Source organism: Maylandia zebra, linkage group LG3 (assembly GCF_041146795.1).
Source record: "Maylandia zebra isolate NMK-2024a linkage group LG3, Mzebra_GT3a, whole genome shotgun sequence".
Taxonomy (NCBI): domain Eukaryota; kingdom Metazoa; phylum Chordata; class Actinopteri; order Cichliformes; family Cichlidae; genus Maylandia; species Maylandia zebra.
In genome coordinates, this window is record NC_135169.1 from 30,841,983 (window position 1) to 30,982,280 (window position 140,298).

General features: G+C 40.5%; 5 protein-coding genes and 3 long non-coding RNA genes across 8 annotated transcripts; all 8 read right to left on the bottom strand.

Annotated features, from left to right (window-relative positions):
• Positions 1 to 8,182: 8,182 nt before the first annotated feature.
• LOC143416721 (uncharacterized) lies at positions 8,183 to 12,095 on the bottom strand. Its single transcript, XM_076882205.1, has 7 exons — positions 12,017 to 12,095; positions 11,364 to 11,615; positions 9,611 to 9,727; positions 9,500 to 9,515; positions 9,329 to 9,420; positions 9,153 to 9,203; positions 8,183 to 8,692 (listed from the first exon to the last, which is right to left on the bottom strand). The coding sequence occupies exons 1-7, from the start codon at positions 12,093 to 12,095 to the stop codon at positions 8,565 to 8,567; spliced, it is 735 nt and encodes a 244-aa protein (XP_076738320.1). The 3' UTR covers positions 8,183 to 8,564.
• Positions 12,096 to 18,845: 6,750 nt separating this feature from the next.
• On the bottom strand, positions 18,846 to 33,751 carry LOC112431343 (uncharacterized). The gene is made up of 9 exons (XM_076881694.1): positions 33,637 to 33,751; positions 30,591 to 30,653; positions 30,435 to 30,494; positions 25,253 to 25,312; positions 23,473 to 23,535; positions 22,779 to 22,844; positions 22,379 to 22,441; positions 22,066 to 22,131; positions 18,846 to 21,960 (listed from the first exon to the last, which is right to left on the bottom strand). Exons 1-8 carry the CDS (start codon positions 33,713 to 33,715, stop codon positions 22,079 to 22,081), a joined length of 507 nt encoding a protein of 168 aa, XP_076737809.1. The 5' UTR covers positions 33,716 to 33,751; the 3' UTR covers positions 18,846 to 21,960; positions 22,066 to 22,078.
• Positions 33,752 to 33,867: 116 nt separating this feature from the next.
• Positions 33,868 to 35,975, bottom strand: LOC143416722 (low affinity immunoglobulin gamma Fc region receptor II-like). The gene is made up of 4 exons (XM_076882206.1): positions 35,698 to 35,975; positions 35,196 to 35,495; positions 34,423 to 34,683; positions 33,868 to 34,169 (listed from the first exon to the last, which is right to left on the bottom strand). The coding sequence occupies exons 1-4, from the start codon at positions 35,843 to 35,845 to the stop codon at positions 33,868 to 33,870; spliced, it is 1,011 nt and encodes a 336-aa protein (XP_076738321.1). The 5' UTR covers positions 35,846 to 35,975.
• Positions 35,976 to 36,035: 60 nt separating this feature from the next.
• On the bottom strand, positions 36,036 to 40,475 carry LOC143416723 (high affinity immunoglobulin gamma Fc receptor I). The gene is made up of 4 exons (XM_076882207.1): positions 40,457 to 40,475; positions 39,686 to 39,952; positions 36,836 to 37,102; positions 36,036 to 36,352 (listed from the first exon to the last, which is right to left on the bottom strand). The coding sequence occupies exons 1-4, from the start codon at positions 40,473 to 40,475 to the stop codon at positions 36,036 to 36,038; spliced, it is 870 nt and encodes a 289-aa protein (XP_076738322.1).
• A 1,957-nt stretch (positions 40,476 to 42,432) lies between these two features.
• LOC143417065 (uncharacterized) lies at positions 42,433 to 46,150 on the bottom strand. Its single transcript, XR_013097277.1, has 3 exons — positions 45,919 to 46,150; positions 42,867 to 43,124; positions 42,433 to 42,649 (listed from the first exon to the last, which is right to left on the bottom strand). It is a non-coding gene; the product is annotated as an uncharacterized LOC143417065 (long non-coding RNA).
• Positions 46,151 to 55,693: 9,543 nt separating this feature from the next.
• Positions 55,694 to 57,724, bottom strand: LOC143417066 (uncharacterized). The gene is made up of 4 exons (XR_013097278.1): positions 56,887 to 57,724; positions 56,495 to 56,557; positions 56,218 to 56,280; positions 55,694 to 56,106 (listed from the first exon to the last, which is right to left on the bottom strand). It is a non-coding gene; the product is annotated as an uncharacterized LOC143417066 (long non-coding RNA).
• A 5,398-nt stretch (positions 57,725 to 63,122) lies between these two features.
• Positions 63,123 to 64,127, bottom strand: LOC143416469 (uncharacterized). Its single transcript, XR_013096838.1, has 3 exons — positions 63,898 to 64,127; positions 63,405 to 63,653; positions 63,123 to 63,238 (listed from the first exon to the last, which is right to left on the bottom strand). It is a non-coding gene; the product is annotated as an uncharacterized LOC143416469 (long non-coding RNA).
• Positions 64,128 to 102,405: 38,278 nt separating this feature from the next.
• LOC143416724 (low affinity immunoglobulin gamma Fc region receptor II-like) lies at positions 102,406 to 118,482 on the bottom strand. The gene is made up of 6 exons (XM_076882208.1): positions 118,479 to 118,482; positions 117,534 to 117,608; positions 103,673 to 103,972; positions 103,231 to 103,486; positions 102,724 to 102,965; positions 102,406 to 102,581 (listed from the first exon to the last, which is right to left on the bottom strand). Exons 1-6 carry the CDS (start codon positions 118,480 to 118,482, stop codon positions 102,406 to 102,408), a joined length of 1,053 nt encoding a protein of 350 aa, XP_076738323.1.
• Between the last annotated feature and the right edge of the window lie 21,816 nt (positions 118,483 to 140,298).

Here is a 140,298-nt window from a genome sequence, read left to right on the forward strand (position 1 = left end):
CCTGTCTATTGTAAGCATAAACATTTGTTTCTTGTGTTGTTATATTTCTCTATTTTTGTGTTGCCAGCTGACATATTTCTTGTCTGACCTGACACTTTGTTTCCCTAACACTGATAGATTAGTCTGAAGTTTTCTCTCTCTGTTTCAGAGCTGGATTGACCTCATATTTACATTGTCCTTGGGTTCATTTCATGAGTATGGCGTATTATTGATATACCACCTGATTTGCTGTTAGTTGTTCACAAAATGCTTCTTCTTTTTTCCATCTTTCTGAAATGTGTCAATCAAATATTTCAGTTATTTGGAATAACAATAACAATAGCACATTTGCTAGACTGAGTTTCTACTTTGGAGCCTGTATTTTCAGAGAAATATGCAAATATGTATGCTTATATTGTGTTTCACTGTGAGCTCAGGTATTATCATGCAGTACTATAGTGAGCAAAGCTCCCTTAACCTCAGCATAGATCTGTAAATCTTATCATGTTGTGGTTGAGTTCCTGTTTTAAATTTGTTTGTCACCCCAATCGCAGGAAATAACAATTTGTGTGGTTGAACTGAAACAGCAGACTTTCATATTTCACAAACTAAAGGCAACATTTAAATTCATTCAATTTCTAATTTCTAGTTTAACTTATTGGCATTAAGACATAAAATCTAAAGACAACCTGAAAATGACATGAAAAAAGTCCAAAAAACGTTACAATTGGCAGATGTTTACACACTTTTATATACATTAGCATGACTGTGATGGTAATTTTGTCCTTTTAATGGTTTATGTGAACTGTTCTTATTCCAGGGTGAAATTGTACAGCATATATCTTTCATGACTAAAAAACAGGAACTTGGTGCACATGTATGACTTCTTGATTAGAGACAATCCAAGATTCAGATATTTGCATCACAATGGTAAACATGGCTCTGTCCCAGCTTTGTGAGAAATTCGAAACAGGTCAATATTTTTTTTCTTAAAAATGGTACATTTAAGATGCTTTCTACATTTTATTTTGAACATATGGATTTATGAGATTTGCAAATTACAGCATTATGTTTGTTTTTGTTTTTTTTTTCATTTCTATTTTAAACAGTGTGCTGACATTTTAAGAACTGTGTTTGTATTTTGAAGCTAAGAGTTGTACACTAACAGGAATGTGACACAACATGAATGTGAAAGCAGTTTTATGTTTACATAAAAGCAGTTCAATCAATCATCAATATTGTGAAAATAATTTTGACCATAATCATGCAACCCTAATAAATGAGAAGACAATTCATATAACATGTTTTTAATAAAACTACTTGCATGCGGGAATGGTTGGTTAGAGTTTCATGTGTACAGCAGTTGAGCTCTCTCTGATAACAGTTATCACTCTGAAGCAAGTTATCTGATTTTTTTTGCCTAGTGAAGAGATGGTACAGATAAGCTTGTAGGTATGTGGTAACTTACAGTTATACCACACAAAAATATTAGCACATTAGTTTATTTGGGTGATACTGAGTGTAATTCTCACCATCTTATCATGGTTTCAAAACTTGTGAATCTGAAAGGACAATAATGTACAACAAGGGTCTATTTTCATGTTCATAAATTATTCAGCAATACTTCTTGTTTTGATTTCATTAGTTCAGTTAATAATTTTTTAATAATAATGTAAACAATGAGAACAAAGCATAAAGAAATATTTTTTTTTTTACTATTGCTAGAATACTATACCTATACCTTTATTTTTTTTAAAATAAAACAAATCATGATTGAGTTTAGATATTAGTTTCGATTGAATTATTTATGTTATTTACAGTTTTATTTCCTAATCACACTACTCAATCTCTTTTTTGGGACCTTTGTCCAAACTCAAATAAAAAACTAGTCTTTGTGGTTTCAGAGCTGCAGCATCATTGTCCTGTTTAAAAGTAGTTTAAAAGTAGAGACATTTCATGTCAGCCAGGCTCAGTTTACATTTCACAGTCAGTTGTTTTTGTCCTTTTTAAATATAAATTCAGAAAAATCATTAATATTATTCAAGTACAGGCAAATCATATACAAATGTGCACAAAAAGCAAAGTCAAATTTCCACTCTGCTCTTGGCTTGCGTTCCTTGTTAACTCTCTGCTGTGTGCTGATAACATAAAGCATGACATCTGCTGAACGGAAGACTTTTGACTTGAACCACAAGCTGCATTTCCTCTTTCCTTGGTGGCCCGCCCAGAAATCTTTCAGTAGATAAAAACAAGCCTGTGACAAAAAAACAAAACAAAACAAAACAAAACACGTAAGTTCTACATGTAAGTCTTAAAAGCTACTCGGGCCAATATAGAATTTTTTTTATTCCTTCTTGAAATTTATCAGATTTTTTTTTGTTTGAAAAATGTTTTCAAAGTCTTACATCTGTCAGAAATTGTACAACATTCTCAATTTTCAAAGAAGTTTATTCAAAGACATCAACATATGTCAAAAACAATCTGCTGGGCTTCATTCAAGAGCTTTAAAGTTACCAAATCTTCTACTGAGGTTTTTGTTGAGTGTGCGAGTTGATATCAACAGCAAATTTCTCCATCATTCAAAATATGACCTCACATTTTAAAAACCCTGATTTTGTTCCAGATTTGTCTTTAACTCTTTCAAGTTTGAATCATGAAATTAATTGCCACAAAATTATTTTTTATTTTAAATGGAACATTTATTGAACCTTCTGATATATTTTTTTTAAAACTTAAACATTAATTTGTATTTAAGTTTTATTTTATTTATTTTTATTTTATTTTAACATTTTTTGCAATTTATTGCTTAAAAGAGCATTACGACATTTATTGTGTTTACTGTTTACTGGATTTACATCTTGATTAGTTGGTGAAAGGATAACAAATAAGAATAAAAATTAGAATTATAATCATCATTATCTGGTGGCTGATCATGAAGGAGAGAGGAGTAAATCTGAGAGTGGCTTTGGATCTCTCTTTTGTGTATAGCCGAGCTTTGATTAATGTGCAGAGACTGAGTGAGACCAAAACATGAAGGAAATACTGTCGGTTTAATAAAGAACATGTAAAGTGAGGTTTAATGTTCAAAAGGAGGGATGAGTGCTGCTGTACCAATGTGCTAAATAATGGATCAGTAAAGATAAAAAGGTTAATTTTATTCCATTGTTTTGTGCTCTGTTTATTAAACATGTTATGAAACAAGATCAAGTCTCATCCTCTCACTCTGTGTATCAACACAGCAGGAGAAAAAGAGTAAATAATACAATTCTCCAAACAACTGATAGAAACTGCTTTCAGTTTGAAGCACAGTGCTGATCAGGCAGGCCACAAAGCTAACCTCAGGCTTTGTGTTGCGGATCTCGATGTCATCCTGCACCTGCAGATGGCGGACCTGAAACTCTCCTGCTGTACATATCCGAACGTGAAATTTTATGTGCTGTTTAACCTTGTTTGGCCTGCCAGCACCTATTTGTATCTTTACGCTAATTTTGTCTCAGATTATGTCATAGTGTTTGTCGCTGCTGTCTGTTGTGTTGCTGCTGCAGGTTTCCCATGAATGCATGTCGTTTTGTGTTGTCAAAACAGCAACACACTACTGAATGTCAATAGCTTGAGAGTGTCTAATCTAGGGCCTCCATCCTCAAATCAATTTATTTTGTATGCAGTTATTAAAATGCTGCCTTTAGACTGTGTAATTAAATATATCTGATCAGAAGATATAGCCATACAGCCAAAACATAGCCGGTTACATGCAGACTTAGAGGATGAACTGTACTGTGCAAGCCTTTACAGTATATTTATCCACATACTATTGAATCCACAGCACACATGACAAGCACAGTGGTTTTAAGAACACTGGACATAATCTGAAAATAGTTACAGAAGCATAATAGGATATGGTGTTTGCGGTGTACAGCTGAGTGTAGCTTGTAGCTGCTGACTTAAGTTTAAAAGGAAGGAAGCCCAGAAAGGGTGTAGTAAAAAAGAAGACAAACTGAAGAAGAGCTTCAGTTATGAACCACACTGCCTCCTACTAACCATTCTTTGCATTACACCAGTGACAAAAAAAATCTCCATATTGCCTGTATGTATGTGTTCAGCCCCCTCTCAACAAAAATTGTTGTGCAAAAGCTTGTCTATACACTTAGATTCAATCATGAGCCCTCAGTTTCTCACAGACATTGAAAATATGTTTTACCTCCTCTAATACACTCGCCTTCATTTTATACTCGTGGCCACCTTTTAATGTCACAGATGGGTCGATACTTTCTCTTGATGAATCAAACTGCAGTGAAGAGGTACAAACAAACTCCGTACAGTGATGTTGGTGCTCACACAGTCCAATCATAACCATTCTGTAAGGATTCAGTGATACTCTGTCAAAATAATACTTCACTTAATAGACTTATCACATGGCAACATGCCATGATGCAAATAATACATTCTGAAGTCAAAGTCTTTATCACTTACCATCAGAGGTGTGGGAAATATTTAACACCCAGCCAAGTAGATGAATTTATTATTCCTTAATCCACGCATCCATCCAGCCTCTTCCACTTATCCAGGGCTGGGTTGCAGGTGCAACAGCACAAGCAAGGATGCAAAGACCTTCCTCTCACTATCTTACAATGCTGTGATTGCAGCCATTCTCCGACTCTCGGTGAATGGTACTGATAGCCATTGATCAATGGTCTTTGATCAGTGATAATTGATCAATGGTCATGTCAATTTGCATATTAACGATCAAGGAACTGACCTTATAGCCCATTGTTCATTCAGTGGGCTGGTTTCAGGCATTCTGCACATGTACTGTTTATAATGTTAGGGAAACCTGGTGTCAGCTGAGACTGAAGACGCCACTTGGATGAATGACCAATGACCAAATGTTTCTCCCACTGAAAACATTAGATCCAGATGAAAATAACATTCCTCTCCCCTGGCTACCACCTCGAGCTTAGACAAGACTGCTAACATTTTTTGATATATTCTTTATAGATTTTAAATCTATCTTAGAAACTACAAAAAACATATACATATATATATATATATATATATATATACCAGCTTTTTCTAAATTCCTTGGTTAAAATCTTGGTGTCACCTTTTACTACTGTTGCAGTAATGGGATAATATTCGAATGAAAGCAAAGCAATAAATCAGATACTGCTTCATTGTATAAAACACTTTAAGAGTGAACTGGACCAAAGCTGGCCTATAAGTGGCCAGCAGAGGGAGTGTCTGCTTCCCCTATAATCAGAGGAAGCCCAGACAGCAGGACATTGACTTTCTATCTGTTTTCACACTGTGTCATGCATACTTAAATGTGCCAGTGAGAATTATTACTATTATTTCAATATAGGCAGATCATATGAGCATTTGTCAAACACAAACAGAACAAAGTCAAAGTCTTCTCACTGTACTCTTGTCATCATTCCTTGTTAACTCTCTTCTGTGAGCTGATAACAGAAAACAAGACATCTGCTACACAGAAGACTTCAGGCTGAAACCACAGGCTGCATTTCCTCTTTACTAGGTGGCCCAAACAGACATCGTGAGGCCTTACAGTGATAAAAATAAGCCCGTGGGAGAATAGTCAGTAACCACCAACAGTATTTTACACACATGTAGGCTGCTTAAAAGAACAAATACTTAATTCTGTAATGCCATCATTGCAGTTTGATGTTGTGTTATTCTTGCTTAAAGTTGCTTCATGGTGAAAATTTATCACTGTATTTCTTTGCAGATTTGAATAGAATATAATTTTCAAGAATGTTTTACATCTATCAACAATGCAATATAGGTCCCTCTACCATCTGGCAAATTTTCCTTTTCACTCTTGCTGCAATCCTAGCCTAGCTTCAACAACTCTTTTCCATTTCTTTATGGTGGCTCATCAACCGTATCTTTGTGGAGGTATCAGAACTATGCACATCACCCTTTTCTTCTCCATTCTTCATACATCCCCTCACTCTCTAAGATTGTCTAAACTATCATTTTCCCCGATTTGGTCGATCTAAATTCTTTATTAATATGGGTCAAATGTGACCTGGAACAACCTCAATATATCTAAATTTTAACAGGTCAAAAATCGGTCAAATTTGAACTTAACAATATGTTAAAAGCTACAAAGCACAGAGAGTTTATGTTAAAAAAAAACAAACAAAAAAAAACAACACACACATATGATCTTACTCTTACTTAATTTAAAAAGCTCTCTAAACTGTACATTTTTTCTTCTTTTGCTTTGTACTGATGTCAGCTCATGCAGCAATTTACTTGATATGGTTATGGTCATCAAATAGCCATCTGTGTGCCCAACCCCCTCACAGTGTGTGGGTGTGGGTGATGCGTCGTTCACTTTGTGGTGGTTTTTTAAGGTTTGCTGTGACACTAAACACAGGAAATGACCCTTTAGATGGTTGATCTTAAGCAAAGCAAAACCCTTTAAATGAAAAAATAAACTCTAAAAACATGTGTTTATTTATTTATTTATTTTCACCAGTAACTCTAAGTGAGCTCAGTTTGACAAGAGGATTTTGCACAGACATGAGATTCGAGTTGTGCCTGTGCCTCCTCCCCCCTGCAATAACAGACCAGCAGATGTCTGTGCCTGGAGATTAGAATTTTGTTGCATATAATTAACATAAAAGTAAATAATAATATATATATATATATATATATATATATATATATATATATATATATATATATATATATATACACATATAAACATACATATATTTTGTATTGTATGTTTCGGAGTTAAAGCTCCTGTTGCTCCTATTGCTGCTGAGACTACTTTCGACTTTATATTCCACATCTACTCCAGTTGCTCCTTCATGCCCGGGTATTTCTCTGTTTTCTCGTGCTCCTTCTTCCTACTGTTGCTGTCTGCTGGGTAGCCACATCTACCACAACTGCAGTCTACTGTTCCTTGTCTACCACCACAAAACTCCCCCATAAAGTGCACTGATGATTCAGTTCACTTATTAGCCTATTAGCTGTGACAAATAACAAACACACACTCATATAATATCAAATTAATTGCATGTTTACTCCTACAGAACTGTTCATATTTGGTCATTATCCATGAATATGTGACTAGCACTGTAAAAGAGGTTGTAGGATATAATATAATATAATATAATATAATATAATATAATATAATATAATATAATATAATATAATATAATCTTAGTCTATCATGATAAATAAATGAAGTCTCTGCACATTGCTTTCCCCCCCAATACCTACAGGAAACACAAGCAGTATATTGCTGCTTACAATAAGTTTTGAAAGGTTCTATCACATATTAAATTCAGTTTACAAGGTCTGGTGTCTACTGGTGTTTTTTCATCTTAACAAAAAAAATAAAATCTAGTATAGCCTGAAAAAAAATTAGCTGAGCTGTCAAGAACATGTCAAAACAAAATGCAACTAATGTCTCAATTATACAGTCTCTCTCTGTGACGGTACACCTTCACTTTATTTCCATGGCTTCAGATCACACCAAAAGTGTTACTGGGAAACTTTTTTTCGCACTAAATTCTATTAAACATTTGAATGCATGACCTCTGCCCCTTTTACCTGCTCTGTGCATCTTGACAAAGCTTGAGAGAAGAAGAGAAATGAGAGACTAAGATGCATCTGATGTATTTCAATAGTTCCCTAAAACAGTGGTCCTCAACCCCCGGGCCTCGGACCGGTACCGGTCTGTGAGTCGTTTGGTACCGGGCCTTGAGAGTTGAGGCTCAGGTGTGAAATGTATAGTTTTCAGTGTTTTTATCATTAACTCGGCTTCCCTGGGTCTTTTCCCATGTTGTAGTTGTGTGTCTTATTTTGAAAGAAATGTTTACGTGTTACCATAGTGACCAGAGAGCCTTAAGGGGCAGAGAGAAGGATGTTACTCTAAATGTAGTTGGCACATTTCAGGAGGATGCTGCTGATAAAGTTACACAATTACACAGTGAATTCATGTTTATTATTATATTTACAAAATGCCACAGTTTTTGTCTTGGTCGTATCATTTTATTTTGTTGTATTTATCGGCGACACCTTAATTGCAGGTCCGTGAAAATATTGTCTGACATTGCCCTAAAACCATTGTTGACCAATCAGAAGCTTGAAAGGAGATCATGTCTTATGGAAATCTGAAACACACTTATGTACATATAACCTGGTTTCTTTGTTAGATTTATTAAAGTAACCAGTAAGTAACAAGTAATCAAAGAAGTAAAACAGACCATCAGATAAAGGCAAAAAGGAAACCTTGTGCTACTCAAAGTGATCTGATGTGAAATCAGCATCATACTTAAAATTTACAGCATCTAATGAAGTAAACATCACAACACACATTTCTATACATGCATATATATATGTTCTCACCCTATTTAATATACAAACTACATTCAACAAAAATAAAAATAATATGGACTAATACAAAGGTAGACTCTATTAGTTCAATAAGAAGTATAACTTGGAGGAATTGAACATAATTTATTAAGATTGAGAAATGAATTAATGCCTTTGGCAATTCAACTTCAATGACCCATCATGGCAGAACAGAATCCAAACAGTGATAGGACTTAGGAGAGTTTCCCCTGGAGTCTAAACTCTGGTGGTGGTGAAGATGAAGACTGAGGCTTGGATGGAGCTCTGACTGAGGTGTTAGTGAGGTGGAGATTGGGAGGATGTGGGTGACGCGAATGAAAGTCTGCAAGGGAGAACGATATAAGAGCACTGACATCCAAAGCATGCACACATATTTTACTTATCATCAGTTCCTATTTCAATTTCAGAATAAAGGCTTCGTCAGATTTAGGACACATGTATCCAAAGCTCTGTAGCTTTAACAGTAAAACGATATCTTTTTCTCTAAGTATCATTTTATAGCATCATTGACTGGGATTCACATTATTGTGGTCAAAGCTCTCTGTAGTGTCACATTTCCATATAAAGGTGATGGTATTAGTACATGTACTAACCCATACACTCTGTTTCCTCTGACACTGCTGATGAAAAGTAAAAAAAATAAAAATAAAATAATTATATATTTTATTTTATGTACTTACTTCTCTTATCAAGAATAATAGTAGATGCTACATTAATGTATTCATGTGCTGGTCTCTCTACACCGTTAACCTCTAAGAAGTCTATTAAAGTTTATACTGTACCACTTCGAGTGATTCCAGAGTTTCTGATCGATTCATAGACAGAAAGATCACCTACAGAAGAGTAAAATACAAGAAATAAAGTAAAATTAGTTTTCTTTTGTTTGTTTTTGTATGTCTGTATCTTTAGTGCTAAATGACTTTTAATAGTTACAAAAGTTATCATTTTTAGCGCTGACCGTGGAGAAGAGAGGAGTAAATCTGAGTGTCACTTTGGTTAGGAGTTTGGGGTGCAGCAGAGGATTGATTGATGTTTGGAGACTGCATGAACCTAAAACATGTCGTGTAAATGTAAAACTCATGTGTAACATTGTCATGCTTAAAAAGAACAGAAACAGTACTGTACAAACCTGTTTCTACAGCGATCTGTCAAAAAAGGGAAAGAAATATATACTTTAATCCCTTTAAAGCACCAGAATGTATAAACCCTTCAGTCTAATATAAATATGTGGTAGTCTCACCTCTTATCCTTGTGTGGCAGCATATACAGCACAACAACACGGGAACAGTGAGTAAACTTCCAAAAACAAGTCCAATGATGAAAGGCACAAGAAACGAGTGGCTTTCACATCTGAAACCTTAAATTATAAAATATAAAACAACATAAACGATGGAATAACATTTTGGATGTAGAGAGCACAAACTCTGAGTGGTCAGTGACAGAAAAGCATAGATTACAGCTAAAGTCAGACTAAAATGAAGAAGTCAAACTACATGTATCTTTTAAAGACAAGAAATGTGATAAATACTACTGAGTAAGAGTAAGTTGGTAAATTAAAGAAATATGAACATAAATCCAAGCAGGATGTCCTTAAAACTCCCTGAAAAGTCTTCAGTTAATCCAAATTGCTGCAGCAAGAGCAGCAATCTAGGGACTAGATTACTGACAGGGACTAGAAAGAGAGAACATATTTCTCCTATATTATTGGCTTCCCTTCATTGGCGTCCTGTTAAATTCTGAATTGAATTCAAAATCTTGCTCCTCACATACAAGGTCTTAAATAATCAGGCCCCATCTTATCTTAAGGACCTTATAGTACCATATCATTCCATTAGAGCGGATCGCCCCATGCGTGGGGCTGGATGGCGCTAACGCGTCAACGAGATAACTGCGCTAACACGTTGATGCCGTGCACCCCCACGCAGGGGGCTAGATGCTAGATGTTTCTTACTGTTAAAAAGGAGTTTTTCCTTCTCACATTTGCTGAAGCACTTGCTCATAAAGGGTCATATGATTATTGGGTTTTCCTCTGTTTTCTTTGTATTATTGTATCGTCTTTACCTTACAATATGAAGCACCTTGTGGCAACTGTTGTTGTGATTTGATGCTGTATAAATAAAACTGAATTTTAATTTTTACAATTTTTTTGAAAATATATAAAATGATTTATTAAATTAGGAATTTATATTAGATGCCTGAGTTAGCTTTTGTTGCTTGATATTTTTCATGGCTGGGCAAAAATTTTCACAAGCAGGAAGTTGAGGAAATGCAGTAGCATGCAAGGACCTGGAGCCACACATATGGAAAATGCTGCAGAGACAGCCATCATTGGCTTTGAGGTATGAACCCCGAGTTGGTTAATGTGTTTCACCACACCAGACGGTCATAGCATGGTTTTGTGTGCGTACACCATGCCAAAATAAATAAATAAATAAAAGTTGTGAGATGCCAAATTGACTCCAAACCCACAGGTAGCAGGACCTGGCTATCGTTGGTGTGTTAAAATGTTGAGCGATAGTAATTGATAAATAAAGAAGAATCAGCCCCTTCATCAGCAGTATGAGCTGCTGGCATCTAAATATTGTTTTGTTAACAGATTACTTTTATTTATTACTTATTTCTTTTGTTGGTAGTACCTATATTCATCTTTTGAGAGCGATAAACAGAAAAGTTGTATCTGGTGTTCTATTGCTGTCAGGATTTTGCTGTAAATCGAAACAAAAGTAATTCAGATCTATTGTACAACAAAATATAACAGATTCTCATTTTGGCTCCCCAGGTTTTGAGAATTTTAGCAGTTTCACAATCAATTTTATATATATATATATATATATATATATATATATCCCTTCTTTTGACCAAGTAGTTTAAGACATGGGACAAAAATAATGAATAATGAATGAATCAATAGCAAAGAAAATTGTGTCAGCTGTTAATTTGATGTTAATTATGGATTTCATTTGTTTTATATCTGAACAAAATACAACACTTACCATTTGTCTCAATTGTGACTGAAACACTGTCCTCTGTGAAGAAAACTGGGTCTCCTCTTCCTCCTCTGCAGTAATAGATGCCTCCTTCTGCGACACTGAAAGTGTGGGATGATGTTCCGTTTGTTATTCTCTGGGCTGCAGAAGACTCTGAGGTACGTCTGAACCAGTAATATCTCCATCTTGCAGAGTCGTTCACAGAGCAGTTCAGGGTCACGCTGCCCCCCAGTGAGGCCTGAGGTTTTTCAGTTTGTGCTGGTCAGTTTGGAAAACACAAGTAAAGCATTAAGGTAGAAAAAATATGGTTACTTTATTACATCTTAATAGAAAAGAATGCCAATATTGTTAATTATTATACATGTAATCCATAACATGGACATAAGATAGAAAACCTATCAAAATGTTTAAAGTGATAACATGTACAATTTAAATAAAAATATTTGCTAATTACTTATCCTTATCAAGGTCATAGGCGGGCTGAATTTCTATCCGAGTTACCACAAGGCAAGATGCAAGGTACACCATGGAGATGTCGCCAGGCTGATGCCCTGGAGACAGACCTGGGGAGGGTGCACAAGTTGAGCACCTACTTGCTGGGCCTTAGCACATGGGGCCCAGCTGGGCGCAGCCCAAAAAAAGGACATGGGACCACCCGCCTGTAGACCTGCCATCCACAGGAGGCAGGCAAAAGGGCGACTGCAGTGTGTGCTTGGTGGCAGTCAATGGCATAACCATGGCAGACAGATCCCTGGCAAACCGATGGTTTGTTCTCTGCACCTTCAGGTTGGGGATAGGGTCCTGACTGTGATCTGCAGTTATGCACTGAACAACAGTACCTGCCCTTGTTGAAATCCATGGGTGGCTTGCTTAAGAGTGCTCCACCTGGGGACTCTGTCGTCTACTGGGAGACTTCAACACTCATGTGGGAAACTACACTGAGACCTGGAGGGGTTTGATTGGGAACAATGGCCTGCCTGACCTGAACCTGAGTGGTGTACTGTTACTTACTTTGACAGCATTCTGAGGGAGACTGCGGACATTAAGTCTGAATGGACCATTTTAAGCACCTCCATTGCTGAGGCTGCTGCACTGAGCTCCGGCTGCAAGGTGGTTGGTGCCTGTAGTGGTGGTAACCCCCGAAACAACTGGTGGGCACCAGAGGTGAAGCGAGCCATCAGGCAGAGGAAGGAGTCATGTTGGGCTGTTCAGCTGAGTTTAAAGTGGCAGAAATAAGAATCAGCACCTCCAAGTCTGAGGCCTGAGGTCCTCAGCTGGAAAAGGGTGGCATGCCCACTCCAGGTCAGGGATAAGTTGCTGCCCCAAGTAGAGGAGATTAAGTATCTTGGGGTCTATTTCACGGGTGAGGAGAGGAGGAGGTTTGGAGATCTGCAGTTATTGGTTTCCTTTTATGCACTCCACCTTAGCACTTTGTGACTTTGTGTCATGGTATCTGGTCAGGTGTCCCAGTATTCTGAGTTTTAAATGTATTCCTTCCTCAGGATTCCTCCCTCGAACATACCCTGACCATTATTCTCATCACAGCCATCTGTTATGTGTTTTTTAACTTTTTGAGTTTACTATTAGCCATTTATCATCACCTTATCTTTATCAAAAATAAAACATATACTGATAGATTATGCTATTTCAAACATATGAGTGTACTGGTTTGGAAACAACTAGCTAGTTAATAAACAAACTGGAAGACTGAACAACAAGATAGAATCAAAATATAATGGAAATACATTCAATTGGCTTTGAAAGTATTAAAGTATAGAATGACAGACAAACAGCACAGATCACAAATACAATGAGTCACTGTGCCTTGTCAGAAATACTGTAACAGTTAAACTCACAGGTTTCCTCCACAATGAATTCACTGCTGTCCTCTGTGTAGTAAACTGGATCTCCTCTCCCTCCTCTGCAGTGGTAGAGACCTCCTTGTGAGACACTAATAACACTGTTTGCTTCATTTCCTCTCATGAGCTGAGCTGTAGAAGAGACTGAATCACGTCTGAACCAGTCAAACTTCCAGCCAGCAGAGCCCTCCACAGAGCAGCTCAGTGTCACACTGCCCCCTGCTGGTAGGATTGAACTGTGTGCTGTCAGTGTGGCTCTGGGTTTATTTGCTGTTTAAGATACAGAAAGAGAAAAAACAGTAGATTGATGTCAATTTTCTTTAACAAGAATTTTGTTATGAAAACAATCACACTTCATACATTCAGTCAGTCATTTAAATTGTAGTGAGCTCCTACGTTAAGAAGTGGCTCGGACTTCCCAAATGCCTCATCAGCTTTGGACTCTATAGCGACAGGATACTGTCATTGCCTATCCCTGGCCTGGTAGAGGAGTTTAAATGTGCCAAAGTGAGGCTTGAGATGTCACTCACAGAGAGGCACTGCTCCCACCCTAACAAGTGGGAGAGTGTCAAAAAGAGGAGACTCTTCTGGGGAGTTTCATCATCCGAGCGACATACGATGTGCTACCTTCCCCAATAAATCTGCAGCTGTGGTTTGGAAAGGACCCATCCGGCCCCTTTGTACAATCCCAGCCACACTCAAGCACATCTTGGTTGGTTGTAGGACTAGCCTTACTCAGGGCAGATACACATGGAGACACAACCAGGTCCTCAGTTGTTTAGCCGAGAAAGTTGAGTATAAAAGAAAATCCATCAAAGCTCAACCTTTCACAAACCAAGAGGAGCGTCAGTTTTCATCAGCATTTATCCGGGAGGGAGACAAGCTGAAGCCAAGCCCCTCAACCCCAGACCTGGGCCCACTGAAGGTTGCCAGGGATTGGCAGATGCACGTGGACTTGGATCAGAGGCTAATTTTTCCCACCGAGATCGTAACAACTACTCGTCCTTTGGTCTAACTCCCCAAAAATGGTACCATGGGAGGAAGCAATTGAGGAAGCTTTTGAGCTTAAGAAGCTCAAAGTACAGAGGCTGGAAGATCAAGGTGTGCCCAGTGGAAGTGGGGTGCAGGGGCTTTGTTGCCAGTACAACAGCAAAACTGCTTAGAGAGATTGGGATCAAAGGACAGGTGCAACGGCAGGCTAAACGGCCGGGTAAAAGACTGAAAGTGAGTGCCGCTTCTCATAACAGCCATTCCTCAAGATTTTCTCCATTTAAAGCAATGCATTATCTGGGACTGTAACATCTAGTCCTTTTACTGAACCTGATTTTTCAAACTGTTTTTGGAGTTTATTATATATATTACATCTCACCACTTTATAGGGTCATGTATCTTTGCAAAGTAAAAAATGACCTGTGCTCATATAAAAAAAAAATCAGATTAAGCACATGATAGACACATGGAATCATTATAAAGCTGTTTTTTTTGTTTTTTGTTTTTTTAGTGCTGTTGTTAAGAATACTTTTTTCTGGAAAGTCATAATTTTGGAAAGTGGGGTGGGGTGAAAGTCATTAGGTCCCTTTACCATCACCGTCACCACCACTGCCTCAGACTCGGTATTCAGACTCGGTGCAATCTAAACATCCCCTCAGTATTTTAGCTACGTGACGTAGAGGCACACATAGACTGACTAAAATTATCAAAAGATTTTACTGATTTCTTACCACTGTACATTCCCTTTTGAGAAATAATATTAGGTCTCCCTTTCCTGTCTTTCACATGTGTACATTAAATCTATTTTTTATGTATGCTAGACAGTTCAACTCACACAAGACAATCAGTGTGAAGGGGTCACTCCATTTTGCTAAGAGATAGTCACTGCTACCCCGACATTTGTAGTCTCCACTGTGGGACACTGATAATCTGCTGATCCTGTATTCACTGGATGTTTCAAGGATGTTTGGGTTTGGCGATTTCCATTCATATGTCATCTCCTTGTCTTCCCCTCCTTGGATCTCACATTGAAGGATGATTGTCTCACCAATGAACATCTGAGGCCAACGGTGTTGCAACTTTACAACATACAGGACTGTTCCCAAAAAACAAACACAATGTGAAGAAAAACACAAATATAAAAAGAGAAAAGAAATTAATAGGTAAAAGGTTTATGAAGTGTTACTTTGATGTCAGTGATTAATATTTGTTATTTCAAAATGTAACACTCACCCCGTTTCTTAATTTTAACTGGAACGCTGTCCTCTGTGGAGAAAACTGGATCTCCTCTACCTCCTCTGCAGTAATAGATGCCTCCTTCTGAAATACTGATCGTGTGCTCTGATGTTCCAGCTCCTATTTTCTGAGCCACAGAAAACTCCGAATCACGTCTGAACCAGTCAAACTTCCAGCCAGCAGAGCCCTCCACAGAGCAGCTCAGTGTCACGCTGCCCCCTGCTGGTATGACTCCCTCATGTGCTGTTATTAAGGCCCGAGGTTTACTGGCTGTTTAAAGTAAAATATAAAACAAGTAAAACACAAAGATATGACTTGCAATACATTTGTTATAGAAATTTTTAAAAAATCATTATCTGGTTTGTTAGCTATTATGGACTGAAGCTATTAAGTTTTCCTTAATAACTTATTAAGGCAGTAGAGTTTTATGTGATATCAGTCAGCCATATAGGTAATTTGTGCTGGGAGCATCTGCCAGAGTCCCCAGTTATTCATTGTTTTTTTATTTATGCAGGTAAAAGCAACATTGAGATTAGAGATTCCTTTTTTCAAGAGAGACCTGAATGTCACAAATCTCCCTGGTATGGATATCCTATCTATTCTCAATATGTCCTGGGATTGCTCTGGGGCTACCTTCGGTAGGACATGCCTGGAACACCTCACTGAGGAGGCTCCCAGGACATCTGAACCACCTTGTGGTTAATGCCAGTGTGATTGAGGATTTCTTTAAAGTATTACTTCTATATCCAACTGTATCCTGAACTAAGGTTGCCATATTTCCATGGTTGCACTGCTTTGCTTCCTGAGTCACAAGGTCGTTTGCCAGGATCACTTTTAAGTCAACCAAAGGTTTTGTGACATGGAACCAAACTTCTACCACACCTGAGTTTGTAATTAAGCGATTGCCAGAGTTGCACTCCCCTTCATTTATTGGAACCTGTCAGGTACAGGCTAACCAAGCACAATAGGACTGCTATTATTTTCACATACAAGAGTCTGGTTCTGGAATTACTGCAACAACAGGCAACAACCATCTTGTTTTCCCCAGCTCTATATATCCACTCCAGCAATGGAGGTGCAGAATAACAGCTAAATCCTTCTGTGCATTTTAAGGATCTTTTCCACCTCTTCATACCTTTCTTCACTTCCTCCACCTGTCCTCGTCTCTCATTTTTGATTTTCTTTGTTATGCAGATGATACACAGTCCTACCTCTCCCTAAAACCAGGCGTTGATAGCACATTGCAGAAAGTTTCAGATTGTCTTAGTGACATAAATTGCTGGATGTCTTTGAACTTTCTCAAACTAAACCATGACAAAAGTGACATTACAATTTTTGGCCAACAAGACTCTGTTAGTCTCACAAGAAATGACTTGGGCCCACGATCAGCTAATCTACATCCCCATGTTAAAAATATTGAGGATTCTACCCTCAAGCTGTACAAACAAATAAATTGAGTTGTTGTTGGCAGTTTCTTCCAGCTCAGGAGCATTTCTATCCTCAAAACTATCTTGTCATCTAAAGATCTGGAAACCGTTATCCATTATTATTATTATTATTATTATTATTATTATGCCTTCATTTCATCATATCTTGATTTCTGTAACTCTCTCTATTTACGCGTCTGTCAATGAAGCCTGTCCCACCTGCAACTTGTTTAAAATACAGCCGCAAGGCTCCTGACGGATGCGAGAAAGAGAGACAGTATTACGCCGATACTCACATCTTTACATTGGCTGCCAGTTAAATACCAAATTGATTTCAAGGTTTTATTATTTGTTTTTAAAGCCCTCCATGGCTTGGCTCCAGCTTACATTTCAGATCTCCTTAGCCTGTACCTACCCACTCGAACTATGCATTCCTCCAGTCAGATGTTTTTACTGGTTCTACGCACCCAGATAAAATCCAGAGGTGACAGGGCTTCCTCCATCGCTGCTCCGAGACTCTGGAACAGTCTTCCTCTTTTATAAAATTGTCTTCCTCTTTGGAAATCTTCAAATCAAATTTGAAGACCTATCTATTTTCAAAGACTTTCGGATCTGATGCCGCTTTTGTTACATTTTAGCTATTCTGGTGTTTTATCTCATTGGATCATTTATACACGTGTATATGTATACATGTATTTATGTCCACGTGCGTACTCGTGTGTGTGTGTGCATATATGCATGCATACGTATGTGCATATGTACTGGTACATATATACTTGTATAAACAAATGTATATAAGAGTCTGCTTGGGTGTGTGTATATATTTGGATGTTTTGTGATGTTTTTAACTCATTTATGTTAATTATTTCTTTTATTTGATTACATCATCCCTGTTCAGCACTTTGGCCGATACTTGATGTCTTTTAAATGTGCTATACAAATAAAGCTGACTTGACTTGACTTTCCTATACTTCATGATTCCACTGCTAAGTCTCCTTGTCCTTTTTCTTCTGTCAAGAGAATACATCGAATATGTTCCTCATGGTTTCCCTCACCTCTACAATTGTACTTTCCCAGCCGTCTGGTAATTCTTGCCTACCACCCAGATCTATCTCAACTCCTCCCTGTGCAGCATTCTTCCTCCTTCAACTTTCACCATTTAATTCTTCCCTTTGCCTTCAGTCGCTTCCTCTTCTTCTTGATTTAAAAAAAGTCTCGATTCTTCTTCTTAATATTCAAAGTACTTTACATGTGCAGTATCTCATTATTAGGACATTTGGCAAATTCAAGAGATTAATTTCATTCAAGAGGTAATGGCAATAAATACGAAAATAAATAAATAAAGACTGAATTACATTTGAGGAAAACAAGAAAGAAAGAAAAAATCTCACCTGTAGCATTTCCATAGAAGACCGTACTGAGCACTGAAATGAAGATTGAAACCTGATCAGATTTTGTTAAACCTGTTTTTGATGAAGTTAAGGAATCACTCAATATAATTATATTGAAATAAACTTTAAATGTGCTACATTCAAGACAAATTGTATTGTCTGGAAATTTACTGTAATTCTCATAATTCAGTTCAGTTCAGTTTTATTTATTTAGCTTCAAATTACAACAACAGCCACATCGAGGCACTTTACATTGTAAGATAAAGACCCTACAATAATACAGAAACATGTTCAATAATTTGTGATACTCATAAGACACAGTTATTAATGTACTCACATAATAAATCAAGCATGCAGAACAAAGAGTGCCTCATTGTCACACCCAACCCTGCTGCAGTGCTAAAGTCAACGTGTTCTAACGGTGAAGCTGTTTCCTTGTAAAGTGTCTTTGTGCTTCCTTCCCCTTTATAATGAGCTCATAGAACTATAAACAGCTACACAAACCACAGCAGCACCGTTCCACTGCTGACATTTGTTGTCCACATCAGCTTGCTTCTTGTGCCAAGAAAGGTCAAAACAGTCACATTATGTTCTGCATTTATTTATGTAATTATCATTTACAGTGATCATAGCACTACTTTCTGGTTGCAGTGGTTCCCATCATTGGTAATTCACTATGAAATACATGCATCATCTAAACTACTACGTGGACTAGTGTGATTACATTTGTTTCCTCGTTACAATATTAAACATCAGTAAACAATGAGGAAAAATTGCCATTTGTTTGACTGACAAACGCACTCTTTGCAGCTTCTCTACACATCTACACACACACACACATGCACACACATGCACACACACACACACGCACACACACAAAGATATGTGTCATGGCCATAGTCACTCCAGTTCTCTCAAATTTTTCATAGCCTTGCATTAACACTATGGGTAGCGCAGTGCAAAAGGAGCACCATTAAATTCCCACTGTGCTCTTCTTGACTAGATTCCTTTTTTGATCGTCTGCTTAAAAATTTGGTGAACATAAAAGCAGCTCTAAGCTACAGACTGCATTTCCTTTTCTCTAGATGACGTAATTCATCAGGTCACTTTCAGTACATAAAAATAAGTATAGCAGAATGGACAGAAACTACATATGCACATATGCAAAGCTGACACAAAAAGAAAGTAGTACAATTTACTGTACTGATTATGTTACTTTTATTAAAAAGAATACAGCATTTATCATCTGCAAAGTCTTGAACTCTACAGGTGAAGTTGTTGTTGCTGACATGATCACAGTGTATAGGGATACAGTGCTCCCATCAAAAGTCAGAGAGTGCAACACTGTCAAAACAGTAACATCCAATCAATTGTTTAACCTCTTATCTAATTCAAAGTGACACAGGGACAAAAAGTGGTGTACATCTTGGAAAGGTCGCCACATTATCAGAGGGTCAACATAGAGAGAGAGAATCAGCCATTCTCAAGCACATCTTTGGTCTGTCAGAGGAAGTCAGAGTAAAGTTTATTCTGGCTTACTCTGTGGGAAACTCCACAGAGAAATATATGAGCAGGCTGTGGTTAGTACTGCGAGCCAAGTGTGCTAATCATAGATAGACATTTAATTTTAAATATAAAAAAAATGTGATCCCACACATAATTCTCTATCATCTTGATGAAGATGTTGGAAGGGACTGGGACCAGAACAATGAACCTTAGGTGCCTTGGTTGGAGGTCAACTGTAGCAGCGCAGGAACACAGAGGCCCTCTGAACTCGGTGGCGAAAAATCCATGGCGTCTGGTCCTGGTTGCTCAGGGCCCATGGGCTCTGATTCTGTTTGTATGGGATGACTGGTGACTAGAGCAGCACTGAAGGCTTCAGAGATGACTCGGGAACCTGGAGCTGCTCAGGAGGCTTTGGTAGCCTGGGTTTCTAAAGCTTGAGCTGCACAGGGCTCACAGATTAGCAATTATCCTGGGCAACATAGGTGGGAGCTTCTACCTGGAAGAGGGAGCTCGAGGAGTTAAGGTTGCAGATGCCTCAGACTAACTAGGTGCAGAACCACCAATGAACTGCTTGGTATCATCAAGCCAGAAGAGCTGGCCAACATTGAGTCAGGAATTTCCAGAAAAATGGGCAAAGGTGAGCTCCCCAGACATGCTGCAGGTCTTGGGCTGGTAACTACTACTTCACCATCAAGAGCTTCTTCATCGTGCGAGATGCAAGTACTGGCAGAAAAGAAGAAATGGTGAGCATGGAGGATGAAGAGTGAGGGGCTGGTGAAAGGCTAAGCCTAAGCAGAGGAGAAGTGGTGGACCAGGACATCTTTCTACATTGGTGCTGCAGTGGTGGAGAGAAGCTCTGTCAATGTGTCAAATCTTTTCGTCCATTTGCTTCACCAAGGACAGATCACACAAAGACCCCTTTAACAGCTCATTTGGAAGTACAGAGATATGCTGGTCATTTGATGTAGGGCAGCCTACGTGGATATGTAAATGATATGTCAATTACAGATAGGGTTGCCAACTTTTAAATATCAAATAAGGGACACCGTGGCGTGCCAGAAGCACAGTGCACAACAAGCTGGGCATAGTGTAAAAATGCACTGTGTGTGACATTGCGGGTAACCATCAATTTTCATGATATTTGGTAGAATAAGGGACAAACCAATTTTGCTCATTATATGGGATGTGCCAGCTGAAATGGGACAGTTGGCAACACTAATTACAGAATACCCATATGAGGTCCTATACAGGCCCAGACTGAGTGTCATGTTGTGCTGTTTTTCTGTTCCTGTCCCTGAATCCTGGTTTGTCCCTCCTGGGGACAACTCTGTTTCTGCCTTTCTGCTCCCAGCAATTCTCCGGACTCCAAAAAGAACACAGATTGGACATTTCAGTTTCTCACTCTTCCACTTCTTCAGCCGGTGAGTCACAGACAGTTGTTCTGTGTCTATGCTCTCTGTCTACCAGCTGTCAGAGCTAAAATATATTTTCCATAAGCTTGCACACATTCTGCTTAGATTGTTCTTTGTCATTTTAGTTCTGTAGTCAAAGAGATGAAGATAAGGTCTTTCATGACTCTGTGAAAAGTCCCGGGCAGATATTATTTTTGGGCCTTGCCACCACACTGAACTGGAGCAAACACAGCATCTCACATTCTGTATGTTTATATGTATGTATCTCTCTCTCTCAGACACACACACACACACACAACCAGAGACACACATATTATAATATGAACGCATATTTTCATGGAGAAAAAGCAAATTATTCCATAATTGACATCAACAGGTTCATTAGTATTTTGCACAAATACAGTCAGATATATATCATATTATATCAGTCTTCTTTTAATAATGTAGAAGATTATTGCATACAAAAGTATACCGTGTTTATTGCCCAAACATTAATAAACTATATGTAACACTGAAAAAGCTGACTGTAAGTCATGCTGTTATTATCACTGAGTGAATAGAGAGAGCATGAAACTAAACAGAAGCACACCAGTTTGTACTTTTTTGTGCTAAAATACAGTAATATGTCTACAGTTATTAATACAGATATTGTATTTCATAATGATGATGACCTATAACTCTTATACTTATTGGGTGTGTATGACACTTGGGTAGCAGAGGAGCAACAGTGGCTTCATAAAAAGCTTCATTTTGGGGTTGCTGTTACAGCTCTCCTCACTGATCTGTAAAGCAAAAAAGACAACAAGATTTCCAATTTGAAACAATAATATGAGCTAAAGAACAAGAATAAATCATCACATCATACTCCATCATGTCAGCATAAATACCTAGAGTGCTCCCTCATTTGACTTCAGAGTAAATTGCTTCATCAGCTGACACAAGACTTGATTTTCCTGTAATGGAGAGAAGTTTACTTAAAAGACTTGTGTAGTCTCATAACAACAACAACAACAACAAAAACAACAATAATTTTCTTAAACCACAGGTTAATAAAGTTTTCTTTATCACTGTTTTTATTAGTGATATAAACAAAAATGCACACACACACAAACAAACAGATTTACATTTTTAAATGTAATCATAAATCATTATAATAAATTATCCATGTCATCACTGTAAATGATTGCAGGCTTTACTCACCCTTGTTTGTCTTAGTATTTCCTTTATCCCAGCGGTTGACCTGAGCATACATTGGACTGTCCTCTAAGAGAGATATGAGATCTCAGCATACATTTGTGCAACACAAATATCACATACAGCTGATGGATCAACGGAAAAAGGTGGATGGAGGTAAACTATAAGAAATTTACAACGGTCTGAAGATAATCTCACAAGTGAAGAAAGAAAGTGCAAGTAGCTTGGACACAGCGGTACCTAAATATTACACATTTATTACATATATCTTTGCAAAAATGTGCAAAATCTTAACTTTAAAGCTCAAATACTAAAGATGACATATCTAACTTTTGCCTTCAAAGTTTTATGCAAAAAATGTTAAGTGAGGATATAGTTAGATTTAATAATTATATTTTCATATTACCTAGAGCTCTTTCTAATTTGACTTGGGAGTAAACTGCTTCATTGTTTGATTCAGGACTTGATTTTCCTGTAAGTAGAAAGACAATTATTTAAACTTTTTCATATTCTCATAATTAAAATCAATAACTGTTTTTTATATCATAATTGTCCAAAAATTAGAAAATAAAACAGCACAAAAAAATAAATAAATAGAAAAAAACAAACAAAAAAAAAACATGGGCTTTTTTTGCTGCATGGAAGAGAAATCAAATCAAAGTTTTATATAGACGCCTTGAAATATAAAATAAATTAATAATTAAAAAAAATTTAAAAAATGATTAGTCATTAGATATGAATGCACCTGATTTTACTTGTGCTGAAACAGAGAATGGAATTGATTCTTCGTCTTCTTCTTATTATTACTATTACTACTAATAAAAGTGCTTCCTAAAGTGATTATTTATGCACTGCTACTGCTACACTGCTACAACAGTAATCTATAAGATATATTTTATACTTAAAAAAATATCAATGTACTTGTACTTAGACGAACAATTCATATAAAAAAGATTATATCAATTAAAAAAGATAAAAAAGAAGCTTTTATTAAATTATGTAAACTGTGAATAGAAATTGTAACATAAGAAGATTTACATCTTTAAGATAAGAAACAGACTGAACAATACTGAGTGGAGATGATGGCAGACTTTGCTCACCTTTATTTTTCTTGGCTTTTTGTTTTTTGTGGTGGTTGATCTCAGCATACATCAGACTGTCCTCTAAAAGAGAAGTGATATTTATTCAGCAGAAATGTGATATGTAGCTATTCACTGAAGGGACAAGAGGTTGACTGAAACTGAAATGAAAATCAACTGTTGTCTTTATGTATGCTTAGCTGTCTTAGACAAAAGACATACAATGTGTTTTATATTTAAAGATATAGATAAGTTCTGGGTATGGTTGTAACATGGGGAGAGTTGTAACGCCACTAATCTCATCCTATCTATCTCAGGGATGAGATAGGAGTCATATGATGATTTCAGTTTTTACCCACTTCCATCCCTGATTTCACATGGTGCTTGTCAGGGTTGCAAGTGTATGCAGATTTTATTGAGAACAAACTGGTTGTGACATACAAAAGTTTTTTTGTTTTGTTTTTTGTAGCAAATTTGACCCATGCACAGCTACCAGTCTCCTTTTCTGGCCCTGGCAGCTACTGTAAAAATAGTGGATACATGATTATGATGATAGGACCATAGCTAGACTGGCCATCGGGCATACCGGGCATTTGCCCGGCGGGCCGATGGTCATTTTTCGTCTTTATGGGTTTTTTGTTGTTGTTTTTTTTTTTGTAATGGTATAATCAGATGCTGGCAGATGTGTAAAAATAAGTCAGTTGTTTGGTGGTGGCTATGGCGGAGCTTCCACAGAGGCCAGCAGGTGGATGAGGGAAATGGGAGGCAGGAGGAGGAGAGACCGGAGGCGGCCACCGGTCCCAGTGTCAGGTGAACTGAACTTCAGGTAAGAAGTTATCACCTGCAGTCTATCTGGGTCAGATGTAAACCAAGTTCAGGTGTAGTTTATTTTCATTATGCTTACTTTTTACAGTCAGTTACAATAACTCGTACTGTGTACTAGCTAGCATGACGGAGTTTCGTCCCGTATTCAGAGAAAATATTACGCGTTTTGTATTGAGCTGAAAAGGAAGCGATTTGTTCCATACCTTAGCTGAAATTAAAAAGACACAAAGCTGGAGTTATTATGTGTCTTTGCTGTGCAGTTGCCTCTTCTTCTCTCATGCTCAGACCACACTCCACCACACAGACTTGCATTGTACTAACTTTACTAAGTGTCCGTTGTATTATGAAAGTTTGCTCTACTAAACTAATGTACACAGCCGCACATGCCAGGGTGTGTTTGAGATATGGTCAGTCACAGAGAAATAGAGACAAAAACTGTTCTTTTATTCCAATACATCACTTTTTTGAAGCACATTCTCTGGTGTCGACTGACACTTCTCCCCAGCATGTGTTACAACCCACCCTGATTGTGGAGTAGGTGATAACAAAGGAACACCATGTATTTAACATTAACACACAAGGTCTGTGGTATTCTTGCAGGGCTTTGAATGGTTGACATTTATAGGGAAAAAATGGGTAATTTGTGTAAAGGTTTGTGACCTCTAGCACAAAAATTAATTGTGTTATGGGTGCTGGAGCAAAATGTGTTACAACCATACCTGGTCTCCCCTAAAACACGCAAACTAACAAAACAAAACAAAAAAACCCCAAAAAATATGGGGGAATATCTCTAAGAAACAGCTGGAAACCATTTCTAAAATCATACTTTAGATGCAATAAAAATAACATACTTTAAACAAAGTAGACTTCTTGTTTTTTGGATATGAATTTCCACATGTGCGCAAGATTCAACGCTAGTGATCAGTACTACTATACGCAATGACCGGATCACTGGATGAGACTGTTGTGACCTTACCTGCAGCTCCCATCTTTACATCAGAGTAAATGGCACTCTCCTCCGCTCTACGAAGCCTCCCTGTCACGATAATGAAATCCACAAAGGAAAGAAAAAAAAAATTATATATATATATGTATGTATATATATATATACATACATATATACATACTAGGGGTGCAACGATACTCGTATCGATATTGAACCGTTCGATACAGTGCTTGCAGTTCGGTACGCATATGTATCGAACAATACAAATTTTTTTATTTATTTTATCAACTTTCCTTCTAACGATCCTGTCTGTGTTGAGCACTCAGTGGATCTGCGCTCGACAGTGCAGCCTAGGCGGAGTAGTCGAACGCAGATTCACTGAGCGCAGGGCAAGCTAGCCAGACAAGTTAAGCTCTCGTTGCAACATGGCAAATTGAACCTCCCCCACCCTCATTCAGATGTGGCGTTTGGAACTATTTTGGTCTTCATGTGACGTATGACCCTGAAGGTAAGCACGTCATGGACTAAAGTAAAACAGTATGTTGGATGTGCCACGCAAAGCTCAATTACATTGGTGGGAACTAGTGTGTTAGCGCAGTTAGCTCGTTAACGTGTTGGCCGTCCAGCCCCAGGCAAAAGAGAAGTGGAAGCAGACAAAAACAAAAAGCAGGCATGCTACAAACTTTACCCGAGTCATTTAGACAGCCGTTAGCACATGATTCTCCTTATGGGGACCTAATATGTTGAATATAGCCCAGAAGAAGCGTATAGTATAGTTTTTATTTTGGAAAGAGCCATTTCTCTGTAATAAACTCTCTTTTCCAAAGATGAGTGATTCCTCAATCAGATACAGGGCTCGCAAAATCGCTAGCCCCGGGACGTCGGGCTAGCGATTTTGCGGGCTATCATAGGAAGGAAAAATATATGTCAATGCTTTTGCATTCTTTTGGAAATGTAGCTGGGTAATTATGTCATTGGCATCGGTGAGCCACTGTCAATATGTGACATATTGAAATCGCGTTTGAATTTGCGCTTGTTTTTTGCTTTCACTTTGCAAACTGTGTATAGAGAGCGACAGCACTGATTGGTGAGTGATGATAATTTGTGCACCAATTCCTCTGACATCGTCTTATCAATCGTTAGCTTACTATGCAAACATGACAAGTGAAATCTCCCGCAGCAAGCTTAAACATTTGAGAGGTTGATCACACAGAGAATCGCTCAGCGTTATGTGAGTGCGTGTGTAAAAGCAGCAGGATATATATTTTAGTTCTGCTGAGCCAAATAAGACAGGTCAGGGTGAAGAAGTGACCACAAAACGGAAAAGTTTTGACAAATCAGACTATAAGGCAAAAAGAAAGTGCAGCTTTATGGTTTCATGGACAAAATAATTTCTGTGGCTGCGATATGACGAGCTAAATAACCAGGGGTGCACATAAGTGGTCCACAGGTGCGCATTCGCTGTCAAAATAAAAAACGCGCACAAGATAAGAAGTTAATATTATATAATTATACAATATTATACTTTAATGTATAATATTGTAAAGGAAACAAAGCAGGAAACAAAACATCAATCAAAAAATTGCTCTCTTTTTTATTCGGGCTACTTAAATTTATTTTGGGCTACCAAAAACTGAAGAGTCCCTGCCCGAAGGGGTACCAGGGATTTTGAAATTTTGCGAGCCCTGAGATATATATATATATTTTTTTATTACTTTTTTGTTTCAGCAACATAAAATTTAAAAACTGTACTTTTTAGTTAAAATATATATTTATAATTTTAATAAATGACAAATTAAAAAGGCATGAACATTTTTTTTGTATCGAAAAGATATCAAACCGTGACACCAAAGTATCGAACCGAACCGTGAATTTTGTGTATCGTTGCACCCCTAATACATACATATATACATATATATATACACATATATACGTACACACACACATATATATATACACACACACACACACACACACATATATATATACAGGGAGTGCAGAATTATTAGGCAAGTTGTATTTTTGAGGAATAATTTTATTATTGAACAACAACCATGTTCTCAATGAACCCAAAAAACTCATTAATATCAAAGCTGAATGTTTTTGGAAGTAGTTTTAGTTTGTTTTTAGTTTTAGCTATTTTAGGGGGATATCTGTGTGTGCAGGTGACTATTACTGTGCATAATTATTAGGCAACTTAACAAAAAACAAATATATACCCATTTCAATTATTTATTTTTACCAGTGAAACCAATATAACATCTCCACATTCACAAATATACATTTCTGACATTCAAAAACAAAACAAAAACAAATCAGCGACCAATATAGCCACCTTTCTTTGCAAGGACACTCAAAAGCCTGCCATCCATGGACTCTGTCAGTGTTTTGATCTGTTCACCATCAACATTGCGTGCAGCAGCAACCACAGCCTCCCAGACACTGTTCAGAGAGGTGTACTGTTTTCCCTCCTTGTAAATCTCACATTTGATGATGGACCACAGGTTCTCAATGGGGTCCAGATAAGGTGAACAAGGTGGCCATGTCATTAGTTTTTCTTCTTTTATACCTTTTCTTGCCAGCCACGCTGTGGAGTACTTGGACGCGTGTGATGGAGCATTGTCCTGCATGAAAATCATGTTTTTCTTGAAGGATGCAGACTTCTTCCTGTACCACTGCTTGAAGAAGGTGTCTTCCAGAAACTGGCAGTAGGACTGGGAGTTGAGCTTGACTCCATCCTCAACCCGAAAAGGCCCCACAAGCTCATCTTTGATGATACCAGCCCAAACCAGTACTCCACCTCCACCTTGCTGGCGTCTGAGTCGGACTGGAGCTCTCTGCCCTTTACCAATCCAGCCACGGGCCCATCCATCTGGCCCATCAAGACTCACTCTCATTTCATCAGTCCATAAAACCTTAGAAAAATCAGTCTTGAGATATTTCTTGGCCCAGTCTTGACGTTTCAGCTTGTGTGTCTTGTTCAGTGGTGGTCGTCTTTCAGCCTTTCTTACCTTGGCCATGTCTCTGAGTATTGCACATCTTGTGCTTTTGGGCACTCCAGTGATGTTGCAGCTCTGAAATATGGCCAAACTGGTGGCAAGTGGCATCTTGGCAGCTGCACGCTTGACTTTTCTCAGTTCATGGGCAGTTATTTTGCGACTTGGTTTTTCCACACGCTTCTTGCGACCCTGTTGATTATTTTGAATGAAACGCTTGATTGTTCGATGATCACGCTTCAGAAGCTTTGCAATTTTGAGACTGCTGCATCCCTCTGCAAGATATCTCACTATTTTTGACTTTTCTGAGCCTGTCAAGTCCTTCTTTTGACCCATTTTGCCAAAGGAAAGGACGTTGCCTAATAATTATGCACACCTGATATAGGGTGTTGATGTCATTAGACCACACCCCTTCTCATTACAGAGATGCACATCACCTAATATGCTTAATTGGTAGTAGGCTTTCGAGCCTATACAGCTTGGAGTAAGACAACATGCATGAAGAGGATGATGTGGACAAAATACTCATTTGCCTAATAATTATGCACCCCCTGTATATATATATATATATATATATATATATATATATATATATATATACAGGGTGGGCCATTTATATGGATACACCGTAATAAAACGGGAATGGTTGGTGATATTAAAGTCCTTTTTGTGGCACATTAGTATATGTGAGGGGGCAAGATGGGTGGTGACCATGGTGGCCATTTAGAAGTCGGCCATCTTGGATGCAACTTTTGTTTTTTCAATAGGAAGAGGGCCATGTGACACATAAAACTTATTGGTAATGTCACAAGAAAAACAATGGTGTGCGTGGTTTCAACGTAACTTTATTCTTTCATGAGTTATTTACAAGTTTCTCTTTGTTCACAGCCATTGACATGTCGAGGAGGTTAACACGTGAGGAGCGGATCGAAATTGTGTTGATATCTGGTGAACGCAGTAACCGGGTCATTGCAGCAGATTTCAATGCAACACCCTACGAGACCACCCATCTTCCATGCTACAGTTAGCAAACTGCTTGCTCAGTTTTGTGAAACTGGTTCAGCGTTGGATTTGCCAAAATGTGGACGCAAGAAAACTGTCACTAATGAAGAAACATCAGTGGCTGTCCTAGCTTCACTCAGCAAGAGCCCACAGCGTAGCACTCGCCGCATGTCACTGGAGAGTGGCATTAGTCGAACATCCCTTCGGCGGATATTAGCTACTCACAAATGGCACCCTTACAAACTCCAGCTACCCTCAGTTCACGCAGAAGATTTTGTTCAGTGATGAGGCAAACTTTTATGTGAATGGTGAAGTTAACAAACAAAACCACCGCTATTGGTCTGACACTAACCCAGATTGGATGGATCCCTCCAAGACTGTTGGAACAACAAAAGTGATGGTCTGGTGTGGTATATGGGGTACAACGATAGTGGGTCCATTCTTCATCAAGGGAAACCTCAAGGCCACTGGATATTTGAAATTGCTACATGATGATGTGTGTCCCTCTTTATGCACTGAAGCTGGCACGTTCCCTGAGTTTTTCCAGCAAGATCGTGCACCACCAAATTATGGGTGCCAGGTCCGAGCATTCCTATTTGAACAGTTTCCTGGAAAGTGGATTGGTCGTCGTGGGCCAGTTGAATGGACCCCAAGGTCTCCCGATCTGACCCCCTTAGACTTTTATCTTTGGGGTCATCTGAAGGCAATTGTCTATGGTGTGAAGATACGAGATGTGCAGCACCTGAAACTACGGATACTGGATGCCTGTGCTGGCATTTCTCCTGCGGTGTTGCTATTAGTGTGTGAAGAGTGGGAGAAGAGGGTTGCATTGACAATCCAACACAATGGGCAGCACATTGAACACATTTTAAAAGTGGTCAGAAACTTGTAAATAACTCATGACAGAATAAAGTTACGTTGAAACCACGCACACCATTGTTTTTCTTGTGATATTACCAATAAGTCTGATGTGTCACATGGCCCTCTTCCTATTGAAAAAACAAAAGTTGTATACAAGATGGCCAACTTCTAAATGGCCACCATGGTCACCACCCATCTTGAGGAGTTTGCCCCCTCGCATATACTAATGTGCTACAAACAGGACTTTAATATCACCAACCATTCCCATTTTATTACGGTGTATCCATATAAATGGCCCACCCTGTATATACACATTCAAGTACAAACACTGAATGAGACTGTTGTGACTGTACCTGCAGCTCCTGTCTTCACATTAGCATAAACAGCACTCTGCTCTGGTTTTTGATGCTTCCCTGTTAAGATGATCGAATCCACAAAAGAAAAATAATTAATACGTTTTTAAACATTTCAAAAACATTTTTTCTACATTCTATGTTTTGTGTACTCACACTTATTTCCAAAGTTTTCCAGTTCAATATTAGAGTAAATGACATCTCGGGGTTTATCTGCACCTAAAATGTTCATATTTTTGTTACACAATTGTAAACCAATGACAGCGTACCAGTTACCTTAAATTCTTTTATTGCATGTAGTCTGTTGGTTATTTAGATGTTTGTCCAACTGAATTTTGATAAATGTTCTTCAAAAAACTGCTGAGGACAAACTGAACCTACGTCATGTAAAGGTTAATGGAGATCGGGAAAGACCAGATGTGGGGAAGACAAGTGTCCTAGGGTCAGCTGTGGGGACAGTAGGGAGACCTCCACCCGTTGCTCCACCACCACAAGATGTTCCATGATTAATGGAGCAAAACATCAATGAAGGGTGGCTCCCAGCTGATGACCCTTCAGCTACCATGATGTAACCGTTGGAGGTGCAACAGGTAACAATGTGTAGCAGGTAACTGCCTGTGCTTCCTTCAAGGTCCCTGAATGGTTGACCCGGGTTTTGATGTTTTGCTTTCTCTGGTTTTCTAGTTTTTGATAATTCTTAGTTTCATAGTTCTGTATTTTGTATTGTTGACATTCTCGTTTTCTCGTATGATGTTATGTTTACATTACAGTTATCTGTCTATTTGGTTAATGAGAGGTTGTTTATCCCCTTGTGTTCTCACTCTGTTCTTTCTCTCTGGTCTCCATGTTTTGTCTACTGTCTGCATCAAGCTCGTGTGTCTTAGTCCAGGTCTCAGTGTCAGTCATTTCCTGTTTTATTTTGGTCTCTGTTCTCGTCTGTATCTTGGGTCTAGTTTTACATCCTCCATAGTCATTCTGTTAACCTCTTTTCCATTAGTAACTACTCAGGTCAGGTCACCATGGTTTTCAGGGTTTTCCATCAGGTCATAGGTCCTGTTTAGAGATGGACCGATCCGATATTACGTATCGGTATCGGTCCGATACTGACCTAAATTACTGGATCGGATATCGGAGAAAAATAAAAAATGTAATCCGATCCATTAAATATCACGAAAGCACCTCGCAAAACTTGCAACACGCCGTAACTCACCTCAGAACGTTAGCACGTCGGAGCAGTATGCGTCACGTGATAGAGCGGCTGTGGCATGCGGGACCTGTCGGTGGTCTGGATAGCATTTGGAGCTTCGCTAGCAACCCGGCATTTCATCTCCGACAAAGTTATCCCCAAGAGAAGTAAAGCAAGTGTGTAAGTCCATCTCTGAATGTTTGTAAAGCATTCCTGCGTTAAGCTTAACAAGTGACTGCCTCTTCTTGCTGCTACTTCAATCATGAAACTGCTTAATGATCAGCTGATCGGCTTTTCTGTCGCGAGTCCGTCTCTCTTGTTTGCTTTTGGCCCACTTTGCACCAGAAAGAGGAAACCAGCGGCTGAACAACAGCAGCACGTTTAAGCTTGATAAGCTGTTGTTAGAATTTATTTAATATTACTTTCTACACCAGGATCTTTTTCTACGTAGCTGACGCTGGTAACTGTGCAGGGGCGGATCTAGCAAAGTTTAGCCAGGGGGGCCGATAGGGCATTAACAGGGAAAAGGGGGCACAAAGACATACTTTTCTTTCTTATTCTCATTTAAAATGTCTAGCTTTTAATAAATAATTATCTGACACCCAAAGTTTTAATTTGATGTAAAAGGAATAGAAGTCAATTACTGTATATAGTGACTATTAAGTCTAATATATATACCCTAGTAAGCTATAGTACTTTTTCCTTTGGGACGGTACTATCTGTGCAGTCTGCAATTTTGTTGAAGAAAGATGTTGAATCTATTTAATATTTCTTGAAAAATAATTGATTTCTGTGCATTTTTTTTCACACTGCATCAAATTAAGGTTGATTACGTCGATTAAGCATCATGAGGTGGAGCGTGAGGGGTGGTTCCCTATTTTTTATTTATTTATTTTTGTTGTTGCTGGGAGTTGGAACCCTATTAGTTAGGTTGCTTAATATTTACGCTAAGTACTCTTTAAAATACCAGAATAGGGAGGATGGTGTAGGTTTAAGTTTATTAGATTGATCAGTATTGCTGAACTATGAAATATTTTTTTTTGCATACAGGTATAACAGAATAGCTTTAGTGTAGTTGTTGTTTTAAACTTGAATATGAACTTATACAAAATGCAGCAAGATATTTAAAAAAACAGTTTTGTTGATTAAAAAACACTATATCGGATTCATATCGGTATCGGCAGATATCCAAATTTATGATATCGGTATCGGTATCGGACATAAAAAAGTGGTATCGTGCCATCTCTATTCCTGTTACCAGGTACTTTTTCAGTATTTACTCAGCCGGAGTTCCAGGCGACCCGAGGCGATCCCAAAATATGACGTCATCAGCCTGCATCCCACTGATTGGCTGGTCAGTGGCATCACTTGATGACTTATGAGAGTATTTCGTTGATGAAAATAAAAAGAGCCATTTTTGAAACCCAACAATGAGGAAAACAGCTGCAAAAGCAACATCATGGTCCCAGAGTGTGACGAAAATTCGCAGACTGAGCAGCAGGTTTATCATCGCCTCAACGTCCACCTTCATTGTAGTGTGTGTGACGCATCCTAATTACGTCATAGGATGCTCAGCCACGTTGCTATTAGGACGACCACACACATTAGGTGGTACTTGATTGTAATAGAAAACCAATCAATACGATTTGAATAGTTGTGAGTTGATCCGAGTAGGTACTAATGGAAAAGGGGCATTAGTTATCACTGTGTTCCCACCTGTTTCCCATCATCTCATTATCCTGTGTTTTATAGACTGCCTCAATCTTCCTTTACTGTCACATCCTTCATCATAGTTTGTTTTAATAAGATTTGTAGAAATTTGGTTTCTTAGTTTTTGTTTTTGTTTTATTTGGATAACTTTCTAAGTTCTGTGATAAAGTTGTGTTTTAGTTTAGTAACTGTGACAAATACTCAATGCAATGTCAATACTACTACTACTAATACTATGACTATGACTACTACTACTACTAATAATAATAATAATTATAATAATAAAAACAGAAAAGAGGCTCTTACACTTGGACTGTCTGCAGCGATACAACAAGAGCAGGAGAATAATAATGAGAGAGACTCCACAAACCAGTCCAACAATCATCCACACAGGAGATGAAGAGCTGTCAGCTCCTGACACAGTCACGTAACAAAAAACAGAAATTAATTAATAAATTATAATCTTATGAATAAATACATTTATAAAATAGAGCCAAGTGACTTTAAGAATTAAATCAGACAATCTAATGTTCCTTCTCAGTCACTAAACTCATTTACAAAAACGTATAAATTGTTTTGATCCTGCTCACCTTTAACTGACATCCAGCTCTGTGCTGACTCTCTTCCTGAGTACTGACACTTGTAGAAACCTTCATCAGACTTTGACACTGCAGAGATCTTCAGCTCCCCTCGGGGATCATTTTGAATAAGTTTGTCATTGTGATAGAAAAACACATTGGAAAGTATTTTATGTGTTCTCAAACTGCAGCTCAGACTAACAGAAGCTCCCTCAGTCACAGGATGAACAGGACTCACCAGGATAGGACCATCACCATCATCTGTGACACAATCACACACAATTGTTTCAGTCACATCAGCTGGTGCACACTTTTAGAAAAAGCTGACAAACAATAATAAAAACAGATTGTACAAATGTTTTTCATCATGAAGATCTGATCTTGTGTATTTAAAAACTGCTGTATGTGTTTTATTTTTCCACATGAAATGACTTCACATACAGCAAAGGTGGGACAAAAGTTCATGTCACGTCTAAATCATTAACAACCAAGAAGTAAATGTATAATAACATACTCTGTACAGTGATGTTGACTGCACTGCTGAACTCTCCTGATCCAGACTCACACCAGTACACTGCAGTATCTGACTTTGTTGTGTTGATGTTACATGTGGATCCAGTCATTCTCCTACAGTCAGAGTACAGTCGGCCGTCCTCAGAGAACTTCCTCACTCTCCACTCAGTGAAGTTTCCCTCACAGGTCAGTGAGACAGAGTCAGAGGTGAAGTGTTGCACTCTGTCAGGACTCACTGTGAGAGACGCTGCTGAATGAACATCTGGAAACAACATGCAGTGAAGAGACAAAGCTCACAGATGTTACAATTTTTTTTTTTTTTTTTTTTTTAATGGCAACGATTACCTATCTCCTTATCTGTCAGGGTTTTCCTCATATTTGTCAGAGCCGTTAACTAGTTAGCATTCTCTCTTTATCTTTTTTTTTTTAAATTTCGTATTTTTGGCTGTTTTATCTATACATGCACTTTTATCTAAGTGAAAATAATTACAATTAATAAACACAAAGCTTCTTACTTTTTTTGATAGTGACAGTGTAGAGAGACAGGAAAGCAGGGAGAGTGAAAGGGGAAGACAAACAGCAAAGGGACACAGGTCGGACTGCTGCCTAGCCATACGGCATATAGGGTCACCTACTTATTTCACTGAGCTAAACATTAAACAAGTTTTAAATAAAGACTTTAATCACAATCAGAAATGAAAAGATTCAATTCTCCTTTGGGTGACCTTTGGAGGTAAACAACAGCTGCACTGGTTATAAGAGAATCAAACTGACCTGCAGACCAGACAAACTTTGGTTGACTGTGATCAGTGTGATACTCTGGGTCTCCTCTTCCAGCTCTGCACACATATCCTGCTGTGTGTGTCTGTCCATGAATGATGTAGGAGTCCTGTGCAATCCCACTGCCATCAGGTAGCAGCTCATAACTGGAGGATTTCTCTGATAGATCAGGAACAGCTTTATACCAGTAGAAGCTCCATCCTGCAGACGGATGTTCAACCTCACAGTTCAGAGTTACTGAGGCTCCAGGACTCAGCCATGATGGAGACACAGTGAGGACAGGACGGGGTTCATCTGTTCAACAAAGATTTTCTCTCAATCTTTCGTCTCTTAACTCTGAATTCAATGTCACTAAAATGTTGACTCACAAATATTTATGATGAACTTTAAGAGTGAGACTATCTAAACATGTCAAATATCTCAACATGTACTAATAAAAACACATTTTTACAAACTGTTTCTATTTCCAGGTTAAATGAACTATGTCTCTACTTACTGTCAGAAACTGTCAGTGTGACTGAATCACTCCACTCTGTTGTTTCATGCTGTGAACTTTTCATTCTGCCCTTACAGCGATAGTTTCCACTGTTGGATGATGAAGCAGATCTAATCCTGTATTCATTTTGATTTGGAGCTTTTATCATGCTGTTTGTTTCCCACTCATAATCCCACTCAGTGTCTCCTCCATGGATCTCACATCTGACAGTGATCGTCTCTCCTCTGTATATCTCAGACCAGTTTGGATACAGAGTCACAACAGGCCTGATTGGGACTGTATTCAGGAAATGAACAAATGAATGACAAAAGGGGTCAATTTCCATCAGATACTTTTCATCAGGTAGTGATTTGGGGTTCATTAACTTTGAACTGACCAGTTTTCCCAATCCTGACTGACTGGCTGTCCTCTGTGTAGTAAACTGGGTTTCCTCTTCCTCCTCTGCACCTGTAGAGTCCTTCCTGTGAGACACTGATTTGTCCATTTGAGTGGAAAACTGCATCTTGTGTGGTCAGGGCTTCAGAGGATTTCTCATCTCTGTACCAGTAGTATTTCCATCCAGATGATGATGATGGGCTCACAGAGCAGGTCAGGGTCACACTGCCCCCTACTGGAACAGCTGTGTTATCAGCTCTCAGTTTGGCCTTTGGTTTATCTGCAGTTCAGTTTAGAAAAAGAACAAAAGTCAATGACTGAATCAAACCAGTTGAAATAACTTGGTGGAAATATGGAAATAATAAATATCACATAACTTTAATGGTGAAGCTGCAACAAACTGTACAACTATCACACAAACACAACACTAATCTTTCATATTTAATTTGCTGCATTTCTAAGTTAAAAACACACATGAGGAACAATCAGTGGATTTAATGTTTCTTAGTGGATGTGGTGGAGCAGCTGAGACAGATCCAGCATTTGTTCTGCATTTCATCTTTCATGTATTAGAGCTGCACAGCAGAGAAGTTACTCTCATATGTTTTGTTCTCTTCACTGTGAATAAAAAGCTGCTGTTCAGGTTTTTGTTGTTGGAATAAAAACTAAACATTTTACTGACCAACATGAAAGACAGTTATAAAGCTGTAAGAAAGAAGAAGTGCTTTTTCCTTATTTAGATACTCTGGATGAAAGATCTTACATGATACAGTCAGTGTGATGATATCACTCCACTCTGTGAAGAAATAGTCCCTTCTGCCCCGGCAGCTGTATCCTCCACTGTCAGACTCAGTAGCTCTGATGATTCTGTATTCATTGGATGTTTCAGGTATGTTTGACTGGCCTCGTCTCCATTCATACGTCCACTGAGCTCCTTCACCTCCCTGAATCTCACATCTGACAGTGACTGTCTCACCGCTGTATATCTGAGTCCAGGATGGCTGCAGGGTCACAGTGGGCTTACTGGGAACTGTTCACAGACAAATATCCAGTTAGACACAAATAGAAACATGAAGATAAAAAAATAAGACGCAATAAATTCTTCTATTTGTCAGGAGGTGTCTCTCATCTCAGGTTTAATTAACTCACAGTTGAATGAAATTGTTAGCACAGGACACAAAATGACATCTCTCAGTTTGGCAGAAATAAAATTATTAATCTCACGAGTTTCTGTAACTGTGACGTCACTGCTGTCCTCTGTGTAGTAAACTGGATCTCCTCTCCCTCCTCTGCAGTGGTACAGACCTCCTTGTGAGACACTAATAACTCTGTTTGCTTCATTTCCTCTCATGAGCTGAGCTTTAAAAGAGACTGAATCACGTCTGAACCAGTCAAACTTCCAGCCAGCAGAGCCCTCCACAGAGCAGCTCAGTGTCACACTGCCCCCTGCTGGTATGACTGAACTGTGTGCTGTCAGTGTGGCTCTGGGTTTACTTGCTGTTGAAGATACAGGAAAACATACATCATGTTATCATTTAGTTCAGGGAAAATAACAATAACAAAATTAATTAATTAATAAGAAAATAAATATTCAAACTTCAAATACCAGTTCAGTTTTGAATGAACACCAAAGAGTAGTAGACAGATGTAAACATGAAAACATGAAATGTCAGCATGAATCATGGTCCAACTCACATGAAACTGTCAGTCTGAAGGCATCACACCATCCTGTTAAGAGATAGTCACTGCTACCCCAACATCTGTAGTATCCACTGTGGGACACTGAAACTCTGCTGATCCTGTATTCACTGGATGTTGGAGGGCTGTTTGTGTTGGGTGCTGTCCATTCATATTTCCACACCTTTCCTTCACCTCCCTGAATCTCACATCTGAGAGTGATTGTCTCACCAGTGAATATCTGAGACCAGCTGTGCTGCAGTTTCACAGCAGCCAAAACTGTTCAACAAACAAATAAACGAACACAAATATTTAAAATATAAAATCAAGATGGAATAATATGTATATATAAAATTGACAGTTATCAAGTATTACTTTCAATTATTTGTGCCTCACCTTGTTTCTGAATTGTAACTGCAGCACTGTCCTCTGTGGAGAAAACTGGATCTCCTCTCCCTCCTCTGCAGTAATAGATGCCTCCTTCTGAAATACTGATCGTGTGCTCTGATGTTCCAGCTCCTATTTTCTGAGCTCCAGAAAACTGTGAAACACGTCTGAACCAGTCAAACTTCCAGCCAGCAGAGCCCTCCACAGAGCAGCTCAGTGTCACACTGCCCCCTGCTGGTATGACTGAACTTTGTGCTGTCAGTGTGGCTCTGGGTTTACTTGCTGTTGAAGTTACAGGGAAAAGTTCATCAGATTGTTTCACGAATGACTTTGACTCAACATGTACTAATAAAAACACATTTTTACAAACTGTTTCTATTTCCAGGTTAAATGAACTATGTCTCTACTTACTGTCAGAAACTGTCAGTGTGACTGAATCACTCCACTCTGTTGTTTCATGCTGTGAACTTTTCATTCTGCCCTTACAGCGATAGTTTCCACTGTTGGATGATGAAGCAGATCTAATCCTGTATTCATTTTGATTTGGAGCTTTTATCCTGCTGTTTGTTTCCCACTCATAATCCCACTCAGTGTCTCCTCCATGGATCTCACATCTGACAGTGATCATCTCTCCTCTGTATATCTCAGACCAGTTTGGATACAGAGTCACGACAGGCCTGATTGGGACTGTATTCAGGAAATGAACAAGTGAATGACAAAAGGGGTCAATTTCCATCAGATACTTTTCATCAGGTAGTGATTTGGGGTTCATTAACTTTGAACTCACCAATTTTGTCAATCCTGACTGACTGGCTGTCCTCTGTGTAGTAAACTGGATCTCCTCTTCCTCCTCTGCACCTGTAGAGTCCTTCCTGTGAGACACTGATTTGTCCATTTGAGTGGAAAACTGCATCTTGTGTGGTCAGGGCTTCAGAGGATTTCTCATCTCTGTACCAGTAGTATTTCCATCCAGATGATGATGATGGGTTCACAGAGCAGGTCAGGGTCACACTGCCCCCTACTGGAACAGCTGTGTTATCAGCTCTCAGTTTGGCCTTTGGTTTATCTGCAGTTCAGTTTAGAAAAAGAACAAAAGTCAATGACTGAATCAAACCAGTTTAAATAACTTGGTGGAAATATGGAAATAATAAATATCACATAACTTTAATGGTGAAGCTGAAACAAACTGTACAACTATCACACAAACACAACACTAATCTTTCATATTTAATTTGCTGCATTTCTAAGTTAAAAACACACATGAGGAACAATCAGTGGATTTAATGTTTCTTAGTGGATGTGGTGGAGCAGCTGAGACAGATTCAGCATTTGTTCTGCATTTCATATTTCATGTATTAGAGCTGCACAGCAGAGAAGTTACTCTCATATGTTTTGTTCTCTTCACTGTGAATAAAAAGCTGCTGTTCAGGTTTTTGTTGTTGGAATAAAAACTAAACATTTTACTGACCAACATGAAAGACAGTTATAAAGCTGTAAGAAAGAAGAAGTGCTTTTTCCTTATTTAGATACTCTGGATGAAAGATCTTACATGATACAGTCAGTGTGATGATATCACTCCACTCTGAGAAGAAATAGTCCCTTCTGCCCCGGCAGCTGTATCCTCCACTGTCAGACTCAGTAGCTCTGATGATTCTGTATTCATTGGATGTTGGAGGTGTGTTTAACTTGGCTGCTCTCCATTCATACGTCCACTGAGCTCCTTCACCTCCCTGAATCTCACATCTGACAGTGACTGTCTCACCGCTGTATATCTGAGTCCAGGATGGCTGCAGGGTCACAGTGGGCTTACTGGGAACTGTTCACAGAAAAATATCCAGTTAGACACAAATAGAAACATGAAGTCATTTTGAAGCCTGATTTTCTTTTTGCTGTTGTTCAGAGGAGAAAGATTTACTGCATCCTGGTGACACTTTGACTGTAAATGAAGCTGGATTTAAAAGTCAGTGTTTACATTTATTTACCGTGTGGTACACGTGTGTGGTGGCCCACTGGTGTATCTGACTCACACAGCCTGTTCTCCACACACTCCACATTTATAAAGTGATCTACAAATCCTAACATTACAGCTAACAGCTGCATTTTCCCTTTGAAGAACCACTTACAGCTACAGAGACAGGGAGTGAAGGTGGACAGTATATCCTTGTTTTTATGGCAACAAATTTACCTTGAAAGTGGTACAACTGTGTATAATATGATTCACAAGCAGAAAGTAAGATTTACAGATGTGTGCAGTGATTTGTGTGCAACTTTTCAGGTCTCCAGTTCACACAAACTATTGTACAAATGTGTCGACACAAACCTGAGTAACTGCTGATCATTGAGGCACAAATTTTAACGTCTGGATTGTTTTTCAGATTTCTTTCTTTAAAATTCATCGTCCATAATTCAGGATGATAATAAATATACTTAATACAATACAAGATGTCTTAATAAGAAGAAGAGCTTTTTTACCTTTTAAGAACTTTTTAACAAAAACTTTAAAGAGGAGAAAAACAGCACAGGCCTGTGCAGGCCTACTTTAAATAAAGCATCATTCTGCAGGTCAGTTTGAGTTCAGAATAAGTAAATAAAATGTAGCTGTGGTCCAATAATTGTAAAATAAGAAGAATAATCATGAAAACTATTTGTATATAATTATGTCTTCAGTCCATTTCAATGAGCGATCATCTTCTGTTGTTTTCATGCAGCCACGGGCAGCCCTGAGTATAAAATACATCAGCTCAGGGTCGAAAACATAAAGATATTTATTGCACAATAACAGCATATCTGGTGATAATACACAGCTCACAACACCTTAAATACATGTGGACGAATCACCTGACACGCACAGATCACGTCTCGTGCCCACGTGGGGTTTTGAGTCTAATTTAACTGCCAGCTTCACACAGATCCACAAATGTGAGCTGCTTTCAAGTCACAAATCATTGCTTGTTGATCATATCGTGTGTGTTTGTAACACTTTCAACACAAATTTGTCTCCTTATGGAAAGCAGACTTTGTCATGTTGACATGAGTGTCAGAACGGCAGGTTTATCTCCAGATCCACGGCTCTGACCCACGGAGACCTCTGGCTGATACTCAGTGTTCTGAGTTTGCCTCGTAGCTGCTAACTAGCTTTCTGCTCTGGGTCAACTTATGGCAAAGTGCAGAGATGGAGAGAGGCGTGGGAAGGTTACAGCAGCACACTTTCTTCCTCTGGAGGCGGTGAACACAGTGAACAGCTGGATAATAACATGTGGCTCACAGCTGGGCCTGTCAGACTCTCTCTGGCTGCAGTAGCTGCTGCTATAAACACACTTTTCTTTTTCTCACTCTGTAAACTTCCTCCTGCAGATGTTGGGGATGTTGTGTGGGACTTTTATTTTTCATTTTTTCACCCAAAGCTTGCGGGAGCCACAGCTGAGGGGCGGAAGAGCCGCGGGTTACCGACCCTGATCTGACCTGATGTTAGCTGAGCTGTTGATGACCTCGGATGACAAGATGTTCAGGATTAACCTTTATTTTTGTTTGTTTGTTTGTTTGTTTTTATGGCTCTATGGCTTAATACACAGTCTTTCATGTCCACTTAAAGTCAGTTTAGGATAAAGAAGCATTTAAAGAGAGAGGCCAAAAATATTTAATAAAATACAATTTAAAGACTAACAGCAGCTAATGAGCTATAAATATGCAGGTTTTTCTAGTTTTTTTGGAGTTGATACCACAATGTTTATTTCTACATTTGTATGAAACACATGAGAAACTTAATAGAAAGTTTAAAACTCACAAGTCTCCACAACTGTGACGTCACTGCTGTCCTCTGTGTAGTAAACTGGATCTCCTCTCCCTCCTCTGCAGTGGTACAGACCTCCTTGTGAGACACTAATAACTCTGTTTGCTTCATTTCCTCTCATGAGCTGAGCTTTAGAAGAGACTGAATCACGTCTGAACCAGTCAAACTTCCAGCCAGCAGAGCCCTCCACAGAGCAGCTCAGTGTCACACTGCCCCCTGCTGGTATGACTGAACTTTGTGCTGTCAGTGTGGCTCTGGGTTTACTTGCTGTTGAAGAAACAGGAAAACATACATATTATCATTTACTTCGGGGAAAATAACAATAACAAAATGAATTAATTAATAAGAAAATAAATATTCAAACTTCAAATACCAGTTCAGTTTCGAATGAACATCAATGAGTAGTAGACAGATGTAAACATGAAAACATTAAATGTCAGCATGAATCATGGTCCAACTCACATGAAACTGTCAGTCTGAATGCATCACTCCATCCTGTGAAGAGATAGTCACTGCTACCCCGACATCTGTAGTCTCCACTGTGGGACACTGAAACTCTGCTGATCCTGTATTCACTGGATGTTGGAGGGCTGTTTGTGTTGGGTGCTGTCCATTCATATTTCCACACCTTTCCTTCACCTCCCTGAATCTCACATCTGAGAGTGATTGTCTCACCAGTGAATATCTGAGACCAGCTGTGCTGCAGTTTCACAGCAGCCAAGACTGTTCAACAAATATTGTTAAAAAAAAGAAACAACAACAACAAAACAGGGAACAAAAAAAAAAGATAATGCAAAAAGTTGTTTCCAGTAGCAGGTTTTATCATAATTATGTGAATAAATGCTGATTTGTCTTTAAAAATGCCTCAAATACAACAACAAAAACAATAATAATAATAACAGAAAAAATGTTTTAGTTCAAGTGAATTGTTTAAACTCACCAGTTTTCTGAACTGTGACTGAGTCACTTTCTGTAATGATGATAATTTTCCCTTCAGCCCTGCAGGTGTACGTGCCTCCTTCAGACACTGAGATCGTTCTGCCTGATTCATCAGTTATTATGGACTTTTCTTCAGATGACGTTTGTCTGAACCACTCATATTTTAAGTCAGCAGAGTCCTTCACATCACAGGTCAGTGTCACACTGCCCCCTGCTGGTAGAGTTGTACTGTCTGCTGTTAGTGTGGCCTTGTCATGTACTGTAAGTCGGACATACGACAAACCAAGAAAATTAACGTCAATGCATGTTTGATGAGAATGAAGAAAAAAGTGGAAATTTCTTTAATGGCTTTTTCAGCCATATATTTTTCCAACCAACATTCATCAGTCCAGTAAGTAACAATAGGCGATAAATACACACAGGTGACTTTTTGATGGGCTGAGCAATTAATCATGCATGGACTGATTTGTGCATTTAGAACACAGAAGAAGCCTAAACATGGAGGAACTACAGGGAGTGCAGAATTATTAGGCAAATGAGTATTTTGTCCACATCATCCTCTTCATGCGTGTTGTCTTACTCCAAGCTGTATAGGCTCGAAAGCCTACTACCAATTAAGCATATTAGGTGATGTGCATCTCTGTAATGAGAAGGGGTGTGGTCTAATGACATCAACACCCTATATCAGGTGTGCATAATTATTAGGCAACGTCCTTTCCTTTGGCAAAATGGGTCAAAAGAAGGACTTGACAGGCTCAGAAAAGTTAAAAATAGTGAGATATCTTGCAGAGGGATGCAGCAGTCTCAAAATTGCAAAGCTTCTGAAGCGTGATCATCGAACAATCAAGCGTTTCATTCAAAATAGTCAACAGGGTCGCAAGAAGCGTGTGGAAAAACCAAGGCGCAAAATAACTGCCCATGAACTGAGAAAAGTCAAGCGTGCAGCTGCCAAGATGCCACTTGCCACCAGTTTGGCCATATTTCAGAGCTGCAACAACACTGGAGTGCCCAAAAGCACAAGGTGTGCAATACTCAGAGACATGGCCAAGGTAAGAAAGGCTGAAAGACGACCACCACTGAACAAGACACACAAGCTGAAACGTCAAGACTGGGCCAAGAAACATCTCAAGACTGGTTTTTCTAAGGTTTTATGGACTGATGAAATGAGAGTGAGTCTTGATGGGCCAGATGGATGGGCCCGTGGCTGGATTGGTAAAGGGCAGAGAGCTCCAGTCCGACTCAGACGCCAGCAAGGTGGAGGTGGAGTACTGGTTTGGGCTGGTATCATCAAAGATGAGCTTGTGGGGCCTTTTCGGGTTGAGGATGGAGTCAAGCTCAACTCCCAGTCCTACTGCCAGTTCCTGGAAGACACCTTCTTCAAGCAGTGGTACAGGAAGAAGTCTGCATCCTTCAAGAAAAACATGATTTTCATGCGGGACAATGCTCCATCACACGCGTCCAAGTACTCCACAGCGTGGCTGGCAAGAAAGGGTATAAAAGAAGAAAAACTAATGACATGGCCACCTTGTTCACCTGATCTGAACCCCATTGAGAACCTGTGGTCCATCATCAAATGTGAGATTTACAAGGAGGGAAAACAGTACACCTCTCTGAACAGTGTCTGGGAGGCTGTGGTTGCTGCTGCACGCAATGTTGATGGTGAACAGATCAAAACACTGACAGAATCCATGGATGGCAGGCTTTTGAGTGTCCTTGCAGAGAAAGGTGGCTATATTGGTCGCTGATTTGTTTTTGTTTTGTTTTTGAATGTCAGAAATGTATATTTGTGAATGTGGAGATGTTATATTGGTTTCACTGGTAAAAATAAATAATTGAAATGGGTATATATTTGTTTTTTGTTAAGTTGCCTAATAATTATGCACAGTAATAGTCACCTGCACACACAGATATCCCCCTAAAATAGCTAAAACTAAAAACAAACTAAAAACTACTTCCAAAAACATTCAGCTTTGATATTAATGAGTTTTTTGGGTTCATTGAGAACATGGTTGTTGTTCAATAATAAAATTATTCCTCAAAAAAACAACTTGCCTAATAATTCTGCACTCCCTGTAGTTGCCAAAAAAATACAAAGTGGCTGCTGCATTTGGGCACACTGACGAGAGTGCATTTGCTTGCAGCTGGAAGAAGATGCTGTTAAAACAGCCCTGTTATTTTTTTCTCCTGTTGACTGCTTCTCTTAGCTTTAACCAACATTATTAGCAAACTTACTCATGGGCAGATAAATAAATCGCTCTTGTAAAAACGACCAGTGTCAGCCTCAGCCTGTCGTCGATGGTCGATAAATACTCGCCCAACCTTAGTTTACATGAATGATCTTTTTTATTGCGTGCTCATTTATCTGCCGTTTCATAACAACTCTGTTAAACTCTCAAAATACAAAGTCTCAGTGTTGTAAAATATGTCAACAAATGTATTTTCCAACAGTCAAAACCAAACTGAAAAACAAAACAATTTCTTTCATAAAAATATGAACCTGAATGATCTTTTTTCTTTGCTCCACCTGCTCACTGTGAAATGTGGTTTGATAGCTTTAATAAAACAAAGGGTAAAGGGTCTTGCAACTTTCAGGTTACTGATTTTACAAAGATTTTAATAAACAACAACAAACAATTGGCCAAAAACACCAAATATAAAATAGTAAGCTGCCTGGAAACAGCTGGATCATTGTTAGAGGTTTTAGAGGGTTTTAACTGTTGGTGGGAAGATAATTGTTTCCTGATGTCCTGTTTAAACAGACGTATAAATGAAAACAGGAAACTTCAGTTTGAATTGTAGATAAACTCACATGGGCTGCAGTTTCACAGCAGCCAAGACTGTTCAACAAATATTGTTAAAAAAAAGAAACAACAACAACAAAACAGGGAACAAAAAAAAAGATAATGCAAAAAGTTGTTTCCAGTAGCAGGTTTTATCATAATTATGTGAATAAATGCTGATTTGTCTTTAAAAATGCCTCAAATACAACAACAAAAACAATAATAATAATAACAGAAAAAATGTTTTAGTTCAAGTGAAATGTTTAAACTCACCAGTTTTCTGAACTGTGACTGAGTCACTTTCTGTAATGATGATAATTTTCCCTTCAGCCCAGCAGGTGTACGTGCCTCCTTCAGACACAGAGATCGTTCTGCCCGATTCACCAGTTATTATGGACTTTTCTTCAGATGACGTTTGTCTGAACCACTCATATTTTAAGTCAGCAGAGTCCTTCACATCACAGGTCAGTGTCACACTGCCCCCTGCTGGTATGGTTGTGCTGTCTGCTGTTAGTGTGGCCTTGCCATGTACTGTAAGTTAGAAATAAAAAAAATAAAAAAAAATCCCCCCAAAACAAGAGAACTATTGTCACTGCAGGTTTAGTGAGAATTTTAAAAAGGCCATTATGTTTTACTAGATTTGTAGTTCTGCATCTGTTCATCACCACAGTAAATCAAATAATTAATGTGACTGAAGTGCAGACTTTAAGCTTTTACTTAATGAGTTTTACAAAAAATAAACAAATCATGAATTGTTTTAGAATAACAGCCATTTCTAACCACAGTTAGTTCAGTGGGAGCAGAACTAAACTCAAAACAGCTTTACTGATGAAACTTCACATGAAAACCGAAAACCTGGAGAGGGCTGAGTGCAAAAAACTCGGATACTAACCAAGAAATACAGAAAAAACAGGGAAAATAACTATGAGACAAATCACGACAAAGGCTGAAGTACACACATGTAGAGTAGTGGCAAATTTCTCTACCAAGCTTTGAAAACATAATTTTTCCACTTCTTAATGTGAGATGTTCAGATTTATTTCTGACTCGTACATACAAACAAACAATGTCACGGTCAAAAAACGATTTGCTGCTTCAGTGCACATTTCCATTGCCGTCCTGGCTCATTCTAACCTGCTACCACACATGTGATCTAATGTTTTCTTACCCAACACATTAAACTAAACTAAACAAATATTTCTCTTTAGATTGGCTCTAACATGTAGTAATCAGGGAACTAAATCGGGGAGACAAGACAGAGGGAAGAAACACCCGAAAACAAGACACGGGACAAGGGACTGTCAAAATAAAACAGGAAGCATAAACACTGAAACAGAGACTAAGACACAATCTTGACCCAGACAAAAGGTAAAAAAACAGGAAGACAAGTCTGACTAAGCACAGGAGATCTAAGAGAAACACAGACTAGACTCAGGGAACACAGCAGGATGGGAAACAAGCTTGAAGAATAACTGAAAAGATAACTATACACACAGAATATGAATGAAAACATAATCTAAGAAAAAGTTTAATATTAGAAAAACTAAAAACTGAAAAACCACAACAAACCAAGTGAAACAGAGAATATCAAACAGATGCTGAGAGTCCAAAACTGAAATGCTTGGTCCAAAATCCAGGATCATGACAGATACAGATCGATACTGTTCAGATTTTATAAACAGGAAGAAAAGAAAAAAAAAATCTTACCTTCAGCATTTCCATAGAAGAGTGTGCTGAGCCCTAAAATCAAGATTGAAACATCATCCAACTCTTTGAAAAATGTGCATTTTCAGTTGATGTTCATCCTCAAATCAGTTTCTGAGTTCATAAACTATAAACTTTAAATGTAAAACAGCAGTGTATCCCACACAATGTTAAAATGAGCCAAGTCAGCACCAATCACATTCTTAGACAAACCTTTTCACCTCCTCGTGATATTTAAATAGTTTCTTTAATCAGTAACATGCAAACAGAGAAAGTCAGTGATGTACTTACAGAATAACTCCAGCACGCAGAGCAAAGAGCGCCTCATCCTCACATCCAGCTCTGCTGCTTTAACTGTTTTACTTTGTACTAAAAATTAAGCAGAAGAAAGATATGTTGTTATTTATATAGATACGAGTGTAACTTCTTCTTCTGACTCTTTCTGCTTGCTTCCTTTTCACACTGAGCTCAAACAGCAGTTGTAGCTTCGACTGCAGCAGTTCCTGTATATTCAGAACAGATCAGCTTGCTTCTTGTGTGGTTCCATTTTTGTTTTCTATTCAAACCTGTTCTGTTACTAAACCCAAAGTTGTTCTGACTTGAAGGAACTGAACCTCAACCCTTCTGATTATAAGAAGATTCTAGCTGCTCTGCCTCCTCAGCTACAGCCATCCTAATGGCTCCAGCACTGTTACATTAATTAAAGTTTATTTATTTTTAAAGTTGATGTTTAACTTTGGTTCTAAGTCCTGTAGCAGCAGTAACTTGAGTGAATGATGCATACTGAGCAATTATACAAAGCACAGCAACAAGCATGCATTGCTTTATTGTGTTAAACAGTTTTATTTGACTGAACTTCCTCTTCCCCGTTTACACATAAAGAGGTGTAATAGCTGCCACATACTCACTAGAGCAGTGAGCAGACAGTAAATTCACTTTGACCATGTCCACACTAGCCTGGATAAATTTGAAAACGGTGTTTTCGTCTGAAAACGCTCCACGTCCACACTATTGTTTTCATGCGTTTTCACTGAGTTGTTCATCTATATTGAAACGGCCAAAAACACTTACGTTCCAGTACTGCGCATGCGTGAAAAGCAAGAAATTTCTGTCTCCCACTTATTTACTTTCCAGCTCTTTGAAACGTCGCGGCAAACTGAGGCCCAGCACAGAGGAAAAGCACAGAGTTTTTTAAATGGACTAACAATGAGGTGGAGTTGTTGCTGCGAGTAACACAAAAGTACAAAGTTGCAAGAGCGAGTGAGAATTAAAGAATTTGAACAAAAGCTATCACACTGCGACGCAAAAACGACTTTTTTAAATGTATCCTCTTTGGAGAGCGTTTTCAAAAAGCTCAGCTGTCCTTGACTGAAAACGCCGTCAAGGATTCTCTCCTGGATGGGGATGGAACACAAAAACAACTTTTTCTCTCACTTTTGGCCTTCCGTCCACACTGAGACGGCCTTTTCGGTCACGGAAAATTGAAAACGCTCTCTAAAGTGGATCAATTTGAAAAACGCCGTTTTCGCGGCACAGTGTGGTCGGCGTAAACTGAGACTTTTTAAAACGATGACGCGTTTTAGTCATGTGATGCAGTCATGTGACCAATTAAACTAAGCAAGCGGAGGGCATTTTGTTTGCTCTCAGTTTTGACAGCCCTATTAAAGATTAATATCTGTTTGTACATGCTCCAGATAGCTTTTCTTCAAATTCTTTAATTCTCACTTGCTTTTGCAATTTTGTACTTTTGTGTTATTTGCAGCAACAACTCCACCTCATTGTTAGTCCATTTTGACGCGACCTTTCAAAGAGCCGGAAAGTAAATAAATAGCAGACAGAAATAACAACAGGTCGAAGTGTAGACATAGCCTCTGATACCAAAAGTAGTCACTTGTCTGCTTTTACACACATATAAACATGAGTGATATCCCATTCTTAAACCATAGGGTTTAATATGATGTCGGCCTCAGATCGTCGTCTGCACTTCAAGGTCAGATGAACGATGCCAATGAGGATGCCAATCTTCACATTTTGGACAGACAAGACAGATCGTTTGAAACAGGACATCTATGTCACCGTGAACGACCATCTTTGAACAGAGAGGATGGCTTATGACACCAACCATCTGCCACCTACAATCTAGTTTTGAGATCCCTTCCCATATGCCCAGGCACATCTTGCATTAGGTGACGATAGCTCACATGAAATTGTGAGGCAAGGTCACAACAATTTTATGGTTTACCCAAAACCTCTGGCGATAGTGATCCACGCCTTTTTTCATACCTTGAGTCACATGATTAATAGTGGGCCAACAGCCCTGTTAAGCAACGACCTGCATTAGGGTGTAAATACCCGGGACTCCACCATTTGGTTTTAGAATTTAAGAAGCTGGAACAGCTGAATTCAGTGATCTGGATGTGAGTGAATACTTTTGGCCATATATAACATCACACTGTGAAACTTAAAAAAAATAATCTGAATGCACATCTTGTACAAACTAAAATATACTTGGTAACTAAATACATGTGTCCATCCATTCGCTTCCACTTATCCTTTTCGGGGTCGCTGGGGGTGCTGGAGCCTATCCCAGGTGGGGAACACCCTGAACAGGTCACCAGTCTGTTGCAGGGGTAACACACAGGGACAGACAACCAGTCGCACATTCACAATCTAAATGGGCAATTTAGATTTTTCAATCAACCACAGAACGCATGTCTTTAGACTGTGGGAGGGAGCCGGAGAACCTGGGGAGAGCCCACGCAAACATGGGGAAAACATGCAAACTCCACACAGAAAGACCCCGGCCTGATGGTGGAATTGAAGTCAGGATCTTCTTACTGTGAGGCAACAGTGCTAACCACCGTGCTGCCATATGCCCACATATATGACATACATAGACATACATAACATATTACATATTTAGCAAGATGCTTTTAACATAACTGAGAGAGGAAAGAGGAAGTGGATAATCAATAAAAATTCATTCCTACAAGAGATGACAACCAGCAAAGACAAAAAACTGAGTTTTTAAAACTTTGCATCTTGCTCTCTCTGCTGCCAGCTGTCAGAGATAAAACATGTTTTCTGGAAGGCAACACACATATTTAGCTTAAATTGTTCTTCCTCATTTTAATTCTGCAGCAGAAGAAAAAGATAGTTAAGTCATCATTGTGTTACTGAAGCGAGCTCGGCAGCTCAGTGCTGACTCACAGTGACAGATATAACACCTCTGTGAAAGCCAGCAGGCAAACATTATTTTACCATCACATTGTATCGAAACAAACAGAGAATCTCTCTCAGCTCTGCCACACATGCTTCACACCACTGATGCTGACAAACATGTTATTTTCATACATGTTTTACAAATAAACTACTGTATTCTGAGTTACCACCTTGTCGGCTCCAGTAATTCCCAAAGTGTGGGCCAGGGCCCCTCGTGGGCCATGAAGGTAACACAGGTGGGCTGAAATTCAGTTTGAAAATACAAGTATCACAAGTTTGGTGAAACAGAGCTGATTCCACTTTGAAATATTGTGCTTCTAGGACCAGAAGAGAAAACAGAATGAAACAGGAAAGTTTTATCATCTAAAGCTTAAAATGAGACAAACTTCACACTGGTCCAGCCTTCTAAAGTTCAGTCAGAGCAAATATTCATGAAACATTTTTTTAATGAACTTCATGATGACAGAACCCAACCAAGGCCAGGAACCACATAAGTACCAATGGGTACTGATCAGTGGCAGAGTTCCCAAAAGGATGTCAACAGGTGGAACTCACAGAGCAGCAGATGATTGAATCTCTGCAGTCTCTGCCATCAGCACAGGTGGAACAGGAAAGGTTTTTTTTTTACACATTTCCTGTTTCAAAAAACCATCACTATTTCCACACTGTGGAAATGGGCACATGGACAGCAGAACTGTCATGGTCCCTGTGCCTCACCAGCTGATACGTATTAGGCAACATGTGTTTTTGTTGTTTTGGTCTTTCTCTCGCTCTCTCTCTCCTACCAGAGGGGGTGCACATTACAGGCTCCCGCCCTTGGTCCACGCACCTGCCATTTCCACACCTGCTGCCTATCTTCGTAATCCCGAGTCCTACTTAAATAGGCAGCACTGTGCTACTCGTCGCTGGATCGTTGAGCTATCAGCGTCAGTTGCTCAGTAGGCTGAAAATCTGAATCAGTGAGTTGTTTCTGTCAGTTCATCTCTTACTGAAGATTTTTTGTGCAGCTCTTTCCCGGACCTCTCCCTTCCCTGGTCTGAGCCTGAGTCCGTTAACTAATCGTGACAACAACGTTTAAATCCCTGGAATACGAGACAGCTTTTTAGTCTGGTTGACACATGTGACGTGTTGTAATGTTACCAGATACATCTTTCTTCAGTCAAGGCCAGAGGAAATAGTTCTGAATATAACTGTAAGCCTTATGAACACCCAAATGCTCTGATTGTGGGATGTCTTCAAAACTTTGTGATGAAATCTACTTGGCACAACCACGGTAAGCTGTATCAGAAAGAAAATAAAGCAAAACAAAAATAAATAAATAAATATTGTTTTTTTTAAGTACTTAGATGAGGAAGCCAGTTTTTTGTTGCTAGTTCACTGTGAGAAATGTCTAGAAGCAAGTCAGGTGTAGATACAGCCCTATTCTCTGGTCCACCTCACTCGACTTGAGCTTTAAGTGCCTCCCTTGTGTAATGACACATGGTGGGTTGACTTCAAGAATACATGAAGCTGATGCATCATTACCCCAGAGCTAAACAGGTAACAGCTGACAGCAAAAATCAGCACCAGACCAGTTTTTGCTTTTTGCCACATGTCCATAATGTGAGAATCATCTCACCTTCTGCATCAGCTGAACCTGTGTGATGTTTTGTTATTAGACTAATGTGCTAATCACAGTTTGACCATAATGAACACCAACGTTGAACCTCAGGAGCGCATGTCACCAGGACACCCTAGATCGAAGGATGATCACTTTTGTAATCATATAATCAGATCTGCAGCCCCATGTTCTGGACTCTCAGATGAAGCAAGAAGCTGAGATGATCGCCACCTGGTTGTCAGTTGGATCAGGATTCTGAAGGAGGCTGGGGATCTGACTGCATCGTGTTCTTCTTCTCTATTACTGAGGCAGCTGCACAGAGCTGCTGCTGCAAGGTTGTTGGTGCCTGTCGTGGTGGTATTCCAGATGGTAGACTTGAGAGGTAAAGACAGCCATCAAGTTGAAGACGTCAAACTCTCAGGCTTTATTAGCTTGTGGCACCTTGGAGGAGGCTAACAGGTACAGGCAGGCCAAGCATACTGCAACCCTGGCTGCAGCTGAAACTAAAACTCAGTTGTGGTAGGAGAGTAAAAAGTTTATAGTACACCTGGAGCACTGTTGATGTCAACCAAGGATATTGTAAGCAGTAGAAGGAATACTTCAAAGATCTGATTGAAAAGCCTTCCATAGAGGATTCAGAGTCTGGGGATGAGTGGGCTCCATTAATAGGAGTGATGGTGGTGATGTAGTGAACTTATTAACAGTTATTAACATTCACAGGGTAGACGTGATACTTTGAGATGAACCTAAAAATACCAAAAACCTGGAGCAAAAGTTTTGAAACGCCTGTTTTGTGGTGACAGTTGAAGGCAGCTGTATGAAGGCAGTGTGAGAAATTTATTTTCATGGTTTCACAGCACGTCATTTTTTCCCTTTAGTTTAGTATGTGTCATCACTGCAGTGACACCATTTTTAATCTGCTGTCACACACTGTCATCCATACTTAAATGTACCAGAGAAAATTATTACTGTTATTCGGGTACAGGGAGCAAATATAAACATGTGTCATGCACACAGAGAACAAAGTGAAATTCCCACTGTGACCTTTGTGTGAATTCCCTGTTAATTCTCTGCTATGAGCTGATAACATAAAACAGCATATCTGTAACACAGAAGACTTCAGGCTGAAACCACAGGCTGCATTTCCTCTTTTCTAGGTGGTCACAAACCACGAGGCCTTTCAGTGGATAAAAAAAAGCCTCTGAGAGGATAGAAAGTAACCACCAACAGTCATTTACACACATGTAGGTGTAAAAAGAGATACAGAAGACTAGAGCAGCTTAAAGGGGTGGCAGTAAAGGCATACAGAGCAGTAGTTAATAAAATTCTATTTATTTACAGTTAATTCCTGTATTTTAAAGCCAACTAAAAGATGAACTCTTCCTAAATAAAACAATAAAAACAAGCCATGCAATGAAAAATAAAATCACACAGAGCAAACTAGCAATGAAAGAGAATACTATGCATGAAGTGACAACAGCCGTAAAATAAATCAGAATAATATGGTAAAGATATACTCTGTCGTCTATCAGTTGTATATCACCTGTTACTGGGTCTGGCTCCTCCTCCAGGTCTGACACTGGTTCCAAAGAAACAGCTCCACGGCCTCCTGCCGCGACTTCCTTTATGTCCTCTTTGCTCTAAGTTTAAGTTTACCTCATTGCGTTCAGAGGATGAGGTTAGGAAGTAACAAAACTACTTTTCAAAATAAAAGCATACAAACAAAATACATATGTTGCAAAAGTGTACTAACTAACACAGAGTGTGATACTAAAATCATTTCCACCAAGTGACAAAAGCACTGAAGGCTGCTCAGAAGAAATAATTCATCCTCTTTCACTTTTAAGGCTCATCACACTTTGTTTTTTATAGACACAGAAAACTGTGTGTATTGTATTTATTTATTGCAACATGACATGGCAAATAATAGACTCTGAAGTCAAAGTCTTCAACTTTTATCTTCTAATATTTAACATCCAGCCAAGCCGATGAAGTCATAATAAAATGACTCCCTCTGTTGGCAACCAACTCCAAACACAACCCAGTGATTATATTTTGTACTAAAGTACTACACAAAACGTCCTTAAACGATGACTTAATGTATTTTTGATAATGAATACTTGCAATAAATAACTTAAAATATTGTAGTAACACATCAGGTAGCAAACAAACTGAACACAGAAGCACTAAATGAGCAAATCACAAATCAACAATCAGGAAAACAGCTGCTTATGAAATTCCCACGGTGCTCTTTGAATTCCTTGTTTCCTCTGCTGTGTGAAGTTTGCTGAAAACATCAAATCTGCTGAACAGAAGATTTGTGGCTCAACCCACAGGCACAGCCAGAAATCATGAGATGTTTCAGTTTCCTCTGATAAAAAGACAAACAGCAGAATAAACAGTTTGTTACACACGTGTAAGGACGACAGACCGCTCAGAAGAACAAAGAGGTTGTTCTCTATCGTCATGTTTCCAGTTTTAAAATACACCCATCAAAAAATATACACAATTCTTGTTTTATGACTTCAGACTAAGGCTGCCACAAATGCTTATTTTGATAGTTGACTAATCAGATCATGCATCCATTGGATCGTAAAACGTGCAGCTTATTGCACCAGCAGCATCTGCTCTTATATAACTATCATTAGCTTACAGCATTACGTGTTTAAGATATGTGCTAACTAAAAATAAAGACTAGATGATAGTTTATTAAACTTTAATGAAATTTGCAGATTGTCTCAGTAAAGTTTAATAATAAACTCAGCCGTCTGCTCCTTGCTATCTAAAATATAACAGGACACTGGAGTAAATTCTACCATCTCACTCTTTTTAATCAGTTTTGTGTGACATTTACTGTATTCAGCTGTGTAAAAACTATAACTTTAATCTCAGCCAAACTGATTTACTCAGGAACAAATAAAACACTGAGAAAAGCCAAAAAAAAATATTTTTTTAAGTCATCTAAGTGACTTAGATCATGTTTAACCTGAGTAGCCAAAGACCGCAGGGATCTGAAAATGATGTGCCGGGGAGTTCAGTGTTCTCGCCGGCTCTTGTGAGCCTTGAAACCCCGGCTAGCTATCGAGCTGGTGGGTAACAAAAAGGAGCACTTTTGCCAATATGTGATGTCTTGATAAACAGAGCAGATATTTGAAGTGCACACAGCTACATTCTCAGCTGAAAATATCTTAAAAGTTTATTTTGTAACCCAGAAAGAGTAATAAGAGTAATATTAAAACTAAGTAGCTGCCGCCATTCTTGGAAACTGGAATTGGCTGGGCCGCGCTATGAATTTTGGGATAGGTTGGGCCACGAAGGATACACCCGACCCATCCTTCAAATCTGTTTTAAATGTTAAAAATATAGTTCAGTTTTAGAAGCTTTTATTCAAGTTGAGCAATTCAGATTCAATCTAACTATAAATGCATGAAAATGAATAAAAATATTTAAGATAAAGCAAAAACCCCCAAAACAAAACAAAAAAGAAAAGAAATCAAGAAATACATTCATTACATTCAAATTCACACAGTACTGATCAGATCATTTATTTAAATAATGTAGATTTTTAAACAAATACAGTAAAAGTATGTGTTGCTGCCCATAACAGTACTTTTTAATGTAACACTGCTGACTTAAAGTCGTGCTATCAGCTACTAAAGATCACATATTTCACACTTTGTTCTCACTGATGTTGAAACAGGAAACATTCAGTTAAGTTTTATATACAGAAAGCTTTAAGAATATAAAAACAGCTGACTATATAGAACACAGTATGCTTTATGCTATAAGAGAGTACTAACTCTATATGATATTATGATGTAATATTGTAACTGCACATAAAGCTGAGCATGTCTGATATTTGGGCAGCAGAGGAGCAAGAGTGGCTTCATAAAAAGCTTCTTCTTGGCTTTGCTGCTACAGCTCTCCTCACTGACCTGTAAGACAAGCACAAAGAGACAAAGTGATTTCCAACATGTAAAGATATTATGAGCTGAAGACATTTAATAATGTGAAGAATAAATCAGCCTGCATGGCAGCAGAATTACTGAGAGAGCTTCCTGATGTGACTTCAGAATAAACTGCTGCATCAGCTGCAGGACTTGATGTTCCTGTGAATGAAGAGAAGATCATTGAAAACAATAATATCATTAACCAGGAGGAAACTTGATGTCTCCACTAATGCAAAGATAAAATAGTAGATTTTTAAAAGCTGATGGATTGTGAATACATAAATATAAATATTAAAATAAACAGATTTACATTGTAAGAGCAGATAAACATGATGAACAATATTCAGTGGAGATGATGGCAGACTTTGCTCACCTTTGTTTTTCTTGGCTTTTTCTTTTTTGGGCTGTTTGACCTCAGCATACATCAGACTGTCCTCTAAAAGAGACGTCAGAGCTCAGGACACATTTGTTCAGCACAGATATGATACAAACATGTTGAATACATATGGACTTTAAACTTTTTACAACTACAGTGAAAGAAATCTAAGTAAAAATCATTTGTTGCCTGTGACACTTCAGCTTTGCATGTGTGTGTTTTGTGATTGAGGTCTGGGTCAGAATCTGTGGATGCTGTGATTCAGTAAAGCTGAAACACTGATTAGTAAGTGAATAACTAAACTCCATGTTGACCTATAATTACCTGCAATATAATGATGTGATGACACGTTCAAGTACAAACACTGAATGAGACTGTTGTGACTGTACCTGCAGCTCCCGTCTTCACCTCAGAGTAAACAGCACTCTGCTCTGGTTTATGATGCTTCCCTGTGAAGATGATCGAATCCACAAAAGAAAAACATTTAATATATTTTTAAACTTTTCAAAAACTTTCCAGGCTTTTCTTCTACATTGTATATGTTTTGTATACCCCCCATTATTTCCAAAGTTTTCCAGTTCAATATTAGAGTAAATGACATCTGGGGGTTTATCTGCACCTGAAATGTTCATATTTTAGTTACACAATTGTAAACCAATGACATGGTGCCAGTTTCCTTAAATTAAAAGACTGTTTCATCTCTAGCTGCTCTGTGCTTTTCACATGATGTACTGCACCAGTGTTTCAGTGGCTCACACATGAAAACCAACATGACACATTTTTCAAAGATAAATGAAAAAACAGAAAAACCTTTTACAGAGTTTCATTAGTTGTGTTTAAATCAACAACAGGACTATCAGATATTTTCAGAGCATGAACCCATCATGGTGTTACTGTTTGTGTTGTTCTGATATGAAACAATAACATTTGTGGATTCTTTCAGTCGAGTTAAAGATACAATCAGTTTATAAAATCCTGTTTGTTTCTGATCTTTTGTGCATGTAGTCAGTTGGTTATTTAGATGTTTGTGCAACTAGATTTTAATAAAAACTGAGCACAAACTGAATCTAAGACATGTGAAAGTTAATGGAGATCTGGAAAGACCAGCTGTGGGGAAGACAAGCGTCCTAGGGTCAGCTGCAGGGACAGTAGGGAGACCTCCACCCATTGCTCCACCACCACAAGATGTTCCATGATTAATGGAGCAAAACATCAATGAAGGGTGGCTCCCAGCTGATGACCCTTCAGCTACCATGATGTAACTGTTGGAGGTACACAGTGTTGGGGAGTAATGGAATACATGTACCGCCGTTACGTATTTAAAATACAAAATATGAGTAACTGTATTCCGTTACAGTTACCGTTTAAAAAGGTGGTATTCAGAATACAGTTACTTTGTTGAAATAAATGGATTACACTGCGGTACTTTCCTGTTTCATTTTGTCGCGGGTCAGGACTGATTGGGTTTTGTTTGACAGCTACGTTCTGTTGTTCCAGGCGGCAGCGTTACGGTTGCCATGGTTACAGGGCGACGCTCTCTCTCTCTCTCTCTGCGACTGTGTGTTTCCTGGGCGATCCCACAACTTAGACATTCACATTACTCACACCCTCATTACACATACATATAGGATCTTGGGGGTGGGCACAATACACGGAGTCCAAGTTACCATCAGGGTGTACACCTCACCCCAAGAATCATTGCCCACCTCTCAATTTTAAATACACGTAGACAGGGCTGGACTGGGACAAAAAATCGGCCCGGGCATTTTGACTAGAGACCGGCCCACCAAAAATGTGACGTCATTCAGAAACCGCAAAGGATTCTGGGAACTTGTGGCAAACAGGTACTAGCGCATGCAGGCTTTCAATTGAACTCAGTTACACAGCTATAAAAAGAAACACAAAAAATGGCAAGAAGCTGTTGTATTATTAACTGCAATAGCCGGTGTTGTGCCAAAAAGTGATTTCCGGTATTTGCCAAAAATTGATTGCTCGTATTTAAATTGCTATGAGTAACTTGTTGGGCTATAATATGTGAAACATATGTCAAATGCATCCCTCATGGATGACATAAAGTCATCTCTCCATCTCTCTCTGCTGCTCTTCTGTCTCCTGTCACGGACTTCTCCACTTTTGATGATAAATCAGCCTGGTGCAACATGTAAGGATTGGCACAATTTGTTAAGATTGTGAGGAGTTTGAGAAACTAACCTTAAGCATAAAATACAATTTACTATCAGTAACTTCATAGCACCCGCCCAGCAGTATATAAACGCCGTCATGCTAGCTAGTACGCAGTACCAGTTATTCTAAGCGACTGTAAAAAGTCAGCACAACGAAAACAAACTCCAACTAAACTTGGTTTATATCTGACACAGATAGACAGCAGGTCATAACCTCTTACCTAAAGTTCAGTTCACTTGCCACTATGACCGGCGGCCACCTCGGTCTCTCTTCCTCCTGCCTCCCCTTTCCCTTATCCACCTGCTGGCCTCCGCCACTTGCTGATGTTGCTAAATCTGTGGAAGCTCTGTCATAGCCACCGCCAAACAATTCAGTTATTTTTACACATTTGGCAGCGTCTGCCTGAAGGGCTTGTTTCTTTTTGGCCCTAATTTTTTCTGCACCTCCTTTCCTTTTTTGTTCTCCATTTTCTTTAGTTCGTCTATAAGATTGCTAAACAAGGGGGCGGGTGCATCCGACCTCCTCGGCTGTAATTGGTCCAGCCCAGAGTCGATCATGACCAATTGGCCAATCCAACACCTTTCATTATTTATACCCTTCCAAAAAAAAAATCGATCGGCCCATAAAAACAAAAAATCGCCAGCGGCCCACCGGGCATATGCCCGGTATGCCCGATGGCCAGTCCAGCTATGCACGTAGACATTGAGGGCTAGCAGGAGGAACTATGCGCTTACCTGCTGCTCCTTGGCAGGTAGCTCCATGCCCTCCTGGGTTTTAATTGCACCTTAGAACACACATGCATCAACACTACTATGAGCGGGTGGAGGGAGGTTTGGAGTCTTCTCTCACCCCCATTCTCTGCGGCCTGCTGGAGCGGGGGGGCTAGGAGGAGTTGGCCGTTCGGCTGCGGTCTGGGGTGTGGGGCCTCCCTGCTGCTGCGGAGTCGGGGCGGTCTGCCTCTCCCCACCGCAGGGAAAAGGGTAACACCACCTGGGTCTGGGTGCGGTTCCCCCCTCCAGGGGCAAGGGTACCTAGACCCGGTTTGTAGAGTATGCTTGGGGAGTGTGATCGTGTATACAGCGTCTCTTTATGTCTGTCTCCACGTCGGTTGAGTGTGAAGTGCATATGAGAGCATGAGGGTGGGAATGGATGTGTGTGCCTGTATGTTTGTGTCTATATGTCAGGTTGGGTATCAGACGCCACCTCTCTGGGGACATCTCGGGCCCTCCAAGGTTTGGAGGCCTATCTCCACCCACCACCACTTCCCCTACCGGTGGCGGACTCCCTCAGGTGTCGGTGCGTTGGTTGTTCTTTGTATCTGGGGGTGGGCGTCCGGGTACACACCGGCTCACTCCTTGGCGGCCGCTTATTGGGGCTCGCTCGGGCCATTTCGGAGGTGGGGTGCCCCCGGCCTCTCGGCCTGGGGCTCGGTCACTCAGGCACAGCTGGCTGCCGGCGGAGCTCATGGGCGCGTCACTGCAACTCCCCCTGGCTTCTGCTCCGCGGCTGCTGAATGAGCCCTCATCTGGGACTCTCCTTAGCTCTTACTGGGACAGTGGCGCAGCTGCCCCTCTGTGGGTCTTCCTTGGTCTCTTGTGTTCTGGGGGCCTCTGGATGTCTGGAGTTTTGATCTCCTCCATACCTGCTTGATACCATAAAGGACAGGGCTGTGGCTCCCCACACTCCCTAGCAGATCATTACATGGAGAAACCTTTGGAATGCAAGCATGCTGATCCACACAGGTATGCACACAGGTGTACACATGGGTATTCACAGACGCGGACTACAGCTTTCTTGGCTGCTGCCTCAAAGCACACTGTGCGCTGTCTATCTTGCGTGTTGCACAATATCGTTTATTATTTAGTAACTATTGATATCAATGGCTGGCTAGTTTATTGTGATGGTGCTGTTTTTTTTTCTATTATTATGTTGCTCTTTCTTGTTTGCTGTCTCCTCTGTTTTTTTTCTCCATACAGGTGACCCAGGAGTTTTTTGTTTTTTTGTTTTTTTTTTGTTTGTTTGTTTTTTTCTCTCTTCCCCCCCCTTCTCACCGTCTCTTCTCCCCTTTGGTTTTCTTTCTTTCTCTCCCCCTCTTTCTTTCATTCTTTCCCCCTGTCCTATCCCCCAGTCATGTCTGTCCCGTTTGCAACTAAAAATAAAATAAATTTATAATTATAATAAAGGTCAATCAAATGGACCAATATGGCAAGGCCATGATGATCCACTTGGTAAAATAAATCCGCTTGGCATCTTTCTTGGCCTCAAGATAACAATTCTGATGGCTATAGATCCAAACGGGACAAAAAAAGAAAAGAAAAAAAAAAAAAGAGAGAGAGAGCGCCTTTTCGTTGTTGTTGTTGTGCTAAGCTAACAGGCAGAATGCTACAAGCATAGCTCTAAAGAATGTAGCATCATGGGCAGTGTAGTCCGTGTTGCAGGGAGAATGGACTGCCATACACGTTATGTGTCTGTGAGCGCGAGGAGGGAGAAAAAGGGGAGTAGAAAGGTACAAGTTGTCATCGAGGAAAAACGGGAGCTGGAAGCATGTAAATATAATAATAACCACTTCAGCCAAGAAGAGTGCCTGACGAGCCCAGTTGTAAGTAAGCTATTAAGACTCGACTGTACACCGTGTTCGTGTTTTCCTCCGAAAACAGTAAGTTCCGTTGGAGCAGCCTTTCAACGCCTCTTTCTGTCTCTCGCAAGAAAAGTTGACCCAGACAACAAAGTAAAGCTATTTTTCGGCTACGAGCCGACAGGGACCCCGCCGTATTAGTCAGAGGTCCCTTTACTACAGTTCGGAGTCGCGCACCTTCAGTAATAGTAATAAATCACACAGCAATAGTACATTCACGTTGTTGTAAAAAGCATGATAATATATTAAGTAATCCAAAGTATTCAGAATACGTTACTGTCATTGAGTAACGTAACGGAATACGTTACAGAATACATTTTGGGGCATGTATTCTGTATTCTGTAATGGAATACATTTTAAAAGTAACCTTCCCAACACTGGAGGTGCAACAGGTAACAATGTGTAGCAGGTAACTTCCTGCCTGTGCTTCCTTCAAGGTCCCTGAATGGTTGACCCAGGGTTTGATGTTTTGGTTTCTCTGGTTTTCTATTTTTGATCATTCTTAGTTTCATAGTTCTGTATTTTGTATTGTTGACATTCTCGTTTTCTCGTATGATGATATGTTTACATTACAGTTATCTGTCTATTTGGTTAATGAGAGGTTGTTTATCCCCTTGTGTTCTCACTCTGTTCTTTCTCTCTGGTCTCCATGTTTTGTTTACTGTCTGCGTCAAGCTCGTGTGTCTTACTCCAGGTCTCAGTGTCACTCATTTCCTGTTTTATTTTGGACTCTGTTCTCGTCTGTATCGTGGGTCTAGTTTTACATCCTCCATAGTCATTCTGTTAACCTCTTTTCCATTAGTAACTACTCAGGTCAGGTCACCATGGTTTTCAGGGTTTTCCATCAGGTCATAGTTCCTGTTACCAGGTACTTTTTCAGTATTTACTCAGCCGGAGTTCCAGGCGACCCGAGGCGATCCCAAAATGTGACGTCAACAGCCTGCATCCCACTGATTGACTGCTCAGTGGCGTCACTCAATGACTTATGAGAGTATTACATTGATGAAAATCAAAACAGCCATTTTTGAAACCCAGCAATGAGGAAAACAGCTACAAAAGCAACACCGTGGTCCCAGAGTGTGACGAAAATTCACAGACTGAGCAGCAGGTATATCATCGCCTCAACGTCCACCTTCATTGTAGTGTGTTTGACGCATCCTAATTACGTCACAGGATGCTCAGCCACGTTGCTATTAGGACGACCACACACATTAGGTGGTACTTGACTGTAATAGAAAACCAGTCAATACGATTCGAATAGTTGTGAGTTGATCCAAGTAGGTACTAATGCAGGGGTGGCAATTCCAGGCCCCGAGGGCCGGTGTCCTGCAGGTTTTAGATCTCACCTTGGGTCAACACACCTGAATCACATTATTAGTTTGTTACCTCTGGAGAACTTCAGGACATGTTGAGGACCTAATTTTTAAATCAGCTGTGTTGGTTCAAGGACACATCTAAAACCTGCAGGGACACCGGTCCTCGAAGCCTGGAGTTGTCCACCAATGTACTAATGGAAAAGGGGCATTAGTTATCACTGTGTTCCCACCTGTTTCCCATCATCTCATTATATTGTGTTTTATAGACTGTCTCAATCTTCCTTTACTGTCACATCCTTCATCAAAGTTTGTTTTAATAAGATTTGTAGAAATTTGTTTTCCTAGTTTTTTTTATTTGGATAATTTTCTAAGTTCTGTGATAAAGTTGTGTTTTAGTTTACTAACCGTGACAGATACTCAATGAAATGTCAATATCAATACTAATACTAATAATAACAATAATAATAACAGAAAAGAGGCTCTTACACTTGGACTGTCTGCAGCGATACAACAAGAGCAGGAGAATAATAATGAGAGAGACTCCACAAACCAGTCCAACAATCAACCACACAGGAGATGAAGAGCTGTCAGCTCCTGACACAGTTACTGTAACAACAAATAGCAATTAATTATTAATAAATTAGAATTTTATAAAAAAAAAATACTTTTATAAAATGGAGCCGAGTGACTTTGAGACTTAAATCAGACAATATAACGTTCCTTCTCAGTCATTGGTTTATAAAAATCCATCAGATGTTTTGATCCTGCTCACCTTTAACTGACATCCAGCTCTGTGCTGACTCTCTTCCTGAGTACTGACACTTGTAGAAACCTTCATCAGACTTTGACACTGCAGAGATCTTCAGCTCCCCTCGGGGATCATTTTGAATAAGTTTGTCATTGTGATAGAAAAACACATTGGAAAGTATTTTTTGTGTTCTCAAACTGCAGCTCAGACTAACAGAAGCTCCCTCAGTCACAGGATGAACAGGACTCACCAGGATAGGACCATTACCATCATCTGTGACACAATCACACACAATTGTTTCAGTCACATCAGCTGGTGCACACTTTTAGAAAGAGCTGACAAACAATAATAAGAACAGATTGTACAAATGTTTTTCATCATGAAGATCTGATCTTGTGTATTTAAAAACTGCTATTTTTCTCCAGATAAAATGACTTCACATACAGCAAAGCTGGGACAAAAGTTCATGTGACGTCTAAATCATTCAGATCCAAGAAGTAAATGTATAATAACATACTCTGTACAGTGATGTTGACTGCACTGCTGAACTCTCCTGATCCAGACTCACACCAGTACACTGCAGTATCTGACTTTGATGTGTTGATGTCACATGTGGATCCAGTCATTCTCCTACAGTCAGAGAGTCGGCCGTCCTCAGAGAACTTCCTCACTCTCCACTCAGTGAAGTTTCCCTCACAGGTCAGTGAGACAGAGTCAGAGGTGAAGTGTTGCACTCTGTCAGGACTCACTGTGAGAGACTCTGCTGAATGAACATCTGGAAACAACATGCAGTGAAGACACAAAGCTCACAGATGTTAGGATCAACATATCACAGTGGAAATATACGTTTGACTTTTGTTTGGTTCACAAGAGTCCTGATAGTTATGCAGCCAGATTTACAGACTTTCAAATCATCAGCATGAAGATTAAAAATCCTCAAACTGACCTGCAGACCAAACAAACTTTGGTTGACTGTGATCAGTGTGATACTCTGGGTCTCCTCTTCCAGCTCTGCACACATATCCTGCTGTGTGTGTCTGTCCATGAATGATGTAGGAGTCCTGTGCAGTCCCACTGCCATCAGGTAGCAGCTCATAACTGGAGGATTTCTCTGATAGATCAGGAACAGCTTTATACCAGTAGAAGCTCCATCCTGCAGACGGATGTTCAACCTCACAGTTCAGAGTTACTGAGGCTCCAGGACTCAGCCATGATGGAGACACAGTGAGGACAGGACGGGGTTCATCTGTTCAACAAAGATTTTCTCTCAATCTTTCGTCTCTTAACTCTGAATTCAATGTCACTAAAATGTTGACTCACAAATATTTATGATGAACTTTAAGAGTGAGACTATCTAAACATGTCAAATATCTCAACATGTACTAATAAAAACATATTTTTACAAACTGTTTCTATTTCCAGGTTAAATGAACTATGACTCTACTTACTGTCAGAAACTGTCAGTGTGACTGAATCACTCCACTCTGTTGTTTCATGCTGTGAACTTTTCATTCTGCCCTTACAGCGATAGTTTCCACTGTTGGATGATGAAGCAGATCTAATCCTGTATTCATTTTGATTTGGAGCTTTTATCATGCTGTTTGTTTCCCACTCATAATCCCACTCAGTGTCTCCTCCGTGGATCTCACATCGGACAGTGATCGTCTCTCCTCTGTATATCTCAGACCAGTTTGGATACAGAGTCACAACAGGTCTGTTTGAGGCTGTTACTGTTCAAGAAAGTACAATAAAAACACATGAATGTCAAAAATGTTAATGCCTTTTGTTCTTCATCTTCCTCCTTAATCAGGAATTTATCTGACCTCATGTTAAACTGACCAGTTTTCCCAATCCTGACTGACTGGCTGTCCTCTGTGTAGTAAACTGGGTTTCCTCTTCCTCCTCTGCACCTGTAGAGTCCTTCCTGTGAGACACTGATTTGTCCATTTGAGTGGAAAACTGCATCTTGTGTGGTCAGGGCTTCAGAGGATTTCTCATCTCTGTACCAGTAGTATTTCCATCCAGATGATGATGATGGGTTCACAGAGCAGGTCAGGGTCACACTGCCCCCTACTGGAACAGCTGTGTTATCAGCTCTCAGTTTGGCCTTTGGTTTATCTGCAGTTCAGTTTAGAAAAAGAACAAAAGTCAATGACTGAATCAAACCAGTTGAAATAACTTGGTGGAAATATGGAAATAATAAATATCACATAACTTTAATGGTGAAGCTGCAACAAACTGTACAACTGTCACACAAACACAACACTAATCTTTCATATTTAATTTGCTGCATTTCTAAGTTAAAAACACACATGAGGAACAATCAGAGGATTTAATGTTTCTTAGTGGATGTGGTGGAGCAGCTGAGACAGATCCAGCATTTGTTCTGCATTTCATCTTTCATGTATTAGAGCTGCACAGCAGAGAAGTTACTCTCATATGTTTTGTTCTCTTCACTGTGAATAAAAAGCTGCTGTTCAGGTTTTTGTTGTTGGAATAAAAACTAAACATTTTACTGACCAACATGAAAGACAGTTATAAAGCTGTAAGAAAGAAGAAGTGCTTTTTCCTTATTTAGATACTCTGGATGAAAGATCTTACATGATACAGTCAGTGTGATGATATCACTCCACTCTGAGAAGAAATAGTCCCTTCTGCCCCGGCAGCTGTATCCTCCACTGTCAGACTCAGTAGCTCTGATGATTCTGTATTCATTGGATGTTGGAGGTGTGTTTAACTTGGCTGCTCTCCATTCATACGTCCACTGAGCTCCTTCACCTCCCTGAATCTCACATCTGACAGTGACTGTCTCACCGCTGTATATCTGAGTCCAGGATGGCTGCAGGGTCACAGTGGGCTTACTGGGAACTGTTCACAGAAAAATATCCAGTTAGAGACAAATAGAAACATAAAAATTCAGATGTTTAAAACATGAGAGTAACATGAGTGGAAAAAAAATCAACCTCAAACAGGCTACAGGGTTAAACCACACCTCGGGCCAGTCTGACCACTGATAACTGTTTTCATCACGGCCACATCCCACTTAGTAAAATAGCTACAATCAGCACAAAGACAGTCAAAACCAGGCCAGAGGCAGGACTGTTTCATCAGGATGTACTGAGATATTTTCAAACACCCTGACCTGTAGCTGGTTTTTGATAGCATACTGTGCTACATGAAGAACTGTATAGACCAGCTGCACAGTAGCACAGAGGAAATAGCTCCACAGGGTTATACAGGTCACCCAGAGGATAGTCGGCCATCCTTTGCCCTCACTTGAAGACCTGCACAGCTCCCGCAGTCTCAGGAACACGAAGAAAATCCTTCAGGATCCATCTCACCCAGGTCATGCACTGTTTGAACGTCTACCTTCAGGCAGACATTTCAGAGCCATAAAGACAAAAACTAACAAACTAAGGAACAGCTTTGATCCCTCAGCCATCACCATGCTGAACACTGAACAATCAGATCCAACACAACTCTCATATACAGTGTTTACATTGTTACAGCACAGTCTCATGTTTACACCTGCAGGTACGGCTGGTGTTTACATCAACACTGTAACAAAGAAACATTTGTTTTGTTGTTTGTTATTAAAACAAAATCTGAAACTTTTCACTGCAAGATCTCATTTTTCTCCTCAATTTGAGGTTTTGTAGCTAAAACACATTTTTTAAAGGTCTGAATTGTTTTGTTGATGTTTTTTGGAGAGCACATTCTCTGTGAGGGTGAGTCCTTAATCTCACAATTTTGGACTTAAATCAAAAACAAAGTTGAATAAATGTTTCTATTTTCCCACCTCTCCAAGTAATCTTAATGAGCAGAAAACTTATCTGAGGGTTAATAAACTCACAGCTATTAGATAAAGTTGTTAGCACACATTACATAATGACCTCTTAGTGTTGTAGAAATAAAATAATTAAACTCACGAGTTTCTGTAACAGTGACGTCACTGCTGTGCTCTGTGTAGTAAACTGGATCTCCTCTCCCTCCTCTGCAGTGGTACAGACCTCCTTGTGAGACACTAATAACTCTGTTTGCTTCATTTCCTCTCATGAGCTGAGCTTTAGAAGAGACTGAATCACGTCTGAACCAGTCAAACTTCCAGCCAGCAGAGCCCTCCACAGAGCAGCTCAGTGTCACACTGCCCCCTGCTGGTATGACTGAACTTTGTGCTGTCAGTGTGGCTCTGGGTTTACTTGCTGTTGAAGAAACAAAACCATTAAAAAAATTAAATCATCATAAAGAATACATTTCTTACAGCACTAATCACACTTTAAACATTCACAGAGTAATTAAAAAAAATTAGTTTCCCTGCATGTGACACATTAGACTGTCTAACAAACTAAAGATTTCACTGATTTATCATCCTCTTATCAAACTGTCATCTCTGTACATTCCTCTTTAAACTGCTGATATTTTAAGAGCCTCCATGGTGTCTCTCCTTTCTGTTTCAACAGTGAGAAAAACTGTTGTCCTGAGCTGCCTGCAGACAGCTGGATCATTGTTGGAGTTTTCCTGTTAAGACAGATGTAAACATGAAAACATGAAATGTCAGCATGAATCATGGTCCAACTCACATGAAACTGTCAGTCTGAAGGCATCACTCCATCCTGTTAAGAGATAGTCACTGCTACCCCGACATCTGTAGTCTCCACTGTGGGACACTGAAACTCTGCTGATCCTGTATTCACTGGATGTTGGAGGGCTGTTTGTGTTGGGTGCTGTCCATTCATATTTCCACACCTTTCCTTCACCTCCCTGAATCTCACATCTGAGAGTGATTGTCTCACCAGTGAATATCTGAGACCAGCTGTGCTGCAGTTTCACAGCAGCCCAAACTTTCCCTAACAAACAAATAAATACAAATATTAAACTGAAAAAAATCATAAATCAATTGTTACTTCAGTTTAATCATGATGTTTCGTTTTATTTCACAGCAAAATTTCTCCCTCACATTGTTTCTGAATTGTAACTGCAGCACTGTCCTCTGTGGAGAAAACTGGATCTCCTCTCCCTCCTCTGCAGTAATAGATGCCTCCTTCTGAAATACTGATCGTGTGCTCTGATGTTCCAGCTCCTATTTTCTGACCTCCAGAAAACTGTGAATCACGTCTGAACCAGTCAAACTTCCAGCCAGCAGAGCCCTCCACAGAGCAGCTCAGTGTCACACTGCCCCCTGCTGGTATGACTGAACTTTGTGCTGTCAGTGTGACTCTGGGTTTACTTGCTGTTGATGTTACAGGAAAGACAAACATCAGACTGTCAGTTGCTTCAGGAAAAACTTTGTTATATAACAAATAAAGATTTCAACATAAAAACTCAATAGTAATTTAAAAAAATCCAATTTATTTTTATTAATTTACAATTTATGTATTTTTTTAATTCAGTAAGTGCTTAATAGGTCACGACCCTGGATGATGGGTTAAGAAGATGGATGGAGTTCAATAATAGATCTCAGGTTTCTCAGGTAGGTCGGTCCCTGATCTCAGTGTGATCATCACACTTGATGCAAACAGGCACAAACAGCACAAGAAAAAAAAGTGACTTCAAAGCAAATTTGATGAGAATCAACAACTGGCAGCAGCACACATGAGGACAGCACAGGTATCTCAGCTAACTGTTAGCCAGCTAGAGAGCCAGGAGCTAACGCTGGATGTATATAACATGATGAAAACTTTATCAGAGTGAATCAAGAATCAGGTGAGACTGTTTTTATGCTCTGTCACCAAACTGTACTCCTAAATGCAGAGACAGGTGAACTATACACTGTTAGCTGATCTGAGGCCAGTTGATTGTGGTCGCTCTTATTATCAGATTTTTTGTTAATCTGTTTTTTATTTAAATGTTTGTTTTAAGGATCATGATCACATAAATATATATGCATAAAGATGCATAACCAGTGCACAGTCAGCAGCATTTATCAGTCATAATTCACACAGATGTTTTTCATACTGTATGCTATCCCCGACCCCAACCAGGGCTGTGATGTGATAACAGAACTCTTCTCTGTTGATGATCAGCCTTTTCTTTTTTCAGCATCTGTATTTTCCATCGTCAGACAGCAGCTCTGCTCATTCTGTATTTATTGATCATGTTTGTTCCACAACTTCAAATAAATTATAAAAACAAAATAATTGTGTCATAATTCTGAGCTGCAGTGGTGGAAACTACACATGTGCAGGTACTGAAGAAACTGAGATCATCACATCTGTGTTTAATGTTTGTTACGATTTTCTCTGATTTTGTTACTAAACTAAAACAAAGAACAATATGACTCAATGAAATGTGTCCAACTTACATGATACAGTCAGTGTGAAGATGTCACTGCAGACTGAAAGACTCATGGTGCAGCAGCTGTATCCTCCACTGTCAGACTCAGTAGCTCTGCTGATTCTGTATTCAGATGTTCGAGGTCTGATTAATGTGCCATCTCTCCATACAAACAGCGACTGACTTCCTTCACATCTGACAGTGACTGTCTCACTGCTGTATATCTGAGGCCAGGATGGTTCGAGGATCACGGTGGGCTTATTGGGAACTGTTCACATAAACACATCAAGTTAGAGATTGATGGAAGCATCAAGTCATTTTGAAGCTGAACTGATTTTTATTGCTGCTGTTAAGAGTCAAAAGATTTACTGCATCCTGGTGACATTTGGACTTGAAAATAATAAGATGTGTTTTCATGAAACAAATTAAAGCAGTTAATTAATATTCTGAGTAAAACCACAGAGTGACTGCACAGACCTGCAGGATTTAACTCACTCACTGTTTATAAACCCATTTAGTATTTTAAATAAAACGATGCACAAACAGAGAAACAGGGTGTGATTTAAAATGGTGCATGAAATACAAAATATCAGATTAAAATTATACATATTATATGAATGTGAAGAAAACAAAGAACCATTTCTCACCTTCAGCATTAACGTAGAAGAGAGAACCGAGCACTAAAGTAAAGATTAAACATCATCAGGATCAAACTGACAGAAAATCAAACTCAAAATGAACAAAAGTGTTTTTAAAGATTAATTTTCACATGACACAGTTACTGCTCATCAAAATATTTCTGTGCATAAAACACTATGAATATATGAACTTGTACACAACAGTGAGTCAAGTGCAACAAGCAGCGATGTATCCAACACGATACTCCAGACTAAACTGAACCAAGGAACCAGCCAACATTTGTCTGTAACTTTCATAAACATCACAAATATGCTTTGTTCAAACTCTCACATAAACACTTCAAACCAGTGATACACTCTAATTCTCACACATGAGAAACACTTTCATTAATCAGTGCCATTCAAACAATGTCACAAATGTACTTACACAATAACCCCGTCATGCAGAGAAAAGAGTGCCCCATCCTCACATCCAGCCCTGCTGCACTCTGATCCTCAGCTGATCTCAAACACTTTGACTTTACATCAATAATAAAAAGAGAAGCTGCATTTAATACAGATAAGACCAGAGTGTTTCTTCTGACTGTGGCCTCTCTGTGCTTCCTTTCCTTTTATACAAACCTCAAACAGCTCCTGTAGCTTTGACCACAGCAGTTGTGTGACGTGTTCACATTTCCTGTCCACTGCAAACATGCAGGCTTGCTTCTTGTGTTTGCTTCTTACCTTCTGTTGTTTCAGGTCAGGTGACATATTTTACCAGCTCATAATTATGTTTTATTCTCAGAGACTTTTATGTGATTTGTGCAGTGTGCTGTGGATCATCATAATGTTGGAATATTTTATCTCGAGTCATCTTATCAGCAAATGTTTCTGAACATCCACAGACATTTATTGTGCGATACATGAATGCTGTCTTCCCAAAATGTGTTGTTTTCAGTTTCTGGCCACCACACTCACTCACTCTCCAGGATTATGGACAGACAATGATCTCCAAATATTTATTTGGTTTCATCTGCTTCCAATATCATATCAAATATCACTCATACGAAGGTGACAGTGTTCACATTTTGAACAGAAAATACTGACGGTTTGAAAGAGGAGTGAAAAAGTACGTCTATGTCCACTGTGAATGACCAGAGGTGGAGCCTTATGGCATCAGCTGTCAGTCACCTACAATGTAGTTTTGAGATCCCTTCCTTGTGCCACAACCCCTCCATGGTACTTTCCTCAGGTGACCTCAGTAGGTTACATGATGGGGGGAGGAAAGGTCTCACAGTGTTCTTACCCCAAATCTCTGGTGATAATTTTTGAATAAGACAGAAGTTGGAAATTCTGAGTTACCAGTCGAAAAGTTTTTTTGTGGAACTAAACTCACATTTACTGCTTGGAAAGTCTGAGCAGACACACAGACTGTGAGTTAGCAATCCAAGATGGCAGCACTGAACCTAAAACAACAGTCAAACTGTAAACTTTTATTTGTGCTGCCACTCTTTTGTATTTTTGAATCACTAAATAAGCCAAACACAGAGCACTGATTAGCTTTGATTCATGAATGTGTTTTTTAACTCCAAAAACTTATAGGTCTATAATGACCCACACCTTTTTTCACAGCTTGGCTCATGTGATGTCGTGATTAATTGTGGGTCTTTGACCCACTTAAAGTAAAACCCTCACTAAGGTTAAAATACCTGAGACTCTTTACTGTTTTATTTTTAGAAGTCAAAGAGCCTCTTAGATGAGAGGTGACACGTCTTCCAGAAATGTAAAGAAGTTTAGTCACTTTCCTTCCAAACTTCTTAGACCACCATGAGCTGGATGACTGAGAACCTACACAGACATTAAACCAGAAATAGAAAGGTGGCACATAGATACAGTAGTTCATACTGTTGCCTCACAGGAAGAAAGTTTCCTGTTAGAATCCACCAGCTGGACTTTTTGTGTGAAGTTTGCATGTTCTCCCTCCACCTGTCTGGGTTCTCTCCAAAGTCATATATTATTATGTTAACTGGTGATTCAGGTGATTGCCTGCAGGTGTGAATGTGAACATGAATGGTTGTCTGTCTCTCCATAACCTGTCTAGTTGGACCTCATCTGTCACACTATGAAAGCTACTATAGGCTCCGCCCACATTAGAGTCCAAAAGGACAGCAGAGCAGTAAATGCTTTAAGGTGTGGTAACTTTGTGATTGGCTAATCCCCTCCATATGAGCATAAGGTGTACCTCAGTTTCTCACTTCTCATTCTCAATATACAGTCTATAATATTAGTAATAGTTAAAGCCTGCAAACACAGCATCTATCCTTATTCTGTCAAACACTTTCTTACAAAGATAACCTTTGATTAAGGTTTGTTGCAGTATCATCTACACACACTCACAAACATGTTGATATCGAAGTGTTTTAGATTGTTGAACAGCAGGTGTGTTTCTCCTTCCCTCCACTTTTCTGTGGGAAAGGTAAAATACATTAAGATGTTACTTCATGTTTTTATGTTATTTGCAGTTTATATGTTAACATAAGTGCAAAAGTTTCAGTACATATCAATATGTTATGAGGCTTGAAGACAGCAAGTCTCTGTGATACTGCAGAGTCCAGCAGACAGTTTGGAGTCAAACACTGACGTCATCATCACAGGTGTAGGAACCATTTCTGTAACAGCAGCCAAACAGACACATTAGCATCAGTAAGTATAGATGATTTACTGGCTCCTCTGCTGGTTACAAAGCAGTGATTATACTTTGGAGTTTTGTGTTATACTGTGAGGAACTGACATGTTTGGAAGTTGCAGTAAGAAGAAAACATGTCTGTATATGATGTTGTGGACAGAGAGAGTGATGGATGATTTTATTTATTTCAGAGATAAATGAACATTTACAGCACGTCCATGCAGAGACTCTTAAAGACATGAGCGTGAGAAACAAGCTTTTCACCGTTTCTCTTGATGCCCACATGCTTTATTTATTCTTTAGTCCAGCATGTGTCATCACCACAATAAAGCTACTTTTAACCTCTTTTCACACATTGTCATACCTGCACATTTCCACTGTGCTGTGTTGACTTTAAAGAAGACAAACATTAGACTTCAGGCTGAAACCACAGGCTGCATTTCCTCTTTTCTTGGAGGCCCAGACAGAAATTTTGTGGTGTCTGATTTTCAGCAGATAAAAATAAACCTACAACAGTCTTTTCCACACATGCAGTCATCACAGTCTGCTCAGAGAAACAAAGAACAAACGGGGAGGGGGTGACCTGAACCACTAGACTCATATGTACTATCATCTACAGGTTGAGTCATCTGCCAATTAATAGTACTCTGAAACTTCCTTAGTCCCACCCCAACCCAAACCCCTGAATTCATTTTAAATGAAACTCAGACTTTCAGCTTTCAGCAAATGTGAGAAACTAAAGCATATTTTAACACAGTCCCAACAGTGGTGGTCTCACAGGGGCTTCATCGAGCTCTCCATCTGTGGAGGGTACTCCGTCCTGGAGGAGGGCCAAGGGATGGGTCCCATGACTGCCAGTTAGTCCTCACAGATGACTCCCCAACAGGTTGGTGTACAGTCCATGAAGGCTCTCGGCTCAACAGCTGTTAGATCAGTCATTGGGTGTCTCAGACATAAATGCTGGAGCTTCAAGTTGTTATCCTGGCACTCAAGCAAGTTCTGTTGTGTCTGCAGGGGCACCATGTCATCGTCAGAACAGACAGGGCAGAAGACAACCTTTTTCTTTTTATATAGAGAGTCAACATTTTTCTATCTGTTCATCTCCCTGCAGAACGATGTCCCTCCCCTTGCATGTGACAACCTGGCAAATGCTTTTCCCTTCCCTCTATATTTCCTCCTCCAGTCATTCCTTTGCAAGGTCCAGACCGAGGAGGTGGGGTTGATCCTGGTGGCCCCACTTTGGCCCCACATGGCCTGGTTTCCAGCTGTCCCACTACACCTGTCCAGGACTCCCTTTTCTGAAGGTCCTCCTGTCCCAGGTGAAGGGGGTCACCGTTCCATCTTTTCCCAGTAGGACCCAGTAGCGCTAGGGGTGTTTTGCCGGAAACCAAAAAGAACATAAATGGGAAAATAAATGACAACTGGCCAGCTTACTTGATACAGTCTGACGTACAGATTCCAGGGCACCATGTCATTGTCATAACAGACACAGGGAAGGAACGTATTTACAAGACAGGACATGTATGGAAACACGGAGCCAGGACGTGCAGGGTGAACATACACTGGTGGCGCACTTGATCTCAGGGGGAGGGATAATAGTGTTAGTGGTGTTTTACCATAAACCGAAAAGAACACAAACGGGAAAATAAACGAGAACTGGAGAGCTTACTTGATACAGTCTGACATATAGACACTGGGGAAGTTATTAGAGGCCAGACTTAAAAGGCACAGAGGGAGACTGAGAGGTGAGGTGCTGGGACGTGAATTGAATCTCTGTATAGACTCGGAGAAGATGATCTCCACAAGCTCCGGTAGGTGGGTGAGCAGTTACACAGACACCCCTGAAAAGGACAATACTCCGACACGAGACAACCGTTGTGCAGCTCCTTAAGAACGCTTCTGATGAAAGCGTCTGACGAGTGTGCCAGAGGCTCAGTGAATTGCTGCCCCACCTACCTGCAGTGATGGGAATAACGGTGTTACAAGTAACGGTGTTACTAACAAGGTTACTTTTTTCAGATTAATGAGTAATCTAACTAATTGCTATTTCTATCGTTACAACATCGTTACCGTTACAAACCGTTACGCAACGGCATGTGGTGGGGTTGCGTTACTTTTTGTCAACAGACGGTTGAAGCTGTGTTCAGCTTACCACATCCTATATCAGTTGCACAGAAGTAGCTATCTACGTAAGTCATCTGGGTGCTACGGCTTTAAGTAACTGCGCGTGCTCCTGTGGACGGCAATCACTTTCTGGAAGATGACCACTTTTTGGCACAACACCTGGAGCTTAGGGGGCAAAACAATCGCATGAGTGCTGCTGTTCGACTGAGGAAGAATACAGGGAGTGCAGAATTATTAGGCAAATGAGTATTTTGTCCACATCATCCTCTTCATGCATGTTGTCTTACTCCAAGCTGTATAGGATCAAAAGCCTACTACCAATTAAGCATATTAGGTGATGTGCATCGCTGTAATGAGAAGGGGTGTGGTCTAATGACATCAACACCCTATATCAGGTGTGCATAATTATTAGGCAATGTCCTTTCCTTTGGCAAAATGGGTCAAAAGAAGGACTTGACAGGCTCAGAAAAGTCAAAAATAGTGAGATATCTTGCAGAGGGATGCAGCAGTCTCAAAATTGCAAAGCTTCTGAAGCGTGATCATCGAACATTTAAAATAGTCAACAGGGTCGCAAGAAGCGTGTGGAAAAACCAAGGCGCAAAATAACTGCCCATGAACTGAGAAAAGTCAAGCGTGCAGCTGCCAAGATGCCACTTGCCACCAGTTTGGCCATATTTCAGAGCTGCAACATCACTGGAGTGCCCAAAAGCACAAGGTGTGCAATACTCAGAGACATGGCCGAGGTAAGAAAGGCTGAAAGACGACCACCACTGAACAAGACACACAAGCTGAAACGTCAAGACTGGGCCAAGAAATATCTCAGACTGGTTTTTCTAAGGTTTTATGGACTGATGAAATGAGAGTGAGTCTTGATGGGCCAGATGGATGGGCCCGTGGCTGGATTGGTAAAGGGCAGAGCGCTCCAGTCCGACTCAGACGCCAGCAAGGTGGAGGTGGAGTACTGGTTTGGGCTGGTATCATCAAAGATGAGCTTGTGGGGCCTTTTCGGGTTGAGGATGGAGTCAAGCTCAACTCCCAGTCCTACTGCCAGTTTCTGGAAGACACCTTCTTCAAGCAGTGGTACAGGAAGAAGTCTGCATCCTTCAAGAAAAACATGATTTTCATGCAGGACAATGCTCCATCACACGCGTCCAAGTACTCCACAGCGTGGCTGGCAAGAAAGGGTATAAAAGAAGAAAAACTAATGACATGGCCTCCTTGTTCACCTGATCTGAACCCCATTGAGAACCTGTGGTCCATCATATAAAATCTGCCAGGTGGATTAATGAGCTCTGTCGGTACACAGGCAATGCTGGTTGCTGGACTGGAAAGTGGTGATCCTCCGGCCCAACAGTTACAAACATCTCCCACTGGGGACCTGGACAAGGTTGCAGGCCTGGTTGCCCTGTGCCATCTCTGTGCTTTGTCACAGCATGTCTTGCAAATCTGGTCGTTCAGGAAGACAGACGAGATTTTTGTGAGCTTCCACTGTGGAATTCTGGGCAGACCCCTGTCTAAGTCACAATTGTTCCACAGGGTTGTGGAGGCCATTCAGCAGGCATATGCCTCTTCAGATGCTGATCTTGGTTCTTTGGACACAGTTACACCTACATTTACAACACACAGAGATTTATTTTTCTTCTGCAACATGTTGTGATGTAAATAATAGACTCTGAAGTCAAAGTCTTTTTCCTTTATCATCACAACTCTGGGAAATATTTAACACTCAGACAAGCAGACTAATGCATTGCAATAAAAAATAACTGAATTGCGCCCTCTGTTGAATACCAGCTCTAAACACAACCCAGTGTTTATATTGGAGAGGTGTTTTTGTATGAGAAAGGTGGAGAATGACAAGGATCTGACTGTCTGAAGTTACACAAAGAAAAATATATTCAGATCTGGTTTTGTGGGTAGAGAGAGTGACAGATTCTCTTGAGATTTCTTAATTCAAATATACATACACTTTTGCAGTGAAATGCTGCAAAGAGAATACATTCAGAGAATACACATATAACCAGGGACAGGGACCCTAGAAACAGTACAACAGTAAATTATTTCATTTTTCTTTTTAACAGAAATTATTAACTTATGCCCATAAATGTAAAAGAGAGATCTATATATGCATGCAGCTAAATTTGTGCAGGTCCACCACGACAAACAGTCACGTGTTAGAGAGCACAGCAGTGAGAACCTTGTGCGCTGTCCATGGTGCTGAAATTTTAAGGTAAATAAATTTAATATTTCACTATTTCTAGACGTGTGTAATAATGCAAGATTTGATATTAATCTGATTTCAAGTAAAATACAAGACTGATACCAGTGCCAATACTTTTTAATAATTAAGCTCCATCATCAGATTGCTAATTCTGACTGAATTTTCATGACCTTTAAGTGTTTTCTTTTTTCCTTTGGATTATTAATTAGTTCAAACCTGGGACAGAAATAAAGACAATAATCTAGCACATCTAATAGTATTTTAACTACAGTAATCAGACAGTATCTTTTTCACATTTAGCACAACAGGGTAATTATATTGAATCAAATCTGAGCCATACTATGTTTGGTATATTTGTTTCAATTCCTGTAATTGTTTTCATTTAAATGTTTCAGTTAGATAAATGTATATATCAAGGGTTTAGCATAATTGCGACTTTAGGAGTTGGCTAAAGTAAGAATGAGCCATTTCCACTATAAATTAAAGTAATATAACTGAATTATCACTATTACCACAGTTATCTACATAGATATTCTTTACTTACTGGGTTGCTGGACGGTCCTGGTTAGCTGAGCACGTTTGCTTACTTGTTTTACTGGCACTGCTGAGTCAGTGACAGTAAAACATAAAACACAAGAGAGGAGAAGCAAACTGAGGCTGCTCTGTGACACCTGAAAGCAGCAGCATTTACACAGACAGCCAGGTTGCCTCTTTGATGAAACTGCAGCGGTGCACACAGGAGAACAGAAACTGAAGCATCAAGCTCATTACACTCGTATTGATCAACATCGATACAAATGTTGGTATCAAAATGATCAATATTTGGATCGATACGCCCATGATTACTATTTATTGGAGTCCAATAAAACTTTATTAATGAAACTGTATTTTTAAACTTTGTTAATGTAAATGCTTTGATCACTATGACATCCATCCAGGGCCTGATTATTTTCATGATAGGGTCCAAAGTCAATATCATTCCTCTGTTCTGTCTGTTCTTCAGTCATATCAACATCTTCTCATTCCTTACAATAAATTATAAATGGATTAATGTCTCCCTCTATTGGCCACCAGCTGTAAGCACAGTCCAGTGATTGGACTTGGAAGCTGTGTTCAGAGTTTGACATGGGAAATATGGGACAAGGAGCTATAACTTTATATCCACACTGACACTTAAAGCCTGTCACAGGACCGACCTTGAGTACTGATGTCTCTCTGATGTGGAGAATAGATGACTTCAAATGTTCTGTTCGCAAGATTTCGGGTAGCAGTGAAGTGGAAACAGAATAACTAAATGAACATATCATAAATAATGATAAGAACAGCTGTTAGGAAGCTGGAGTTCATGGAGGAAACCCACACAGATGCAAACTCCACACAGAATCACCTCCACCTGTGATTCAAGAACAGTACAGCACATATGGAGCACACACACAGAAAATGATATCATTAATATGAAAATGAATTTGCCTCTAAAAAGTAAAATATGAGAACTTAAATTAAACAATAAATTTGATGGTTCTTTCATAATAAATGAGCAGATCATAAATCAACAATCACGAAAACAGCTGCTCATGAAATTCCCGCTGTGCTCTTTGTCTGAACTCCTTGTTTCCTCTCTGCTGTGTGAAGTTTGATGAGAACATGAATCAATCATAAATCTGCTGAAAGGAAGACTTGTGGCTCAAACCACAGGCTGTGTTTCCTCTTCTCTATGTGGCTCAGTCAGAAATCAGGAGTGTCATGTTTCGGCTGTGTACAGGCAGGAGAAGGACCCAAACGCAAAACTCACGACAACGAAATTAAACTCAAAAGCTGCTTTATTGCAAAATGGCATGGAAGACTAAACTGGGACATGGATGACTAACACACAGGGAAACACAGCCATGAGGGAGACTACGGCACTGACAAAGAGAAACACAGGGCTCAAATACACAGAGGGATAACGAGGGAACAAGACACAGAAGGAGAGCACAGCTGGGAGTAATCAGGCTGGACGAGACACGGGAAGCAAAACTAGAAACACTGACATGAGACACAGACCTTCAAAGTAAAACAGGAAACACACTGACTGAACTTCATGTAAACTTAACAGCAACTGGGGAGACAGAACATAGGAACCTGACACATGGTACAAAAACGTCACAGTAGACACAACATGGAACACAGGGAAGCCATATTACAAAGCCAAAGAACTAAACCTATGATAACCATAACTGAGACCTAGGGAAACAAGAAACAGTACAACAAAGGACTCAAAACATAAACCATAATATAAAAACACAAGATCTCTTCAAAATAAAATAGGAAACATGACAACCAGAACTTGACAACGTAAGACACAGACATGAAACACATGAAGAGCAGGGGAGACTTAACATGGGTTGGAAACACAAGGGGGAACTAATAAGCAAATGGACATAGGAGACCCAATGAGCTTAAACGTACTATAAACATCAAAATGAACTAAAACTCAAAACACTGGATCATAAGACCCAGGATCGTGACAAGGAGCTCCTTTAATTTCAGTGCATAAAAAAATCATGAAGGAGGAGACAAAGTTAGAAACTATATTTTAAGTAGTAGCGATTTGATTTTTACCAGCTCACTTTATTGAACAGATAATAAAGAATCTACAGTGTAATAACATACATAAAATAGAAATAGAAAATCAAGATTTATATGTCATACACAGAGTTTTCATGGCTTTGGTGAACATGAGACTGACACTGTCAAAATAAATTGGTATTACATGAAAGTACAGGCCAGACCTCCCTGAGAAAACTGGAAAAACTGCTTTACAGTAAAAAGGCTGCTGAGCATAACGTCACAGCAGTTGTTACTTCCCATTATGTTGATAGCTTTAGTTCATTTTGGAGGGTTGTACCCTGTTTTACATTACAATGAGTGCCTTTAAATAAAAGCTCTCTTTCAGTGGATTCATGCACAACACTGAACAGCTGTAACATGTACTCTCAGTCTGACACACAACAACACAGTTTATTTATGTCACACTTTTATTAACAAAGTTACAAAGTGCTTCACAGAAAGACATTTATAATATATTACAAATACAAGAAACAATTAAAAAGAAAAACAGATATGCAGTACATTAAAGTCCATTAAAATTACTATCTAATGGGAGAGAAACAAGTGAAACACACTGAGCGGAGTGGGGAAATATAAACTCAGGCATCAGGATCATTGGTTTGAATTCAAAACCTTCTCCTTGTCACTCAAAGTGACTTCAAGTATTTAAGAGACTTTAAAGAGAAAAAACAGCTAAAGAGCTGCTGTTAAGATTTTAGAGCTGTGGCTGAATTTGGATTTTGTCACAATCTGTGGCTGCAGACTCTGTGGCTCTTTGTAAGGACCCAAATGCAGACAACGAGAGGCAAAATCAATTTTCATGGCTGGAAACAAACATGAACCAAATCAGGTTAACCAAAAATAAACAAAGAACTGACTGAGAAAAAACAAACAAACTGGGAAAGCTGAAACTTAAAGTAACAGGAAACCTGGAACACTGGGAATACCTTGAAGCACCTTTGAAGGATTGAGAGAACATGGAGCCATAAGGATTAGCAGATGCACTGACAACAGACACAATATATACACAAGAGGGTGATCAGTGAAGTGGAAACACATTGGAAAAACAGCTCTGATGAATTAAATATAACGAGACAGGGAAGCCAAACCAAACACACTGAACACGGGATGAAATACTGTCAAAATAAAACAGGAAGTACATGAACACATGAGCTTGATGCAGAAACGGGGATAAACAAACAGAGAGACAAAAGAGATGACAAAACACACTGACACAACTAAGACACACGGAGGGCGAGTGAGCATAAACATGGATGACACGACAGACTCTCACAAGCGACACAGGGATGAGACAAACACACAAGTGGAACCTCACAGACAATAAACCATAAACTGGAAATCAAGAAAACTCGGAAACATAGAAAGAACTAAACTCCTGCTTAAACTGTATAAACTTCAGTTCAGTTCAGTTCAGTTCTTTTTTATTTCAAACATATACATTCACCAACGTTTCATAAAATCATTCCATACAGTTGTTTGAAAAGGAGTACGCAGAAGTATATACTTATTTAGCCCTACCCCCTCAGGTTTACATCCTCATCATCTAAATTTGAACAACAAAAACGTATACACTGCCTTCAACTTAGAACATAACATCTCAAAAAAATATTTTTACATGTTCAACTAAAACTATATTTAGATTTGCTAATTTGCAGAAGAAAATAAACATGAGTTTGACTGCTGTCTTGGGTTAATTGCATTTTCTTCATTCTTATACTTATTTAATATTTCTTTTTTGAGTTTTATTTTAAACTGGTTTATATCACTACTGACCTTTATTTCTTCTTTTAACTCATTCCAGAATTTAACTCCCGCTATTGAAATAGACATCCTTTTCAATGTTGTTCTTACTCTTTGTAATTTTAAATTCGACTTCCCTCTAAAATTATACCTCCCTTCTCTTTCTAAGAACCATTTCGATTGGGAGCATCCCTTTCCTTACCTTATATATTATTTGCACTGTTTTAAACTTCACCAGATCCTGGAATTTTATAGCTTGCGTCCTAATAAAGAGTGCATTTGTGTGAGCCCTATACCCCTCCTGATTTATTAGTCTAATGGCCCTTTTCTGCATTATGATTATAGTCTGAATATTACTTTTATATGTATTTCCCCAAAACTCTACACAATAACTCATGTATGGTAATAGCAAAGCACAATATAACATATACAATGTTTTCCTATCCAGAAATTGTTTTACTTTCCCCAAGACAGCAATGCCCCGTGTTAACTTTCCCCTCACATAAGTGATGTGTGATTTCCAACAGGCCTTTTGATCAATGATCACACCAAGAAATTTTATGGCATTAACCCTTTCTAGATATATATATTATCGACACAAATTTCAATGTTAATGTTTTTCTTATAGTTTTTTTTTTTTTTTTTTTTCAAAAGTCAAAGTCAACTTTATTTGTCGATTCTGCCACATGTACAGGACATACAGAGAATAGAAATTGCGTTACTCTCAATCCCTAGATAAATAGCAAATGAACATTTAAATATATTTAAATATAAAAGTGATTAAAAATGCAAGTAAAATAATTAAAAAGTAAAAGTTTAAATAAATACAATTTTACATATAACAAGAAAGCTATAGTTTCCGAATAACATAAATTTTGTTTTATTTAAATTTAAGGACAATTTGTTTCTATCAAACCACTTCTTTAATATCTTTAACTCCTGTGTGATCACCTCCAGAACCTGTTGAAATTCCACACCTGAACAAAGTATATTGGTATCATCTGCAAAAATTACAAACTTTAGTATCTTCGATACTTTACAAATATCATTTATATACATAATAAACATTTTCGGACTTAATACTGATCCTTAAGGTACTCCACATTCAATATCCATCAATTTAGATTTAAACTCATTTATTTGTACATATTGCTGTCAATTCATCACATAGCTGTTTATCCAATCCAGTACCACACCCCTGAACCCATATTTTTCCAGTTTGATTTTTAGAATTTTGTGGTCAACAGTATCAAATGCTTTTTTTAGATCTAGAAAGACTCCTAGTGCATACTTCTTGTTATCCATACATTCTGTTATTTCTTCCATTAAATCCATCAATGCCAAAACTGTTGATCTATTATTTCTAAACCCATACTGGCAATTTGCCAACAAATCATGTTTATCCACAAAGCTATCAAATCTTTTTAGAAATAGTTTTTCCAGTATCTTAGAAAACTGGGAGAGTACCGACACTGGTCTATAATTTGTAAAACAATGCTTTTCACCTGATTTATAAATAGGAATAATTTTTGCAACTTTCATTTTTGTGGAAAAACCCCTTCCTGGAAAGACAAATTAAAAATATATTGTAGTGGTTTTACAACACCATCAATTACTTTCTTTACCGTTACCATATCAATATCATGACAGTCAGTACTCGTTTTGTTCTTAAGTCCACTGACAATATCATATATCTCCTTCTCTTCCACTGCTCTTAAAAACATTGAACTTGCATTCCTTTCAATGTTTCCTCCAGTCTCCCTTTCTATCATATAAACCTTTATTTCCGCAGCCAGTTTTGGCCCTATATTTACAAAAAATTCATTGAATCCATTTACTACTTCGTTCATTTTACTAATAGTATTTGTCCCTTCCACAAAATACCCAGGGTAGTCATTAGTCCTTGGTCCATTTTTTATTATACTATTTAATACCTTCCATATCCCTTTCATGCTATCTTTATTATCTTCTAACTTTTTGATGAAGTATTCTTTTTTACAAGTTCTCATCATGTTAGTTAATTTATTTTTATACTTTTATATTTCTTTTCAGATTCTGTAGTTCACTTTTTAATGAATTCTCTATATAAGGTGTTCTTTTTTTTACAGGCATTTTGCAGTCCCTTTGTCATCCATGGTCTTCCTGCATACTTATCTTTCCTGTTGTCTTCAATAAGTAGGCTGTTTTCCTCTAATAAGGCCATGAATATGCTTAAGAATGCCTCATAGGCTTTATTGACATCCTTGTGTTTATATACAATAGTCCAATCTTGTTTTATTAAGTCATTTTTGAGACACTGCATTGTCTTTTCTTAACTTAAACTTAGACCATCTTCACACTTTCACAGAGAGACTCACAAAAGCAAAATAACCTCAGAATCTTTGGTCAACGACCCAGCACCCTGACAGATTGACATTATTGTAGTCAGAGCTCTCCTCTGCGTCACCACGTTGCCCTGTAAAGGTGATCAAATGAAAGCATTTCAAAACAAACTCCCTCTGTTCTCTGCTTAAATGCATTCATTGTCGAGGAGAATAATCACCAATGTATATTTTGCATTTTAAATCTCGCGTTTTGTGCACTCACTTGTCTTGTTAATGACTTTGAGCTGAATCACAGATGCGACATTGGCGTAAACATCTTCTGCAGGACCTGAAATAATAATCTTACTGATGTTAATGTTCCCTTCCGTGAATCTCTAAATTATTGTGGTGGAGGGGTTCGTGTGTCCCATGGATCCCAGGGGCTGTGTTGTTGTTGGAGGAGAGGGGGTTGCCCCCTGGTAGGGTCTCCCATGGCAAATTTTATCCGGTCCCTCACCCAGGACCAGACAAAGAATAATTTAAAAACCTGAATGAAAGGAACAGTTCACTCTGCCCTTGAAAAGGTTAATGGGCCCCCATGAAGCAAGGCCTGGGGAGGGTGCCTAAGAGCAAGCACCTGGTGGCCAGGCATTGGTCCATGGGGCCCGGCTGGGCATAGCCCAAAAAAAGGACATGGGTCCACCCTCCTATAGGCAAACCACTTGCAGGAGGAGAGGGGAGCAGAATGGTGCTACGTCCACTGTACCAGTACGTCAAGATGAAGAGAGAACTGACCGTAAAAGTGAAGCTCTCAGTTTACATCTCTACCCTCACTTATGGTCACAAGCTCTGGGTTAGTGACCCCAAAGAACGAGATCGTGGATATAAGCAGTGGAAATAAGCTTACTTCAAAGTTTGGCTTGCTTCTCCTTTAGAGATAGCGTTAGGTGTTTGGCCATGCGGGAGGGGCTCAGAGTAGAACCACATTTGAGGTGGTTCAGGCATCTGACAAGGATGCCTCATGTGTGAGCTTTTCAGGCATGTCACTCTGTGAGGAGACCCTGGGGCAAAACAAGGAAATGCTGAAGAGATTATATCTCTCGGCTGGTGTGGGAAGCCTTGGTGTTCCCCCAGACAAGCTGGAGGATGTGCCCTCTCTGTTTAGGATGCTGCCCCCATGACCTGGCACCCAAGTGTAAGAAAATAGTTGGACGCATGGACTTCAATGTTAAACACAGTTATTATATAATCATCCAGCGTCCACAAGCTCAATATTAATGAAAGTTTATACTTTACCATTTTCAGTGTTTTCAAACCTTCTGATTATCTCATAGCCACAATGATCACCTGCAGGTCAGAGAAAATCAGTCACCTCATGTTTGTGATGCTAATTTAAACACAAATATTATTGAAAATAACATTTATTTTAAAACCTGCAGCAGATGTAATAAGTACGGTCTTGTTGAAAACAGCATCAGAATATGATAAATTGATGAAAAACTAACCAACAGGAAGAGAGGAGTACACTTGCTGCTGTTGATGTTGATTAAACGTCTGCTCATTAACAGCACCTTTATTAAAAATGTAAAATAAGACTTTTGCTTTTAAATGTACCTCGTGATGCATTTATGTCTTTGAATGATAATTCAACAGAACATCTTGCTAACAGAACATTTGAAGACATCTATTCTCCACATCAGAGAGACATTCAATTCAATTCAATTTTATTTATATAGCGCCAAATCACAACAACAGTCACCTGAAGGAGCTTTATATTGTAAGGTAGACCCTACAATAATGCATACAGAGAAAACCCAACAATCAATTGACCCCATATGAGCAAGCACTTTGGAAAAAAGGAAAAACTCCTTTCTAACAGGAAGAAACCTCCGGCAGAACCAGGCTCAGGGAGGGGCGGCCATCTGCTGCGACCGGTTGGGGTGAGAGAAGGAAGACAGGATAAAATGCACAGAGATTAATAACAAGTACGATTTAATGCAGAGAGGTCTATTAACACACAGTGATTGAAAAAGGTGACTGGAAAGGAAAAACTCAATGCATCATGGGAATCCCCAGCAGCCTACATCTATTGCAGCATAACTAAGGGAGGATTCGGGGTCACCTGGTCCAGCCCTAACTATATGCTTTAACAAAAAGGAAAGTTTTAAGCCTAATCTTGAAAGCAGAGATGGTGTCTGTCTCCAGAATCCAAACTGGAAGCTGGTTCCATAGACGGGGGCCTGAAAACTGAAGGCTCTCCCTCCCATTCTACTTTTAAATACTCTAGGAACAACAAGTAGGCCTGCAGTGCGAGAGCGAAGTGCTCTAATAGGGTGATATGGTACTACAAGGTCATTAAGATAAGATGGGGCCTGATTATTTAAGACCTTGTATGCAGTGTTGGGACTAACGCGTTATTAAGTAACGCGTTACAGTAACTACGTTATTATTGTGGTAACGAGCACGGTAACTAGTTATTATGCCAAAACCAGGAACGCGTTACTCGTTACTGGGATTTAGATAGGTTCGTTATTCGTTACTTCGTGTGGTGGCTATCGCGGAGCTTCCACAGATTCAATAACATTAGCAAGTGGTGGAGGCAGCAGGTGGATGAAGGAAAAGGGAGGCAAGAGGAGAGACCCGAAGCGGCCGCTGGTCCGAGAGTGTCAGGTGAACTGAACTTCAGGTAAGAAGTTATAACCTGCAGTCTATCTGGGTCAGATATAAACCAAGTTTAGGTGGAGTTTATTTTCGTTATGCTGACTTTTTCGTACTGCGTGCTAGCTAGCATGACGGAGTTTCTATACAGCTGGGTGGTGCTATGATGTTACTGATGTTGACCTTTATTTTGTTCATAAGGTTAATTATTAGAGTTGCCAACCGTCCTGTAAAAAACAGAATCGTCTCGTATTCAGAGAAAATATTACGCGTTTCGTATTGAGGTGAAAAGGAACACATTTTGTCCCGGACTTCAGCTACAATGAAAAAGACGCAAAGCTGGAGTTATTCTGTGTTTACGCTGCACAGCTGCCTCTTCTTCTCTCATCCTCTCACCCTCCCTCTCCTGTTTCTACTTCAATCATGAAACTGATCAATGATCAGCTGATCGGCTTTTCTCTCTTTTTTATTTTTCGCCCACTTTGCGCCAGAAAGAGGAAACCAGCTGATGTCGCGCTAAACAACAGCAGCACTTTTAAGCTTGATCAGCTGTTGTTAGAATTTATTTAATATTAATTTCTAGTATCAGCTGATGTTGGCTGGAGCCACAGCTGTAAAACTGCTGGTCATGATATCGGTTTGGTTATGTGATGAGAGGGAAACATGAAGATGAAACCAGGAGATGTCCTTACTGAATCATCAGAGCTGAACAGGTGATGGAGAAACAGGTTTACCTTTTAGTTAACATGAATGAGTTGAAGAGAAGTTATGAACTGTTGAAGGACATGTCCTGGTCAAAAATGACTCCAAGGTTCCTCACAGCGTTACTGGAGGCCAAGGTAATGCCATCCAGAGTAAGAATCTGGTTAGATACCATATTTCTAAGCTTTTCAGGGCCGAGTACAATAACCTCAGTTTTATCTGAATTAAGGAGCAGAAAGTTAGCGGCCATCCAGATTAGGGGTGGGTGATATAAACAATATACGATAGAAACAATATAAATTTGGCCAACGATAGAGATTTTGACTATATCGCTATAGCGCATGTTGATGATGTCATCAAGCTGCACCTGTTTTGGTCGAAAGCATCGCACCGGCTAAAACCATTATCATCTGCAAATTATGGCGGGCGACAGTCATAGCAAAGAGATGAAGCACTTTTGAAATATGGGGAAAGCCAAAAACTACGCTTCCTCCACTTCCGTAACATTGATTCGTTAATGTTGAATTCTCTCGCAGCTGTTCTAGTCCCATTTTGTTGCAGTATATTAATAACTAACCTTTTATTGTGGATGAATAATATCAGTTGTTCTCCTGACTGAAGTTTGGCCTGTGTATAGCATCCTGCTATGCGATTGCATTTGTCCCTAACCACCAGAATCTGTCACGTTAACTTTTATCGAGTGGAAAAAAAGTTGGCGTTCATCCTCCAGCTTCAATGTGCTAATGTTATGCTAACATAGCTGTGTCGCTAGCAATCACGTAGCACAAAATTATATACCAGGTAGTCCAACTTCAGTAACCCTGCAAACGCCACTGCTGTTTAGTTTTCTGTCTTCATTTATGTTGGAAGTGGTAGCAGAGCTGTACGTTTTAATTAGTTTCAAAAATCTCTCAGTCAGAGCATGGCATGAAATGTTTAGGTGTAAACTAGCGAGCTAACTTCCTATTAACTTCTAACTCCGTTAAATTTAATAAATTCTGTTTTCATGGATGCATGGATGTAAAACTTAATTGTTACACCAGACAAAGGAGCAACGTTGATGATTTAATTAAAGATGAAATAATTTAGACCGTTTTTAACTCTTAGTGTTCATTTGACTTTGGGACCTAAAGTTGACAGAGTTTTGGACCCAGATTACTCCACAAAGCTCCTCACTATGGCAGCCGTAATGCTCTGACAATCCATCAAGCAGTGTGGCTTACCAAAGTTGTACTAAAACATTTTTTAACAGATTTCTGCACGCCAAAATCGGTTCGAGGTCAGTTAGCACAACCAGAATTCATACATAAGGCACACTCTCAATTTTTGAGAAAATTAAAGGATTTTAAGTGTGCCTTATAGTGTGAAAAATACGTTATACAGAAGAAAAGAATATATCGTGATATATATCGTTACCGCATGTGCTTCAAATGGTATCATGATTAGAGCAGGGCGATATGGCCAAAAATATTTATCACGATATATATTTGAAAATTTGCGATAACGATATAACTGACGATATAATTTATGCGAGACAAAATACAACTTCACAACATTACTAGCGCAAAAAGACAACCTTCCATTTATTTTCACTTAAACAAGAAGCTGGTTTTTATGTACATTAAAGCTTTATAAAAATGTAACAGTGCAAATGCAAATTCCTTGCTGAAAGTTTAACTAAAAGGCATTTCCAGTAGAAATGGGCTGACATATCCTGAGCATAACCATGTATAATATCCACTGAAGTTAAAAAGAGGTGCTTTGCAACATTAAACTGCAGTGTGCAGTACGTATTTTTCGGACCATAAGGTGCACGGGATTATAAGGCACATTAAGTGAAACAAAGCAGTCAGATAAATCAAACTTTATTAGACTCATTCTTGCTTCCTCCACTTCTGTACCATTGATTCATTAATGTTGAATTCTCTGGCAGCTGCTCTATTCCCATGTTGTTGCAGTATATTAACCTTGTATTGTGGATGGATTATCTCAGTTGTTCTCCTGACTGAAGTTTGGTCCGTTTACAGCATCCTGCCATGCAACTGAATTTGTCTCTATCAGGAACCTTAACGTTAACTTTTATAAGTGGAAAAGTGTTAGTGTTCGTCCTCCAGCTTCACTGTTTATGTTATGCTAACATAGCTGTGTCGCTAGCGATCACGTAGCACATCATTATATACCAGCTAGCCCAACTTCAGTAACCCTACAAACGTCACTGCTGTTTAGTTTCCTGTCTTCATTTATGTTGGAAGTGATAGCAGAGCTGTACGTTTGAATTTTTTCAGAAATCTCTCAGTCAGAACATGCAATATCATGCTTAGGTAACTAGCGAAACTAGCGAGCTAACTTCCGCTAGCTTCCTGCTAACTTCTAACTACGTTAAATGTAATAAATTTTGTTTTCATGGATGCCTGGAAGTTAAACTTCATAGTTACACCTGGTAAAGCAGCAATGCTGATCGTTTTATTAAAGATGAAAGAATTTAGACAGTTTTTAACTCTCAGTGATGCTGCAGTGTTGTTTGACCTGAAGCATACAGAGTTTAGGACCCAGATTACTCCCAGATTTAAGAGCATCTTAGTCCGACAAATACGACAATAACGACGGCCGCTTGCATGTTCTGCAAAAAAATGTGCTTTGTCGTGTATCTGACGGACAAACACCAAACCAGTTCCACATCACTGAAGTTGCACCATTTTTACAAACCAATTCTGGTTCATTTGTTTCACTCAACAATCGGCCATGTGCGTATGAAAACAAAGGCACTGCGCATGCGCGTTTTACTCATATTCTATCGCGATATTTCATTTTCCTATCGTTGCCTAACATTATACCGGTATTACCGTGAACGGTATAATATGGCCCAGCCCTAATCACGATATGAATTTTAGGCCATATCGCCCAGCCCTAATCCAGATCTTTATGTCCTTTATGTCATTCCTGCAGTTTAACTTTTTTTTTTTTTTTTTTTTTTTTTTTTCTTTTTTTTTAAATGACATCAGAAACAGCAGCATGCGACATTACGTGATGGCAGAGCTTCAGTTCATCCTTTGTCTTTTTTTTTTTTTTTTTTTTTTTTTTTTAATAAATAGGACAGGGGGAATGAATGAGAGAAAGAGGGGGAGAGAAAGAAAGAAAACCAAAGGGGAGAAGAGACGGTGAGAAGGGGGGGGGAAGAGAGAGAAAAAAGAAAAAAGAACTCCTGGGTCACCTGTATGGAGAAAAAAAAAAACAAACAAAAAAAACAAACAGAGGAGACAGCAAACAACAAAGAGCAACATAATAATAGAGAAAACAAAGCACCATCACAATAAACTAGCTAGTCATAGATATCAATATTTACTAAATAATAAACGATATTGTGCAGCACGCAAGATAGACCGCGCACAGTGTGCTTTGAGGCAGCAGCCAAGAAAGCTTTAGTCCGCGTCTGTGAATACCCATGTGTGCATACCTGTGTGGATCAGCATGCTTGCATTCCAAAGGTTTCTCCATGTAATGATCTGCTAGGGAGTGTGGGGGGGCCACAACCCCGTCCTCCAGGGTGTGAAGTGGGTATGGAGGAGATCAAAACTCCAGACATCCAGAGGCCCCCAGAACACAAGAGACCATGGAAGACCAACAGAGGGGCAGCCGCGCCACTGTTCCAGTAAGAGCTGAGGAGAGTCCCAGATGAGGGCTCGCCCAGCAGCCGCGGAGCAGAAGTCAGGGGGAGTTGCAGTGACGCGCCCGTGAGCTCCGCCGGCCCCCAGCTGTGCCTGAGTGACCGAGCCCCAGGCCGAGAGGCCGGGGGCACCCCACCTCCAAAGGGGCCCGAGCGAGCCCCAGGCCCCGACAAGCGGCCGCCAAGGAGTGAGCCGGTGTGTACCCGGACGCCCACCCCCAGACACAAAGAACCACCAACACACCGACACCTGAGGGAGTCCGCCACCGGCAGGGGAAGTGGTGGTGGGTGGAGATAGGCCTCCAAACCTTGGAGGGCCTGAGGTGTCCCCAGAGAGGTGGCGTCTGATACCCAACCTGACATATAGACACAGACATACGGGCACACACAGACACAAACATCCATTCCCACCCTCATGCTCTCATATGCACTCACTCCACACTCAACCAACGTGGAGACAGACATAAAGAGACGCTGTACACACAATCACACTCCCCAAGCGTACTCTACAAACCGGGTCTAGGTACCCTTGCCCCTGGAGGGGGGAATTGCACCCAGACCCAGGTGGTGTTACCCTTTTCCCTGCGGTGGGGAGGTGCAGACCACCCCGACTCCGCAGCAGCAGGGAGGCCCCACACCCCAGACCGCAGTCGGACGGCCAACTCCTCCTACTAGCCCTCCCGCTCCAGCAGGCCGCAGAGAATGGGGGTGGGAGAAGACTCCAAACCTCCCTCCACCCGCTCATTGTAGTGTTGATGCATATGTGTTCTAAGGTGCAATTAAAACCCAGGAGGGCATGGAGCTACCTGCCAAGGAGCAGCAGGTAAGCGCATAGTCCCTCCTGCTAGCCCTCAATGACTAAGTGTATTTAAAATTGAGAGGTGGGCAACGACGTCAGGGGTGAGGTATACACCCTGATGGTAATTTGGACTCCGTGATTGTGCCCACCCCCAAGATCCTATATGTATGTGTAATGAGAGTGTGAATAATGTGAATGTCTAAGTTGTGGGATAAAATTGAGGCAGAGGCAGCCAGAAGGGGACAGGGGGGGGGGGGGGGGGGGGTAGCCTCCTCTGCACCCTGGTGACATACCCCCACTCCAAGGCCCTGCATGTGTGGGTGGTTGTGGAGGAGCAGGAAGAGGGAGGCAGCTGGAGACGGGGAGGGAAGGAAGGGAGGGGCAGGTAACCCCTCCCTGGGGCCAGCTCCCCCGCTGACCCCAGTAGGCACTCCCACCCTCCGCGACCCGCCAGGGAAGGGGGGCCCAGGCCCATCAGACCAGGGCCCACTGCAGTTTAACTAATTAGTGTGTGTTATCTGGCTTCATGGATAGATAGAGCTGGGTGTCATCAGCATAGCAGTGAAAATGTAGATGTAAGGCAGTGCAGGGTACCTAGACCCGGTTCGTAGAGTACGCTTGGGGAGTGTGATCGTGTGTACAGCGTCTCTTTATGTCTGTCTCCACGTTGGTTGAGTGTGGAGTAAGTGCATATGAGAGCATGAGGGTGGGAATGGATGTTTGTATCTGTGTGTGCCTGTATGTCTGTGTCTATATGTCAGGTTGGGTGTCAGACGCCACCTCTCTGGGGACATCTCAGGCCCTCCAAGGTTTGGAGGCCTATCTCCCCCCACCACCACTTCCCCTGCCAGTGGCGGACTCCCTCAGACATCGGTGCACCCCTCTCGGCCTGGGGCTCGGTCACTCAGGCACGGCTGGCTGCCGGCGGAGCTCACGGGCGCGTCACTGCAACTCCCCCTGGCTTCTGCTCCGCGGCTGCTGAGTGAGCCCTCATCTGGGACTCTCCTCAGCTCTTTCTGGGACAGTGGCGCGGCTGCCCCTCTGTTGGTCTTCCTTGGTCTCTTGTGTTCTGGGGGCCTCTGGATGTCTGGAGTTTTGATCTCCTCCATACCTGCTTCATGCCCTGGAGGACGGGGCTGTGGCCCCCCCACACCCTCTAGCAGATCATTACATGAAGGAACCTTTTAAAAAAACAAGCGCGTCCATGCTCACAGGGGTACACATGGGTGATCACACCCACAAACTACACCCTTTTTGGCTCCTACCTCAAAGCACACTGTGTTCTGTTGATCTTATGTGCTGCACAATAATGTTTAATATTTAGTATTTACTGTCATATTCCCATATATCATTGTGATGTTGTTTATTCTATTACTCTTGCTCTCTTCTGCTTGTTTTCTTTTTTCTTTCTCAGCAGGTGACCCAGGTGATCGATAGATGCATTTTTTTTTCTTTTTCTTTTTTTTTTTTCTGCCCGTTCTGTTGGTTTTTGTTTTTTGCCCTTCTCCCCCGTCCCTCTTCTCAGCTGTTTCTCTTTCCCTCTTTCTTTCTCCCCTTCTTTCCCCCAGTCAAGTCTGTCCTGTATTCAGTAAGTGAAAATAAAATAAACAATAAAAGGTGAATCAAATGGACCATTACGGCAAGGCTGGGATGGTCAATTTGGTAAAGTAAATCCGTTGGGCATCTTTCTTTGCCTTTAGACAACAATTCTGATCAGGGCCGTGCAGAGAGGTTTAAAGGGGCGGGTGCTCAAAGTTAAAAAGGGGCACATTGAACCAGGCTGAATAACAACAACACACATTCATCAAGAATCTAATATGGGAAGGGCAGGGCTGTGTTGATCTGAGACTGTAGACAAAAAAGTCCACAGGAGAGATGGTAGCTGATTAAACAAGTGTCATGAGATAATAACAAAATCCAAAGATTGGTGACAGCGCTTGGAACCATAAGGCAACAAAAAACTGTGAGAAATAATTTAGGCTCTGCCTGTGAATCACTCTTTGCTTCTCTTCTTCTTTCCATCCTATCATTTCATATATCACTCTCCACTTGCTGTCTATCTGAGAACAAGGCACAACTTGCTATTGCAATAAACTATAATCTAATTATCCACACCTAACAACTCTTGCACTTAATCTATAATAAAATGATGACAGAAAAATGTTATAGCACTGCCTTTAGTAGCCTCACACAGCTCCTGCTGTTTCCTCCTCATGTCCTTACCAGGCATGTCTGGACAATGTTATATCATGAGTAATATTTTTTTTTTTAATCCATCTAAATAAAACACACACATGCACGCACACACAGTGACATTTTAGACCTTCTTCAGAATACTGTATATACTATGGGCATCACAGTGCTGATCCAGAATCCTTACATTATTATTTATTACTAGAGCTACAATAATAAAGCAATGAGGAGGGGGAAGTAATAAATATGAAATAATGTCATTATGATGATTCCATTTGTTTCACTATCCACTCTGTGCAGGGGCAAAGCTTATTACATTTTTAAACTGTAGATATACAATCATTTTACTGCTGTAAAATCCAAATTTTGTCTTATTTAAAATATAAATCTAATATAATCTGCTTCTTAATGTATGTTCTTTAAAATACAGCTTGTGTTTTTTATTATATTATAATTATAATAATGCATAATTATGTGGACATGCATATTAGATCGTTTTTTAGTGAAATATAATCCCTCCAGAAAGGCAGGAAAAGCCCGGAAACTTACTTTAAAACTAAATATGTTCCCTAAAACGGGGACAGACCCATGACAGCCTTACACAGGTAGCCAGCAGCTATGACCAGCACTACTTGTGCAGTTAATACAAGGACAGGTAATGTTTGTCACGCTGTTGCAAACACAGCACGCTCGTTTGTTTCAGTTCGTCAGTTGCAACAAGACAGCTTACCAACGTGTACATAATAAGCTAATACTCCTGGGTGCTATACACTACAGTGTACGCTGTACACCTACTTACTGGTTTTGTCGCATCAGTCTGTGTCTCTGAGTTAACTTGTGTTTCTCCTACAGCTCCGGACCGCTAAAAATGCGCGTGCTCTTTGTGAGCTCGTTCCCGGCTCGTAACCAGCGCGTTCTGCCGTCAAGGGTGATCATTGGTTAAATGTGATCATGTGACTGATGCAAGCCAGATCCTTTTATTTAGCAAAACTGTGATTAATAGTTAAATATTATTGTTGAGGGGCACAGACAGGACTCCGCACGCACACACACATAAAAAAAATAAATAATTTTTTTAAAAAGTTGCCTCAACAAAAGGGCACTTTGGGCACCCATGAGGAAAGGGGCGGGTGCTCTAGCCCCCCCCCCCCCCCCCCCCCCCCCTGCACGTGCCTGAGGTAATGTTCAAATAATTTTATCCTCCCAGTGTTTTCAGTGTGGGAGAAAGTACTCAGGGCCTTCAAGTTACACACTATGAAAGGATTAATATTCAGAAACCTAAAGTATGTATCAGCAGCAGAATGGAGCTAAAAATAAATGTTTGTTCCAGTTCTATGAAGCTTTGAGTATTTTGGATTTGTAGCACTGCTGTGTTTGTTGCATCGTATTGCTGTAATTGTTTATATGCTTTATATATTCTGAGGTAAGTTGATCTATAGTGTTACATCATATTCTATAAGGATGTTATGTGTTTGTAGACTTTCTGCCCAGTTTGACCCATTTAGCAGAAGTCAGCCTGTGTTTTGGAGTTTGCAAGTGTTTTGGAGTTTGTACGGGGTGTTGATTCATTTAAACTAACATAATCATCCTGCTGCAACCAGGTTTCTGTAAAGCAAAGTAAATCAGTTTGTTGATCAATTATTAAGTCATGTACTAAAAGAGACTTGGAAGAGAGAGACATAATATTTAATAATCCACATTTCTCTGTCTTACTCTTTGGTTCAGATGTGGATACTGTATTGTTCTTTCTTTATGATTTTTTTATGTATACGTTGTTTTTTGCTGGTTTTTAGTTTGTTTTTTGTCTGTTTGGGAGCTGACACAGTCTCTATGGAGATGAGGAGAGAAGCTGCAGAGAGCCGTGTAAGACTGCAACTCTGCTTCCTGGTCCCAACTCTGGATAGTCATATTTTGGGGGGTTTAATACATTTGTCCATATTTCTAGAAATGAGAGCTGCTCCATCTAAAGAGGGATGGATGCCGTCTCTCCTAACAAGACCAGGTTTCCTCCAGAAGGTTTGCCAATTATCTATGAAGCCCACATCATTTTTTGGACACCACTCAGACAGACAGCAATTTAAGGAGAACATGCGGCTAAACATGTCACTCCTGGTCTGATTTGGGAGGGGACTAGAGAAAACTACAGTGTCCAACATTGTTTTGGCAAAGTTACACACCGATTCAATATTGATTTTAGTGACCTCTGATTGGCGTAACTGCGTGTCATTACTGCCGACGTCAATTAAGATTTTACTGAATTTGCATTTACCCTTAGCCAGCAGTTTTAAATTTCCCTCAGTGTCACCTGCTCTGGCCCCTGGAAGACAATTGACTATGGTTGAGGTGTCTCTAGCTTCACATGTCTCAGAACAGAATCGCCAATTACCAGAGTTTGACCCCTGGCTGGTGTGTCACCGAGTGGGGAAAAACAGTTTGAAATATGAACAGGGGCTTCTGTTTAAGACTATGCTTCCTCCTCATCGTCACCCAGCCGCATGGGGTGTGCCGGGGAACAGCTAGCGGGGCCTACGCTATCTTCGGCTGCACGTCCTATCCGGTCTTTAAAATGGTAAATGGCCTATATTTATTTATTTATTTATTTATGCTTTAAACTACATTCAGTCATCCACCCATTCGCACACACAGGTGATGGCAAGCTACATTGTAGCCACAGCTGCCCTGGGGCACACTGACAGAGGTGAGGCTACCGGACACTGACACTTGTGAAGTGTCTTGCCCAAGTACACAACGACCGAGACTGTCGGAGCCGGGGCTTGAACCGGCAACCTTCTGATTACAAGAAGAACTGTCAACTCTTGAGCCACGATCGCCGATCACTTTAAGCGATAACGTGACAAATCCTGCAAAGTAGTCTGTGTTTAATATGGCTTTTGTGTTGTTAACATGTTTAATGTTTTGTATCTTCTTCTATTTATTTTCAAAAAGCCCCTAAAAACAGTCAGCGATCACTGTCGGACTCTCTCGGCTTTTATTACCAATAATTATTTTAAAGTTCAGTTTTTAAAACCTTACGATGTAACGCCCAGCCCATGCAGCAGTAGGGGAGACCGGGGATAGTTGTAACGTGGGTCAGTTGTAACACTTCCAATTTCTCCAATCAGGGCTAAGTTTCAAATTATGTGATTCATCCTGTGCATGCCCAATTCAGTTCTGCTATCACATGTAAAAAATCAGCACATTTTGTCAAACACAGACAATTTAACATGGAAAAAAAGTAATTTGTATGCCAAAAAGTAAGTATTTCTACTTTATTTCAATTTCTAATAGCATTATCTGCTTTGCAGTTAAACTCATCAAACTTAAATTGTGTTATTTGTATGTCTATGGGGATATATTCTGTGTAGGTCTTTAGTGCTAATGTTTTAGCCGTTGGCTGTAATGTTAGCTAGTTCATGGCTATAGGAGTCTGGGTCAGTTGTAACAGCAACAGTCTGGGTCAGTTGTAACAATAATGCAGATGTTACAACTTACCATACTATTACTTTAACTTATATTAAACAAGTTGGGGCAACGACATCAGCAGAGAGAGGTTCACTGGTCACCTTTGTATATGCGGTTAATGCCATTGGCAACACAATTCCTCCACTGTTTGTGTTCCCACACATACATTATGCAGACCACTGTGTCAGAGATGGACCAATAGGAAGTACTGGTAGTGGAAATAAATCAGGATGGGTGCAAGAAACAGATTTCCTCATCTTTCTGAAGCACTTTGCAAACCACACCAAGGTAAGCCATGATAAAAAGTAATGGAATTGCGATGCTGGTGAACAACTACATTTTTTCAGCTTCATTGTTATGTTCAAAATTGGTGCAAGAGTTGTAGGTTTTAATGCCCACTGAGCCAATGAGGCCAAACTCAAGGAAGACCAACCAAAATTAATGAAATATTCAGTTGCAGAAATTTCCATAACTTGTCTTTTTTGGGGGGTTGGAATATGTTCAAAAGCTGGATTTCTGCATTCTGTCACACACACACACACAGCTATATAAATGGCTCTAAGTGCATTCATGTGTTGAATAAACAAAGATTACATGTTAATGTTTTGTTAGTACCCTTATTTCATTGTGTTACATTTCACCCCAGGATATGTTACAACTAACCCAGACTATGGGGTTAATTGTAACATTTCACTCTTTGTGTTTGAGGCCATACCATGCAATGGGTAATTGTGCTGCAGAGAAAATAGCTGCACTATTTAATAGCCGAGACATGTAAATACTTTGCATTACATTTTGAATCCACTACCTTAAAAGAGCTCCAATTTACAGATAGAAATGTCAAAAATGTTACAACTATCCCCGGTCTCCCCTATATTCTTCATTTCCGGTTAATACTTCTACAGCTGCTGTTATTGTGTATATATTTATTTATATTTAGATTTCTTCATACATTCTTATATAGTTCTATATTGTGTATTTTGTTGTACAGTTATTTTATTTTCAACCTTAATTTATATATTTATCTTTATCTTATTCTTCCCAGTTAAATTTACCCTTCATTCTAATTTGTGTTGTACAGTTATTTCATTTTTAACCTTAATTTATATTCTATTCCTTCCTAGTTAAATTTACCCTTTTTAATTTTTCATATTTATTTCCTATCTTATTCATAGCCTTTTCCTTTTTTGTTTTCTTTAGGTCACGAGCAGTTGTCCAAGCATTTCACTACATATCGTACTGTGTATGACTGTGTACGTGACAAATAAAAATTTGAATTTGAATTTGAATTTGAATTACTAACTTCGTATTGTGGATGGATTATCTTAGTTGTTCTCTTGGCTGAAGTTTGGTCTGTTTACAGCATCCTACCATGTGTTTACATTTGTCCCTGACCACCGAGAATCCTCACGTTAACTTTTATCGAGTGGAAAAAAGTTAGCGTGTTCATATTATGCTCACATAGCTGTATCCCTAGAGGTCACGTAGCACATCGTTATATACCAGCTAGCCAAACTTCAGTAACCCTACAAATGTCACTGCTGATTAGTTTTCTGTCTTCATTTATGTCGGAAGTGATAACAGAGCTGTACGTTTGAATTTGTTTCCAAAACCCCGCAGTCAGGACATGCTATATTGTATTTAAATGGAAGCTAGCGAGCTAACTTCCTGCTAATTTCTAACTCCATTAACTGTCATAAATTTGTCATAAATCAGTTTTCATGGATGCCTGGATGTTAAACTTAATTGTTACACCTGGTAGAGCAGAATGCTGATCATGTTATTACAGATGAAAGACTTTAGACCGTTTTTCAACTCTCAGTGATGCCACAGTGATCGTTTGATTTATGGACCTGCAGTGGAGTTTGAGCCCAGACAAGGCTAGTGACGTCAGACATAAAGACTGGATAGCGGCCTGGCTAGCAACGGATGAATCGAGGGTGTGAAGTCGAGTCTCAAATTCAGTAATCCTGGCCTCCAGAGCTGCAAATATGCTAGATTTGTTACAAGTATCATTACTGCTGAGGAGGCAGGAAAGTGCAGGCGGGACAGGTGAAGAGGCCATGCTGCTAGCGAGTCGGCTACAAGCCAAGCTAAGCTAGTGAAACAGCAAAGACACAGTGAATGAATACTTTGGCTATAAATTAGGGAGTGAGTACACAGAGAGTGTGCTTTGGATGAAGCACGTGAAGATTATACTATAAAAACAGAAGTTATCTAAAAGTGTTTAATTAAATTGCTATGCAGATAAGCTACTCAACAACACCACTGTGTGTTGGAACAGGAACAGGAAGTGATACTCTATAGTGATGTGTCGGTCGCGAACGAAACAGCTCTTTGAGCCGACTCTTTGAAGTGAACGACACGAGCCGTGGGTGGTGTACAGTCGTGGGTGGTGTACAGCCGTGGTTTTTTTTGTTTTTGTTTTTTTTTTCTTTCTCTCACCCTCTCTCTCGCACTTTTTTTCCCACTTCACTCTGCACGCAAGCCTTGTGCTTTGGGCTGGGAAGAGGGGGGAGGGGCGGTAGTTACACTCGCAGAAGCACAGGAACAGAGCGGGAGGGAAAGAGAGAGAAAGAGAGCCAGGGAAAACAAGGTCACATTAGAAAGGTATAGTAATCATCCACAACTATTTTCAGTTGCGGATGATAAAGGATTCAGAAAGTTTATTCATGCAGGCCCATATGACAGAGAATATGCATCTTCTTTTTGTTTTCATATTTTAATTTATATTTAATTGTGTTGTGGTTTGCAGTGTTTTGTGTTGTTTCACTTTAAATTTGTTTAAAAGGAAAAAACTGAAAATTTAAGTAGTTAAAAGTTGAAATGTAAGTAGTTGGTTTTTGTATAATATGATTTATTGATTACATTTTATGTGGAGTGAATAAATAAAAGTATATTTACGTTGGCCCCTAGAGACAAAGTATGTACAAACTCCAAAACACGTAAAAACTCCGAAGCACATACAAACTCTGAAGCACGTACAAAACACAACAGAAGTGCTCCAGGATGCTAGGCCCAGTGTTGAGCTTTTGTTACCTCGTGGCTACACAAGCCAGGAAGTACCAATGACCGGATTTGGTGTGTGGTAGTAACAGGTAAATGAACTTTTTTTTTAAATTATTTGAATATATATGACTGCTTGTGTATAAATACACAAACAATACACATATGCTTTCAATTGTGTAATTTAAGTGATCTAGGTAGCTCTGTTTTGGAAGTTTAGTTAACGCTAGGAATGTGTTTTGTAGTTCGTACGTGCTTTTTGGAGTTTGTACGTGCTTTTTGGAGTTTGTACGTGCTTTGTCTCTAGGGGCCACTGTTTATATAGCCGAGCCGAAAGAGCCGGTTCTCTAAAAAGAGCTGGAAATCCCATCACTAATACTCTACCGAAGAGAGAGCGAACACCAAGTGACAGTGCCCACCAAGACATCAGTAGGGCTGAACGATTATGGAAAATAATCTAATTGCGATTTTTTGCCCCAATATTGCGATTGCGATGCGATATGCGATTATTTTTTAAGGTCTTTGTCTTCTGTATTATTAAACAAAGACAAGCAATACATCATATAGTATGGCCAATACTATATTACATTAATTTTAAACTGTTCTTTCCTGGAAGACAGACCTCTGTTATGATGACATGAGGTGATGCATGAATTGATGACTGACATTTTTATTTAACTTCTTCAATCACAACAGTATATTTGAACATACACAATAGTTTATTTTTAGCTTACAAACATCTGAGCATAAAGTGCTGACAAGGAACCCTGGTGTAAACATTAAAATGAAAGTCAGTACAATGTGCAGATTGCAGAAATATACATAAACAAAATCAGTGGCTTTACCACACTCAGTTTTTCGACATCTGTGAACTACTAGACAGTCATTCAATTAAAAAATAATATTAAATAAATAAAACTAATAAATAAAAAATACACACATCTTACTGATCTCTGCAGTCAGTAACATTACACATAAAGTGCAAACATAATAGCAATTGTATAAACACACACACAAACACGCCTTTAAAATTTAAAGGCGTGAAATTGGACGGTCTAGTTCTGATTAGCGTCACTGCTGTCTCGGTGGAGTTTAATAAACTCGGCCGTCTGCTTCTTGCTATCTAAAATATAACCAGACACTGGTGTAAATTCTCGACTGTCTCATACTTCTGTTTAATAAGTTTTCTGTTTGACGTTTAGTCAGCTGTGTGAAAACCAAGGAGGAACCCACCCGGGGGATTAATAAAGTTTTATTTTATCTAATCTAATAACTTTAATCTCAGCCAAACCGATTTACTCACGAACAAACAAAACACTGAAAAAAGCCCAACAATAACATTTTTAGGTTGTCTAAGTGACTTATATATTACGTTTAACCCGAGCAGCGAAACTCCGCGGTGATCTGAAAATGATGTGCCGGGAGTTGTGCCGTTCTCGGCCGCATCAGTAACCCTCGAGCTCCCGGCTAGCTGTCGAGCTGGTGGGTAGCAGACGCCTCTGAAAACGTCGAAGCACTTTTGCAAATATGGGATATCTTGATAAACCGAGCAGATATTTGATGTTTACACAGCTACTTTCTCGCCTGAAAATATTTTAAAAGCTTATTTTGTGACCCAGAAAGATTAGTATGAGTAATTTTAAAACTTAGTAGCGGCCGCCATTGTTGGAAACTGGAGTTTGGCTGGGCCGCGCTATGAATTCTGGGATATGGTAGTAATTTGGACAGCCTTCGGCGCGTCGCTGTGACGTAATCGGTCTACAAATGCGGCCTCAAGAGGATGCAGCCCATGAATTTGGACATGTCCAGAGTATAATCGCAGCCTTTGCGGTTAGAAAATTGCACTTGATCATGTCGCGATATTATCGCAAATGCGATATATCGTTCAGCCCTAGACATCAGTGTTGAAGGTAGGCTTTAAGTGTCAGTGTGAACACACAGATATAGTTCCTTGTCCCATATTTCCCATGTCAAACTCTGAACACAGGTTCATTGAATAATGATAAGTAAAGGAAAAAGTTCTCACTGTTGGTCGTTCTGCAGCGATACAGCAAGAGCAGGAGAATAATAAGAAGAGAGACTCCAAAAACCAGTCCAACAATCAACCACACAGGAGATGAAGAGCTGTCAGCTCCTGACACAGTTACTGTGACAACAAACAATAAAGTTTAATTATACTTTATAATTCATAAAATAATTTTAGGAAACTTCTCAGAAAATGAGGTGACTTCAAGCCTTAAAACAAAACTCATTTATAAAACTCCATCAAATGTTTTGATCCTGCTCACCTTTAACTGACATCCAGCTCTGTGCTGACTCTCTTCCTGAGTACTGACACTTGTAGAAACCTTCATCAGACTTTGACACTGCAGAGATCTTCAGCTCCCCTCGGGTATCATTTTGGATAAGTTTGTCATTGTGATAGAAAAACACATTGGAAAGTATTTTTTGTGTTCTCAAACTGCAGCTCAGACTAACAGAAGCTCCCTCAGTCACAGGATGAACAGGACTCACCAGGATAGGACCATTACCATCATCTGTGACACAATCACACACAATTGTTTCAGTCACATCAGCTGCTGCACACTTTGAGAAAAAGCTGACAAACAATAATAAGAACAGATTGTACAAATGCTTTTTTTATCATGAAGATCTGATCTTGTGTATTTAAAAACTGCTGTATGTGTTTTATTTTTCCCACATGAAATGACTTCACATACAGCAAAGCTGGGACAAATGTTCATGTGACGTCTAAATCATTCAGATCCAAGAAGTAAATGTATAATAACATACTCTGTACAGTGATGTTGACTGCACTGCTGAACTCTCCTGATCCAGACTCACACCAGTACACTGCAGTATCTGACTCTGATGTGTTGATGTCACATGTGGATCCAGTCATTCTCCTACAGACAGAGAGTCGGGCGTCCTCAGAGAACTTCCTCACTCTCCACTCAGGGAAGTTTCCCTCACAGGTCAGTGAGACAGAGTCAGAGGTGAAGTGTTGCACTCTGTCAGGACTCACTGTGAGAGACGCTGCTGAATGAACATCTGGAAACAACATGCAGTGAAGAGACAAAGCTCACAGATGTTAGGATTATAATGTCAGAAATGAAAAGATTGATTCTTCTTCTCAAAATAGTTTTTAAATGGGTTTATCACAGTGAGAGAGATGTTGGTGAATTAAATGATGACATCATATCAGCTCAATGAAACGATAAACAGAATCAAACTGACCTGCAGACCAGACAAACTTTGGTTGACTGTGATCAGTGTGATACTCTGGGTCTCCTCTTCCAGCTCTGCACACATATCCTGCTGTGTGTGTCTGTCCATGAATGATGTAGGAGTCCTGTGCAGTCCCACTGCCATCAGGTAGCAGCTCATAACTGGAGGATTTCTCTGATAGATCAGCAACAGCTTTATACCAGTAGAAGCTCCATCCTGCAGACGGATGTTCAACCTCACAGTTCAGAGTTACTGAGGCTCCAGGACTCAGCCATGATGGAGACACAGTGAGGACAGGACGGGGTTCATCTGTTCAACAAAGATTTTCTCTCAATCTTTCGTCTCTTAACTCTGAATTCAATGTCACTAAAATGTTGACTCACAAATATTTATGATGAACTTTAAGAGTGAGACTATCTAAACATGTCAAATATCTCAACATGTACTAATAAAAACACATTTTTACAAACTGTTTCTATTTCCAGGTTAAATGAACTATGACTCTACTTACTGCCAGAAACTGTCAGTGTGACTGAATCACTCCACTCTGTTGTTTCATGCTGTGAACTTTTCATTCTGCCCTTACAGCGATAGTTTCCACTGTTGGATGATGAAGCAGATCTAATCCTGTGTTCATTTTGATTTGGAGCTTTTATCATGCTGTTTGTTTCCCACTCATAATCCCACTCAGTGTCTCCTCCATGGATCTCACATCTGACAGTGATCGTCTCTCCTCTGTATATCTCAGACCAGTTTGGATGCAGAGTCACAACAGGCCTGATTGAGGCTGTTACTGTTCAAGAAAGTACAATAAAAACACATGAATGTCAAAAATGTTAATGCCTTTTGTTCTTCAGCTTCCTCCTTAATCAGGAATTTATCTGACTTCATGTTAAACTGACCAGTTTTCCCAATCCTGACTGACTGGCTGTCCTCTGTGTAGTAAACTGGGTTTCCTCTTCCTCCTCTGCACCTGTAGAGTCCTTCCTGTGAGACACTGATTTGTCCATTTGAGTGGAAAACTGCATCTTGTGTGGTCAGGGCTTCAGAGGATTTCTCATCTCTGTACCAGTAGTATTTCCATCCAGATGATGATGATGGATTCACAGAGCAGGTCAGGGTCACACTGCCCCCTACTGGAACAGCTGTGTTATCAGCTCTCAGTTTGGCCTTTGGTTTATCTGCAGTTCAGTTTAGAAAAAGAACAAAAGTCAATGACTGAATCAAACCAGTTGAAATAACTTGGTGGAAATATGGAAATAATCAAATTTTTATATTATTATAGAAATATTACAAAAAAATTAGTATAAGAAATAAAATAGTATAAGAGTAATATTACAACTAAGTAGCTGCAGCTATTGTTGGAAATACGTGTTGTTTTGATGTTTTGATGTATTTCCATAAAGTGAGTTTAGACTTTTCATCAAGAAAAATCACAGTTTGTGCCTGTAAGCAAATTGGTAAGACACAGTAATGTTTCAGTGTGAAGCTGCAGGACTGCATTTTGTTTTCTGCAGCCGCTGTAATTTTTTAGTTAGAGTGACGCTAACCCAGCTGCTAATAAGGACTACTGTAGACTGCTGTTTTCCTAACTTTGTTGTAAAAAGTTAGCAAGAAGTTGCAGAGGATCGTTACCGGACTGGATAATGACAGACGAACTCCAGATAGTCACTCCGAGTGCCTGAGTCGCTCAGAGTACCTCTGCCAACGTGGGAAAGGAAAACAAATACCTGTGGACCACGTGGAGATCACGCACCTTCATCATCTTTGTGCTTCTCAAGGAACTGAAGACAACCTGTTAGCTGGACTAATCTGGTGAGTGTTGCACATTTTCACCATGTACTGAGGTTTAATTTATTTTTTGCTCTTTGACTGAAGAGACTGCGGTTTGGAGATCTTATTACATTGCTACGTTCTCCAGCATCAGTACAGGCCTGCAACAAGGCTGTATTAGTGCTGCTGGTTGTTCCTATAACTGAACTGATACTAAAACCTGCCATTTTATTATATTATTATTTTTTATAATTTTGGCTTACTAAGAGAGGGTTGCTATGGTGTATTTTACATTGTGTATGGTGTAATTTACTGCACTGTGATACACTAGTGTTCAATTTACAATAAGTGCTCCTGTTAAGACAGATGTAAACATGAAAACATGAAATGTCAGCATGAATCATGGTCCAACTCACATGAAACTGTCAGTCTGAAGGCATCACTCCATCCTGTTAAGAGATAGTCACTGCTACCCCGACATCTGTAGACTCCACTGTGGGACACTGAAACTCTGCTGATCCTGTATTCACTGGATGTTGGAGGGCTGTTTGTGTTGGGTGCTGTCCATTCATATTTCCACACCTTTCCTTCACCTCCCTGAATCTCACAACTGAGAGTGATTGTGTCACCAGTGAATATCTGAGACCAGCTGTGCTGCAGTTTCACAGCAGCCAAAACTGTTCAACAAACAAATAAACACAATTTTTTTAAAACTAATCAACAGCAAACAAAATACATTTAAAAAATATAGTTATAAAGTGTTATAAAATCTTGAATTTGTTTTATTTCACAAAAAAACTTAACCCTCACCTTGTTTCTGAATTGTAACTGCAGCACTGTCCTCTGTGGAGAAAACTGGATCTCCTCTCCCTCCTCTGCAGTAATAGATGCCTCCTTCTGAAATACTGATTGTGTGCTCTGATGTTCCAGCTCCTATTTTCTGAGCTCCAGAAAACTGTGAATCACGTCTGAACCAGTCAAACTTCCAGCCAGCAGAGCCCTCCACAGAGCAGCTCAGTGTCACACTGCCCCCTGCTGGTATGACTGAACTTTGTGCTGTCAGTGTGGCTCTGGGTTTACTTGCTGTTGAAGTTACAGGAAAAGAGAAAGCATCAGATTGTCACTTGCTTCAGGAATAATGTCTTTATAGTGAATTAAGTTTTAAAAGAAAAAGTAAGAATTCAAGAAAAATAAAGAAGTTTGTAATATGTTGAATTCAGTAAGTGCTTAAGAGCTCACAACTGTGTGTTAAGAAAATGGATGGATGGAAGGAAACAACTGTCTTCAAATCAAATTTGATGAGAATCAACAACTGGCAGCAGCACACATGAGGACAGCACAGGTATCTCAGCTAACTGTTAGCCAGCTAGAGAGCCAGGAGCTAACACTGGATGTATATAACATGATGAAAATCAGAGTGAATCAAGAATCAGGTGAGAGTGTTTTTACGCTCTGCCACCAAACTGTACTCCTAAATGCAGAGACAGGTGAACTATACACTGTTAGCTGTTAGTATGACTGAACTTTGTGCTGTCAGTGTGGCTCTGGGTTTAATTGCTGTTGAAGTTACAGGAAAAGATGAACATCAGATTGTCACTTGCTTCAGGAAAAACTTTGTATAAGAAGAACAACAAAAATTTACAAGAAAAAATAAAACCTTTACAAATTTGTAATATTTGGATTTCAACAAGTGAGTCTTTCATTCATGGTTTTAAAGCAAAATTTCCCCTCAAATTTAATTCAGAAAAAAAAAAAAACGTTTGGGCTTTTTGTTTGTTGGAAGGCCAACAGTACATATTGACTGATTAAAAGCTTGAGAGAATTTATCCAGATAAACTGGATAAAAATTCTTACATGATAGAGTCACTGGGATGATATCACTCCACCATATGAATGTCAAAAATGTTAATACATTTGTTCTTCATCTTCCTCTTTAATCATGAATTTATCTGAATTTATGTTAAACTCACCAGTTTTCCCAATCCTGACTGACTGGCTGTCCTCTGTGTAGTAAACTGGGTTTCCTCTTCCTCCTCTGCACCTGTAGAGTCCTTCCTGTGAGACACTGATTTGTCCATTTGAGTGAAAAACTGCATCTTGTGTGGTCAGGGCTTCAGAGGATTTCTCATCTCTGTACCAGTAGTATTTCCAGCCAGATGATGATGATGATGGGTTCACAGAGCAGGTCAGGGTCACACTGCCCCCTACTGGAACAGCTGTGTTATCAGCTCTCAGTTTGGCCTTTGGTTTATCTGCAGTTCAGTTTAGAAAAAGAACAAAAGTCAATGACTGAATCAAACCAGTTGAAATAACTTGGTGGAAATATGTCAATAATAAATATCACATAACTTTAATGGTGAAGCTGCAACAAACTGTACAACTATCACACAAACACAACACTAATCTTTCATATTTAATTTGCTGCATTTCTAAGTTAAAAACACACATGAGGAACAATCAGTGGATTTAATGTCTGTGAAGGTTCTCAGTCATCCAGGTCATCGTAGTCAAAGGAGCTTGCAAAGAAAAGCGTCTGGACTTCTTTAAGTTGCTTGAAGACGTTTCACCTCTCATCCGAGAAGCTTCTTCAGTTCTAAGGTCAAATGGTGGAGAGTCCCAGATATAAACCTAGTGGGAGTTTCCCCCCACAGAGGGACAAAAGGACCCCCTGATGATCCTCTAATCGCCTGAGCCAAGGTGTGAAATTAGGTGTGGGACCCAATCAGCCAGAGTTTCGGGTGTGTTCATTGTGAAACCTGGCCCCACCTTGTCATGCGAATTCCTGAGATCAGATGGCCAGTGTATTTCAGACCCAGCAACACACTCAGACAGAAACTGGTTCACCCGAAAGACAAAACGCCAAAACACAAACTTAACAACGTGGTGTATGCTGTACAGTGCAGCGAGGAATGCCCAGACCTCTACATTGGAGAGACCAAACAGCCACTTCACAAGCGCATGGCACAACACAGAAGAGCCACCTCCACAGGACAAGACTCAGCAGTCCATCTGCATCTTAAGGATAAAGGTCACTCTTTCGAGGATGCCAATGTTCACATTTTGGACAGAGAGGACAGATGGTTTGAAAGAGGAGTGAAAGAAGCCATCTATGTCCACTGTGAGCGACCATCTTTGAACAGAGGCGGGGGTTTACGACACCAACTCTCTGCCATCTATAATCCAGTTTTGAGATCCCTTCCCAGACGCCTTAACGCCCACTCACATCCTGGGCCATCTGACCTCAGGAATTCGCATGACAAGGTGGGGCCAGGTTTCACAATGAACACACCCGAAACTCTGGCTGATTGGGTCCCACACCCAATTTCACACCTTGGCTCAGGTGATTAGAGGATCATCAGGGGGTCCTTTTGTCCCTCTGTGGGGGGATACTCCCACTAGGTTTATATCTGGGACTCTCCACCATTTGACCTTAGAACTGAAGAAGCTTCTCGGATGAGAGGTGAAACGTCTTCAAGCAACTTAAAGAAGTCCAGACGCTTTTCTTTGCAAGCTCCTTTGACCAGTGGATTTAATGTTTCTTAGTGGATGTGGTGGAGCAGCTGAGACAGATTCAGCATTTGTTCTGCATTTCATCTTTCATGTATTAGAGCTGCACAGCAGAGAAGTTACTCTCATATGTTTTGTTCTCTTCACTGTGAATAAAAAGCTGCTGTTCAGGTTTTTGTTGTTGAAATAAAAACTAAACATTTTACTGACCAACATGAAAGACAGTTATAAAGCTGTAAGAAATAGAGATGGACCGATCTGATATTAGGTATCGGTATCGATCCGATACTGACCTAAATTACTGGATCGGATATCGGAGAGAAATAAAAAATGTAATCCGATCCTTTAAATATCACGAAAGCACCTCACAAAACTTGCGACATGGGGTAACTCAGCTCATAACCTTAGCACGGTGGAGCATGTATGCATCATATGGTGTGCAAGACCTGTCAGCAGTCTGATTGAACATTTGGAGCCTCGCTACCAAACCGGCATTTCATCTCCGAGGAAGTTATCCCAGAGAAGTAAAGCAGGTGTGTAAGTTCATCTCTGAATGTTTGTAAAGCGTTCCCGCGTTAAGCTTAACAACCGATATATGGAGCAACTGCCTCTTTTCTCCCCTTCCCTCTCCTGCTGCTACTTCAATCATGAAACTGCTTAATGATCAGCTGATCGGCTTTTCTGTGGCGAGTCCGTCTCTCTTGTTTGTTTTTGGCCCACTTTGCACCAGAAAGAGGAAACCAGCGGCTGAACAACAGCAGCACGTTTAAGCTTGATAAGCTGTTGTTAGGATTTATTTAATATTACTTTCTACTCGAGGATCTTTTTCTACGTAGCTGACGGCTGGTAACTGTGCAGGGGCGGATCTAGCAAAGTTTAGCCAGGGGGGCCGATAGGGCATGAACAGGGAAAAGGGGGCACAAAGACATATTCTCATTTAAAATGTCTAGCTTTTAATAAATAATGATCTGAATCTTACACCCAAAGTGTTAATCTGATGTAAAATGTATAGAAGTCCATTACTATATATAGTAACTATTAAGTCTAATATACCCTAGTAAGCTATACTACTTTTTCCATCTGTGCAGTCTGCAATTCTGTTGAAGAAAGATGTTGAATCTATTTAATTATTGTGGAAAAATAATTGATTGTTTTTTTTTAAACACGTGCATTAAATTAAAGTTGATTACGTCGATTAATCATCGGGAGGCGGAGGCTGGGGGGTGGTTCCCCATTTGTTTTTTGCTGGGAGTTGGCAACCCTATTAGTTAGGTTGCTTAATATTTCCGCAAAGTACTCTTTAAAATACCAGAATAGGGAGGAATGTGTAGGTTTAAGTTTATTAGATTGATCAGTGTTGCTAAACTCTTAAATATTTTGGGTGCAGTGTATTTTTTTCCATACAGGTATAACAGAATAGCTTTAGTATTTTGGGTTTTTTTAAACTTGAGTATGAACTTATACAAAATGCAGCAAGATATTAAAAAAAAAGTATTGATTAAAAAAAAAATACCGATAAGAATCCGATATAGTGTATCGGCAGATATCCAAATTTATGATATCGGTATCGCACATAAAAAAGTGGTATCGTTCCATCTCTAGTAAGAAAGGAGAAGTGTCATGAATCGCTGTGCGGCAGGCAGGAGTTGGACCCAAAAGGCAGGCACTCAGGCACGAAGTTTAAACACAAAGAACTCAGCTTTATTCGCTGGCAGGAGAAAGTCATACAAAGCAAACTAAACTCACAGAGAGACACAGGGAGATCCACACAGCATGAGGGACAACACAACACTGACTCAGAGAAACACAGGGTTTAAATACACTGGGGAGTAACGAGGGGAATGAGACACAGAAGGAGGGCACAGCTGGGAGAAATCAGGACTGACGAGACAAGCAAAGCAGGACACATTCACATAAGACACGGACCTTCAAAGTAAAACAGGAAGGATCACACAGAGACGCGAACTCGACACAGTGGAGACAGCAACTAAGAAACACAGAGACATAAACCATAAGGCAGAGGACTCTAAGAACCGAAAGACACAGAGGGGAACTCAAACATGCAGACACAGACTACACAGAACAGAGGGGACACAGAGAAACATGAAGGGCAAGGGATCGAAACTAGAAACCATAGAATAAATCACACAAGTACAATAATACAAACATCACAAAGAACTAAAAACGCTGGGTCAGGAGACCCAGGACCGTGACAAGAAGTGCTTTTTCCTTATTTAGATACTCTGGATGAAAGATCTTACATGATACAGTCAGTGTGATGATATCACTCCACTCTGATAAGAAATAGTCCCTTCTGCCCCGGCAGCTGTGTCCTCCACTGTCAGACTTAGTAGCTCTGATGATTCTGTATTCATTGGATGTTGGAGGTGTGTTTGACTTGGCTGCTCTCCATTCATACGTCCACTGAGCTCCTTCACCTCCCTGAATCTCACATCTGACAGTGACTGTCTCACCGCTGTATATCTGAGTCCAGGATGGCTGAAGGGTCACAGTGGTCTTACTGGGAACTGTTCACAGAAAAATATCCAGTTAGGAGACAAATAGAAACATATGATGAACAGAAAAATATCATGATTTCTATTCTATTCTTTCATGAACCAAGAGGAGCGTCGGCTTTCATCAACATTTGTCAGAGGCTAATTTTTCCCACAGAGATTGTAGCAGCTACTCTGCGACCAGACCTCGTCCTTTGGTCTAACTCCCAAAAACTTGTGTACATCATTGAGCTGATGGTACCATGGGAGGAAGCAACTGAGGAAGGATTCAAGCGTAAGAAGCTGCAGTATGCCAACTTGGCAGCTGAGGCAGAGGACAGAGGCTCGAAGATCAAAGTGCACCCAGTGGAAGTGGGGTGCAGGGGCTTTGTTGCCAGAACAACAGCAAAGCTGTTTAGAGAGGTTGGTATCAGAGGACAGGCACAACAGCAGGCTATAAGAGAATTAGCTAACACTGCTGAGAGGACCAGTCACTTGTTATGGCTAAAAAGGGCTGACATCACTTGGGCAGCTAAGGTAGTCACCTAGCCACGTGAGAAAAGAAAATATTCCGCTCTTCTTCCCTTTTCTGGGAGGCAGTGGGGAGGTCGAGCGTACAGCCCGATCCGGTAGGGAGGTGTGGGAAGCCAGATCGGGCGCCCCCCCTTCCAGTTCTCCTCTCTGCTCTCTCCTATCTTATCTTACTTGTCTTACTTCTCTCTATCACCTTTTCTGTCCCTTTGAAGAAATGAGGCTCCATAAATGCTAAAGAGGTAAGTATTTCTCAGTTGCAGTGAGTAGATAGAATAAAATAAACTGTAGAAAACTAAACAGCAGAAAGAAGAAGAGAAATTACAATTTTGACATAAACCACTGACACAATCCAGGGCCTGATCAACGCTGGAAGAGCCTCCTTGGATGAGGGTGTCTAGTGATAATGGCCGAAACACCCGATGAATCCAAGGTCCACTACTGACGATGTGTCCCAAATTTTAAAATCAGATCAGATCTCTAATCCCTAAACCTAATCAAGGAAAAATGTCAGGTTAGCCTGGGTAAAAGACCGAAGGTTGAGGCATACAACGATGTGTGCTACTGGTAAAGTTTCTGGGCTGCTTTTCCTCATAACAGCCATCCCCCAAGATTTTCTCCATTTAAAGAAATGCATTGTCAGGGATTGTAACATCTAGTGCTTTTACTGAATCATACAATAATAATAACAAATGTGCTGTTAGAATTCGATTTCACTTAGAGACAAATAGAAATATAAAGATCAAAAATAAGACTGAATAAATCTATTTTTCTATTTCCCACCTTCACAAATAATCTTAATGAACAGAAAACTCAGAGTTTGCCTCATCTCAAGGTTAAAAAACTCACAGGTGTGAGATAAAACTGTTATCAAAGATCACATTATGATCTCTCAGCTTGGCAGAAATAAAAAAAAAAAGTAAACTCACGTGTTTCCTGAACTGTGACGTCACTGCTGTCCTCTGTGTAGTAAACTGGATCTCCTCTCCCTCCTCTGCAGTGGTACAGACCTCCTTGTGAGACACTAATAACTCTGTTTGCTTCATTTCCTCTCATGAGCTGAGCTTTAGAAGAGACTGAATCACGTCTGAACCAGTCAAACTTCCAGCCAGCAGAGCCCTCCACAGAGCAGCTCAGTGTCACACTGCCCCCTGCTGGTATGATTGAACTTTGTGCTGTCAGTGTGGCTCTGGGTTTACTTGCTGCTGAAGAAACAAAATAGGTAAAACATTAAATCGTCACCACGAATACGTTTCTTACAGTACAGATCACACTTTAAACATTCACAGAGTAATTTATCTACAAACACAAAAAGAAATTAGTTTCCCTGCATGTGACACATTGGACTATTTAACAAACTAAATATTTCACTGATTTATGATTCTCTTATCAAACTGTCATCTCTGTACGTTCCTCTTTAACCCTCATGTTGTGTTCATTTTCTGTTAAACAATTTGTTCTGTCAAAAATGGCCGTTCCATTGAGATCATCATAAAAATTATAAAAACATAAAACTATAATAACAGATTTATTATCACCACTTGTTGTGTTTGGTCTTTTTATCAACTTAAGTTCTTGTGAGCATTACAGTTTTTGAACGTCTGTTATTTATGGTCTGTTTGTCTCTTAATCTGAGTTTATGCACCTTTGAGTTGTGAAAAACATCATTTTCAGGTTATTTTGACTATAATAAATAACCAGATAAAAGATAATATGCTGTTTATCACAGACTCATTTGGGTCAAAGTTACCAAGAACATTTGTTTTTTAAACCATTTAAAATGTATATACAGTCACAAAGTGACACCTGTGGTGTTGCTGGTCAAACTGATGAGGCATATTTCATTTGTTTGTAGAGGAAACGATCCCAAAGTTAAACTTGCTTCTGACACAGCTCCTGACCAAGAGCGTAGGAGATGAAGAAATTATCATCTTATGTCACTGAGACCTCCAATCATCTTCAGATCCACATACTTCACTTGGTTCTTTTCAGCAACACCGTCTGCAGGTTTCCCAGTATAAACCTGCATGTTCCAGGTATAATTTGTCCTGGCATCACATGTTGCCCAAATCTTTATGCCATATTTAGAAGCTTGTTTGGCATATACTGTTTGAAAGGGCAGCATCCCCTAAAGCAACCGGACGCACATCCACTGTCACGTTTAGACTTGGGATATGGATGAGTGGCTGCTGCTCCACACTTGTCCCAAACCTTTCTGATCACTGCAGATTTGTCTTGTCAACAACGCCGTGGTCTTGTATCACTGTTGTCAAAGTTAATCACCTGCAACAACATGTAAAACTTCTCTGGTGACATGATGGCCTGAAAAATTGTCCCACTACTCTGCATCTCATAAACTGCTGGTAAATTAATTTCTGGATCTGTACACATCACTCAAAATCAAAAGACCCATATATGCTGTAACAGTCACAATGGTGTGGTGTCTCTTTAAGACAACCCAAGTCCAGGGTTAATGTTGTCATCAGTATGCACCACTGCTCTCTGTGATTGTGTGGACATGTGCTTGCACGCTAGTGCATGAGGACGGACAGATTTTATGTTTTACCTCTCCAGACACCTTTGTTTGCAACGTTATGGGTTGTATGAACACTGCACGCTATGTTTGTTAAGCTGCAGCCGTTCAACCGGGCTTATATGGTTGACGAAGAGAAGGGTTATTAAAGAACATGCTGTGGAATTCCCAACGCCAGTGTGAGTGTGTATTCTTTTGACTCTCCTGCTAAGTGTTTTTGCCGCCTCCTCTCAACCACTAAACACAACCCAACGTTACAGTGCTTTAGTGTCTTTCTGGGTTACCTCCTTCCAAATAGCTTTGTAAATCTGTTTCTTCTCCAAGTTGCTCAAGTTTACCTCTTTGGTTTTGATAGACAGTTAGAAACCATTCAAACGGAGATTTGATGTCCTCAAGGATACAGAACATTTTGTAGGTCCTGTAATCATCCTGATGAGATTTTCGGCTGAAAGCCCATCTTGAATTTCAGGTGGGGACAGGTGTGTGTGTGTGTGTGTGTGTGTGTGTGTGTGTGTGTGTGTGTGTGTGTGTGTGTGTGTGTGTGTGTATATGCATTGTCTTGTTGTGTCCTCCATCCATTTCTAATGATTGAACATTTTTGACCAGGAACTCATGTAATGCAGATTTTTAGTGTCTGCTGAAATCCTCTTTGTGGACAAAGTTATGGAATTTTAGGTCAATCTGCTCAAATTAAATAAATTTCCCAGCGATAAAACTTTCAATTCGGTAACATTTGACCGGAACACAACATGATGGTTAAACTGCTGATACTTTAAGAGCCTCCATGGTGTCTCTCCTTTCTGTTTGCACAGTGAGAAAAACTGTTGTCCTGAGCTGCCTGCAGACAGCTGGATCATTGTTGGAGTTTTCCTGTTAAGACTGTCACGGTCCTGAGTATGTGGACTCAGTGTTTTCCTGTTTGTATTAGTTATCCTTGATTTCATGATGTGTTTTGATTCTCTTGGTTTTGATTTCTATCGCTAGTATTCCTAGCTCTTTAGTTCCTTGGCATTTTTTGTTTATGTATTCCCAGTTTTGTCGCACCAGCAAATAAAGCTGCCATTTAAGTTAATGTTTTGTCTCCGAGTCCTGCACTTGGGTCCAGCCACACAACTCATCGTGACAAAGACAGATGTAAACATGAAAACATGAAATGTCAGCATGAATCATGGTCCAACTCACATGAAACTGTCAGTGTGAAGGCATCACTCCATCCTGTTAAGAGATAGTCACTGCTACCCCGACATCTGTAGTCTCCACTGTGGGACACTGAAACTCTGCTGATCCTGTATTCACTGGATGTTGGAGGGCTGTTTGTGTTGGGTGCTGTCCATTCATATTTCCACACCTTTCCTTCACCTCCCTGAATCTCACATCTGAGAGTGATTGTGTCACCAGTGAATATCTGAGACCAGCTGTGCTGCAGTTTCACAGCAGCCAAAACTGTTCAACAAACACAAATAAACATTAAACAGAAACAAATCATGTGGGACCAAAAATAAATTTAAATATATTAAGTCTGACTTTAATTTAAACGTGAATTTGTTTTATTTCACAACAAAATTTCACCCTCACCTTGTTTCTGAATTGTAACTGCAGCACTGTCCTCTGTGGAGAAAACTGGATCTCCTCTCCCTCCTCTGCAGTAATAGATGCCTCCTTCTGAAATACTGATAGTGTGCTCTGATGTTCCAGCTCCTATTTTCTGAGCTCCAGAAAACTCTGAATCACGTCTGAACCAGTCAAACTTCCAGCCAGCAGAGCCCTCCACAGAGCAGCTCAGTGTCACACTGCCCCCTGCTGGTATGACTGAACTTTGTGCTGTCAGTGTGGCTCTGGGTTTACTTGCTGTTGAAGTTACAGGAAAAGAGAAAGCATCAGATTGTCACTTGCTTCAGGAATAATGTCTTTATAGTGAATTAAGTTTTAAAAGAAAAAGTAAGAATTCAAGAAAAATAAAGAAGTTTGTAATATGTTGAATTCAGTAAGTGCTTAAGAGCTCACAACTGTGTGTTAAGAAAATGGATGGATGGAAGGAAACAACTGTCTTCAAATCAAATTTGATGAGAATCAACAACTGGCAGCAGCACACATGAGGACAGCACAGGTATCTCAGCTAACTGTTAGCCAGCTAGAGAGCCAGGAGCTAACACTGGATGTATATAACATGATGAAAATCAGAGTGAATCAAGAATCAGGTGAGAGTGTTTTTACGCTCTGCCACCAAACTGTACTCCTAAATGCAGAGACAGGTGAACTATACACTGTTAGCTGATCTGAGGCCAGTTGATCGTGGATGCTCTTAGCATCAAGATTTTTTGTTAATCTGCCTTTTTGTTAAATATCCGACTTGTTTTAAGGATCATGATCACATGTAAAAGATGCATAACCAATGCACAGTCAGCAGCATTTATCAGTCATCATAATTTACACAGATGTTATTCATACTGTATGCTATCCCCGACCCCAACCAGGGCTGTGATGTGATAACAGAACTCTTCTCTGTTGATGATCAGCCTTTTCTTTTTTCAGCATCTGTATTTTCAAACAGCTGCTCTGCTCATTCTGTATTTATTGATCATGTTTGTTCAGCTTAAAATAAATTTTAAAAACAAACAAATACAATAATTGTGTCATAATTCAGAGCTGCAGTGGTGAAAACCACACACATGCACATATTGAAGACACTGAGTTCATCACATCTGTGTTTAATATTTATGTTACAAAGTTTTTTCACTCTGGTGATAACTGTGTTTTTTTATCACCACATTTAAAACTGTTTCTCACTGATTTTGCTACTAAGATAAAACAGATAAAACAAAGAACAATATTACTGAATGAAATGAGTCCAACTTACATGATACAGTCAGTGTGATGATGTCACCGCACAATGTAAAAGTGCAGCATTTGTATTCTCCACTGTGAGACTCTGTAGCTCTGCTGATTCTGTATTCAGATGTTGACGGTGGTTCTAACTTGGCTGATGACATTAGAAACATCGAATGGCTTCCATCACTTTCCTGAATCTCACATCTGACAGTGACTGTCTCACTGCTGTATATCTGAGTCAAGGGTGGTTCGAGGATCACGGTGGGCTTATTGGGAACTGTTCACATAAACACATCAAGTTAGAGATTGATGGAAGCATATAGTCAATTTGAAGATGTCCTGATTTTTATTGCTGCTGTTAAGAGTCAAAAGATTTACTGCATCCTGGTGATGTTTGGACTTGAAAATAATAAGATGTGTTTTCATGAAAGAAATTAAACCATATAAATATTCTGGATAAAACAACAGAGTGACTCCACAGATCTGTGAGGCTGAGATCAACACATAAACACACAAAGTCAGAGTTTGTTATTTGTCCATGTGAGCTGTCCACTTTTAAATTGTAACAGGAAGTTTTATTTTATTAACGTTGAGCCGTTATTTTTGCATTTTCATCTTTACATTTATGACCACAGTTTTCAGGAGTTCTTGAGGCCTTTTTAAACATACTCTTTTATTAATATTATGAGGATTCAGTTACTTAACAGTGTCTCAGCTAATCGAGACACTTGCCTGTAGTTTAAACATGATAATCCCCTGTAGTTGCCTTTTATGTCTTATCCTGAACACTTCACAGCTGAAACACATGATTGAATATTTTCTGTATCAGGGAAAGGAGCACAAATAACATGAGAAGTGGCTGCAGATATTCAAATGTAAAATTCTTGAAACAAGTAAAGTCATCCTCAAATACACAAATGTGTCTACGCATGAACTGAAGATAGCATCAAGAAGATTTACTGAACTTACATCATTCAGTGAACTGTGCACATTTACAGCTGGTATAAACGCTGGTTTCTAAATCAATCTCCTCATCTGTTTGGAGAATCTTTTTTTCTTCTGAATTTATAAACTCAGCAGTTTCCTGAATGATGACTGCATCACTTTATTCTATGACTGACCCTGTTGTGTTCCTGTGCAGGTGTACCCATGCCTGTGTATCCTTGGAAAGAGCAGTGGCCACCACATCAACACATGTCATACCATGAGCTCTATGAACTCTTCCAATCTGGCTTCAGAACACGACACAGCACTGAGACTGTTCTTATCCTCATCCTCCTGGACCTCTCTGCAGCCCTCACACCATCCTTCCTTCCTGCGTAATCAATCATAATCTTCTCACTGGTACCGTGCTCTCTTGCTATCAGTCAAACCTCTCCAACAGAGCACAGTTTGCCTTTGTCACCATGGGAGACTTCAGCTCCATCTCTGCTCCAGTTAACCACTGTGTGCCCCAAGGTTCTGAGCTTACTTACAAATCCCTCAATACCCTGGCACCTTAGTATCTCTGACCTGGGGCCCGTTCTTCGTACCTCGCTAAGTAAGTTAGCTGGATTTGATTGTTGACGATTTCGCGTGATCTTGGATCGTTCGGTTCCCCGAAGCTCATCCGGGACTTGCTGCCATAGCAACAGAGCCGTAAGCGTAAACCTGCTCGGGAGCAGGTTTACTTTATGTAAACAGGATTAGATCGCGGCCACGCAGGTATGTCCGCTTCATGTATACGAAAGCAACAGCGATATTCCACCACTGTTTCACCATAAATAAATATTATCAATGTAACTAAAGATAATGCAGCACTTGATCCATCACTAAGTGCTTAGAGCAGCTGGTCCTAGCACACTTCAAATCCTGTCTCCCCCCCACCCTGGACCCCCACCAATTTGCATACCGCCGGAACAGGAGCACAGAGGATGCAGTCTCCATCGCAATGCACTCTGTCCTCTCACACCTGGACAACAACAACACCTACGCCAGAATGCTGTTTATAGACTTCAGTTCAGCATTCAATACAATCCACCCCTCACAACTCACCAGGAAACTGACAGACCTGGGTATCAGTTCCCTCATCTGCAAATGGTTACTGGACTTCCTGACCAACCGCCCCCAACATGTCCGGCTGGATAACCGCTGCTCATCTACCATCACAATGAACACCGGTGTACCACAAGGCTGTGTGATGAGCCTTTTCCTCTACTCCCTCTTCACCCACGACTGCAGACCTGCTGATGGTTCCAACACCATCATTAAGTTTGCAGATGACACCACGGTGATTGGCCTCATCAGTGACAACGATGAGGCCGCCTACAGGGAGGAGGTGGATCGTCTGGCTGAGTGGTGCGACAGAAACAACCTGCTGCTTAACACCGAGAAGACCAAGGAGCTCATCGTGGACTACAGGAGGAATGCTGACCCACATCCACCCATCCACATTAAGGGGACGGCTGTGGAGCGTGTGAGCAGCTTCAAGTTCCTGGGAGTCCACATCTCCGAGGATCTCACCTGGACGACCAACTGCTCCAAGCTGGTCAAGAAGGCTCACCAGCGCCTCTTCTTCTTGAGGACTCTGAGGAAGAACCACCTGTCCTCAGACATCCTGGTGAACTTCTATCGCTGCACCATCGAGAGCATCCTGACCAACTGTATAACAGTCTGGTACGGGAACTGCTCTGCCTCGGACCGGAAGGCGTTGCAGAGGGTCGTGAAAACTGCCCAGCGCATCGCCGGAGCACCACTTCCTGCCATAAAAGACATCTACAGGAAGCGGTGTCTGAAAAGGGCTGGGAAAATCATCAAAGACCCCAGTCACCCATCACATGGACTCTTCACCCTCCTGCCCTCTGGGAGGCGCCACAGGAGCCTCCGGACTAAGACCACCAGGTACCGGAACAGCTTCTTCCCCACAGCTGTCAGACTCCTGAACTCTGCCTCCTGACATCTGACCCACGTTAAACTCATGGACTGAACATACACACACCCACAATGGACAACTGTACCCTCAAACACAATAATAACATGGACTGAACCACCACTCACAACCACTAGCACTTTATATAGCCTCTGTAGAAACTATCTACACCCTCACTTATCTTAACTGCACTACTGTATAGCTCTGTGTAAATAATCATTCTGTACATTCGATAATTTTTAATCCTACAACTGTTTACAACTTGCATAGTTCCCATTTCTGTATAGCTGTATATCCCAGATTCTGTAAAGTTATTTATTTCATATTCTGTATAGTTTTTCATATTTATATCCTGTTCATAATCTGTACATAGCTTGTACTCACTACAGCCTGTACATACTTATAGTTATAGAATATTCGCAACATACTTCATACCGTGTACATTATAACATACCATAATAGACCCATTTCTGTAATATACTCACATATCTATATTATTGCTAATATATATTGTAATATAGCTATATCACTAAAGCACTTCTGGATGGATGCAAACTGCATTTCGTTGCCCTGTACCTGTGCATGTGCAATGACAATAAAGTTGAATTCTATTCTATTCTATTCTATTGATTTCACACAGATACATACAGGTCATTTCCTAATAACGGGAAATGTACTATTAACATTCTATTACATGTATGTGATTATTACAGATGTAATTCATATTTCAGAGTAGTAATTGCAAATTACTTCGTGTAATCAAGATGAGAGACCACGGCTATAAAAGCGAAGGTGGATTTGGGAAGTCTGTCGCAGCCATGTCCTGTCCGTTTACGCGAGCAGCCCATTGCGGAAGGTGCAAGATTGATAAGGAGAGTTTTCAGAATTCAGCATATATTGCAGGACAGACAGGATCCTTTAGCTCAGCGCGACAGTGTGCTCATAGAGAGATATCGATATTCCCGTGAGGGTATTATTCACTTAACCAACTTGTTGACGAGGGGGTGCAGGACCACCACCTGTCTTTTTGTGCTCTGCCCTTTTCTTGGTTGCTGTTATGAACAAACAAACAGATTATTCCAGGGTCTCTTTCCAAGAGACGAAAAGCAATTGTTGCATCTTCAAAAAATAAAAATACAATAACTGAGCCTTACACCGGAGTATCGTTGCACTGGTTTACTGAACCTTACTTTCAGGGCATGTACAGAACATGAGCATCCATTTTCCTACTGCCTCCTACAGGACACACACTTCTTCCACTTCCTTACACATTAATGTAACACAGAACTAATACTGCCTCTCCTGGCATTACCATTGTAACAACACACTCATTCTGTTTCTTTCAGAAGAATAACAGGAACTTAGGATGTAGGTATCTATGAATAATAACTATTATGTATACTCATATATTTATATAACCACTTATTTCTTGCGATACCACATCTCCTCCCCCCTTAAGTCAACAACTCCCTTGACTTACAAAATAACCGTTTATCTAAAGAATGCTTAACAAGCAATCAACATGTAATTAAGGTAACCATGCAACCATACAACTGTACATAGGTTTCCATGTTTCTCTTTTTTTTTTCTAACTAGGAAGGTACGTCCTTCCTGTGAGATCAGAGCGCATTGTTGCTCTATTTCTGGAAGATCTCACACTACCTAACAAAGTCCTTTAAAGTCTCTGGTGGACGTCTCTCTCTCTGGGAACGTCGCAACACGGGTGTCACTGAGGAGTCTCCGGGAGCTGGAGTCTCCGGAGCATAAGGCAACTCCATTGCCGGAGGTTGTGGCGATGTGTCCAACTCCAATGGCAAGCAGCACTCAGGCACTGATTCTTTGTCAAGCAATGGCTCCACCTCCCTGTCTGGCGTACTGGGAACAGTGTCAGCCACTCTTGCTCTCACCTGATCCACGTGCCGCTTCACAGTTTGACCTGATCCAATGGTAACAATGTAAGACACTGGACCCGATGCTCTCACAATGACTGCGGGAATCCACTTCGGGCCATAGGAGTAGTTTCTGATGAAGACCTTGTCTCCTGGTGTGAAACTTCTCAGTCTTTTCTTGGTGTCATGATTTTCTTTCTGTTTCAATTGTTTGTGCTGCACTTTTGTTTTCACATCAGGCATGAGCAAGTCCAAAACTGATCTGAGTCTCCGTGACATCATCAACTCTGCAGGTGATAACTGAACAGAAATCGGGACAGTCTGGTTTGTAAGGTATCACCTTTGACTTTCTTCATCCCCTCCTTAAAGGTCTGGACCGCCCTCTCAGCCAGCCCATTTGAAGAAGGGTGGAAAGGTGCTGATCTTACATGGTCAATTCCATTCTGCTTCATGAATGACTCAAATTCAGCACTTGTGAAACATGTTCCGTTGTCTGAAACTAACATTTTAGGTAGTCCAAACACACTGAAACTCTGGCGCAGTTTCTCTATAGTTACCTGTGATGTAGAGGATTTCACAGGGTAAATGTCCATCCACTTGGAATGAGCATCCACAATGATTAGAAACATCTCCCCGAGGAAAGGCCCTGCATAGTCCACATGGATTCTGGACCATGGTGACTCCGGCCACTCCCAAGGGTGTAATGGTGCAGTAGGTGGTGACTTGGAGTGTTTCTGACACTCCTCACATGCCTGCACTTCTCTTTCAATGTTCTCATCCATCCCTGGTCACCATACATACGACCTTGCCAAGCCTTTCATCTTCGACATGCCTGTATGAGTCTGGTGCAGGAGTTTCAATATTTTGTCTCGGCATTTGGTGGGAATAATTACTCGGGCTCCCCAGAGCACGCAACCATCCCTCACACTCAGTTCCAGCTTTCTCTGTCGATACGGCTTTAAACAGGCATCGGTCTCAGTTGGCCAGCCTTTTAAGGTGTACTCGTGGACTTGGGACAACAAGACATCCTTAGCTGTCCATCGTTTGATCTGTGCAGTGTCCACTAATGTGTCATCCAGTACATGCATCATCAAAACCTGCTCAGCCATCTCTTGCTCAGGTGCTGAGTCTGGGACCGGCAACCGGCTGAGCGCATCCGCGTTTTCATGATGTTTTCCTGGCTTGTACCTGATGTTGTACTCGTAAGCACTCAATGTCACGGCCCATCTTTGTACTCTTGGTGAGCCCATCTGAGGTATAGGCTTCTTTTCATTGAACAGTGAGATTAGGGGTTTATGATCTGTGTAAATCGTGAAAACTCGGCCATACAAGTATTTGTGAAATTTCTTGATGCCAAATATCACAGCTAGACCTTCTTTGTCAAGCTGAGAATACTTTTTCTCAGCAGGAGAGAGTGTGCGTGACATGAACCCCAAAGGTCTCTCGCTTCCATCCTCCATCTTATGTGACAATACGGCGCCTACGCCATATGGGGATGCATCACATGAGAGAACCAACTCACGGTCAGCAGAATAATGAACTAACACCTCTGCTGAGTTCAACAGGTTCTTAGATTTCTGGAATGCTTCCTCTTGTCTCTTTTGCCATGTCCACCGTACCTCGTGTCTCAAAAGTTCATGTAAGGGTGCCAACAGGGTTGCCAGGTTTGGAAGGAATTTGTTGTAGTAATTGAGCAAACCTAAGTATGCTTTCAGTTCAGTGACATTTGTGGGGGTAGGTGCGTCCATGATTGCTTTAACTTTGTTTTCCACTGGGTGGAGCCCCTGGGCGTCCACTATGTGCCCCAAGTACTCCACTTTCTCTTGCATGAAGGCACACTTGCACCTCTTTAACCTCAACCCAGCTTCCTCCAACCGGGTCAACACCTCATCCAGGTTCTGTAGATGGCTTACTTCATCCACTCCAGTCACTAAGATGTCATCTAAATACACTGCTACATGAGGTATCCCCTTCAAAAGACTTTCCATGGTCCTCTGGAATATTGCTGGAGCAGAGGCCACTCCAAAAGGCAATCTGTTATACGTGAACAGCCCCCGAGATGTGTTTACTGTCACGTACTTTTTCGATTCGTCATCCAAGAGGATTTGCTGGTAAGCGTGGCTCATGTCTAATTTTGAGAACTGCTTACCCCCGGACAGTGTGGCAAACAAGTCCTCCATTCTGGGTATGGGGTACTGCTCCAGTGAAGCCACGGTATTTACAGTAAGCTTGTAATCCCCACACAGTCTTATTGTCCCTGTGGGCTTCAGGAGTGGCACTACTGGTGCCGCCCATTCAGCATATTTCACTGGCGAGATGATGCCTTCTTTCAACAGTCGGTCTATTTCCTCGTCGACTTTTGCTCGCATAGCAAAGGGGACAGAACGCGGACGGAAGAAGCGTGGGGTGGCATCACTTTTCACATGAATAGCAGCTTTCATTCCTTTCAGGGTGCCCAACTCCTCTTTGAACACATTCTCATGTTTACTTAACACTTGCTGAAGTGTTTTTTCTGTTGTTTTGACTTAGTGCAGCTTTCTGTTGTTAGGACTGTTTTTCACTTCACCCCAGTCCAATTTAATTTCCTCGAGCCAAGCTCGACCTAGCAAGCTGGGGCCGTCGCCTTCGACCACCACCAGCGGCAGATGTTTTTTCTGCTGCTTGTATTTGACGCTGAGTCGTGTTGCACCAATCACCTTAACAGGATCCCCTGTATAAGTTTCGAGCTTGATTTTGATGGGCTGCAGGCTGGGGGGGCTTGCTGTCTTTCCCTGTTTCTCTGAATGTTGCTTCGTTCATGACTGTTAGGCAACATCCAGTGTCTATTTCAAAGTTCACCTTTTTCCCATCAATTTGCATATCCACAGTGTAGGGGTCTACTCTTCTTAAGTGTACCGCACTGCCACGCCCTAACTTGAACAGTTTTCTGTTGTGCCCTTGACTGCACTTGACACAGTTCAACATAAAAGAGTCATCTTCAGAGCTATCAGTTTTGTTGTTATCTGCTTTCTCGCCCACATTGTGAGTACTGTAGTGTGAACTCTGCTTTTTTTCTTTCTTTACATATGTCGATCCATACTTTTTCTGGTTCAGTTTAGTCTTGCTTTTACAAGCTCTAGCTATGTGTCCCATTTTACCACAAGCATGACATTTTTCTTGTTTGTACTTACAGTCTGCTGCTGTGTGCTTGGTTCCTTTGCAACGATAACACTCTTTATTTTCTGCTTTAAAGGTACGACTCTCCTGTTGTCCTCTAGCGAGACTGAAACATTTTGCTGACGCCCCTGAGGTCTGCAGATCCTGTGCATTTTTATTTGCAGTCTCCATGGCTACTGCAATTGACAGAGCCTTGTCAAAAGTGAGATCTATTTCTGACAAGAGACGTCTCTGAATTCGGTCATCCTTAATTCTGCAGACGAGCCTATCTCTCAACATCTGTTGTAACGTGTTGCCATAGTTACAATCCTGTGCCAGGCGACACAGCTCCGCTACATATTCCATGACGGTTTCATTCGGCTTGCGGGAGCGAGAGTCGAACTTATACCTTTGCACAATTTCACTGGGCTTCGGATCGAAGTGATTTTTCATCAGAAGCACCAGCTCTTGGAAGGTTTTGTCTTTGGTCTTGGCCGGGCTGAGAAGGTTTCGCATCAAGCTGTACGTCGCTGCTCCGACGACACTTATTAATATCGCTCTTTGTTTCTCTGCATCGTCGATCCCGTTAGCTGCGAAAAACTGCTCGAGTATTTCCGTGTACTCATCCCAAGTCTGATTCTTTGGATCGAACGCTACTAGCGTGCCAATTGTAGCCATTTCCGCTTCGAGGTCACTGCCTTCTATTTCCAGCCGAAAACTTTTGCATTCTTTGAAAAGCTAGCCAAACCTGTAGCCGACTCCATCACTTTATTTTCTTCTCTTTCCTTTCAGTCTGATCGCCCAAACTCCTTCCCCCTAAACGTCCTCGTCGCCAAAAAGATGTTGCATCTTCAAAAAATAAAAATACAATAACTGAGCCTTACACCGGGGTATCGTTGCACTGGTTTACTGAACCTTACTTTCAGGGCATGTACAGAACATGAGCATCCATTTTCTACTGCCTCCTACAGGACACACACTTCTTCCACTTCCTTACACATTAATGTAACACAGAACTAATACTGCCTCTCCTGGCATTACCATTGTAACAACACATTCATTCTGTTTCTTTCAGAAGAATAACAGGAACTTAGGATGTAGGTATCTATGAATAATAACTATTATGTATACTCATATATTTATATAACCACTTATTTCTTGCGATACCACAGCAATATAAGTGATAAATATTACCATTCTGTAGAATATTCTTATATTTCACTTTTACCTGTTCCCATGTTCTAGTGGGTCCTGTTGTGGCTCTAATGTGAAAGGGGATATAATATAACATAATATAATATAATGTAATATAATATTGGATAATATAATGTAATATAATAAATCTACCCTACTGCCTACTGGTGTTGGCCAGAGGGGCCAATGGCGCGATATGGCAGCCTGGCTTCTGTCAATCTGCCCCAGGGCAGCTGTGGCTACAACTGTAGCTGCCTCCACCAGTGTATGAATGTGAGAGCGACTGAATAGTGGCATTGTAAAGCGCTTTGGGTGCCTTGACAAGCGCCATATCAATCCACTCCATTATTATTGTTATTATTAAATTACTTACGAGTTTAATTTGTCAGCAACTTTCTGCCAGCCCCCTCTCCTTGCTTTTGCAGCCTTTGCAGTGTTCCCTTGCGTTCTGATTAAACTCTGAAACTCCTGGAATCCCTCACTCAAGAGTTCTTGCTCTGCTGCCGAAAAATACCGAGCGCGCTCCTTCGACATTTTCGCCGACCAATCAGAGGGTTGCCGATCAATGTTTCTACTATCGATGCGTAGCCCCTTTTACGACACCCAGTGATCTCACATTACTTCATCCAGCTGTACTGATTGTCAACAGCAGGTGTGTTCGGGGAACCGGATTAGCGAGCTCACGGTTAGCGCGATGGTTTGGTCTTGGATGTGTCATTTGATCTTGGATGTAGTAAGCGACGTACGGAGAACGGGCCCCTGCTGCAACTACACAGTCTTGGATGCTATGGTCCTAAGCCAAGAGTCTGCTCTCTGTCCCTCACACAAGCCTCAATGCCTTTGGGACAGAGTCTTCAGTGCAGCGCCCCCCACCTTTGGGAACTCTCTTCCATATGAGATCTGTAATTCCCTGTAACTGGAATCCTTTAAAAAACTTCTCGAAACTCACCTCTTCAGCAAAATCCTAAACCTCTAACTTTTTATTATTGTTATTGTTATTGTTATTGTTGTTGTTGTTGATGATGATGATGTTATTGATTCAAAATCGCAACCAGGAAAATTGTGATTACAGTATCTGACTTACTTCATTGTTAATATACTGATTTTGTGCCTTAAATAAAACGATGCACAAACAGAGAGACATGATGTGATTTCAAATGGTGCATGAAATATGAAATATCGGAGCAAAATTATACATATTTTATAAATGTGAAGAAAAGAAAGAAACATTTCTCACCTTCAGCATTAATGTAGAAGAGAGTATCGAGCACTAAAGTAAAGATTAAACATCATCAGGATCAAACTGACAGAAAATCAAAGTCAAAATGAACAAAAGTATTTTTAAAGATTAATTTTCACATGACACAGTTACTGCTCATCAAAATATTTCTGTGCACATTTAGTATTTGTATTAATTTAGTAACAAGTTTGAAACATAAAAAACTATTATAACATTTTTAGTACCCTATAAAATTGTATATATTTGTAAAACAATATGAATATATGAACTTGTACACAACAGTGAGTCAAGTGCAACAAGCAGCGATGTATCCAACACGATACTCCAGACTAAACTGAACCAAGGAACCAGCCAACATTTGTCTGTAACTTTCATAAACATCACAAATATGCTTTGTTCAAACTCTCACATAAACACTTCAAACCAGTGATACACTCTAATTCTCACACATGAGGAACACTTTCATTAATCAGTGCCATTCAAACAATGTCACAAATGTACTTACACAATAACCCCGTCATGCAGAGCAAAGAGTGCCCCATCCTCACATCCAGCCCTGCTGCACTCTGATCCTCAGCTGATCTCAAACACTTTGACTTTACATCAATAATAAAAAGAGAAGCTGCATTTAATACAGATAAGACCAGAGTGTTTCTTCTGACTGTGGCCTCTCTGCGCTTCCTTTCCTTTTATACAAACCTCAAACAGCTCCTGTAGCTTTGACCACAGCAGTTGTGTGACGTGTTCACATTTCCTGTCCACTGCAAACATGCAGGCTTGCTTCTTGTGTTTTCTTCTTACCTTCTGTTGTTTCAGGTCAGGTGACATATTTACCAGCTCATAGTCATGTTTTATTCTCAGAGGCTGTCAGTCACCTACCTTCTTTCCTCAGGTGACCATAATATGTCACATGATAGGGTGAGGCAAGCTGTCACCCTGATCTCACCCAAAATCTCCAGTGGTAATCTCTGAATAAGTCAAAAAAAATTAAATTCTGAGTTCCCAGATGTCGGATGTTTTTTCATTGAATGCCCCCTCAGCTCGGATTTTCCACTCGGAAAGTCTGAGCAGACAAACATACAGTGAGTTAGTCCAAAAACGTTTAGGTCCATAATGACGCACATCTTTTTTCACACCTTGGCTCATGGGATGACACACATGATTAAAAATGGGTGTATAAGGGACAATCTCCCACTAAGGTTAAACACTCGGGACTCTCCACCATTTGCTTTTAGAAGTGAAGAAGCCTCTTAGGGGCAGGGATAGCTCAGTAGGTAAAGTGGTCGCCCCATGATCGGAAGGTCGGCGGTTCGAATCCACTTAACGGCTACCCTGAGGTACCCCTGAGCAAGGTACCGTCCCTACACACTGCTCCCCGGGCGCCTGCTTAGTGGGCTGCCCACTGCTTCACTGAGTGAATGGGTCAAATGCAGAGAAAAACAAGTAATTTCCCCATGGGGATCAATAAAGTATCCATTATTATTGTTATTATTAGATGAGAGGTGAGACGTCTTCAAGAAACTTAAGGAAGTTTAGTGACTTTCTTTCCAAACTCCTTAGACAACCATGACCTGGATGACTCAGAACCTACACAGATATTAAACAATAAGACAAATGGGTGGCACAGAGGTACAGTGGTGTGTACTGTTACCTCACAGGAAGAAGTTTGTCGGTTTGAATCCACCAGCTGGGCTTTTTGTGTGGAGATTGCATGTTCTCCCTCCACCTGTCTGGGTTCTCTCCAGCTACTCTGGCTACTCTGTTAGTCTCCTCTATATGAGCCTACAGTGTACCTCAGGTTTCACTTAATCAAAACACATGGCAATGGCCATTGTCAATATACAGTCTGTAGTATCAATCACAGGTAAAGCACACAAACACAGCCTCCATCCTTCATTCTCAAAAAGTTGATTCTGATCATCTGGATGTAGTTTTCAGTGAGAAATACTTTTCTTCACTCATCCAAGTGACTCCTTCAGTCTCAGCTGACTGCAGGTTTCCCCAATATTATAAACAGTGCTGTTTATAATGCTTCACATAAAAGTACTGACCCTTGTATGTGAAGTAGGTGGAATGAAGACACAATTCCAACAGCAAACACACTTGGTCGGTGCTGAGAGTGGTCCTGTTGCTGAGGTTGGGGTTATCCAGTAATCTCTTACAAACTATCTCCACTGCTCCAGTGACTGGAACACAAGTCCATTGTGTTATCTACCTTCATAATAACATCTCGTACCCTCTCAACAAAATCCAAGGTGTTCTAGATGTGGTGTTTAGACTGCCTATCAACGGGTTGAGGATTAAAGCCAGCTATAACTTTGAGATGTTATAGGTGACCAATTGGATCATACAGACAATTGGTCTTAAAGGCGCAGCATTCATTAAAACATACAGACTTGGTGTGGCTTCCCCTGGGTATAGACTGTGGAATGAGGTCAGGTCAGTAGCTTTGTGCTCTTATAACTGCTTCAGACAATCAATCAGCCTCTTTGCTTAACCACAACCTGGGTCTTGTTTCAGGGCCTCACAAGTATTTTGTCACTGACTAGTGCCAAACTCCATCCTACATCCTGTCAAACACTTTCTTACAAAGGTTATGATTAAGGTTTGTTGCAGTATCATCTACATTTACTCACAAACATGTTGATATCCAAGTGTTTTATATTGTTTAACAGCAGGTGTGTTTCTCCATCCCTCCACTTTTCTGTGGGAAAGGAAAAATACATTAAGACATAACGTCCTGTTTTTCGCTTATTTGTAGCTTATACGTTGAAGTAAGTGGAGTGTTTCAGTACATATCAATATTTTAAGAGTTTATAACGTCTAATAAAGCCTAAAAACTTGGGGACTCTGTGATACTGCAGATTCCAGCAGGATAGGGCTGTTCAATATAACGATATGTATCGGATGACGATATAAAAACGTCTATCGTTTCCTATTACAGCAATATTTTTTTCATCGTTTTAATGGCCACTATAGTGGCTTTATTCATTTCTTAAAGTTCTCTCTTTCTCTTATATTTAATATAACCACACTACGGACGGACAAGCGCCTGTTTTTAAGTGTTGTTGTTACCAAAAATGATGTTAAAACCATTGCGTGGCTCCGCTGTCCGCCAGTTTGTTTTCCACGCGAACCTTTCACAATAAAGCTCAAGACTTTTCAAAATAAACTGATTCACGTGGAAAAAGTATGCAGAGAGTTTACGGATGAGAAGCAAAAAAGATCCGTCAGGTGCTAAAAAATAAATCTTGGTCGTTACAACTTATGTCTAAAAATGTATAGTTTCATGCATCGGTTAAAACACTCATTCCAGGTAAAGGACGCCCAGCTGGAAACACTTCATGTAAGTTGAGTTGCCTGAGATTCATAGAATTTACAGAAAATGTTAAATTTTTGGGATTTATATCGTCGTCAGGATGATAAATGTCTAATATCAGGATATGAGATTTTGGTCAAATAGCACAGCCCCACAGCAGACAGTTTGGAGTCAAACACTGACGTCATCATCACAGGTGTAGGAACCATTTCTGTAACAGCAGCCAAACAGACACATTAGTATCAGTAGGTTTAGATGAATTACTGGCTCCTCTGCTGGTTACAAAGCTGTGATTATACTTTGGAGTTTTGTGTTATACTGTGAGGAACTGACCTGTTTGGAAGTTGCAGTAAGAAGAAAAACATGTCTGTATATGATGTTGTGGACAGAGAGAGTGATGGATGATTTTATTTATCTCAGAGATAAATGAACATTTACAGCACGTCCATGCAGAGACTCTTAAAGACATGAGCGTGAGAAACAAGCTTTTCACCGTTTCTCTTGATGCCCACATGCTTTATTCATTCTTTAGTCCAGCATGTGTCATCACCACAATAAAGCTACTTTTAACCTGTTTTCACACATTGTCATACCTGCACATTTCCACTGTGCTGTGTTGAAAGATGAACGTTAGACTTCAGGCTGAAACCACAGGCTGCATTTCCTCTTTTCTTGGAGGCCCAGACAGAAATTTTGTGGTGTCTGATTTTCAGCAGATAAAAATAAACCTACAACAGTCTTTTACACACATGCAGTCATCACAGTCTGTTCGGAGGAGGGTGGGGGATATTAAAGGGTGACCTGAACCACTAGACATGTCATATGTAGCCATTTGTCAATTACTATTATTCTGAAACATCATCACTCCCCTCTTTCTTCTGTGTGTGTGTGTGTGTGTGTGTGTGTGTGTGTGTGTGTGTGTGTGTGTGTGTGTGTGTATGAAGATTTGTAAAGTTGTGCCTTTAATCTTCATAATATCAAAACCCCTTAAACAACAGCAAAGTGCACCATGGTGAGACTCGGAATCGAAACATTACAGCAAAGCTGAATACACTAGTGTAGACAACACCTGTCAGTGTGGTAAATTGTGCTTAGAGAGTATCTGCATCCCATAAGTCCAAGAAGCCAAGAGCACCAGCATGCTGTGTAAGAAACATGGATGAAAGTCAGAACACCTCTGGCGTCTTGCCCACAGTCTTGTGGGTTCATGTGGCTAGTGGGTCCTCTCTGTGGCTGACTGGCAGTTAACCCAGTGAGTGAGATTCTCCTGCTGCTCCAACCATATCGCTTTGCTGTACTGAAGGACAGTGCTGCAGCCATGTAGCTCTGCTTATCTCACATGTGGCCTTCTCAGGACTATGGAGGTTGTGGTGGGGCGGGGCTTGCAGTGCCGTGAAAGGGAAGGCGGTTGCACCTACACGGCATCCACAATCACGCCCCGCTGACTGAAGTATTGTACTGGGCCCTGTGATTGGGGTTGTTGTTGATATGTGTGCTAAATTTGTCCACCACTACAAACAGTCACGTGTTAGAGAGCACAGCTCATGCAGTGAAAACCTTGTGTGCTGTCCATGGTGCTGAAATAATAACAGTATAATGAATTTAACATCACTATTTGTTAGTTGTGTTCAATAATACAAGATTTGGTATCAATCTGATACCAAGTAAGGGGCCTGTATCGCTGATACTTATATTAGTACCATTACTTTTTAATAATTAAGGTACATGATCATTGTCACTAGTTCTGAATGAATTTTCATCACCTTTAAGACAGCCAGGTTGCCTCTTTGGTGAAATTGCAGCAGCGCGTACAGGAGAGAAACACAAAGTAAAGTATCGAGTTCATTATACTTGTAAGGAGAAACAACGTGTTGATTGACCAGGTGGACTGGGAGACCATGACAGATACAATAAATTCTAAGTGGATCAATGTCTCCCTCTATTGGCCACCAGCTGTAAACACAGTCCTGTGATTGTACTTGGAAGCTGTTCAGAGTCTGACATGGGAAATATGGGACAAGGACCTATATCTGTATATCCACACTGACACTTAACTTTATTTACCATGGGCCCACCAGCGGGTGGGCTCATGGTAAATAAAGTTAAAGTTTTTTTTTCTTCAAACCTCTTTCATTCACTTGATTAGCAGTGGTTGATGAAAGCTGCAAATTACGGAGCCCCGCAAGTGACAAAAAGAGAAAAAAAATTAAAATGACCTAAGATGAACCTTTGTGAGCGCTCGCAGAACTTTTGCGAGACCCCGTGCTTACTAACTAACATCACACTCATTCATAGCATGCATAGATGCATCAGAGAGCAACTTAGGGGTTAGTATCTTACCCAAGGATACTTGGCATGCAGACTGGGGGAGCCAGGGATCGAACTGATCAGTAGATGACCTGCTCTTCCTCCTGAGCTACAGCCACCCCCTGTTCTTCTGAGGAAAGAAATGCTGGCAGCTCTGCTCTGTGTGGCAGGTTAAATATATTGGCAATGTTGAGGTCTTATTGAGTCAGTAGAGGGCGCTCTGGTGCCGTTGTGAATTCAACAGACAGCCTGCAGCAGGCTCTGCGCATGTGCAGCACAGCAGTAAATAAAAAAGCTTCCCAGATTTGGCTACATCTGTGACTTCAGTAACACTTTAAATACTAGTGAGCATTAGTGATGTATAAGCAAATATTGACTTAATCTCTCATAAAGCTTTTCTCCTCCATCACTACACTTTAGTGTGTAATTTATAAACACGGGCAACCACATTATTCTTTATTAAAAATATGTTATATGCTTAAGTAATGTCTGATGTTATAAATGATGATGTAATGATTTTTAAATAATGTATTACATGAAGTACAAACCTATTAATGTGGTTCATGGGGTCATTTTGAATTAACATTTGGACAACAGAAAATGTTGTCCAAATGTTGTCCAAATAATTGTATGTTATATTAATCCTATATTTCCATCCATCCATCTTCATCCGCTTTATCCGAGGCCGGGTCGCGGGGGCAGCAGCCTAAGCAAAGAGGCCCAGACCTCCCTCTCCCCAGCCACCTCCTCCAGCTTATCCGGGGGAATACCAAGGCGTTCCCAGGCCAGCCGAGAGATATAATCTCTCCAGCGTGTCCTGGGTCTGCCCCGGGGCCTCCTCCCGGTGGGACATGCCTGGAACACCTCACCCAGGAGGCGCCCAGGGGGCATCCTTGTCAGATGCCCGAACCACCTCAGCTGGCTCCTTTCGATGTGGAGCAGCAGCTGCTCTACTCTGAGCCCCTCCCGGATGGCCGACCTTCTCACCCTATCTCTAAGGGAGAGGCCAGCCACCCTTCGGAGGAAGCTCATTTCTGCCGCTTGTATCCGCGATCTCGTTCTTTCGGTCACTACCCACAGCTCGTGGCCATAGGTGAGGGTAGGGACGTAGATCGACCGGTAAATTGAGAGCTTCGCTTTTACACTCAGCTCCCTCTTCACCACGACGGACCGGTGCAGCGTCCGCATTACTGCAGCTGCAGCCCCAATCTGTCTGTCGATCTCCGGCTCCCTTCTCCCATCACTCGCGAACAAGACCCCGAGATACTTGAACTCCTCCACTTGGGGCAGGAACTCATCCCCGACTCATCCTATATTTCCGTTTTTATATTTCTAATGTTTGCCTTGTTTTCTTCACTGTCTAGTCTGCCTCTGTCTTGCCTGTATGGATGCATTTACACCGAAATGTCCCCAACAAAGGATGTTTTAATTCACCACTATTCCAGTGAAACACGAGTCTCCCATCTTCCTGCTACCAGTCTGGAGTTTTTGTTCACCAAAGCACACACCAACTTCATACTGACGGACAGATCACTGCCCTTTTGCCGCCTTGTCTGACCGTGTTTTGTGGCTGTGGTTCACTTCACCTCACTCTTCCCCATTCTTGTCATTAAATCAGGCTGTTCTGCAACCATGGCAGCCATTCACTCTATGGCTTTATTCATGGTGTATTTTACCCCTTCACCAAAGGCCGTTCTCGTTTCCAACATTATATTTGCAGTGTTCGTCTATCTATCAATATCTGCGGAGTATTTTTTTAACGAGTATCCTATTTTCTAAAGCACAGCATGTAAAGGGTAGCTCGGTTAGCAGGATGCTAGCATGTAGCGCTTAGTGAGACACGCCTCAGACGAGTTGAGCAAAGACCCCGTCTGTGTACTTTATACGTGAGCAACGGATTTAAATAAAATTAAGGTTTCAAAAGACAAACTTGAAGATAAAAAAATATATATACTCACCGGAGAGCCGCCAGAGTTTGCCGCTGCCATCTTGGCGCTCCTAAATTCAAAACTGCCTCTGCAGTCAGGCAGGGGAGGCGTGGAAATTGTCTTTGAGTTAGTCAAACGTTTTCCTTAGTTCGAGTAGATGATAAAAAAAATAAATAAAAATAAATGGGATTTTAAGTAGGACTAGGCGTTCTGTAATGATCTCTATTTAGGAGAAAAACTTAATCACTCACCTTTAAACAGCTCTCTTTTAGGAGACACACTGCTGGCTAACGGTGTCATGTGATCAAACAGCGTAATTTAATTGGCTGAGAGCCACTCGACTCGATCTGGTGCTGATTGCTCTGGCTTGGGTCATTAAAGTTCATCACTTTTGCAGGTGAATTTTTGCAGGTGAATTTTTTTCAGGTGAATTTTTGCAGGTGAATTTTTTGAAGGTGAATTTTTTTCAGGTGAATTTTTGCAGGTGAATTTTTTGCAGGTGAATTTTTGCAGGTGAATTTTTGCAGGTGAATATTTTTGCAGGGAAATTTGGAGGATAAAAATTCAGTGTCATAAATTCAGTGTCTAAAAATACTTGAATTCTGATGATACTATATTTCTTCCATATTAATGCATCATTTTTCTTAACATAATTGGTGATATTGGTTACAAGCAAGTCTGGCGCTGAACAGAAATTGTCGCGCTATGCTCCTTTGTTTATTGTGCATAAATAGTGAATTGTCCTGACACAATATTGCGTTTCGCTTCTGTTATTATGGTACATTGACAAAAACATATACTTTTATTCACAGGGTAAAACAGTTGTTTTGTATCACTAATTGCCCAGTGCGATTACAGCATACAATATTATTGTCACTGCTACATTTCTGTGATGCTACCAGAAATTATTTCCACTGCTAATTAATTACCATTGAGCTCAAAGGGCCTATTAATAAACGGTTAACGAATGTGTATTTATGACGACGATTTGTGAGACTGGTAAATTTATGATACGTACGATGGTCTTTACTTTCTACACGATGCATTTCAAGGTCCTGTACCCATCCGTCGGTAAACTGTACCTGGGCTTGTTGCAGTGACCGGAAGTTACTAAACTTCATGAGTGTATGCACTCACTCCAAGAACCGTATAATCCAAGATGGCGCCGCGTATGGATGCCCTGGTGCTTCAGTGCGTTACTTCTGTCTTGTTTTTGTGCATAACTTCTGTGTCTGGGCACTCCTCTGGATATTCTTACACCAGAGAAGAGCTTCTTAACCACAGGACTACAACACCTGTGGATTTACTTCCAATATTTGTCGCATCCGCGGCAGATTTACTGCAGACTCTGATCAGGAAAGTGAGACGCCGAAAGAGAGGTAAGCGAGCCGGCGCACTCGTGCGTCTGAGGAGACGTGGACTGCGAACTGCTCTTCCTGGGATCTTCCTTTCCAATGTACGATCACTCAGGAATAAGACAGACGAACTGGCCCTGATGAGAAGCATGAACAGAGACTTTGCCTCCTCCTGTGTGTTATGTTTTACGGAGACGTGGCTCTGTGAGGACATCCCGGACAGCGCGCTCAAGCTGGAGGGCTTTCATCTGCTGCGCGCTGACCGGCAGGCCTCTCTCTCTGGTAAGACCAAAGGTGGAGGTGTCTGCTTCTACATTAATAGTGGCTGGTGCACAGATGTAACAGTGATTGCTCAGCACTGCTCTTCCTCTCTGGAATACCTTTTCATCCACTGCAAACCGTTTTATTCTCCGCGGGAGTTTGCTTCATTCATCCTGGCCGCTGTTTACATCCCGCCAGATGTGGATGCGCAGGCAGCTCAGTGCACACTCACGGAGCAGATACTGCACATGGAGCGGACATTCCCGGACTCTCTCATCATTGCTCTTGGGGACTTTAACAAAGCCAATCTGAGCCATGAGCTTCCCAAATACAAGCAGTATATTAAATGCCCGACCAGAGAGGAGAGGACATTAGACCACTGTTACAGCACGATCAGCGGGGCCTATCGTGCGGTGCCCCGCGCTTCACTCGGACTTTCTGACCACGTCATGATCCACCTAATCCCCGCGTACAGACAGAGGCTGAAGCTCTCCAAACCTGTCGTGAGGACCAAAAAACTGTGGAGCAACGAGGCTGTGGAGGAGCTTCGCACGTGTTTGGAGTCTACAGACTGGGACACAATGAAGGCTGCTTCTAACAGCTTGGACGAGTTTACGGACACTGTCACCTCCTATATCCACTTCTGTGAGGACAGCATTGTGCCATCACGCACCAGGGTGAGTTATAACAATGACAAACCCTGGTTTACTCCTAAACTCAAAAAGCTGTGGCTGGAAAAGAGAAAGGCGTTCAGAAGCGGAGACAGGGACTGCTACAGAGAGGCCAAGTACAGGTTCACTAAAGAAGTGGACATTGCTAAACATCAGCACTCTGAGAAGATGCAGCAGCAGATCTCAGAGAATGACTCGGCCTCTGTGTGGAAAGGTTTTAGGAATATCACCAACTACAAGCCTAAAACCCCCCACTCCACTGACGACTTGCTCTTGGCCAACACCCTTACGACTTCTACTGCCGTTTTGACGAGCCATCAGGCAGCCTTCACACCTCCAACGGCCCCAACAATAGAGGCACTTTGGACACTCATTCCCCCACCTCTCCCCCCTCCATAGAGCCATCACCACCTTCAAACACTTCACCTACAACACCCCCCTCCTCACCCCACACAAAAGAGGATTTCACACCACCTCCTCCCACCACAACTCTTCATATTCATGAAGCAGATGTGAGGAAGCAGTTTAAGAGTCTGAATGCTCGAAAAGCTCCCGGCCCAGACGGTGTGTCTCCTGCCACCCTCAGACACTGTGCAAACGAGCTGGCCCCAGTGTTTTCTGGCATTTTCAACTTCTCACTGCAGGCATGTCATGTGCCTGCCTGCTTCAAGTCCTCCACCATAATCCCTGTCCCCAAGAAACCTAGGATCACTGGACTAACTGACTACAGACCCGTGGCTCTGACATCTGTGGTCATGAAGTCATTTGAGCGCCTAGTTCTCTCCCATCTCAAGACCCTCACGGCCCCCCTCCTGGACCCCCTGCAGTTTGCATATAGAGCCAACAGGTCTGTAGACGACGCCATCAACATGGCCCTACACTTCATCCTGCAGCATCTGGACTCCCCAGGAACCTACGCCAGGATCCTGTTTGTGGACTTCAGCTCTGCCTTCAACACCATCCTTCCAGACCATCTCCGAGGCAAGCTTTCCCAGATGAATGTGCCTGATCCCATCTGCCGGTGGATCACTGACTTCCTGACGGACAGGAAGCAGCATGTGAGGCTGGGAAAGAATGTCTCGGACTCCCGGACCATCAGCACCGGCTCCCCTCGGGGCTGTGTTCTTTCTCCTCTGCTCTTCTCCCTGTACACCAACTGCTGCACCTCCACCCACCAGTCTGTCAAGCTAATCAAGTTTGCAGATGACACCACCGTTATCGGACTCATCTCGGACGGGGATGAGTCTGCCTACAGGAGGGAGGTTGAACGTCTGGTGTCCTGGTGCAGCCACAACAACCTGGTGCTGAATGCCCAGAAGACAGTGGAGATTATTGTGGACTTCAGGAAGCACACAGCTCCACTCCCCCCCATCATCCTGACTGACACCCCCATCACCTCTGTGGACTCGTTCCGCTTCCTGGGTACCACCATCACCCAGGACCTGAAGTGGGAGCCCACCATCACTTCCGTCATTAAGAAAGCCCAGCAGAGGATGTACTTCCTGAGGCAGCTGAAGAAATTCAACCTGCCAACACGGACGATGATGCAATTCTACACTGCAATCATCGAGTCCATCCTCACCTCCTCCATCACCGTGTGGTACGCTGGAGCCACTATCAGGGACAAACAGAGACTGCAGCGTGTTGTGCGCTCTGCTGAGAAGGTGATTGGCTGCAGACTCCCATCTCTGCAGGACCTGTGCACCTCCAGGACACTGGGGCGTGCAGCTCGGATCTCAGCTGACCCTTCTCACCCTGGACACAGTCTGTTTGACCTGCTCCCCTCAGGCAGGAGGCTCCGGTCCATTCGCACCAGAACCTCTCGCCATAAGAACAGTTTCTTCCCCTCTGCTGTCGGACACATGAACAATAACCGTATGACTGTTCCCACCACTAACACATGACCCTACGCTGTGTTCACTGCATCATTCCATGTTTGGCACTGATCACCACCTGCACTCATGTATATATCATGTATATATCTATCCACTTAGCACTTTTAATTCTTATTCTTATTTTTATATTTTTATGACAGTATGTTTGCACTGAAGCACCGCAGCAATTTCCTAATGTTGTAAACCTGCTCAACATTTGGCAATAAAACCCTTTCTGATTCTGATTCTGATTCTGAATTATAAATATGCATATAAATATGCTACGATGAGATAGCTGACTTCATCTAACTAGCAAATGTTCTCCAGGCTACGTTGGTGATGCAGTTTTTTTTTTAAATGATATTTTTAAAAAAATATCATTTATTTATGTATGATATTTTTGTCATGCGATTTTAAAGCCGGTCCTACAACCGCATCCAAGAATAACATGCAGCTTATCTCAGAACTGTCGGTGAAAATTATTCTTGGAGCTAGGTTTAATTGAGCTGCATTTTAAAGAGGTGCAATTTCACAATTTGTGTATATTTTCTAAGTTCACTATTTTGTCATGTGTTGAGAAAAACACAGATTTAAAAATTACATGGTCTAATATTTACATTTGGCATATAACTGCAACATGCTTTTTTTCATTTTCTTTTTTTATAAAGACTCGAAATTCAAAATTTCAGACTTGTGACTTTACTTGGACTTTTACTTGAGACTTGCATATATATATATATATATATATATATATATATATATATATATGTACAAGTTATATCACATGTACAAGTTATCTTTTCCTTTAACTGCATCCTGTGACAGCAGCACACAGAGAGCTTCTCTCTGTAAATGTTCTACTTCACAGTCGTCTGTGTCAGATACA

Excerpts from the sequence above, each read along its gene's own strand:
- LOC112431343 (XM_076881694.1), bottom strand. The coding sequence starts at position 33,715 with ATGATTGTTGGACTGGTTTGTGGAGTCTCTCTCATTATTATTCTCCTG. Across the intron at positions 23,536-25,252 it reads TGTAAAGATGGGAGCTGCAG|AGGACAGTCTGATGTATGCT; the intron begins GTAAGGTCACAA and ends CTTCTCTTTTAG. Across the intron at positions 22,442-22,778 it reads CAAATTAGAAAGAGCTCTAG|AGGACAGTCCAATGTATGCT; the intron begins GTAATATGAAAA and ends TATCTCTCTTAG.
- LOC143416723 (XM_076882207.1), bottom strand. Across the intron at positions 37,103-39,685 it reads CATCACACTGACTGTATCAT|TTCCCAGTAAGCCCACTGTG; the intron begins GTAAGATCTTTC and ends GTCTGTGAACAG. Across the intron at positions 36,353-36,835 it reads CATCACACTGACTGTATCAT|ATAAACCAAAGGCCAAACTG; the intron begins GTAAGATCTTTC and ends ACTGAACTGCAG.
- LOC143416722 (XM_076882206.1), bottom strand. The coding sequence starts at position 35,845 with ATGATAAAAGCTCCAAATCAAAATGAATACAGGATTAGATCTGCTTCA. Across the intron at positions 35,496-35,697 it reads CACACTGACAGTTTCTGACA|ATGAACCCCGTCCTGTCCTC; the intron begins GTAAGTAGAGAC and ends TTTGTTGAACAG. Across the intron at positions 34,170-34,422 it reads AGTCAACATCACTGTACAGA|ATGATGGTGATGGTCCTATC; the intron begins GTATGTTATTAT and ends ATTGTGTCACAG.
- LOC143416721 (XM_076882205.1), bottom strand. The coding sequence starts at position 12,095 with ATGGTTATGCCATTGACTGCCACCAAGCACACACTGCAGTCGCCCTTT. Across the intron at positions 9,204-9,328 it reads TTACTCCTCTCTTCTCCACG|GTGATCTTTCTGTCTATGAA; the intron begins GTCAGCGCTAAA and ends ACTCTTCTGTAG. Across the intron at positions 8,693-9,152 it reads CTCTGGAATCACTCGAAGTG|ACTTTCATTCGCGTCACCCA; the intron begins GTACAGTATAAA and ends TCTCCCTTGCAG.
- LOC143416724 (XM_076882208.1), bottom strand. Across the intron at positions 103,973-117,533 it reads TGAGACAGTCACTGTCAGAT|ATGAACCCCGTCCTGTCCTC; the intron begins GTGAGATTCAGG and ends TTTGTTGAACAG. Across the intron at positions 102,582-102,723 it reads GAGCTGGATGTCAGTTAAAG|TAACTGTGTCAGGAGCTGAC; the intron begins GTGAGCAGGATC and ends TTGTTGTCACAG.